The sequence below is a fragment of the Heterodontus francisci genome, chromosome 1 (genome assembly GCF_036365525.1).
Source record: "Heterodontus francisci isolate sHetFra1 chromosome 1, sHetFra1.hap1, whole genome shotgun sequence".
Classification (NCBI taxonomy): Eukaryota; Metazoa; Chordata; class Chondrichthyes; order Heterodontiformes; family Heterodontidae; genus Heterodontus; species Heterodontus francisci.
The window spans coordinates 220,219,829-220,364,007 of NC_090371.1; positions in this window are offsets into that span (position 1 = coordinate 220,219,829).

Genomic DNA, 144,179 nt, shown 5'->3' on the forward strand with positions numbered 1-144,179 from the left:
CTTTAATAATGTTATGGAAAATTCCAATAACAATTCACAACTTTTCTATAAATTTATACATTTTATGAAAATAGATGTTTGATGTATTCAGCACTGATTAATATATGAATTGTTAGGAGACTTTATTGAATGACATTCTTTCACAATGCATCATGTAAAGATGCATTACTTAGGGGGAAATTTAAAAGTTATTGTAATTTTGACATGAATACAAAGTATACTGTTTTATTTAGCCTAAAGTCAGCACTATAAAAATATCAGCTATATCTTCACACGCACACAACCTTCCAGCCACTTAGCATGCAATAAAAGAAGTGTTTGCCCTGAAATATACTGGCCATCTGTCTTGTGATTTGTTATTTCTGAACATTGCAGTAAGTCTGGAAATAGATCATTTGGACTTCTTCAAACTGGTGAGGAATCCTGAGAAAGTTCTACTGGGCCAAAGAGATGCACAGAAGAAGTGAAGTTGAGGTCCCGCTGCAGTTATCAATCAGTCAATGAAGACACACTGCACAATATGGTTTCTGATGCTCCTTGCAGTGGTGAGTGAGAACGAGGCCTGGTTTGCACCACAGCTGAGCTGGCAGCCTGGGAATAGAAAACTTTCCCGTGCACATATGGCAATGAATTATGGCGAGTGACTTCAATGTCACGTGCATGTCATTGTGGCACCTCAAACCCTGGGAAATCCAATTATCTTGTAGAAGTTCCTGGTTCGGTGCCTCTGCTGCCTGAGGGTAATGTCCACATGAAGAAATTTGGTTGTATTATGGAAGAGGGTGTTTATCGCCTGTACTATACACATAATGACAGATTCCTGGTTAATGTTGCACAGATGCCTTGTGGCAGCCTGGAGGCAGGTGGAGCCATGAAAGCGGAGGGTTGCTGTTACTTTGATTGCTGCAGATAAAAGAGTTGATGCAATGGAGTGAGTAAGCCATTTCTATTGTTTCGTCAGGGTTTCTGCTGATCTTCCACTGAAATTATAGCAGGAATGCCCACGGAAATTCTACCTAAAGGCTCTCTCCTTCAAAAAGCAGCTGAGGTAGGGAAGAGGAGAAAAAAAATCCCAGTCCTGTTGCTATGATCATCCATCAGTACCCCATCCTACCCATAACAAGGAGATTAATAATAAGATAGATTTCTGCAAACTTTGGCACCTAAGGACTTTTTTAAGTGGTAATGGCTGAAGAGATTTATTCCCGTTCTTTCATGACCTTTTGAAAATTCATGTGAATATTTCCAGAGTGCATCAATATAAAAGGGCACTACGAAGATGCCAGGAGATTAACAAGACTTAAAGTTTCGTTTCCCTTAAAATAGTCTCTTCTTTATCCTGATAGGTCACTATTCTAAAACATTCTGATAATACTTCCTAAGACAGATGTCACTCTCAGGTTTATGTTAATGAAACAACAGCAGAAGATTTGAACAAAATTAAACAATGAAAATGAAAGAGTCAGGGGCTAGAAATTGGTTAGCCCCAGTTTTAGGGCGCGGGGTCACGATTAATAACTTGCCTATGCCCATTCAGATCAAGGTGGACAACATGCAAACTCGGTGTACCAATGTCATCTGTATGATTGTGGCATTGGCCGAAGCAGCTCCAGTACTGCTTCTCTGTCCTCCATACTGCCAACGGCCTCTATGGATAGCAGGAGTTCCTGGCAGTGTCACTTGCAGACCACATGGTACAGGCAGGCTGTATCTTAAAGGGAAGTGCAAAAATTACTGCTGCAATGTAAAATATTGCAAAGAGAATACCAAGACTGAGTGAGGGGTCCACAGTGATGGATACGACACTGGAGGCAGTTGTGGAGCAGGTGGGCAGGAGAAGAGACACCTTGGGTCTGTAGGTGGGGGGGGGGGGTGTGGTTGGGGCCACAAAACCCTCAAGGGCCACCATCAGAAGCAATATTCCATCTAACTTCGGGGCTTGCTGTGCGCAGCTGGCTTGTTACGCTGCGTGGTCCCTTTAAGATTGACATGTGGCCATGCAGACATGTATCTTCAAGGGAATGTCACTTGTGCGCTGCCTATTTGGTCCTTGTTTGGCACATTCCCGATTGCTGCACGCACCTGCACAGCTTAAAGGGAGTAGTGAACAGAATGGAGTGGGAATAGGTGGCCAGGAAGGTCAACTCCTGGAGTCTGGACCCGAGGACCTGGCAGCAGTAGCATGACCTCAAACGGGAGGTCAATGATAGTGAATGCATCTTAACATGACATTTCTTACCCATCACAACAACAGTCTCTCACACTGCTCAATGTACCACACCCCCATCACTCACCCAGCAGCATGCCCTGACACTCAGGACTCACACGAAACATTCAGATATGCCACCTTTTCCTCCCACAGCTACCAATGCTGCTAGCCTCACACCCATCTCTCGCCATCTACATATAATTCCAGCTGTTCAGCTATCGCAAACGCAGTGCTACACAGCCCCTTACATTCTGCCCTCTCTCTTGCAGGACACGTTGGCACACACTAGAAGAGCACAAAGCAAGTGGGGGGGGGACATCTCCTGAGTTCTGTAAAGGAGATGTTTCTCCTTATCATTGGGCTGGCTGTGATGGGGCTCGTAGTATCCGATGCCACTGAGAATATTGAAAATGATGGCAATGTCCCTGCCTTTCGCCATTTTTCAACTCCAGCACATCCACATCCTCAAGATTAAAGAATAAAATAACAACTTATATATTTATATAGCGCCTTTAATATATTGAAATGTCCCAAGCTGCTTACAGGTGCATTAACCTAAGAGTTAGGTTTTAAGGAGTGTCTTAAAGGAGGAAGGTAAGGTAAAGAGGAGGAGAGGTGCGGGGAGGATATTCCAGAACTTGGGGCCTAGGCGACTGAAGGCACAGTCCTCCAATGGTGGAGCGATTAAAATCAGGGGTGCACAAGAGGCCAGAATTAGAGGAGCGTGGATATTTTGGAAGGTTTTGAGGCTGAGATTACAGAAATAAGGAGGAGTGAGGCCATGGAAGCATTTGAAAGCAAGGATGCAAATTTTAAAATCAAGCCTTTGCTTGACCAACAGCCAATGTAGATCAGTAAGCACAGGGTGATTGGGGAACAGGACTTGGTGTGAGTTAAGACATGGGCAGCAGAGCTTTGGATTGCCTCAAGTTTATGGAGAGCAGAATGTGGAATACAAGAGGGACAAACTCTCTACGCTCAGAAACAGAAATCCCTAGCTGATGGATATGGAGCTAGCACTGGCGCAGATATGATGGACAAATGACCTCCTTCGGCACTGAAATTACTATGATTTCAACTTATTTGTTCAAAATATCAAACTTCAACAAAGTTGCAACATAGATTTCTATTTTCTCTGTCATGCTCCTTGACGGTGATAGGAGCTGTTTGGCAGGCCAGCCAATGCACCCAGCATTTCGGTGTGCATGCCAATCAGCAACTTCCTGTATGTTGCCCCATCGAGGTCCTCATCTGATTCCCCGCAGCAGAACTGGACCGGGACCTTGACCTCCAGAGAGCTGGTAACAAACCATCCATTACCCCAGATTGGCTGGAGCCCACTCATGCCTGGTGACTCACCATATGCTGATCCCTACTCTATACTTGCCTCCAAGGTATCTGAGCTGGTGGTTACGAATGTCAGATCAATTAACAGGACCTCCTTATCAGTACAGTGATGTTGCTCTCTCTCTTCCTCCTTGGATTCCTCTGGCTGGGCAGGCGGCAGTTATTGGATGTCTGAAAGCAGGAGGCCACAAGAGGAAGGATGATATGAGGGAAGGGTGGTGTGGGCTGGGAAGCAAACGATCCATGGTCACACCATCAGCAGCTCACCACATTAGATAGTATGTAAGGGTGAGCTAGGAGTTGAGGAAGGGCATAAGGCAGGAGCACACCATTGTCCTCAATGTTCTCAGTGATGCCGGATGCTATGGGCTCTGTTGCAGCTGGTGCCACGATGCTGAGAGCCATCTCCTCTGTAGAGGCACACGAGATGTAGACGTAACTTTTTCCTACTGGTTCTGCTCTGCTTCCTTCTATTGTGTGCCACCGTGCCCTATAAGAGGGAAGAGTGTCAGTGACAGGGTAGCACTGCATTTGAGTGATGTTGTAAAAGTATTCGCCCTAATTTTAACTGTCTCTACCTGGTGGAATCTGGGCCGGCGGGGGAGGTGGACATTTAAAATAACGGGAGTCAATTACCCTCTCTGATCCCGCTTTCTTCTGCAGTGTCCCCATATTAATGTCCTCTTTTTATAAGGTGAGCAGGAGACCCACAGGAAGGAAGTGGGGCCCTGTTTTAAATATACAAATTGGATCTGGTTTGAACCAGTCTACCTCCTTCCGGCCGCAATCATGGCAAGAACCATGCCCATCCCAGCCCTGATCTAATAAGACCTCCCCTTTAACTCCTGCCCAATCACAGAAAGTACCCCCAAATGGAAGTGAATTACAGCACAAAGCTGGGCAGGTGGAAGGGTATCAGTTGGGGAGCACTTTGATGAATGTGTTTATAAATTAATTAGATTTAGGATAGTTATGGAAAGGACAAAGATATACCAGGAATAATAGTTAACAATTGGGGAAAGCTCATTTTACTAAGCTGAGATGTGTTTTAGCTAAAGTGAACTAGAAACAGCTGCTTGAAGGTAAATCTGTGCCAGATCAGTGGCAGGTATTCAAAGAAGAGATAGTGAGGACTCAGAGCATTATGTTTCCTCAAAGAAAAAGGATGGGACTAACAAATTGAGAGCCTCCTGGATGTCAAGGGCTTAAAGGAGAGGATAAAGTGAAAAAAACAAAGCTTATGACAGATACTGAGTGAGGGCTCAATACTACAGAAAACCTAAAGGCGTATAAAAAGTGTAGGGGTGGAATTAAAAATGAAATTAGGAAAGCAAAGAGAGGGCATGGCAAAATATTGGCAAGTAACATCAAGGAAAACACAAAGATTTTTATAAGTACATAAAAAGCAGGAAGATAACTAAAGAAAGAGTAGGACATATTAGGGACCATAAGGGTAAACTATGTGTGGAGGTGGAGGACATTGATATGATCCTTAATGAACACTTTGTTTGTTTTCACAAAACACAGGGATGATACAGACATTGCAATCAGGGAGGAGGAGTGTAAAATATTAGATGAAATTAACATAGTGAGCAAGGAAATACCAAGGCGCTTAACATCTTTGAAAGTGGATAAATATCCAGCCCCAGATGAAATATATCCTAGGCTCCTAAGGGAAGCCAGCAAAGAAACAGCAGAGGTCTGACCATCATTTTCCAATCCTCTCTATCTACAGGTGTGGTGCCAGAGGACTGGAGGACAGCTAACGTTGTACCATTGTTTAAAAAGGGAAAAAGGGTTGGGCTGAGTAATTGCAGGCCAGTCCGCCTCACCTTAACAGTGGAAAGATTATCAGAAAAATTTCTGAGGGACAGGATCAATGTGCATTTACAAAGACAAGAATTAATCAAGGACAGTCAGCACAAATTTGTTAAGGGCAGATCATGTCTGACTAACTTGATTGAATTTTTTGAGGAGATAACAAGAAGGGTGGATGAGGGTAATGCATTTGATGTAGTCTATTTGGATTTTAGTAAGGCTTTTGATAAAGTCCCACATCACAGACTGGTCACAAAAGTAAAAGCACAACGGATCCAAGACAAAGTAGCAAGTTGGATTCAAAATTGACTCAGAGGCAGGAAGCAAAGGATAATGGTTGATGGGTGTTTTTGTAACTGGAAGGCTGTTTCCAATGGCATTCTGCAGGGCTCAGTACTAGGTCCCTTTCCTTTTGTGGTACATATCAATGATTTGGACTTTAACTGTAGGGGGTATGATTCTGAAGTTTGCAGATGATACATAAATTGGCTGTGTGGTTGATAATGAAGAAGAAAGCTAAAAACTGCAGGAAGATATCAATGGACTAGTCAGCTAGTTGTAACAGTGGCAAATTGTGTTCAATCTGGAGAAGAGTGAGGTAATGCATTTGGGATAGTCTAACAAGGCAAGGGAATATATAATAAATGGTAGGATACCAAATAGTTTTTTTTATTCTTTCACAGTATGTGGGCGTCGCTGGCTATGCCAGCACTTATTGCCCATCCCTAATTGTCTTTGAGAAGGTGGTGGTTGTCATGAAAGCTCATTGTATGGGCTGGATTTTGTGAGGCCCCCATGAGGCAGGATGATACGAACATACAAATTAGGAGCAGGAGTAGGCGATTTGGCCTCTTTGTGCCTGCTCCGCCATTCAATAAGATCATGGCTGATCTGATTGTGGCCTCAACTCCACTTTCTGCCTATTCCCAGAAGTGGATTGGAGGTGGGAGGGGGGCATGGAGTATCGCAACGGGTGGCGGAGGGCCAATGGGGCAGAGGGCCCTTTGCCTCCCCATCACCCAGTGATTTTCCTGGAGGCGGGATACACCAATGATGGTCTTTCTACCCAGAGATCAGTTGAGGCCCTTAAGCGCTGGGATCTTACCAGCGGCAGGGGTGCATCCACCATGCAGGGAGGTCACCTTGTAACATAAGGCAGCCTTCCTGTGTGTTTGGTGGGGCCATCATCCATGGGCAATTTCTGGCCCACGGAGGACCCACACCAGGAACCAATTCACACCCTGGGAGCTCCCTCCCCTGGACTGCATGACCACCCCCCCAGCCTCCCCTCGCTGGTGCCTTCCGGACTGTATCCGGCGACCCTGCCTCACCTACCTCTTGTCCGGGGTTCCAGCGCTGGGCCTGGGTCCAAGGCCTCTGCAGTACTGGCATTGGCCACTGCTCCCTGTGGTCTTTAAAGGGACTGGGATCCTGCTTCCTGAAGCTTTGATTTGAAAAGACCAGAGGATCGCTCGGGGAGGGTTGGGTGTGGGAGTGGTGGTGGGGAGGGGCGTGCAGGGGGGTTGTGCGAAAAGGTAGAGGTGGGATTTCTTTTCGGCCCGGCGCCAGGAACCCCACCTCCAGCACAAAATCCAACCGTATGTGTGGACTTGAGTGTTAGAGCCTATACTTTGAAGAGAAACAGAAAGGAACACTCTGTACTATGGGGAGTTACCTGACCTGGGGGGCGGGGGAAGGCGGTTGTTGTAAGGTCAGATAGCACATGCAGCACCAGCAAGAAGGATCTTCTATTAAAAGCTTATTAAATCTTTGTTAAGGTTAAATCTGTGATTACAAGTGTGATTCTTTCAGCCTGAGATGTGACATTGTTGACGAGGATAAAGAAACAAAGAAATATAGAGGTAAGTATGGAGATATTTAGGATTGTGGCACGGCTGGAGCTGATACGATTGCAGTTCAGAAAATTGAGCCATTTGATCCGATGGGTGATCCCAGTACCGTCAGCGTGAAATGGAAAGTGTGGCTGGAGGAGTTCAAAGTGTATGCTGACAGTCGCAATTTGTTTTTGGAAGGGGTGACGGAGGTGCAGAAAGCACAGCAACAGATCTTATTGCTCTTCAATGCGGGTGCTTCGGTGAGGGAAACTTTCAAGATGTTGCCTGACACATGAGAAAAGACGGATTGAATGTGCAGTGAAAGCTTGGAAGGACCATTATGTGGTGACAACAAATGCCACATTCCCAAGGCATGTTTTCCATCACATTAGACAGAAAGAGGGAAAATCAGTAGCCCATTTTGTGACTCATTTGAGGCAGTTGTTGGATGGATACAATTATATTGTGACGGATCTGAATAATCAGATAATTGATCAGGTGGTCCAACATTGCAAGTCGGATAAGTTGAGGCGTAGGCTGCTGGAAAGAGGAGGTGACCTAACATTGAATGACACTTTGAAAATAGCGGCTGCATTAGAAGCAGTGGATGGACAAGTTCACAGCATGAAACTTGGTCCCATTTCTGCCATCGGCACGACAAATTCTCAGGTTAACCAAGTGGCACAATGGAATCTAGGTACATGTAAATGTAAACAGCAAAAGTCTAAAAGAGAGTGTTTCAGATGTGGCAACTTGGGGCACTATGGAAGAGATGCCTGCTGCCGTGCCAAGGGAAAGATATGCAGAAAATGTGGGGACAAAAAATATTTTGCCAAGAAGTACAGAAGCAAAGCTGAACAGAGTGGGAAGGCTGGCAAGCCGTATAAATGAAAGAGAGATGAAATAGTACAACTGTCAGATGAGTTGAAGAAAATACAATGAGTGAGGACACAAATAGCAATCATGGGTACATGTTTTCTGACAACGGGAGCAACCATGAGAAGGTTCCAGTGATTGTAGCGGGTGGTGTAATGAGCATTATTGTAGATTCGGACAGTGGCAGTAATATCATCAACAGAGCACAGTTGGAGGAACGAAAGACAAAGAGAATTGAGTGTACATTTTGAAAATGTTTCAAAAAGCTTTATCCTTACAAATCTGAAACCCCACTTCAAACTATTAGATGCTTCACTTCAAGTGTGAGAGCTGGAGATTGGAACGTACAGGCAGAATTTGTAGTGATTGAGGAGGATGGTGAGCCTATTCTGAGTAGAGAAACTGGCCAAGCCTTGGGGGTGCTACACATTGGATTGAAAGTGAATTCTGTGAAATCCTATGTGGAACTTGGAGAGGAGTTTGGACCAGTATTTCAAAGAATTAGGAAGTTGCAAAACCGCCAAGTGAGATAACAATTGACAAGAAGGTGAAGGCTGTAACTCAGCCTGTACGCAGAACACCTTTTGGTCTGAGACGGAAAGTTGAGGCAAATATCAATGACCAAACACACAGATCTTCACTAGAGAAGGAAGCTGAATCGTTCATGCGATTTGTGCCAGTTCATGCTACACTGAGAGCAATAACAATAGAGAGATTGAAAGAGAGTCAAACAAAGATCCAGAATTGGATGACATCAGGCAGAAAATCCAAGCTGGAAATTGGGAGAATTGCCTATTGAAGGCACACATCGTTATACGAGATGAACTGTGCACAATTGGGAAGTGTGTTCTCAGAGGCAACAGACTTTCAGTGCCACAAAAGCCTAGGCCCAGACTGGTGATGTTAGCTCATGAGGGTCACTTGGGAGTGGTTGGTACTAAGCAAAACTTATGAACCAAAGTATGGCAGCCAGGGATGGAAAAAGATGTAGATTAGTTTGCCAAAACATGTCATGAATGTCAATTTGTCGGTAGACCCAATCCTCCAGAACCAATACACAGCACACTGTTACCAGCTGGACCGTGGGAGAATGTAACAGTTGACTTCTTAGGTCCACTTCCAGCAAGAGAGTCCATACTAGTAGTGATTGATTATTACAGCCGTTATTATGAGTATGTGGTAATGAAGTCTACAATGGCAGAGAAAACAGTGTTTGTATTGACTGAAATATTTGCAAGGCATGGTCTACCAGCCACTCTGTATTCAGACAATGGACTACAATTTATTGACAGATCATTGCAGATTACATGCAAGTCACAGGTATTCACCGTCACAGAGTAACACCTAAATGGCCACAGGCAAATGGGGAAGTGGAAAGACAAAACCAATCCTTCGAGAAACAGATAAGAATTGCTCAGGCTGAGGGTAAAGACTGGAAGGAGGTGTTGTTGTGATATGTGGCCATGAATAGAGCAAATATACACAGTACGATGGGAAAGAATTTGATTAAATTAGTTGAACATTTTTTGCCTTACCATGAAATTCAAATAACACTGAACGATTCCTATCAACTATGTTGAATAAAGGTTTTCTCCACCCAAAATCCTCATTCATAAGCTCTCATAGTTGGTTTAGTAGCAACCCAAATATAAAAGCATTGAAAAATGGCAGAACAGTGACAAGATATGCATTTGCACACACTCTCACCTAATTCTGAATTTTCAATCTCCACTGATGCCCAAGTAGAGGTCAGCTCTTTCTGTAGAGGAGGGAGGAAAAATCAGATGGTAAAACGTTGTGCACTTCCTTCAATATCCTGTTAATGAACTATCCAGGAGAGTATTGGCAGTGGTTTAAAGGAAGCTCTCCTGACTGTCTTCATGAGGGAATGTGGCAGATACAGGGACACCTAAAAAGAGTGAAGAAACAATCTACTTCTACATTTAAGAATAGGAGGATAGAATTTGATGATTAATATTCTCATCTGATTGTATTATATAACATATAGCATTAGAAATCTACATAAAATAACTTGCACTCCCCCCTCCCCTTTTTAAAATCAGGGCCTGAAGCTCGACAGTTGTCTTTTTCAGCATTATAGCTGACCTGTGAAACTTCAACAAGATGTCCAGGTGTTCAGAATTATATCACAACACAACAACTTACATTTAAATAGCCTGTTCAGCATAGTAAAACATCCCAAGGTGCGTTACAGGAACAAAATTTGAGACTGAGACACATAAGGAGCTATTAGGACAGGTGACCAAAAGTTTAAGGAGAGTTTTAAAGAAGAAGAGAGAGGTGGAGAGGTTTAGGAAAGGAATTCCAGAACTGAAGGATTGGCTGCCAGTTGTAGTGTAATGACGCCAAAATTGGAGGAGTGCAAAATCTTGAAGGGTTGTACGGCCAATGGAGACTACAGAGGCAAGTTGATGGAGGGATCGAAAAACAAGGATGAAAATTCTAAAATTTTAAATTTAGATTCAATTTAAGGAAGATAATAGATCTCATGCATCACCTGAATACGTGCTAATTTGTGGTGTTCTCACAGATGTGGATGATATTTGGTCTCTCTAGCCTCTAGTGTATACGAAGCTTTTCAAATGATATGTCATAACGATGTGCAGTGTATCATCTGGGATCTTGCCAGTGGACTAATGGGGAGATATATTATTTAAAAAATCAGACTTCATTTCCTTTGAACTTCAATTCTTTGTTTTCTAGCCCTTGTTGAATTCTTTCATGAAACTCCACCTCACCAACTTTTTAAAAATTCAATCTCAGGATGTGGGCAGCCCTGGCAAGTCCAGCATTTATTGCCCATTTCTACTTGCTCTTGAGAAGGCAATGGTGAGCCTCCTCCTTGATCCGCTAGAGTCCGTTTGGGGAAGGTACTCCCACAGTACTGTCCGTGGGAGCTCCAGGATTTTGGCCCAGGGATGATGAAGGAGTGGTGATATATTTCCAAGTCAGATTGCTTTATGACTTGGAGTGTTATGTGAAGGTGATGGTGCTCCCATGCACCTGCTGGTATTGTGCTTCTAAGATGTGTAGGTCACAAGTTTGGGAGGTGCTGTCAAAGGAGCTTGGAAAGCACTAAGCTGCCCAGTCTCAGTTATATAGTACAATCCAAATTTTTAATGTTAATTAGACTTGGTAAACAAAAAAAATTCATGTACTTTGGAACCCAGGAAAAGTATGTTGCCACCAGGGCAAATTTATATATGAGATAAATATGCAGGCTTTACAAATTCAAGTACAGTGACTTAAAATATATGTTTGTGGTTCTTTATTTTTATGGTAGCAATAATAATTTTCATCTTCTTGAATATTTTCTAGTACATAAATCTGTATTTTTTCAGGCTATGAAACATTTAAGATTTTCATTTTGCTATTTGCACCGCCTTGTTGATTTATCACTAGTTTGCTGGCAAAATGATCCCTATAATTCCTTCCAGGACCTTGAATTTGATGGCAATATGGTATTCAAAGCTCTGGCAACTACTAAGTGTCAGAATAATTTCATTACTTTATAAGTTTGTCATCAGCAAAAATTTGAAAGAAAACTAGTAATAAAATTCTAAGTAGCTGAGAAAGAGATTTTCAACACAGTATTTGCAGCTAAAACATCAGTGACGAGCAATAGATTGTTGTGTTTTTAATGTTGTCTATGGCCCTATACATTTTCATGATTTTATTTTACAATACTTAACACCATGTGGATTTATAGACTATTTTTGCAAATGTTCAGTCACAGAAAATTCTGATGTACTTTAAAAGGTGCAAAGGATATTAAACACACAAAACAGCTTAAGAAAAACACTTATCATGCCACTGTTTCTAAAAATGAAAAGCACTAATTATCCAATTAATTTTATAGACTGACGTTTAAGCAACAAATCCAAACTTGTTTCCAATTAGTAACTTCAGCTGGGTCCCATTTACTCCACTTAAACTCTCTCCAAGTTTTTTTTTCTCTCTCACAATTGCCTGGGTCCAATTTGTTATTCAAATATGTTTGATGTTGATGCAGAGTTCCTTTCTTCTTATTCACATAGTCCTCCATCCATTCCCTCTTGTATCTTTTTTGTTGCCTTCATGCTGTTATGGATACATACTGAATATAGAATATCCAATAAAGAACTGAGGATTATTTCTTGTCAAATCTGCATGAATGATATTACAAGCAGTCACCCTCTTGTGTGAAGATCACCAGATGTTAAGACCACAAAGAACCCTGACAGTCATGCTTTACACTGACAGCTATCACTGGCAAACAAAGCTACCTAACAAGGAACAGAATAAAAAATATAACAATATCAATACCAGAGACTAAAGCCAATACAGTAATTGGTTGACTGGGGACAATTTTCAACTCTGGTGCAAATTGGGCAGTGGGCGGTATACTTTGCCGATTGGGAAGTGGTGGGGAATTCTAAACAACTCTGAAGAGCGTACCTAAAGAATGGATGAGGTGACCCAGAAGAGGGTGTGGAGGGAAGATGCATGAAAGGACTGGTAGCGGCTAAATCATTTGTCCTGGCCTCACAACAATAATTTTCAAAACTTACCTGAGTTGTTTCCAGAAGATCCTCTCTTTGAAGACCGCTGGCTCAGCTGTTCCATATCCAGTACCAATGATCGGTGCCTGCTCTGCCCAGTCATACTTGAAAATTACAACAACTGGCATAGGACCCTGATTTAAATAAAGCTCCTAATTGTTTTGAGGTCTGCTCAAACATTGAGTCAGGCTGGACAGGGTGTTGCATTGGGGGTTGAGTACTTAGTCCTCTGGCACCAAGTCACAGCCAAGGCGTGGAAAGGATGGAGAGAGGGATTGGAAAGGCCAGGGGGGCATGATTGGAGGCCAAAGGGAAGATAAGATGCTGGAAGAGAGGGAATATCAGAGGCCAGAAGGCAGATTGGAAGCCAGAGGGAAGATGAGAGACAGGAACAGAATGGATATTAAAAGTCGGGGGAGGGAGGGTTAGGGAAAATTTGGAAGCTGGAGCAAGGGAGAGAAAGGAGGCCAGAGGGAAGTCAGAGGCCAGAGCTGGGGGAGATCGGAGGAGATTGGGAGGGTCAGGGGCAAGACGAGAAGAGTCATGGGGGAGACCAGAGGCATGGTAGAAGAGATCGGAAAGGTTAGTTAGTTAGTTAGTTAGAGATACAGCACTGAAACAGTCCCTTCGGCCTACCGAGTCTGTGCCGACCATCAACCACCCATTTATACTAATCCTACACTAATCCCATATTACTACCACATCCCCACCTGTCCCTATATTTCCCTACCTCCTACCTATACTAGGGGCAATTTATAATGGCCAATTTACCTATCAACCTGCAAGTCTTTTGGCTTGTGGGAGGAAACCGGAGCACCCGGAGGAAACTCACGCAGACACAGGGAGAACTTGCAAACTCCACACAGGCAGTACCCAGAATTGAACCCGGGTTGCTGGAGCTGTGAGGCTGCAGTGCTAACCACTGCGCCACTGTGCCGCCCCAAAGTGCTTTAATTGCGAAAAAGGTGAAAGGTCGGGGTAGAGTAGCCTGGATTTTAACCTGGAGGCAAGTATGTCGGGGAAGACATGGGAAGGGTCGGAGGGGTGGGGAGTCCATTCATAGGGGGTTGATGAAGCACTTACCTCTTGGATCCAGCAGTCCTCATCTCCCTTGAGCCACCAGGTTTCCTGAGGCTCGGAAATCTCGGCCAGCCAGGGTTCAATTAAAAATAGTGGTTAAATATGAGAACCTAAGTCTTATTATAATAATCCAATTGCCAACCTGCCTTCTGAGAGTGGGTTGCTTGCTAGCCTTCTATCCCACCTCTGTTAGAACCAGAAATGGGCAGGTTGGAGGCAGGTTGGGGTCAGGATTCATATTTTCAATATTTTGATACCTCACTGACCCAAACCAACCTATTTTGGAGATTAAAATCCACCCCATTATCTCTCTCATTACCCCATTACACTGACCTTCTTTCGTAGGCTTCAACCTTCTCACAAACTGCAGGACATTTGAGCAACCGGTTCTTTCAGGTTTCCTGACCTCACAACAGCAAGCGCCCATGCAAACTTGCCTCCAGGTTAAAATCCAGGCCACTCTCCCCCGACCTTTCACCTTTTTCGCAATTAAAACTCTTTATGGTTTCATGACATGCTCTTTATCTGTTCTGATAATCTAATCAGAACAGATCAGAAGGTCGACTTTTCACAGTGCGGGTGGGAAACGGAAGCCAGGACTGTTCCCAGGTCCTGAACCTGCCCCCAGGGAGAAGCAGAATTGAGTCACGATTTTCACGAGAGCAACACCTTAATTGGTTTGGAGTCAGGTTTGGCGGACAATTAATGGCTGCGCGAATGGGAATGGATGCGGGCCAAATGAAGTGCGGGCTTGATTTAAACTCCTCACCACAGCCATTACGGTGCCTGTCATGTGACTGTTGAAGAAGGAAGATTGCCGTTGAGTCTTGGCCTCAATTGCTGCGTCCATGATGTCGCAGGAAAGCTGAAGGCCTGGTAACTGGGCCAGGACAGCCCCTTGGTTCTGATACAATGACCTTGAAGTGATGCTGGAGGCAATGAGGGAGAGGAAGAAGGTCTCCTTCCCGGAGGGTGGCAGAAGAGGCCACCCATACAGATAAAACAGGCCTGGGTTGAGATTGCAGCCACTGTCAGCAGCCGAAGTGTCATCAGACAATCCTGGATTCAGTGCAGGAAAAGATTCAATGCCCTCATACACTTTGACATGGAGAGTGCAATACCCAATCCTCAGGCCAGACTTCGAGGCCTGCACCCTCCCCCAGACACACCACCTGAGGACCCTCAGGGCACATGCTAGTTTAGTTTAGTTTAGAGATACAGCACTGAAACAGGCCCTTCGGCCCACCGAGTCTGTGCCGACCATCAACCACCCATTCATACTAATCCTACACTAATCCCATATTCCTATCACATCCCCACCTGTCCCTATATATTTCCCTACCACCTACCTATACTAGGGGCAATTTATAATGGCCAATTAACCTATCAACCTGCAAGTCTTTGGCATGTGGGAGGAAACTGGAGCACCCGGAGGAAACTCACGCAGACACAGGGAGAACTTGCAAACTCCACACAGGCAGTACCCAGAATCGAACCCAGGTTCCTGGAGCTGTGAGGCTGCGGTGCTAACCACTGCGCCACTGTGCATGCTGCTCCTGAACATGTGAAGTGTGTGCCCAGGGCAATGACTCACCCTGCAGAATAGCTCAGAGCCATGGTGCTCCTGAGGACCTGACAGCACTGAACCATGCAGCTTCTAATGGATAGGGGCAGATGCATTGGCCATAGACAGCTGCAGTGCCTTGTCATGCTCTCTTTTTTCCTTGTAGGAGAAACGGACACGTAATGCCTGGAAAAGGGTGCAAACAGGTGGAGCTGTACCATAATTCCAGATGATCAGACCATTGGAAGACTGAGTGATGGAAATAGCCAGGATCACAGACGAGGAGGATGTCAACCCTGGCGAAATGGGAACTCACAGTAGAGATGGTGATTACAGATGGCAAAGCTCTCATTAGGGAGGTGCAGTGTACCCTACCTTGTCCAATAATATGCCAAGCACTGAGTTGCATTGAGTAGCCTCAGAACTGCAGTGGCTTCTGCTCTCCTAGGCTAGTTCTCATGATCTCTTCGTATTTCTCCCACAGGTGCAGATGTCCATCCAATGACATCCTCTCCCACTCCTGCCATAGCCCCAGGAGAACAGCAAGGAGCTAAAGAAGCATTGTCACACTTTACTCACCATCCACCAACACAGATACTCGCACCTCGGTGGGTCCTGCCGTGTGTTTAAATCTGGTGGCACAGGTTGATGATCACAGTACAAGTGTGTAGGAGGAGGTATCAGAGGCAGAGGCACCTTTGGGCAGTTCACCTCAGACGAGGGAGGACAGACCCAGCCCTGATCAGCTGGGTCTCGATGCAGGGCCTCAGGAGTCACATGAAAAGATGCTGTACCTAGAACAGCTGTAGAAGATGCACTATTTCCCTTTCTTAGCAATGTTTAAATTAAACAATGGTGACTCCTTTTAATGCTGACATGACAAGAAAATTGGTATGAGGTGGTGAAGGAAATCAAGGCTTCCTACATGGTGAGGACAAAGCTTCTGGACAGATGCACATCCTTTATTGATGTTTCAGGCTGCATCTTCAATGGATGTGTCAGCACAGCTACCTCAGACTGACTTCCATACCATGCCCTTCCTCCTGGGTCGCAGGGACTCAGCTGAAAGGCTCCTGAATCAAATGATCCCCAACATTTATGGCATTCTGACGAGAATTTTGTGCCCCATGCTGTGCCCAGCCACATCCCTGTGCAGCTGGGACACCTTGGTTTTCTGCATCCTCCCCCTCCACCTCCTCTTCTTCTCCCACCACCTATTCCTCCTCTTCCTCCGATGCGCTGCCTCATTCCAAAGCTTCACCGTCCTCAAGGTCCATATCTCTCTGAATGGCCACATTATACAGTGCATAGCAGATCGCCACAATTAGCGAGACCCTTGCAGGGGGGTATTAGAGGGTGCCACCTGACCAGTCCAGGCATTGGAAATGCATCTTGTGAAGCCCAATGGCCTGCTCAGTGGTGGGTCTCATGAGTAAGTGGCTTTGAGTATATCACTTCTGTGCCTCTGTCTGGGGCACTTGCAGAGGGATGAGTAGCCATCCCTTCAATGGTTATCCCTTGTCACCTAGGATCCATCCATGCAATTTGGAGGTTGGAGTGTGTAGTTTTATAGCATTTTGAAATTGCAAGTGCACTGTGCACTGTGTACTCCAGAGACTGCTGAAGAACACACATGCTAGCAAATGGAAAGGGAAAGTAAGACAGAATAAAGAAGACTCCATGGCTTGAACAGCTCTGTCTTAGTCTCTGCCTCATATTTCTTACCAAACTCAGCTAAACCTTACCCGGTCCTGAGAGACATCACAATGGCGACGAGGTAAATAGCAAAGGATTGTGAAAAACTGGAAATGTTGCTTTCAGGTATGAAAATTTCAGAAGGTTTTTGTCTATTTTTACAGACAGCATTTTAAGTTGGAGACTGTGTTAGGCAGACACAGGAAGCTTGTACAGTGTATACATACTGTCCTGCAGGCCGCCACCTGTCAAGAATGAGGAACATTGGTTTTGTCATGGACATTGACTTTTAGCTGTTGCTGGAGCAAGGAAATGACTTGTTAAACAGATCAGCCGTGGCTGGAAAAAAAGATTTACATACTAACAGACATCGAAGGTGAGGAAGCGCATTCCAGGGCCTGCTAAGGAGGATACAATCTACAAGGGCCAGGACTGGTTAGACCAGCTGGTCACATGACTAACTGGCTTTTCCAGGGTTTTGTTTTGAACTGGCCACAAATAGTTTGAACTCAGAAAGACTGTTTGCTCCTGGACTGAGAAGATCGCTCCTGTCTGCTCCCATCTCATTCTTACAAGCCTCTGAATCCACTGAAGATACATGAACACCAAGAGAGAAAAGTGTCCTACAGCGAACAAGGTTTAAGAAGAACATTGGGCCCCAATGAAAAGCAAGATCAAGGACTCTACAGTGAGCTCTAAGAACCGTAACAAAAACTCTTCAGTTATTGCCTCAAACTTTTCCACTTCATTTTTCTTCCGCTCTTTTCTGTCTCTATTTGCATGTGTACATCGCGTATGCCTGCTAGCATGGGCGTGTAGTGTATCCGTACGCGTCAACTGAATTAAAGTTTAAGTTTAATAAATTTCAACTTTTCTTCTTTAAACCTAAGAAAACCTGTTTGTGCTGGTTTCTTTGCCTTATAATTGAAAAGCAGTGAACAAGGATTCATCAAGGAGGAGCTAAAGAAAGTGTGTTTAAAATGAAACCCTGTTACGGTAAGACTAGGTGAAGGCTGAGAGGGACTCCTAGACACCTTTCTCACCTGGTCGTAACAACACACATTGTTCTCTCTAAAATAATCATCCAATCAAAAGAACATATAATCTCGAATCATTGCAGAGAAGTTTCCTCTGAAAAGAAGTGCGATCCTGGATCCTTTATCACTGTGCTGCTGATCAATATGGTGTTGTTTGTGCCCAAACTACCACTTTTTGATGTGCATTCACAGCCATCGTCTGGATCCCTACATTGACAAAAGTGGCTGCGATGTTTCAAAGGCACGAGGGCAGGGTTTGCAATCATAGTTGACAGAAGGAAAAAGGCCTTGCTTCTACACTATGGAGGTGAAGAATTAGAAAATATCTTTGAGACACTTAGGCCTGAGCAAAATGACTACAATTCAGCAAAAAAGAAAAACACCATATACAAAAGTATTATCTTCTGACGCACTAAGCAAGAAGCAAGTAAGACAATTGACCAATATTGCAAACGATTGAGGCAACTAGCAACCAGATGTGACGTTGGTGATGTTGAACATGTTGAACAGGAAATCAAAACACAAATAATTGAAGTCTGTCTTTCTCGTCAACTATGCCGAAAAGCACTCATGAAAGACAGAAAGCTGTCAGAGTTGCTGGAGTTAATAAGGTCTCTAATGCTCCTAAAGTCCAAAGCTATTGAAGTTGAGGCTGCTAACCGTAACTACCACACTCCAAGTTCAACTCCTGGGAACATTATTCATCACTCAGATGCCAGGAAACCACCTGCAAAGCAAGAACAGCCATCTCAAAGACTTATCCAAAGAATGTTTCCACTGTGGCAGTACTTACCCACACAGAACAGAATGTCCTGTTACTGATAAACAATGGAAAACCCAACCACTTTGTTTATGTTTGTCGCTCATCAACAAATCAACTACTAAGAAAAATGCCAATAAAAGGGTGCCACTATGTGTACCACAGCAAAACGGTGAGAGAATGGAGAGGCAGATGACCCTGAACATACTTTTGAGCTCTCTCTCAGCCACAGCAAACAGCCATGTGTGACAGTGATCATTGGCTGCTCGGACATAGATCCAGGAGCATCTGTCAGTATCATGGGAGACAAAACATTCAACCAACTTCAGGATTTCCCCATTCTCTGCAAACCAGGGAATACAAAAGATTTCCCTTACAACAGTGACAAACTCCAGGTAGCTCTGTCTTTGGCGGTAGATCCTATGTGGAGAGAGTAGCCTCCATGTCCTTTTGGCCCCTTGTTCCTCTTCCTCTTCCTGCAGAGGATATTGCTCATCCTCGCAAGTGGTTCCAAAATCTGAGAGTCATGACGCCATCACCAGCTGCTGCCTTCCTTGTGCTCAGCTAGTTGCCCAATTTTCCTTGGCAGCCTTGCCCCTGCTCTTTTGCCCCCATGATGCCAGGATGGCGATGACCCACTGCACTGCCCGATCACTGACTGGCCACTCACCCCGCCATCTGCGCTGCGCCAAGAGCACCTGTTTCCCTATGGCCGAGTCCCACTCAATACTGTTTAAACTTTTATGGCTCTGGATTCCGTAATGCCCTGGGGTGGCAATGACTCGTTCCCCACTCTGTACCCACCTCCCTTCACCTGATCTGTCCCAGGCAGCCTGTGTAATCCGTGCACTCCCGTGAAAATCTCATCCCGCGCCATTAATGAACTCTTAATGAGCTCTCAAGCACCTTAATTGGCTTTAATCAGGGATCAGGCGGAATCACAATCCCGCCCTCTGGCCCCCCCCAGTGAACATGGCCAGCACTGGGAACTGAATCAGAAAATTGGCACACCAGCCTGCGCTGATATTTTCAGGCCCCACCCGCCTCAGTTCCTACCCTCAGCAAGGCCTGAAAATTCAGCCCAGAATTTCTGCAGCACTGAGCAGTTTCCCCAGAACTGTATTGTTGCCTGAATTGCTAGTTTTTGTTTAGGTCTGTAAGGTACCACTTAAGATATTTATAATTTTCACAGGAATACAGACAATTCTTTGCTCCTTGCTGCCCAAACCTTAGATATAGATTCTTAAAAATTATAATTAGCTTTAAAATAGATAAGTAGAATAATGCTGGGAGAAATGCATCGCAGCTGGATTGTTTTCTGGTTTTCTGCTACTTTTTTATGACTTGCGTAAGGTCAGAATTTTCCACTGTTGGTTGATTGACTTCCCATTCACTGCAGCGTATATTCTGTTTTTACGTTGTTGCTGTCTCTTTTTCTGTCTTTTAATGTTTTTCTCAAAATATTACATTGATCTCTCTCTCTCTCTCTCTCTCTCTCTCTGCTGTACCATTTTACAGATTTTCTCCATCTGTGTTTCTCCATCTCTTTTCTTTCTGGTTCATCTCGTGAAGTTTCTCCTTGTATTCACTCGTACATTGTAGGTGGAAAATCTCTCATCGGCAGTGTTGCTGCAGCCAGCTACAGCAGGCCAGTGTTATCCTACGGTTCCTCCCACACATTGTGACACTTTGACAGCCAATCATTTTACTGAGACTTCGCAAAATTTCAACAGCCAGAGATTTTTTTCCCCCTGAAACAGAGCAGGTGCCAGTTTTTCTTAAATATTGCAAGGCTTCAACAGGCAGCAGTTTTTCGTTCTCTGAAAGATCATGAAATGTGCGCTATTTATCTTATTGCAGGATTTTTGAAGTGGTCAGGTAATAACCAAATACAGTGTGCTATATTGCCTGAGGAAAGTGTTTGTATTCCAGCACACACCACACTGTGCTGTATCGTTGTAAGTGCTGCCCTTCAAAGGACGCCTTCAATCCTGCACTGTGGATGCTCCCTATCTCTCAATCTCAGATGTACGATTGGGGGTTAAAGAAGTACAGACTGCCCCCAGGAGGAAAATACATTTTCACGTTTCATTACCCTCATTTCAAGAGCCAATGTAGAGAGAGATTTGGAGACAGGTTGCCTACCTGCCTGCCTGTACTTTTGGCAAAGGAGTGGTGCTGAAAAGGAGAGCTATAAAGAAGGGGAGAAGTATAAATTAATGTTAAATCTATCTAGTGGATTATTATGATGATGCCTGTGGGGAGTCTGAGAATCACTCCCTTCCTAATGACAGGAGTTATACCATTTAATTCACAATGCATTATTATATAGTTGATCTCATGTGGTGTTGCTTATGGACAAAATAAAAATGGTGTCTCTTTTCCTTGAATGCATGATGTAGCCCGGTACTCCACTTCAACACTGAGCGAGTGCTGCAATATAGGAAATGTTAAACCGAGACCACGCTTACCTGCTCCAGTGGTTCAGGTGGCCATTAAACATCCCATGGCACCATTTGTAAAAAGAGCAGTTTTTCAGTGAACTGAACAACATTTCCCCCTCACTCAATACAAGCAAAACCACCAGATAATTAACTGCCATTTGTGGGCTATTGATGAATACAAAATGTCTTCTGCATTTTCCACCATAATAACAATAACCAGAACTTCAAAGTCATTAATTTTGTGTGAAATAGTTTGTGGTGTTTCAACATGGTGTTTTAGCTTTTTTTGCTATTCTATAAATGTTTCTGTGCCTTTCTGTTCTCTCTCTCTTTGTATGACTACCATGCATATTTTTCATTGAGGTGCCTGTATACCTTATTTTGCTCCCGGCTCATTTTCTCCCTCATTGTCTGAGACTCTTTTTCTAAATTGCTCCTTCCTTCAGCCTTCTCTGTCTTTTCGTATGTTTCCCACTGTGTATCTCTCACACATGTTCATTTACCATGAAATTTCTAAGTCTTAACTTTATTAAAATTAATGACATGTTGCAAGATGGCAGCCAACAGGTAATGGGTTGGAAGTGGGAACTGCAATTAAATGTGAACTGCTGTAGTGAAAATGGTGCAACATACATAGGTAAGAGGTGTCAAGGTTAGAGGAAGAGACTGGAAGGGAGTGCGAGTTTGGGGTTTGTGATAGAATGGTTGGAAGTAGTGGAGGCACTGGAATAAATGAGCAGCCTGGGCTCAGTGGGTGTCTTTTACTCCTCATTTGGTGTTTCCTTCAAGTGTTTCCCTAGTGTGAAGGGAAATTGAGGCGAATGGCTTCTAACCATCAATGTCTGGGTCTAAGGATAAATGTAGTCCAGTTTGTAGGTAGATATCTTTTTGCTGGGTCATAAATGACCTTGCAGTTACAGGCACCATAAATAGTGGTGCAACACTTCACTTCCTTCTGCCTTGTGCTCTTTGCTTCATTGTTTCCTCACACAATTTATTAATAATGCTCTTGGAGTAGTTGGGCTGGATTCTGACTATCAGGTGGCTGGTTGGCTGGCCAATAGCACCGATGGAAGGTCTGGTCCATCGAAGCAACGGGTAGAAAACAGATCCCCTGAGCAGCCTGCAGGCTCTGGGCTGGTGAAATATTCGACAATCAGACCCTGCTTCTCCTGATATCACACAAATAAATCAAACCTTAACTTTGAGCTCCTCTTCGGCTGGACTATCAGTCGGGTGCACATGCTCAGTCATCTCTTTCTTTTTAGTTGTTTGGAGGAGCAGAAGGACATTTTTTAGAATGCTGACTATAAGACACTACTTGGAACATAATGTAGATGGCAAAACATGCTGTTGTGTTATGCCAGAGCACTGCAATTTATGCCTGTGTGTAAAGAGATCAGCCAAGTTGTGAGTTTGGATTGGGACCCTCTATCAGAACCAAAACATAGATGCTGCCTGACCCTATGAGTACTTCTCTTTTTTTAGAATTCCAGCATCTACATCAGTTCACTGTTGTACCTTGATGAAACATGGACATGCCCCAAAATCTGCAACGTAAGTGGACATGTGCCAAAGTGATGTACGTTTGCTGTCTGTGATGTTGCAAGTTTGCAGTCAACACTGCTAAGTTGCATTTTACAGTAAGCTTGTATAAACAAACAATATGCAAACACACTTAGCTTGGCAACCTTTTGTCCACACCTGCTCCTGTATTCTAGACCCAGGTCAGTCAGCATGCACTCTTTCAGCAGTCTCCGTCCAGACTGCTCTTGCACAGTTCTTGAATGGAGGATGTCTCCCATTTCTATAAAAATGAACAGGACCTCCTGCAACAGGACGTCTTGCGGTGCAACAATGAATAGAACTCTTCTGACTTCTACATAAGAACATAAGAAACAGGAGCAGGAGAAGACCACGTGGTCCGTCGAGCCTGATCCGCCATTCAATGCTATCATGGCTGATCTTTGGCTTCAATTCCACTTTTCTGCCTGTTTTCCATATCCCTTATTCCCTGAGAGACCAAAAATCTTTCTATTTCAGCCTTAAATATGTTCAATGCTGGAGCATTCACAACCCTCTATGGTAGAGAATTTCAAAGATTCACAACCCTTTGATCGAAGTAGTTTTCCCTCATCTCAGTCCTAAATGATCAGCCCCTTAGCCTGAGACTGTGCCCTCGTGTTTTAGATTCTCCAGCCAGCAGAAATAATCTCTCAGTGTCTATCCTGTCAAGCCCTGTCAGAATCTTGTATTCCAGGGAATGTAGACCCAATTTACTTAGTCTCTCATCATAGGAAAACCCTGTCCACCCAGGTACCAATCTAGTGAACCTTTGCTGCACTGCCTCCAATGCAAGAATATCCTTCTGTCATGCTAGGCCCCCACCTACCAAGAATGAGGCACATTAATTTTGTCATGAACATTGATTTTAAACTGTTACTGGAGTAAAGAAAGGACTTGTTAAACAGATTAGCTGTGGCTCGAAAAGACATTTACATAGTAACAGATGGTGATTAGAAGGACAAAGGACCATTCCCTGATACATTCAACCCACAATGGACCTTGATCACCAGATATTGTGTGTAAGAGGAGCATTCTAGAGACTGCTAAGGTGAAACAATCCAAGACATGGTCAGACCAGTTGTCACATGACTAACCTACTTGGCAACCTGGGGTTTTCTGAATTGTACAAATAGTTTGAACTCGAGTGTCTGTTTGCTCCTGGACTGAGAAGATCTCTCTCCTGTCTGCTCCCATCTCTTTCTCACAAGTCTCTGAATCCACTGAAGATACATGAACCCCAAGAGAGAAAAGTCTCCTACAGCGAACAAGGTTTAAGAAGAATACTGGGCCCCAACGAAAAGCAAGATCTGCCTACAATCAAAGACTCTACAGGGAGCCCAAAGAACTGTAACAAAAACTCTTCAGATATTGCCTCAAACTTTTCCACTTTATTTTTCTTCTGCTCTTTTCCGTCTCTATTTACATGTGTGTATCGCGTATGCATGTTAGCGTGGGCGTGTTGTGTATCCGTGGGCGTTAGCCAAATTAGAGTTTAAGTTGAAGTTTAATAAATTTCAACTTTTCTTCTTTAAACCTAAGAAAACCTGCTTGTGCTGGTTTATTTGCCTTATAATTGGAAAGCAGTGAACAAGGATTCACCAAGTGGGTGCTAAAGCACGGTGTGTTTAAAATTAAACCCTGTTACGGTAAGATCAGTTGAAGGCTGAGAGGGACCCCTAGACACCTTTCTCACCTGGTCATAACACTTACTTAAATATAGAGACAAAAACTGTGCACAGTACTCCAGGTGTGATCTCACCAAAGCCCAATGCAACTGTAGCAAGACTTCCTTATTCTTGTACTCCGATCTGTTTGTATTAAAGGCAAAGATGTCATTTATCTTCCAAATTGCTTGCTGCACCTGCATGTTAACTTTCTGTGTCCCTTGTAAAAGTACACTCGAGTCCCTCTGAACTTCAACATTTACAAGGTTCATGCATTTTTAAAAATATTCTACTTTTCTATTCTTACTAGCAAAGTGAATAACCTCACACTTCCCCACATTATAATTCATCTGCCACCTTGTTGCCCACTCATTTAACCTATCTATATCTCTTTACACAAAAACAAAAAGTGCTGGAAATCTCAGCAGGTCTGGCAGCATCTGTGGAGAGAGAAGAAAAGTTAACGTTTCAGGTCTGTGAAAGGTCACATCTGTGAAAGTTCACAGACCTGAAATGTTAACTTTGCTTCTCTCTCCACAGATGCTGCCAGACCTGCTGAGTTTTTCCAACACTTTTTGTTTTTGTTTCAGATTTCCAGTATCTGCAGTATTTTGCTTTTATATCTCTTCACAGACTCTTTTGTGTCCTCCTCACAGCTTGCATTCCCACTTAGTTTTGTATTTTCAGCAAACTTAGATACATTACTCTCTGTCTCTTCGTCTAAGTCATTAATATAGATTGTAAATAGCTGAGGCCCCAGCACCATTTCACCACTAGTCACAGCCCGCTAACTTGAAAATGCCCCATTTATCCCTACTTTTTGCTTCCTGTCCATTAACTAATCCCCTATCCATGCTAATATATTAACCCCAATTCCATAAGCCCTTATTTTGCATATTAACTTTTTGTGTGGCACCTTATCGAATGCCTTTTGGAAATCCAAGTGTACTACGTCTACTGGTTCCCCTTTATCTATCCTATTAGTTACATCCTCAAAAAACTCTAATAAATTTGTCAAACATGATTTCCCTTTTGTAAAACCATGTTGACTTTGTTTTATCATACATATGATTTTCTGAGTGCATTGTTAAGACTTCCTTAATAATAGATTCCAGCACTTTCCCGATAACTGATGTCAGGCTAACAGGCCTGTAGTTCACTGTTTTCTCTCTCCCTCCTTTCTTGAATAGCGGTGTTACATTTGCCAACTTCCAATCTGTTGGGACCATTCTAGAACCTAGTGAATTTTGGAAAATCATAACCAGCGCATCCAGTACCTCTGCAGCTAAACCTTTAGGACTGTAAGATGTAGGCCATCAGGTCCTGGGGATTTGTCAGATTTTAATCGCTTAATTTTCTCCAGTACTTTTCTCTGCTGATATCAATTACCTTCATTTCCTCAATCTTATTAGCGCCGAGGTTACCCTATATTTCTGGTATGCAACATGTATCTTCTATTGTGAAGACAGACACAAAATATTTGTCCAATGTCTCTGCCATTTCCTCATTTCCCATAATAATTTCTGCTGTCTCTGCCTCTAAGGGACTGATCTTTACTTCAGATACACATTTTTATATACTTATAACCGCTCTTACAAACTGTTTTTATATTCCTGGCTTGTTTACTCTCTCTGTTGTTTCCCTTTTAATCAACTTTTTGGTGGTCCTTTGCTGGTTTCCAGAACACTTCCAATCTCCAGCCTTATTACTATTCTTTGCAACATTATAAGCCTCTTCTTTTAATCTAATACTATCCTTAACTTCCTGAGTAAGTCTTTCTGAGTTTTTGTTTTTTAATGGAATGGATTTTTGCTGAACAGTTTGAATTGTTTCTTTAAATGTTTTCCACTGTTTATTTACCCCCCATAAATTTTAGTCTATTTACCCAATTTACCTTAGCCAGCTCTCCCCTCATACCTATATAACTGGCTTTGTTCACGTTTAAGATTCATGTCTGGGGCTGGAGTATGTTGCTTTCAAACTTAACATGGAATGCAATTGTATTATGATCACTTTTCCCCAGAGGATCCTCTACTATGAGATTACTAATTAAACCTGCCTCATTGCACAATACTAGATCTAAATTAGCTTTATCCCAAGTTGGTTCCACAATATTTTGTTCCAGGAAATTACCATGAAAGCATTCTACAAACTCATGTTCCAGACCACCCCTGCCAATTTGATTTGTTCATTCTATGCGAAGATTAAAGTCCCCCACAATTATCACATTGCCTCTGTTATGAGCTCCAATCATTTCTTGCTTAATGCTCTTCCCAAAGTTATAACTACTGCACATAAACTACTCCCACCAGCCTTTTCTGATCCTTGTTATTCCTAATATCCACCCATACTGATTCTACTTCCTGATCTTCTGAGCCAAGATGCTTTCTCACTCCTGTCCTTTTGTCATCATTTACTTTCAGGGCTATTCCTCCTCCTTTTCCATTCTCTCTGTCTTCAAAATCTTGTATACCCTGGAATATTTGATTCCCAACCTTGTAACCATGGGCCAGATTTTCAAAGGGCTGCGGAGTCAGGAGCCAAAGTGAACACAATTTAAAAATTGCCGTCCCGGAAGTCTTCTTATGAACCCAATGCCTCCGGGATAGTCCATAATGTTCAATGTGAGGGGGGTGGAGAGGGAAAGAAACCACTCGCCTCCAATTAAGGGAGCTTGTTAAGGGGCCGGAGCATTCGGGAAGGCAATCTTCAATAATGATTTCTGCGATCCCAATCAGTCTGCTGCATGTTAGTGGACATCTGTCGGGGCCAGCGCACATCCAAATAACTTTATAGGGAAGTGTGACGGAAATAAATTTGAGGAGCCAACTAGCACCGGGTCGAGTGCTGTACCTTCACTTGGCCTCCATGACTACGTTTTGTCCTCGTCACCATTCTGGCCCTTTCATGAGCTGTCTGCACTCCACAGCAAGGCAGCAGCAGCCCCCCAATATGGCTGCTGCCTGCCTTTGCTGCTGGCCCCGAGCAGGCAGATCCCACCTCCTGGAGGCACTCGGCACCTCTAATTGGACGCTGAGCTCACCTGCTGCCCAACTAGGGCATTCGCATTCCAAGATCGCGTTGTGATAGCGACACTGCTGAAGCGTGGGTTCAGGACCCTGAAATGCTCCAGACATCAGGCTCCTGACACTGGGATGAAAATCTAGTCCCATGTCTCTCTAATGACAATTTGATCTAAACCATTTATCTCTACTTGTGCTACTAATTCATCTATCTTATTGCAGATGCTTTGCGCATTCACATAAAGAGCCTTTAATTTTTTTTTTACGACTATTCTTTGCATTATTCACTGATGCTGTTATTCACTGTTGCTTATTACTGTTAAACTCTCTGTCCTTTACTATCCCACATTGCTACACTCTTCTATTGTCGTGATATTTCATTTTGGATTTCTGAATCTAGCTCGACCTGAACCCTCTCCCCTCCCCTCTGTTAGTTTCAAGCCCTATCCTGGCCCCAGTTATACGATTCGCCAGGACACTGATCCCAGCCTGATTTAAGTGAAGCCCATCACAATGGACAGCTCCCACTTTCCCCAGTACTGTTGCCTGTGCCCCATGAATTGAAACCCCTTCTTCCCACACCACTCTTTTAGCCATGTGTTTAATTCTCTAATCTGCTTGACCCTATACCAATTGGCGCGTGGCTCAGGTAACAATCAGAGATTCTTACCTTTGAGGTTCTACATTTTAATTTCAACCCTAAGACCTCAAAGTCTCTCAGCAGAACATCATTCCTAGTTCTACCTATGTTTTTACTTCCGATGTGGACAAGGGGAACAGAATCTGCCCCTTCTCACTCATCTCTGGCTATGAGAAGATGCCCTTAACCCTGGCACTGGGCAGGTGACACAACATTTGGAACTCCTGGCCGCAACTGCAGAGAGCACTATCTATCCCCCTGACTATACTGTTCCCTATTGCTACCACATTCCCTTTCACTCCCCCCATTTGAATGGCTTCCTACACCATGGTATTATGGTCAGTTTGCATATTCATCCTGCAGTCCTTGTTTTCATCCACTAAGGCAGCAAGCACCTTGTACCTGTTGGTCAAAGACAAGGGCTGAGGCTCCTCCATCACTTCATCCTGGAACCCCATACCTGCCTGATATGCAGTCACATCCTACTGTCTGAGGTTTCCAAAGTCCACCCCCTCATCCTCACCGCGGAACCTGGGCAATGAGCAAGAAAGAGTCAATCAAAACAGGGTGAAGTACAGTGGGACTCTTTATGCCCTGGGTATTTGGAACCCTAGAAATACTCAGCATATGGGGCTCTGGAAAACAAGTTCTCAATGGTAGAACAGACGGACGAAGATGTGCCATCTGAAATATTTCAATGGTTGTTCTGACAGATGAAGGCTGCAGCAGAACGAAACCCCACAATCGTCTTGGTTTCCTTGTCATTGGATAAGGTGTCGTCCATCGTGTTGTGTGGTACGATCACCGTGCTAAATGGGATAGATTTCAAACAGATCTAGTAATGCAGAACTGGGCATCCATGAGGCGCTGTGGGCCATCAGCAGCAGCAGAATTGTACTCAACCACAATCTGTAACCTCATGGCCTGGCATATCCCCACTCTACGATTACCATCAAGCCAGGAGACCAACCCTGGTTCAATGAAGAGTGAAGGAGGGCATGCCAGGAGCAGCACCAGGCATACCTCAAAATGAGGTGTCAACCTGGTGAAGCTACAACACAGGACTATCTGCGTGCCAAACTGCATAAGCAGCATGCAATAGACAGAGCTAAGCGATCCCATAACCAACGGATCAGATCTAAGCTCTGCAGTCCTGCCACATCCACCGTGAATGGTGGTGGACAATTAAACAACTAACTGGAGGAGGTGGCTCCTCAAATATCCCCATCCTCAATGATGGGGGAGCCCAGCACATCAGTGCGAAAGATAAGGCTGAAGCATTTGCAACAATCTTCAGCCAGAAGTGCCAGGTTGATGATTCATCTTGGCCTCCTCCTGAAGTCCCCAGCGTCACAGATGCCAGACTTCAGTCAATTCGATTCACTCTGCGTGATATCAAGAAACAACTGAAGGCACTGGATACTGCAAAGGCTATGGGCCCTGACATTATTCCGGCAACAGTACTGAAGACCTGTGCTCCAGAACTTGCCGCGCCCCTAGCCAAGCTGTTCCAGTACAGCTACAACACTGGCATCTAACCTGCAATGTGGAAACTTGCCCAGGTATGTCCTGTACACAAAAAGCAGGACAAGTCCAACCCGGCCAATTACCGCCCCATCAGTCTACTCTCAATCATCAGTAAAGTGATGGAAGGTGTCATCAACAGTGCCATCAAGCGGCACTTGCTTAGCAATAACCTGCTCAATGATGCTCAGTTTGGGTTCCAGCATGGCCACTCAGCTCCTGACTTCATTACAGCTTTGGTTCAAACATGGACAAAAGAGGTGAGGTGAGAGTGACTGCCCTTGACATCAAGGGAGCATTTGACTGAGTATGGCATCAAGGAGCCCTAGCAAAACTGAAGTCAATGGGAATCAGGGGGAAAACCCTCTGCTGGCTGGAGTCATACCTAGTGCAAAGGAAGATGGTTGTGGTTGTTGGAGGTCAATCATCTGAGCTCCAGGACATCATTGCAGGAGTTCCTCAGGGTAGTGTCCTAGGCCCAACCATCTTCAGCTGCTTCATCATCCCCACATCAATCATAAGGTCAGATGTGGGGATGTTCTCTGATGATTGCACAATGTTCAGCACTATTCGTGACCCCTCAGATACAGAAGCAGTCCGTGTAGAAATGCAGCAAGACGTGCACAATATCCAGGCTTGGGCTGATAAGTGGCAAGTAACATTCGCGTCCCACGAGTGCCAGGTAATGGCCATCTCCAACAAGAGAGAACCTAAACATCTCCCCTTGACATTCAGCGGCATTACCATCGCTGAATCCCCCACTATCAACATCCTAGGGGCTACCATTGACCAGAAACTGAACTAGACCAGCCATATAAATACCGTGGCTACAAGAGCAGGTCAGAGGCTAGGAATCCTGTGGCCAGTAACTCACCTCCTGACTCCCCAAAGCCAGTCCACCATCTACAAGGCACAAGTCAGGAGTGTGATGGAATACTCTCCACTTGCCTGGATGGGTGCAGCTCCAACAATACTCAAGAAGCTCGACACCATCCAGGACAAAGCAGCCCGCTTGATTGGCACCACATCTACAAACATTCACTCCCTCCACCACTGATGCACAGTGGCAGCAGTGTGTACCATCTACAAGATGCACTGCAGCAATGCACCAAGGCTCCTTAGACAGCACCTTCCAAACCCACGACCTCGACCAACTGGAAGGATAAGGGCAGCAAATGCATGTGAATACCACCACCTGCAAGTTCCCCTTCAAGTCACACACCATCCTGACTTGGAACTATATCGCCGTTCCTTCACTGTCGCTGGGTCAAAATCCTGGAACTCCCTTCCTAACTGCACTGTGGGTGTACCTAACTCACATGGACTGCAGTGGTTCAAGAAGGCAGCTCACCACCACCTCCTCGAGGGCAATTAGGGATGGGCAATAAATGCTGGCCTGGCCAGTGACGCCCACATCCCATGAATGAATAAAAAAAAGGTGTCATTCTGTCAAGATACGCGTGGAAGCTGGTGTGCAACGGTTTCTCTATGCTCTGGGAGGAAAAAGAACTCTACCCCCTGCCCCCACCCGACTTCAGAAATGCAACAATTGTACGTACCTTCAAAAAGGGAGATTAATCATGTTGTGGAAACTATCGAGATATTTCGCTCTTGTCCATAGCAGGGCAAATCCTGACAAACATTCTCCTGAATAGCTTACTTCCTGTGGCTGAGGACATCCTTCCAGTGACACAGTGTGGCTTTATGGCTTTCGACCTTCCAGAAGAACCTCTGACATGGTTTTTGTTGCCCGACAAATTAAAAAAAAAACGTTGAAAACAACACCAGGAACTCTTTATTGCAGTCATCGACCTGACCAAAGTATTTGACTCAGTAAATTGCGAGGCAATGTGGATTGTGCTCCAAAAATTTGAATGTCCAAGAAACTTCATCACAATCTTGCAATTGCTCCATGATGATATGACTGCAGCTGTCTTGAGTGGGAGATCTGAAACAGACGTCTTCAAAATCCGGACCAGGTTCAAGCAAGGCAGTGTGATAGCCCCCATACTATTTAAAATCTACCTCATCAAAGATCAGCTGCCCTCTGGTGTGAGTATTAAATACCATCTAGGTGGAAAACTCATTAACCTTAGATGTCTCTGTGCCAAAACTAAACTGACCAACATAGACATACATGATCTAGAGTTTGCAGATGACTGCAGTGTCGTTGCCCACTTTGCATCAGGTTTCCAAGCCGCTCTCGATCTCTTCAATTCTGCATACAAGAGACTTGGCCTGTCCTTGAATGTTGCTAAAACAAAACTCATCTCTCAACCCACACCTGGTCAGCCAAATATTCCACATCCCATATATGTTGAAGGAGAGACTTTGGAATATGGTGAGCACGTCCCATACCTTGGCAGCCACATCTCTCAAAAGGCCACCATTGACGAGGGGATCCAACATCGGATCAGCTGTGCCAGCTCAGCCTTCTGCAAACTATGGTAGCGAGTGTTTGACAACAAAGACCTCCACAAGCCAACACAAGTCCTCGCATGCAGAGCAGTTGACATCACCACACTCCTGTACTGCAGTGAGACATGGACTGTATATCAGCAACACCTAAGAGCACTAGAGAAATTCCATCAGAAATGCCTCTGCCACATCCTCTGAATTCAATGGGAGGACCGTTGAACAGACCCTAGTGTCCTTCTCGAAGCCAGTTCCACAAGTATTCAGGCAAAACTCCTGCAAAACCAACTTTGATGGACTGGGCACTGTGTCTGGATGGCTGAAAACCGTCTGCCCCACCAGGTCCTGTTCTTTGAACTCTGAATGGTCAGCTTTCCAAGGTAGGACAAAGAAAACACTTCAAAGACAGCCTGAAGTTCTCTTTGAAGCATGGCAACATTGATATTGATGACTGGGAGGAGCTCCCAACCAATCATTCAAAATGGTGACAACTTGTCCATCAAGCTGCATCATGCTTTGAGTCCAAACACCTTAAGGATAAAGCAGAGCATCAGCAGAGAAGGAAAGAAAAGGAAGCAAATCCTGCGCTCTGGATCCCACTACCTCATGGGATGTCCTGCACCATGTGCCCAAATATCTACAGGTCAAGAATTGGCCTGTTCAGTCACCTGACAACCCATGGCAAGAACTCGTAACCTTGAGTAGACGTCATCCTCAAGTCGAGGGACTGCCGACGTCGACTGTGAAGGCCAGTTAGGAACCCTGGAAATACTCAGCAGACGTAGGTCTGGCAAACAAGTCCTCAAATGGTAGAACAGGTGGAGGAAGATGTGCCATCTGAAATATCTGATTGGCTGTTCGAGCGGACAAAAGCTGAAGCAGAACAAAATCCCCCAATCTTCTTGGTTTCCTTGTCATTGGATCAAGGTGTCATTCTGTCAAGATGTGTGTGGAAGCTGGTGTGCAATGGTTTCTCCACCCTAAAAGATGTCACACACAGGTGTCTTCCTTTTCGAGCGCATCTTCCAAGCCCTTTGATGACCAGCAAATGACAACGGGAGCATGATTGTGTTGTCTGGAAGCTTCTAGTCATGATCTGGCATGGAGGCGACAGTTGCAAGATAGTTGTCTAGCTCTTGGATGAGGCAGGGTTGCCTTTCGGCAGCTGTAACTGCAACTGAGCAGTCCTCTTTAGGATCCACTCTGCTCACCCCTTACTGGATAGGGGGCTAGAAAAGGTGCCCTAAACACATTCACTTCTCCTGAATGGATAGCCACGTCCAGAGGAATCACCTTCTGTGGTAGAAACATAAAAAAAGTAGTAAATTTTGGGACCTGGAACGTCAGGACCCAAATGGAAACACCTGCGAGTGAAGTCCCGGCTTGTTGCACTGCATTTGTCACCTGAAAATTGTGACGACATGACAGTGACATAATCGCTCTGCGTGAGATCCGGCAAGCTGGAGAGGGGCAGCTCAAGGAACACCGAGGCACTATACTTTCTTCTGGAAAGGAAAAACAGAAGAAGAACACAAAATTCACGGAGTTGGATCTGCCATCAAGAATGAACTTGTCGACCAGCTTCATGAGTTCCCTCTTGGAAGTAATGAGTGACTCATGACTCTTCGTCTCAAACTGGCAAAGAGCCAACATGCCACCATGATCAGTGCATATGCCCCAACTCTAGACACCGACGACGAAATCAAGGAAGATTTCTATGCCAAACTTGACCAAGCTCTCTGTGGGGTTCTGAAGGAGGACAGGCTTATTCTTCTCGGAGACTTCAATGCCAGAGTTGGAAGAGATACAAATCTCCGGAATGGAACCATTGGCAGGGAAGGAATTGGAAATGTCAACTCCATGTCATTCTCCTCCTTACCAAATGCACAGAATATGGGCTTATCATCACCAATACCCTGTTCCGCTAGAAGAACATGTACAAAACATCATGGCAACACCAAACACTGGCACCTGATCGATTACATCATCGTCTGTGCCTGTAATTGCAAAGATGTCCGTAGCACTAGAGCAATGACAGGAGCTGATGACTGCTTGACTGATCAGGAACTTATTCTTTCAATCATGTCTATCAAACTGGCCCCCAAACGATGGATGCAATAAAAGAGATGTCCACGAAAAATCAACGTCGAAGCTCTAAAGGATCCAATCAATAGAGACGGATTCCAACAAAGCCTTAGGGAAAAACCTGCAAACTTCAATCAAGAACAGAAGAAGAACATCCACAACACTTGGGATGTCCTTAAGTCCAATATCATCAATATCTGCTAAGGTACACTTGGATTTTCTGTCAGGAAACAACATGTCTGGTTTGATGAAAATGATCAGGATATCAACAAACTGATTGATCACAAGCATAAGACATGCTGTGCCTGGTGGAATAACCAAAACTCAAAACAAATGAAACTGGCTTACCAACAAGCAAAGGCAGAGATAAAAAGGAGCAGCCCCAACATGAAGAACAGCTAGTGGGCAGACAAGGCAAAGGAAATTCAACATCTCGCTGATATGAATGATATCCGTGGTTTCTTCACTGCCACAAAGACCATTGTTACGATCAGGTGAGGAGGGGTCACAAGGCTCCCCTCTTACCCTTCCTGTTGTTTGACTGCAACAGGTATATTCCTTTTTAAACAGTGGATGTGCTTACCACTTCAGTGAGTGCTTTACCTTTCACCTTTGCTGTGATCATAAAGAATGAATCAGACAGGTTTCCTTGATTTTAGCAAGAAAGATGTGAGTTTATCGCACTAAAAAAAACTAAACTCGATCTAAATAAAATAATAAAATTATGCTACACTTTCACACACACGCATACGAGAATCATACACACAAATAGAGTACAGAGTGATAAGAAATAGTTTGGTTTGGATTAGAGTCCAGAACAAGTAAAAATTAATGTACAGTCTGTGGGGGTTGGGGAACTTCGTTGTCTTCCGGCAGAAGTTGTGATCTTGAAATCTTTGGATGGGGTAGAAGTGCACTTTGTGACTGGTCCACCTGGTTCAGGGTTTTCTTGGAGACAGAATTGTAGGTGGCTTTCTTCCCCTGGTGTTTCTGTCTATAGCAAACTGTAGGCTTGGATGGTCCGCAGTCGCTGATGGTCTTCAAACTTGCAATGTAATCTGGAGAGAGAGAGAGACACACACACGCAGCCCCATTGGGGTTCTGTCTGGTTAGCACATGAAGCCCATCTGCTTCAAGGTCTCAGTAGCTTGGCTGCTGTGTGTAACAAAACTCCCAGTTTTACATAGCCTGGGGAGACAGTCACATGGTTCTCTCAATCCCCTTTGTTTTTAATGAGGGCCAAAATCTTAAAACCCAAACCTCTCTCAGGTTTTATTGTCAGTGTTCACCCCCTAGAGGGACGTCTCCATTCATGAATCCCTCAAGATGGCTTTGAATGTCCTGCGAATAGAGAGATATGCATAATCCACTCAGTTAGCCATAGCATTGTCCTGGGTGGGATACTTGTTAGACATGTCTCTCCAATTCGATGTCCTGGAATGTGAGGTATTTCAGATGCAAAGTTTGGTGACCATCTTGGCTGCCAGATTTGTTAAAGTTAACTGTAGGATTCCAGCTCTTTTTTTTCATTAAAAGTTTAATGTAGGTTTCCAACTGATGAATTAAAAATCCTTATTTGGTAGAAAAGGTTTTCTTGACAGCATTTATGGCCCAAATATTCAAGGACCAGCTCCTTTAAGGCCTAAGGATGAGGGAAACGTGATCAAAGAAAGTCAATCTGTCAATGCCCGTTGGAGGGAGTATTTTGAAGACCTTTTCAATTAAGAATCCATTGTTGACGAGAGTATTTTCAACTCCATTCCACAACATCCAGTTAGAGATGAGCTCGGAACTCCACCAGCACCAATGGAGGTGATGAAAGCCATCGTCACAAATGCAGAACACAGAAGCAGCAGGAGGTGATGGAATCTCCACTGACATCTTTAAGCACAGAGGGAAGGAGCTAATATTACAGTTCCACGCCCTTATCCTACAGATCTGGAACAAAAGAACAAAGAACAGTACAGCAAAGGAACAGGCCATTCGGCCCTCCAAGCCTGCGCCGATCTTGATGCCTGTCTAAACTAAAACCTTCTGCACTTCCGGGGACAGTATCCCTTTATTCCCATCCTATTCATTTAGTTTAGAGATACAGCACTGAAACAGGCCCTTCGGCCCACCGAGTCTGTGCCGAACATCAACCACCCACTTATACTAATCCTACATCCCTACCACATTCCCACCTGTCCCTATATTTCCCTACCACCTACCTATACTAGGGGAAATTTATAATGGCCAATTAACCTATCAACCTGCAAGTCTTTGGCATGTGGGAGGAAACCGGAGCACCCGGAGGAAACCCACGCAGACACAGGGAGAACTTGCAAACTCCACACAGGCAGTACCCAGAATTGAACCTGGGTCGCTGGAGCTGTGAGGCTGCAGTGCTAACCACTGCGCCACTGTGCCGCCCAATTCATGTATTTGTCAAGATGCCTCTTAAACGTCGCTATCATACCTGCTTCCACCACCTCCCCTGGCAGCAAGTTCCAGGCACTCACCACCCTCTGTGTAAAGAACTTGCCCGCACATCCCCTCTAAACTGTGCCCCTCGCACCTTAAACCTATGTCTGCTAGTAACTGACTCTTCCACCCTGGGAAAAAGCTTATGACTATCCACTCTGTCCATGCCACTCAAAACTTTGTAAACCTCTATCATGTCACCCCTCCACCTCCGTCGTTCCAGTGAAAACAATCTGAGTTTAGCCAACCTCGCCTCATAGCTAATGCCCTCCAGACCAGGCAACATCCTGGTAAACCATTTCTGTACCTTCTCCAAAGCCTCCATGTCTTTCTGATAGTGTGGCAAGCAGAAATTTAAATTCCACCAGCTACCATGGTGGGATTTAAACATGTGTCCCCAGGGCATTATCCCAGGAGTGCTAATCCAGTGACATTACCACTATACCACCATGTCCCCCTGGAATGAAGAGAAAGTCCTAAATGATTTCAAGGATGTTATGATTGTGACAATCTTCAAGAAAGGGGACAAATCCAACTGTGGAAATTACAAAGACACCTCCCTGCTCTCCATTACAGGAAAGATCATGTACAAGAACCCTTCTGAACTGACTCATTACAGCTACGGAAGAGCTGCTCCCCAAATCTGAATGTGGGGTTAGGCCATCAAGAGGCACTGCTGAAATGATTTTCACAGCTCGACAACTACAAGAAAAATGTCACGAACAACATCGACCTCTTTCCATAGCATTTTTGGACTTGTCAAAGGCCTTCAACTCTATAAATTGTGAGACACTCTAGAAGATTCTGTTGAAATATGGATGTCTTCCAAAATTCGTCACCATCCTTCTCCTGCTTCATGATGATATGTGAGCAGAAATCCTTAGCAACGGATCCATTACAGACCCCTTTGAGGTTAAGACAGCAGTCAAACAAGGTTGTGTCATCGCCCCAACTCTCTTTTCGATCTTCCTAGAAGCCATGCTCCGTCTGACTAGAGACAATCTTCCTGCTGGAGTGCAGCTTATTTATCGAATGGGAAGTAAACTATTTAATCTCAGACAACTCCAATCAAAAACTAAGACCACGCTGACTTCAGTCACTGAGCTCCAGTATGCTGATGATACTGCAGTAAGTGCTGTGTCAGAAACGGATCTTCAGAGAATCGTCGACTTATTTACTGAGGCACGCGACTAGATGGGACTTACACTCAACATTCAGAAGACCAGAGTTCTACATCAACAAGCTCCAAATGTACATGCCCCAGCCCCATTAATTAGGATTCAGGATGAGTGCCTGGAAAATCTGGAACACTTCCTGTATTTTGGAAGTTATCTTTCACAGAAGGCTGACATTGATGAAGAAACCCAGCATTGTCTGAAATCTGCTGGTGCAACCTTTTGCCACCTGAGGAAGCAAGTATTTGAAGATCGCGACACCAAAACTGAAACCAAACTCATGGTCTTCCATGCAGTCAATTTCCCTACCTTACAGTACGGAGCTGCACAGGAGGGCACCTCAAAGCACTGGAGCCGTATCATCAACGCTGCCTGCGGAAGATCCTAGATATCAAGTGGGAGGACAAGCGCACCGACATCAGTATCCTCTCACAAGCAGGCACCACAAGCATTGAGGCTATGATTATCCACCATCAGCTTCATTGGGTTGGTCATGTAGCCTGCATGTCAGATACCAGGCTCCCAAAACTCCCTGACTAGCTCAGTCAGGGCAGACGCACCAGAGGAAGACAGAAGAAGCGCTTCAAGGATGTGCTGAAAGCCAACATGAAGAAATGTCCGAAGAAGGGTCACTGACCCGAAACGTTAACTCTGCTTCTCTTTCCACAGATGCTGCCAGACCTGCTGAGTGGTTCCAGCATTTCTTGTTTTTGTTTCAGATTTCCAGCATCCACAGTATTTTGCTTTTATATTAATGAAGAAATGCAATATTGACATCAACTCCTGGGAGACCATCGCCCTGGACCAAACTAGTCTGTGGGAAGGATCCCGGCATTTTGAGACCTAACGATGAAAAAAATGGAAAAGCAAGAGTGGCGAAAAGAACAAGCCATGACACAAACTAACAATACACAACCAGACATCCCACATGACAAAAAATGCCCTACATGCCATAACTTCTGTAGCTTATAAATCGGCCTCATCAGCCATCTTCAGACTCACGGAAGACAATCATCCTCACCTGCAAGGGATAGCCAATAATGCTGTCCCCTAAGATTGACCCACCTTAAAGTTCTAACATAAGTTAGAAGGGCGGCACAGTGGTGCAGTGGTTAGGGTAGCACAGTGGCGCAGTGGTTAGCACCACAGCCTCACAGCTCTAGGGACCCGGGTTCGATTCTAGGTACTGTCTGTGCAGAGTTTGCAAGTTCTCCCTGTGACCTTGTGGGTTTTCGCCGGGTGCTCCGGTTTCCTCCCACAGCCAAAGACTTGCAGGTTGATAGGTAAATTGGCCATTTTAAATTGCTCCTAGTGTAGGTAGGGGATGTGGGATTACTGTAGGGTTAGTATAAATGGGTGGTTCTTGGTCGGCACAGACTTGGTGGGCCAAAGGGCCTGTTTCAGTGCTGTATCTCTAAATAAAAAATAAAAGTTAACCTAATGGTTTGACTGCCTCCTGGAATGAAGTGTCTAGGTAACTCTCCCCCTTCCTGATGCTCTGCAATGTCTGCAACCCAGATTCTCGCCCAACAACTCTGAGCCGAAGTTGCTCCAGCTGCAGACACTTCCTGCAGATTAAAGGTCTGCAAAGGAAGCCCGACACATGTTGTCACAACCCCAGGGATTCTAAGATAATATAGGTAAGTTAATGGCCATCTTTATTGATACATTTCAGAATTCTTTATTTATATGTATCTATATATTTAATTTAAAACACATAAGCCCCAATATTTACTTTAGAGTTTGAGTTGGGGGCAGACAGTGCTTGAAAGAGGATTTTCAGAGTGGAGGTTTGGGTATCTTGGATATCCTGCACAAATTAACATCTTATTAAATGTTCTCTGCAGGTTTCCTGCTCAATAGCCAGCTTGATTGATAGTCTGTCTGCCTGTTGGGCGGGAAAACAGAGGGGAAGCCAATGCCAAATAAGTTGGAGATCATGGGCCAGACATATTAGGGTTGGATGGGAGGCAAATTGGACATCACAGTTGTCCGATTGCATGGAGTAAGCTTGTTGGGCCTGGGAGAAAGGCTTATGCTCTTCTTGGTGTACAAGCAATACAATAAGGGCGATCACATCCTGAATACAACTCTTCTCCCCTCTTTTTACCTGCTAGGATTCCTGAGTCCTTGGAAATACAGCCTCCATGGGTTAAAAATAAAACTCTAGCTAAAATGGAGGCACATAGCCTCCTTAAAAATTTTCAGTGACTGACCCACCTCCCAAGAGTTAATTGGTCACCTGCCCCACCCCGTGACCTCTCTCTGTTTAGACTTTAAGTGGACAGGTTGGAAGTGGCGTTCAGATTTTTAAAATGTGGACGGGTTGAGAGTCATGTTCAGATTTTTAAAATTTTAACCTTCCAACCTTGAGGATTAAAATTCCACCCATCTATTCAATGGCTCAGAGAGCAACATGCCACTGAAAGAAGTTGGAGTAAAATTGTTTCTGAAATTTGATAGGCTAACTTCATGTTACTTGTTCGTTTCTGAATGATAACTTTGAAAAAAACTGGAGCAACTTAATCAGTTAATTTTCTGGTGGCTGTTGGGTATTAACTGCTGCTTTTCGATCTGTCTAGTGAATGGAGCTGTTTCTTGATTGGATGCATTTATCCAATAAAGAGAAAAAGAAAACAACTTGTGCATTTGTCTAGCACTTTCACAACCTCAGACATTCCAAAACACTTTACAATTAGTTAAGTACTTTTAAATATAGACACTGTTGTAATGTAGGAAACACGACTGCTAATTTGTGCACTGCAAGTTAGATATTTGAGCTAATCACATGGCTAAGTTAGCAGATCGTGGTTGGCTGAGTCAATCATGATTTTCTTGCCCTATAGACAAGTGATGTCTTTGAAGTGTGACATCTTTGTGGTTTAACACCATCGACAGTTGTGATGCTACTGATGTGTACTAGGTGCAAGGCTTTTAATTCTATAGATTGAAAGAGGGTAAAATAATAAAAAACATCAATTAAAAATTACAGCTATCATCTTCAGCTGTGTGTTCACAAAAAGTAATGGCTATTTTAAATAGTCCATGGGATAGTAAAAGATGAAACTTTATTTTCCATGGCTTAATTTTTTTATGTTCCATTACAGTGCTGTTGTCCACAGGGAGGAAGAAACAGATTTTCATCCATTGACTATGAATGGCTGATAAATCTAGCCCAATGCCACAACATAAATTTGCAAAGAGCTCGACTACCAGTAGGAGATGGTATTGAGTGAATAATTCTGCAACAAAGAAAGTATGATGTATCTTTGTTCAGATGCAAACACTCTCTGTCAGTAAAGAAAGCCTGCAGAAAAATGTTTACCTAACATTATTGTAAAACTGTCTCATGTTGACTGAAGTGCTAATGAAGCTACAGATCTGACTTTGCAATTGGGAAATTCAGTCTTCAACAATAGCTTTAATTAGCTCCACATTCATTCCACCATAAAACTTGCTGCATCATTCACAAGCAGAATAATATAGTCATAAATGAAGCTTAGAAAGTGTTAGTTACTCAATCTCAAAAGGTAAGAATAAAATAATAGAATGTTCAACTGTTATGAAAAGAATCTTTAGCACGTTGTCCCTTTTTATTTATCTATTTTTATTAAGCTATATGCAAATTACTCTAGTTAGAATGCAAGAGATATATTGTTACTCTGGAGTTTTGGGACATGGTCAGCTCGCTACCATCAGAACTTAAACTCCACCGGGTAAGCTAATTGCGGAAAGGGAATGCTCCACAAGGTGTTCTATCTGCTGCAGATCAGGTTTTACTGAGTCTTAGCTTATCTGTTTTGAATGAATGAATTTATTTAAAGTGTATCATTACACATGACCTTTATGCAATAAAAAAATTCATCTCCCACAGGCCATGAATACAACCTATGAATAGGAAAAGTGATGTAATCCTTTTCAGAACAATTTATCATTATGCGATCAAGATTGGATAGTGTACCAATTTGTGGAAAGCTGAATTCCAAATAATTATTTTATTAAGGAGAAAGGAAATCATACTTGCAGTGAATTACTGCAGTAATTATAATACAACAACTATACGCTGATCATTCGTTTTGAGCGTCTATGGAATTGATTTCTTAGAGCTGACTACTGGACCATTTAAAAATATTTCAGTATTTCACTTTCTGTTGTATGTATTCTGTATTAATACCTATCTCATTCTCCTTATTTTATTGTTTTGATACTATGAAAGTTGATACTCTTATTAAAAGCATAGTCCAAGGTAGATGCACAAAAATTATATTCATGAGCCTTTATCTAATATTTCACAGTCTCTTAATTAAAAATAATAATAATATAAGCTTAGATGCTGGTATCAATGGGCTGTATTTTGCCATTGCCAATTGGATGGCGGTCCCAGTGTTGGCCTCTTAATATCCTGCCCAGGGTCCTGCCATCTGTTTGCATGGGCTCAGGATCCACTTTCGGTCCCAGCGGCGGGACAGCCTTGATCTTGCTAAGATTCTGTCCAATTTATCTTTCATTTTATCACCAGCTACCCTATGTTTTGGGACAATTATGGTCACTGTATATTCCTAAGATAGTTTTATTGGATGATACAGTAAAAATGTTGCAAGAAGACATGGGAATGTTTGGGTGTTGAGTTCATAATCTGCCTGCTTTTGTACTAAACTAAGTATCTGCCTAAAGTGAAATGGGGCACAAATTTTCTTCCCTTCCTATACTTAGTCATTTTGCACTTCTTAATATGGTGATTTTCCAAGTTTTCTTATTAGTTATATAATTTTGGGCTTCACTAATCCATGCATACTGTCAGGCAGTTACCAATCATTGTGTTGGTCAGTTCTAAGATATATGTTTCAGCTGGATACTATCCAGTCTAATTCAAATCTTTTCCTTTTCTGACCTGGTTAGTATATAAAATGGTATCAACATTCTTAAAGGTTTTTTTTAGGATAAGGGTAAGTGAAGACTAGCTGATTTCCCACTGTCATCTTATCCAGTCAGTATATGTTGTTAAGTAGTTGCCATCAGAATGTAGAACCATCCCATGCAACATTTTGCAATGAATTACTCATAGATGCCTGTGCATTTACTGTAACAAAAAGGACAGGTAGCTAATCCCCATCAGCTTGGACAAAGTGATCTCATTCCTGGACAATTTATCTTTATTGAGAAACCAAGTTACAGGACCAAGGCCAACAGAGGACACAATTATAAGCTGAAAATAGTGGAAGAGAAGATCAGATAAATCAAAATAAAGTGCTTTGGTGATGCCAGATTTGGATTTCAAAAACCTGCAGATTATCAAAGGAAGGAAAGACTGAGTGAAGTAAGGAAATCTACAGTTTTCAGGTGCTGAATAAAACTGCATTAAACTGGAAGACAGTCCAAAGAGTCGTGTGACAATTGGAGGCTGAAGATAAGAAAAAGTTGGCATATGATATGACTGGCTTTTCCTTGTATTCTGTCCAGGAGTATGAGATAAGTGCTAGAAAAACAGCCCAAATATGGAACTGGTATTTATGCCTGGGGTGGACTTTATCGAAAATAATGTATTGTTGAGGGAAAATAAGTGTTTGATATGGAAGAGGAAATGAAGGGTCTTGACAACAGTTTAGCAATGAAGGAGAGGTGGGACTTCCATTTGAGCTCAGAGGAGAATGTGAAGCAAAGAATGTCCATAAATGAAGAAGGACTAAAGGTGCAGCCATCAGTTTTAATGTTTCCAATTGCTTCTCTTGCGACGTGCCCGAGGATGTTTGACTATGTTAAAATTTCTAGACAAGTTCAAGCTGTTGTTGTCCTCACCTCCACATAGCTGTATGTTCTACATCACTGAAACAGGTAGTCCTGCTGTCCTGGGATTGAGCAGTTGCAAAGAGCTGCAGATTATCTTGGTAAACATGAGGTGAAGGAGGTGACACTGAAGACTGAAGACAGTACACCCATTGAAAAGCACCCTCTGATCAGAAGCAATGAAGATCTGGTACAAATGTACCCAGGCTGTTTTGTCGAGATGGCTGGATGCTTTGAAGGTATTGAGTATCACATCACTACTGACCTAGTGATGAAACCAGTGATTCATCCCCCAGGTAAAGTACCAATAGAACTAAAAGGAAAGCTTGAAAGAGAGCTCCAAGAGATGGAAGAAAAGGTGGGCAGCCAATTTGAATACTTAAAGACCCAATTAAGACAACTTTCCCAGCTGCATGAAGGCAGCAGCTTCCTGTTGGAGGTGTGGGTGGGCATCAGAGCGGAATGCTCTTTGGCCCAGAGAGGGGGACCCCCGCAGTAAAGGCCACCCTTGTGGCCCCAACGCTGCTGCTGGAGGGCGTTCCTCTCTGTTCTCTGGAGCCTGCCTGTTTGGCCCATTTGAAAATGTCCATAATACTCAATCTTCTGAAGGCACCTCCATTTTGAGGCATCCTTGTGTTCAGTGACACTGCTGAGGCTCCAGAGCTGCCAGCCTTTGATTGGGCCGGCAGTGTGAAAGTCCCGCCCGGCATCCTTAATTGGCCATCTCTCCTACCTACCGTCTCTTATTTGCCTGCTCATGCAATATTGCAGTGAAAATCCCACATCCCACCCGAGCACACTGGTGACCCAGAAGCCACCTCCACTGCTTTGGCAAAGTCTTGCCTGTAGAATCATAGAGTGGTTGCAGCACAGAAAAAGACATTCAGCCTGTCGTTTCTGTGCCGGCTCTCTTCAAGAGCAACTCAGCTAGTCCCACTCCCTTGCCTTTTCTCCACAGCCCTGCAAATTTTTTCTCTTCAGATAATTATCTAATTTTCTTTTGAAAGCCACAATTGAATCTGTCTCCACCACACCGTCAAACAGTGCACTTCAGATCCTAACAACTCACTGCATAAAATAGCTTTTCCTCATTCCACCTTTGGCTCTTTTGCCGTTCAGATTGAATATTATTGAGTATTATGGATGGTGCTCCCCCTGCGCTGTCTGCTGATATGGAGGCAGGCTGCTGACCTTGCTGCCTGCTGGCTTGGTTGCCCTTGGCAGTCGTCCTCTGTCTGCCTGAGGCCTGGAGAGCCCTGGCACATTGAGGGCGTCCTGCACAGGTGCAGGGACCCCCTCTGTCATTGGGGATGATGGAGTCGCTGGCGATACTGGCAGTGCGGCTAGTGCCCACACCAGGAGCACCCTGAGAGGAGCCCCCAGATACAGGAGGCAGCTGTACCCCCTCCCTTATAAGGCACACTTGTACCTCCTGCTGTCCTGAGAGGGATGAGGACCTGGTGGAAACTACAGGTGAATTGTCCCACTTGCCTTGCCACTGCTGCATGGAGCTCATGGACAAAGCGATGGTGTGCAGGTCTACGCGCATCTCTGGCAGCCACTAATTGGTCTGCTGGATCTGGCTCTCCATGAAAGTCATCAATCTCTTGATGGAGGAAGCCAAACTTGCACCCGTCAGAGACAAGGCCTGGATAAACTCCTCCATCATCCGCGCTTGGGTATGCAGAACCTCTGGCATCTCTGCCAGATGTTGCCTGACCTCTCGCTGCAGCCGCAGCATTTCCCTTGTTGCTGGCGACACCAGAGGCCCATCATCAGCCTGGGGCTCAGCATGTGCCTGGATCCCACAATCCTCTGACTGTCAGAGGCCTCAGCTGTCACTGCCACCATCAGCTGCTCGGCTGTGTCTGTGATGTGCTCACCAGCTTATGTGCCCGAATCTAACCACGAATGGATACCCACCGACATACAAACATGAGAGTATCTGCGCTGTTGGAGGGTGTGGTGGAATGATGTGACACTGCACTCTCTGAGGCTCCCTTCCCCTCCTCAGAGGCAGCTGACTGTCCACCAGTCTTGCCAGCTGTTTGTTTTTGTTGTTTATCTTGACCTGCGTGAGAGAACAGAGACGTTTAAGGTTTAAGGGCTGCCCCTCATGACATTCTACACATCCCTGCTGTGCAGCTCCATTTCTGCAGTAGTTGACACATAATCAGCATGGCTCATTTGTAGCAGATGCACCCTTGTTCCCCAGCACATACCCACTCACTCTCTTGGGTAGCGCCCCTGTCTCGCCATTAGCTATGGAGTGACCGTCTTGTTGCTCTGCCAGTTCCATGGCTTCCTCTTCCATCGAGGTTAAGACTGCCAGTCTTGGCATGCTCTTTTTGATTGTGGGCTGTCTTCTGTAAACTCAATGATGGACAAAATTAGTCTCCCAGCGGTGACAAGCCCAATACCTCTGATGGTGATAATCCAGGGATTGTGTGGGGTTAAACAATAACTAATGTGCGCCTCTCACCAACATGCAACCAAGTTTTAGGCAGCGTGTTCTGCTGCCCTTCCCCAATACACATGACTGGTTGGTCACTCCCTTTCTCTCTCACTCTTCCCCAGGCAATGTCCAAAGGGTCAAAAGTGTTTGTAGTACTCACCTTAGCACCCTGGATCAGATCACTGACCTGCTTCCTGCACTGGATCCATGTCCTGGGGGTGACTCCATGGCTGTTGACCTGCTCTGCTATTTCTAGCCAGGCTTGTTTGGTCAGGTGGACAGGTCTTCTGTCACTGGGAAAGAGGACCTCCCACCTTTCCTTTGCAGCCTGGAGGAGAACCTGCAGTCAGGCACTAAACCATGGGGCCACCAAGAGCCTTCTTGCAGCCATAGTCACTGCAGGCTGCCTTGTTTTTAAGGGAGCAGAGGCAGCAGCAGAGTTCGTCAGGGCTCTCAGGAATTCAGTGCTTTAAACCAGGCAGCAGTGAATGCAGGGCTGGCAGACCTTTAACTATGGCACCAGCACCTGCCATTGAGTCAGATGATGCTACCATCAGTGCCTCGTTTCCCGCCTCTGATGTTTGAGCCCCATGCCTCCCCTTCCTTAATTGGCCACACTGCGTGATCACGGCCGACCAGTCACATTTTGCCCGTGCGGCAACGGCACCCACTTTGGGTGCCATCGCTGAGACCCTAGCTCTTCGCTCTAAATTCCGGCCAATTTCCCAGTTGAGGCTGAACCAGTGTTTTATAAAGGTTCATCATAACTTGCTCACTTTTGTACTCTATGACTCTATTTATAAAGCCCAGGATCCTGTACGCTTTATTAACCGCTTTCTCAAACTGCCCTGCCACCTTCAGCGATTTGTGCACATATACCCAGGGTCCCTCTGCTCCTGCACTCCTTTTAGAATTGTTTCCTTTCGTTTGTATTGCCTCTCCTTGTTCTTCCTACCAAAATGTATTACTTCACATTTCTCTTCATCACTGTTCTCTTCCCACTACACAATACTCCCAAGTTTTGAAAATTTTGAAATTGTGCCCTGCACACTCATGTCTAGGTCATTAACATAAATCAAGAAAAGCAGTGATCCTAACACTGACCTCTGTTTCCTGTCGCTCTGCCAACTTCTTATCCATGTTGCTGCTATCCGATTTATTCCATGGGCTTAAACCTTGCTGACAAGCCTGTAATGTGGCACTTTATCAAATGCCTTTTGAAACTCCATGTGTGCCCTTGTCAACCCTCTGTTACCTCAGCAAAAAACTCAATCAAGTTAGTTTTTATTTTTTCCTTTTAAAGGCAAATTGTGTTTAACTAACTTTAGTTAGATTAGTCTAATGTATACAGGAAAAGAGACCATCACAGAAATTAAAGGCGCTGCACCAAAACAAAAATTGCAAAATTAGCATTAATTAAACACTGACCATATCCCATAGGAAGCAAACATACAGGAATTTTTTTTTAAATACCTCCGAAAAGCTAGGGGAAATGCACAAATGTTTTGGTTTCAAATACCATTCCCTATAAAAATGGTAAGGAGAATGTCTGCTATAAATAGCCTAAGGTATATTCAAGAATCAGATTAACTGTCACAAAAGGAATCGGGCAAGTGTGGATCTGTTGTTATCAGTGGATAAGAATACTTCCCTTTTTGTTGTCAATTTCTCTCTTCTGTTTGTGAGGCTGATACATCAAGAAACCACATGGTGCTTTTCAGATAGCCAGAGGACATGTTAGTTTATCAGTAAGATACTGTTACTTCCCCAGTATGGGACTGATGTGCCAAAAAACACAAAATACAATAATTCCACAATGCAAAGTTATTGGGGGCTCATGTGGAAACACAGTAAACACTGTTCTCATTGAGGTGGTCAGGATTTATATCATCCTATTGTACTATCTTGATTCTGTGGAAAGCAATTCACTCATTGAAGGCATACTTCAGCAAAGACTCACAAAATTCATATTTGTGAGTCTTTCCCCAGCAGCTCACCAGCCATTCATTTAAAAAATTAACATAAAGCATTAACATTATTTTATGCATCCATTTGCAATGCATTACCTAATCGAATTTCTATCTGACGCAGAAGGTGGGCTTGTCATTCCGGGGTCGGAACCCCGACGTCATGGTTATGTCTGAGTCCCAAAACCGCACCACTGCAGCAACATACATGGGTTGCAGTTTTAATATGGAGAACAGTTAATTGGCCTGGAGTCGCATTCACTGCCCAATTAGTGGCAGCGGACAAGGTGACAGAGGTGAGACACAGGCAGCAGCGGGTCCAGTTTAAAGGGCGGGCGGCAGCCATTGCTGAGGTTGCCGTTCATCCGAAGGATGGAAGGAGGAGCTGAGCAGAGGGCGGTGGGCACGGAGGGCCCTTGTGTCAGGGCAGCCCCTTGTTTTTCTGATGCCTCACAGGAGGTGCTGCTGGAGGTGGTGACTGAACAAAGAAACATCCTGTTCCCTGACAGTGGCAACAGAAAGCCTGCATAACTTACCAAGAAGGCATGGCTGGAGATGGCACACAAAGTCAGCAGCAGAGGAGTGGTGAGGAGGAACTGGGTGCAGTGCAGGAAATGTTTCAATAACTTTCTCAGATTTGGCAAGTTGAGTCCAAAGATAGACCTGGTCAGCAGTCACCAGAGTGCAAAAGAGAGGGCCATCCTGAGGGCGCATAGAGTTCTCCTGACCATAGGAGAGATGTGTGTTCAGCAGCCTTGATGACCCAGAAGCGTAGATCAGAACCCTAGTGCTGTTGGAAAGGAGGCTGGAGTGCAGACAGGAGCAGCGTATGCAAATGAAAAGCTGCGAGTGGTGAGGCAGTGAGGCATTATCCTAACCACATCTTTGTTCACCTTGCAGGTCAAATGGGAGTTGAATATCAGGGAGAACAAGAGGGCCTGCCTGGATGGTGAGGTATCCCAGCTCACATCACTGACATACTTGATGTGGCCAGAGTGTCAAGTCACAACAAGGGGCGCTGGAAACGGAGAAATGGGGGTCCACTGTAGACAAGGTGAAAACATCTCAACATCTCCATGGTCAGGAGATGCATGGCAATGCTCCTCATGCTGTCAATGCCTTAGTGACCATCTTATTATCTTAAGTAGCGGAAGCATCTGTTGCTTGTCCCAATCTCTCATCACCACCTTCTCTTATGTCTCCCACAGTGCCAGCTGCAGAGGGGCAGGAGTCCACATGACAACAAGTTTCCAAGGAATCAGAGGAGGAAGACACATTAGAGACTGCACCATCACATCTAGCAGCGCAGACACTTGCACCTCAGTGACTCCTCATGCGTAATTAGAGACGGTGATACAGGGTGAAGCCCACGTCACTTCAGAGCAGGATAATCCAAAGAAGGCTGAGTTGGCTGTGGCCAGTTGCCATCAGAGGATAGAGGACAGAGACAGGCATGCTTAGCAGGGTAGAGATGCAAAGCTTAGGGAGTCACGAAACAGACAGCTGTACCTGGAGAACCAGCATGAGATGTGTGCCCACATGTCAGAGTTACCTGAGGCTCTGTGGAATTGTGGAATGAGAATGGAGGAATCCATTCATCTCATGTGCTCCAAAATGACTCAGTGCTTTGAGCACGTGAGCTCCACCATTGAGAGAGTGTCCAACCTCATGGAGAGCCATATACGGCATCACTGAGAGTGGGTGCAAGAACAGCGCACTGACATGCATGGAATGCATGCAGCAGTCAGTAACATTGACGGGCCAGTGGCACAAATGCGCACAGAAGCATGGACTGGATGCCAACTGGGCCCAGCTGGTGGTCCCCTTCAGCGATCAAGGGCACCATGAAGGTGCTGGGGTGGTAGCAAATAGTGATGAATGGGCCACCCTCCATGCCCCTTCCGATGGCCAAAGCATCTGTAGACCTGTGACAGAGGCTGCTCCTGCAATGATGCTGGTTCTCCATCCTTTGGAGCTGCCCCCCTCGGCAACTCCACACTGAGGCTGACCACTATGGGCATCTCAGTCCCAGATAACAAGCAGTCTGCCTCCACCTCATCCTCAGCCACAGCGGGAGTCGCTCATAGTCGTCAATGGAGGCCTCTGTGTCTGTAATGCCACTTTGTGGGTCACTTGGGTGATGCTGATGTAAATAATTGTGAACTTGTAAGTGATAAAGCACTGGGAAATTTGTTGCACTAAGACAGATTTGTGTGTTTCCATCAGAATACCATTTGAGTTCACTGCACTGGACTCCCCAAAATACCCGATTTACACAGTTTCTGAATTCTGCCCCCTGCCAAACAGTGTATACACTTGCAGAGTTTCCGCCTTCTGCCCCACAACAGTATACACTTGCAGAGTTCCCCTTGCCCCCCATCAACAGTATTCACTTGCAGAATTGCAACCTCCCCTCACATCTGCAGATTGAACTTAGTGGCAATGTCCGATGTTACAACAAATTCCACAGAATAGCAACGCATAACTTACCTAACCTTTGCAGGCACGGAGGACTCTCGCCTCAGTGGTGCCAGCTTTTCAAAGACGGGAAAGTGAAGGTATGTGAGTGCCGCACTTCATGCAGAAGATTGCATACACCTGGTAGGATCATGGCAAATTACATTCTGATTAATTCAAAATGGTATTCAACATATTTAAAGTGCGGTTCCATCGCTTTACAGCTGAAGTGCCACCACGGAACTTCACCTCCTCCGAGAAAATCAGAAACTGGCATCACAGCGTCGGCTTCCATGGTGGACGAATCTGCACCAATTCTCTGACACTAAACCCCAACCCCCCCACCCCCCGCCGTAGAACTCACCTTCAAACCAAGCACAAAATCCAGGCCGATGACTCTATGACTGACCAGCCAGGGAGATTCCTCAGTCTGAAGGGATTCCACTTCTTAAATGCCAAGCTGCCATGCAACCACAACAAGCACTTTAGGCAGCTCTGCCCGCTTTCCTGGAAGCTGCCATTATGCCTTTATCCTCCAGCACTCGCAGGTGCCGCAGCTCTTCATGAAGCAATTGGAGATCTGTGGATGGCTGTTATCGGATAAGGCCTTGTAGGGATGGCTGATGACTCCGGTATGTCACCCTGCCACGGATGCTGAGAAACACTGCAACCAATATCACCTGAGCACAAGTGTCATCTTGAACAAGCCTTCAGCCTCCTGAAGATGAAACTCAGGTGCTTTGACCATTCAGATCGTGCCCTCCAGTACACTCCCTCAAGGGTCTCGTGCATTGTGGTGGTCTGCTGAGCCCTCCATTACATGGCCTTCCAGAGAAGTGTGGACCTTCAGGAGGGAGAAACACTGGAATGGCACAGCTCCTCTGAGGAGGAAAAACAGGATGAAGAGGGGGAAGACAATGTCAAGGAGGAGGGTGAAGGAGAACTGCAGAGCGGTCCCCGTGCTTTGCAGCGATGCCACTGTGGCAGGCTTAGGAGGTGGAGTGTTCATCAGGATGGCAGGGATGTCAGGGCCACTCTGGTGTAGAGATGTTTGACCTGCTGGAGGCTCAGTCTGCAGGATATTCAGAGAGGAAAGTCTCTTTCATCTGACTGAGAGCAACCGTCAGTCTGTAGAAAACGTCAGCAACCTTCTAGTGGCACAAAGTCTGCAAGGCTTCAGAGACATCATCTTACCCAACACACTCTATTGCTTTGGCAACCTTTACTTCTCATCCTCCTGTATCAAGCCATACCATAGAGCTTGTACTGGAATACTGCGGAACCAGAAATTAACACAATTCTCTGCTCAGTTAGGTGTACCTGACCTTTTGAAGGAATCCAAAGTTACAACGAGGATAGAGGTGGGTATGATTCACCCTGTTTTCCTGGATCCCCTTGCTGTGATGAGGCATCTCCACCGGTGGTGGGCTCAAAAGACAGCTGCGACTGAGGACGAACCTCCTAGACGCGAGCAGCAACAGCCACCAAGGCAAAAAGGGGCTCAGATACATCAGCGAGTCTATAGGACCTGGATGACATAGCTGCAGATGTCTGAGCGCCAGTGCCAGAGATGAGTGCAGATGTCCAGAGAGTCCAGCACACACCTCTGTGCACTACTGAATGATGATTTGCAACCAATGGGTTTTGGTGGTCACCCTGTACCTGTGGCCTTCAAAATTACTGTGGCCCTAAACTTTTATGCCTCTAGATCATTCCAGAAATCCACCGGTGACATGTGGGGGTGTCTCAATCCGCAGTGCACCACTGCATCATGCAGGTGACCAATGTTCTGTACAGGTGGGCTGGTAACTATGTACACTACATGTCAGACCCTGAGATTCAGGCCAAGATGGCCATTGGATTTGGGGCCATTGTGGGATTCCCACAGTCCAAGGTGTGCTCAACTGCGCACATGTGGCCATTAAGGCTCCCACAGACCAATCACCTGACTTTATAAATAGAAAGGAGTTTCATTCAATCAATGTCCAACCAGGGAAAGGCACTGACATATTGCATCATGGACATATGACAAAATTGTTTCCTCAGCCACAGACATGGGGGCAATTAATCTGTAAATAAAGCATATAGCCAGTCTAATGCCATCAAAAGACAGTCTGATTTAAAACACATTTCTCCCCATAAATAAAATAGCTACGCATACAAACATCAATGGAGCGCAGCACAACTGTATTAGCTAGCTAGCAAGCAAAATACTATGCAATTCCAATGTGAGTTACTTCTGTTGACAGAGTGGAGCTTTCAGATGACCACGATGGATTCATACTGTGTCAGGAGTGCAAATTCATCCAATAAACCATGAAACTCAAGGAGAGGATTGTTATTGTGGTTATTAAGGTGAGGCAGTAGAAAATCAGCAAGAGGATGATGAACCATTTCTCACACTGATGTTGTCACAAGACAATTTAACCCATAGCCAATGTTTGTACAACTTCCCCATCTGCTTACAATGTGTGCCTGAAGACAGGGCAGCCGAAAAAAGGACAGTGATCTCCAAATCAGGAGAATTTTATGAGATGGAGCAGATAGTACTTCAGAAGAGTCATGTAAAACAGAAAGGCTGAGTGGGACAGGAAGAGACAGAGAGATTAACAGTAGGTAGCCAAGACTAGTTTATTCATCTTGACAGCTGTTAAACTAGGTCCTGGATTCTAAAATACAGAAACAACAGAATCTCTCATGGACAAAATAGCATTTGCTCACCAAAGTTAGTGACAGAACTAAAGAAACACAATTACAAATAGCAGTGCCCTTCAGTTCCTCTAAAAAAGTAATTTTCTTAAATTCACTTATGTCTATATCTCAGTCTATCACTGTTGATTCTGATTCAGCTCTGACAAGATAATTATTAACAAAAAGCTTTTCTGCAAAAAGTTGAGTGGTTTTTACTGCTGCATGCATTATTCAATTACAACATGTTCAGTCGCTATCTGTAAGATTGTACTCCAGACTAACCAATTTATGTCCAAGCCAAATCTCCTACCTGTTAGCAAAGGTGTACTTATAACATAATGTAATTATATGATACAGACAACTTTCAGATGACATTTGCCACTCAGGTTATCTGCCCTCAAACTGGATAGTAAATGATGCACATTGCAGTTACTGATCTTTGACATACTCATAAAACCTGTCCTTTAATCCAGTTCAAAGCAAAAAAATCAATTAATGACTGTTTCTAACATGGTAATTGAAACATGATGAATTTTTATTATATCTTCCCCGACAGTTTTTAAAACTGCAAATGCAGCATGGATTTAGTTAAGGAATCATAGACATTTCATCATAGATTAAGGTTTATGAAAGCTATCTGTTACATTGTATTTACTAACCATTGTATTTACTAACTATTGTATATGGGTCAGCAGTATCATGTTTTTACCAATATCACTGAGCCCCAATACACCATACTGTTGTATTCATAAGGAACTTACAGTGCTTACTTCTGGAGATTCCTTGAATTTTCTTGCCTGTTTTTCCCACAATACAAGTTCTGGAACAATGTGATTCCAAATGGATAGCAGTGGAATTGTGGCATTTATATAGAAATGAAGTCCAGTAACTTTCAACATGTCACTGAGCTTGTGTCCCAAGTGAAAGTACTATGTGCCAGAGTGTAGAAATCCAAACAGTCACAAAGTGACTTTTGACATTTTAATATTAGTTTATTATATATACAAGCTTTTGAACGTGTGTTTTAAAATAACCTAGCTGCTAAGTTATTTTAAAACACAAGGTTAAAGGCTTGGAGCAAGGGTGCCCAAACTGTTTGTGTAGGGGGGGTCACAGAACAATTTTTGTCTGACTTAAGGGGCCGGTGAGACAAGTTTGGAAAGATAAAGGCATTATAAATTTATCTTACTATTAATCAAAATAACAAATGTGCATTTTTGTGAAGAAGCTTTAAATGAAAAGACTAATTTATTGACATACTTTCTCTTCACTATGTTGGACATGGATTTAGTGAGATACCTGGCATTTTTCTGCTTGCACAAGTAGTCAATATGGCCCCGCAAACCTATGTTGTGATGTGGAGCATTCTGGATAGATGTCCATCTGTCAGGAGTGATTTTGATTGCTCTATCTCCCTCCTTTGTCTGCCTATCTGTCTCTCTCTCCATTTCCCTCTCTCTCCCCCTCTCTCTCGCCCCCCTCTTTGTTGTCCTCACTCTCTGTGTTGTCCCTCCTTCTCTGTCTTGTCCCACCCCACTCTGCATTACTCCCTCCCCTCTTGGTGTTGTTCCTTTCCCTCTCTGTGTTGCTTCCCCCCACTGTGTCTTCCCCACTCTCTCTATCCCACCCTTTCTCGCTCCGTCACCCAACTCTCTCTCTGTCCTCCAATTCTCCCTCACTCGGTCCACCACCACTCCCTTTCTCTGTCCCCTCGCCCTCTCTCGCTGTCCCCTGCTCCCTTTATGACCCCTGCTCTCTCTCTCTCTGACCCCACACTATCTCTTTGTCCTCCCTCTCTCTCTCTGACCCCCTTCCTCTCTCTCTGTCCCCCCCTGTGTCCCCCACTGATCCCCGCACCCTCTCTGTCCCCCGCTCTCTCTCTCACCCCCACACTCTCTCTCTCTCCCACTCTCTCCCTCTGTCTCCAATCTCTTTCTCTCTCCCACACTCTCTCTCCCACTCTCTCTGCCACTCGCCTCTCCCACTCTCTCTCTCCCCCCACTCACTCTCTCCATAGAACCATAAAACCATGGAAAAATTACAGCACAGAAGGAGGCCATTCAGCCCATTGTGTCTGCACCAGCCAAAAAAACTAGACACCCAGTCTAATCCCCCTTCCAGCACCTGGTCCATGGCCTTACAGGTTACAGCATTTCAGGCGCATGTCCAGGTACCTTTTAAATGAGTTGAGGTTTTTGCCTCCAACTCTGTTCCTGGCAGTGAATTCCAGACACCCACCACCCTCTGGGTGAAAAGGTTTTTCCTCATGTCCCTGCTAATCCTTCTACCAATCACCTTAAATCTTTGCCCGCTGGTAATTGACCTCTCCGTTAGGGGAAACAGGTCCTTCCTGTCTACTCTATCTAGGCCCCTCATAATTTTGTACACCTCAATAAAGTCACCCCTCAGCCTCCTCTGTTCCAAGGAAAACAACCCTAGCCTATCCAATCTTTCCTCATAGCTGCAAGTTTCAAGCCCTGGCAACATTCTTGTAAATCTCCTCTGTACTCTCTCCAGAGCAATTATGTTCTTCCTGACATGTGGTGACCAGAACTGTACACAGTACTCCAGCTGTGACCGAACCAGCATTTTATACAATTCCAGCATTACACCCCTGCTTTTGTATTCTATAACTCGGTCAATAAAGGAAAGCATTCCATATGCCTTCTTCACCACTCTATCTACCTGTCCTGCCATCTTCAGGGACCTGGGGACATGCACTCCAAGGTCTCTCACTTCTTCTACCCCTCTCAATATCCTCCCATTTATTGTGTATTCCCTCACTTTATTTGTCCTCTCCAAATGCATTACCTCACACTTCTCTGCATTGAATTCCATTTGTTACATTTCCGCCCACTCGACCAAGCCATTGATATCATTTTGGAGTCTACAGCTATCCTCTTCACTATCAACTACACGGCCAATTTTTGTGTCATCAGCAAATTTCACAATCATGCCTCCCACATTTAAGTCCAAATCATTAATATATACCATAAAGAGAAAGGGACCCAACACTGAGCCCTGTGGAACACCACTGGAAACAGCTTTCCATTCGCAAAAACATCCGTCGACTACTACCTTTTGTTTCCTGTCACTGAGCCAATTTTGGATCCAACCTGCCACATTCCCCTGTATTCCATGGGCTTTCATTTTACTGACCAGTCTTTCATGCGGTCTTGTCAAATGCCTTACTAAAATCCATGTAGACCACATCCATTGCACTAGATTAGATTAGATGAGAGATACAGCACTGAAACAGGCCCTTTGGCCCACCGAGTCTGTGCCGAACATCAACCACCCATTTATACTAATCCTACACTAATCCCATATTCCTACCAAACATCCCCACCTGTCCCTATATTTCCCTACCACCTACCTATACTAGTGACAATTTATAATGGCCAATTTACCTATCAACCTGCAAGTCTTTTGGCTTGTGGGAGGAAACCGGAGCACCCGGAGAAAACCCACGCAGACACAGGGAGAACTTGCAAACTCCACACAGGCAGTACCCAGAATTGAACCCGGGTCGCTGGAGCTGTGAGGCTGCGGTGCTAACCACTGCGCCACTGTGCCGCCCTATCCTCAACAATCCTCTTTGTTACTTCCTCAAAAAACTCCATTATGTTATTAAGACATGACCTTCCCCAAAAAATCCATACTGACTATCCCTGATTAATCTGTGCCTTTCTAAGTGGCAGTTTATCCTGTCGCTCAGAATTGATTCTAATAACTTACCCACCACTGAGGTCAGACTGACAGGCCGATAATTATTTGGCCTATCCCTCGCATCCTTTTTAAACCATGGTACAACGTTCACAGACCTCCAATCGTCTGGTACCTCGCCTGTATCTAGTGAGGATTTGAAGATGATCCTCTGTTATTTCCTCCGTGACTTCCTTTAACAACCTGCGATGCAATCCATCCAGCCCTGGTGACTTATCCACTTTCAAGGATGTCAAACCCTCAAGCACCTCCTCTCTCAATATGCTGATCATATCTACTATTTCACACTCCTCCTCTTTTACTACAATGTCTGCATCAGCAATCTCCTTTGTGTAGACAAAGACAAAAAGCTTGTTAATAAACCTGCCCACATCTTCTGTATCCATGTATAAGTTCTCTTGTACATCTCTTTCCTCAGTTATCCTCTTGCTCTTAATGTACTGATAAAACATCTTTGGGTTTTCCTTGATTTTACCTGCCAATAATTTTTCATGTCTTCTCTTTGCTTTTCTAATTTCCTTTTTTACTTCACCCCTGCACTTGCTATACTCCTCTAGGCTTTCTAAAGTATCAAGATTTTTGTGATCGTCATAAGCTTTCTTTTTCGGCTTTAACTTCCCCTGTCAGCTTCGAGATAACCAGGGAGCTCTAGATTTGGCAGTACAAAGAACAAAGAACAAAGAACAGTACAGCACAGGAACAGGCCATTCGGCCCTCCAAGCCTGCGCCGATCTTGATGCTTGCCTAAACTAAAACCTTCTGCACTTCCGGGGTCCGTATCCCTCTATTCCCATCCTATTCATGTATTTGTCAAGATGCCTCTTAAACGTCTCTATGGTACCTGCTTCCACCACCTCCCCCGGCAGCAAGTTCCAGGCACTCTCCACCCTCTGTGCAAAGAACTTGCCTCGCACATCCCCTCTAAACTTTGCCCCTCTCACCTTAAACCTATGCCCCCTAGTAACTGACTCTTCCACCCTGGGAAAAAGCTTCTGACTATCCACTCTGTCCATGCCGCTTATAACTTTGTAAACCTCTATCATGTCGCCCCTCCACCTCTGTCGTTCCAGTGAAAACAATCCGAGTTTATCCAACCTCTCCTCATAGCTAATGCCTTCCAGGCCAGGCAACATCCTGGTAAACCTCTTCTGTACCCTCTCCAAAGCCTCCGCGTCCTTCTGGTAGTGTGACAAACAGAATTGCGCGCAATATTCTAAGTGTGGCCTAACTAAAGTTCTGTACAGCTGCAGCATGACTTGCCATTTTTATACTCTATGCCCCGACCGATGAAGGCAAGCATGCCGTATGCCTTCTTGACTACCTTATCTGCCTGCGTTGCCACTTTCAGTGACCTGTGGACCTGTACGCCGAGATCTCTCTGCCTGTCAATACTCCTAAGGGTTCTGCAATTTACTGTATACTTCCCACCTGCATTAGACCTTCCAAAATGCATTACCTCACATTTGTCCGGATTAAACTCCATCTACCATTTCTCCGCCCAAGTCTCCAACCGATCTATATCCTGCTGTATCCTCTGACAATCCTCATCACTGTCCGCAACTCCACCAACCTTTATGTCATCCGCAAACTTACTAATCAGACCAGCTACATTTTCCTCCAAATCATTTATATATACTACAAACAGCAAAGGTCCCAGCACTGATCCCTGCGGAACACCACTCGTCACATTCAGAAAAGCACCCTTCCACTGCTACCCTCTGTCTTCTATGACCGAGCCAGTTCTGTATCCATCTTGCCAGCTCCCCTCTGATCCCATGTGACTTCACCTTTTGTATCAGTCTGCCATGAGGAACCTTGTCAAAGGCTTTACTGAAGTCCATATAACATCCACTGCCCTTCCTTCATCAATCATCTTTGTCACTTCCTCAAAAAACTCAATCAAATTAGTAAGACACGACCTCCCCTTCACAAAACCATGCTGCCTCTCGCTAATAAGTCCATTTGTTTCCAAATGGAAGTAAATCCTGTCCCGAAGAATCCTCTCTAATAATTTCCCTACCACTGACATAAGGCTCACCGGCCTATAATTTCCTGGATTATCCTTGCTACCCTTCTTAAACAAAGGAACAACATTGGCTATTCTCCAGTCCTCTGGGACCTCACCTGTAGCCAATGAGGATGCAAAGATTTCTGTCAAGGCCCCAGCAATTTCTTCCCTTGCCTCCCTCAGTATTCTGGGGTAGATCCCATCAGGCCCTGGGGACTCATCTACCTTAATGCTTTGCAAGACACCCAACACCTCCTCCTTTTTGACAATGAGATGACTGAGACTATCTACACTCCCTTCCCTAGACTCATCATCCACCAAGTCCTTCTCCTTGGTGAATACTGATGCAAAGTACTCATTTACTACCTCGCCCATTTCCTCTGGCTCCACACATAGATTCCCTTCTCTGTCCTTGAGTGGGCCAACCCTTTCCCTGGTTACCCTCTTGCTCTTTATATATGTATATAAAGCCTTGGGATTTTCCTTAATCCTGTTTGCCAATAACTTCTCATAACCCCTTTTAGCCCTCCTGACTCCTTGCTTAAGTTCCTTCCTACTGTCTTTATATTCCGTCAAGGGATTCGTCTGTTCCCAGCCTTCCAGCCCTTACGAATGCTTCCTTTTTCTTTTTGACGAGGCTCACAATACCCCGCGTTATCCAAGGTTCCCGAAACTTGCCAAACTTATCCTTCTTCCTCACAGGAACATGCTGGTCCTGGATTCTAATCAACTGACGTTTGAAAGACTCCCACATGTCAGATGTTGATTTACCCTCAAACAGCCGCCCCCAATCTAAATTCTTCAGTTCCTGCCTAACATTGTTATAATTAGCCTTCTCCCAATTTAGCACCTTCACCCGAGGACTACTCTTATCCTTATCCACAAGTACCTTAAAACTTATGGAATTATGGTCACTGTTCCCGAAATGCTCCCCTACTGAAACTTCAACCACCTGGCCGGGCTCATTCCCCAATACCAGGTCCAGTACCACCCTTTATCTTTGTGGGGACTTGCCTACACTCTGCCTGTAGTTTTTTTTTATTTCCAAAATATACTTTATTTGTAAAAAACTGTAAAACATACATTACAAAACAGTTCAAAAACAGCACCAAGTCAACAATACAAAAAGTGCAAAGGAGATCAGTTTCCTTCAATACAGGAGTGAGTTGCCTCACAACCCTTCCATTTCATTTTACCTGCCATGTACTTTTTGCAGCAAACAAATATTTTCTGGATATAGCCCGAGGGGTTTCCCATGGATCCAGCCCCTCTGTTCACCTTGGTGGGGGGACCTTACACAGTGGTCTTTCCCCATTGAGCCTTTGCCGCGGCTGCCCCAAGCTTCAGTCCGTCCCTCAGCACGTAGTCCTGGACCTTGGAATGTGCCAGTCTGCAACATTCAGTCGTGGACAACTCTTTGCGCTGGAAGACCAGTACGTTTCGGGCAGACCAAAGAGCATCTTTCACCAAATTGATTGTCCTCCAGCTGCAGTTGATGTTTATCTCAGTGTGCATCTCTGGGAACAGCCCATAGAGCACAGATTCCTGTGTTACAGAGCTACTTGGGATGAACGTTGACAAAAACCACTGCATCTCTTTGCCTGTAGTATCTTGCTTTTGAATACCTCCCACCAGTTTGCCACTGATTTTCCTTCAAGTAGCTGTATCCAGTCTACTTTCGCCAGGTCACCTCTCAGTTTTGTAAAATTGCCTTCCCCCAATTTAGAACTTTTACTCCTGTTTTATCTTTGCCCTTTTCCATGATTATGCTAAAACTGACTGTATTATGGTCACTATCTCCAAAATGCTCACCCACTGTTATTTCATCCACTTGCCCAGCTTCATTACCAAAGACTAAATCTAGAATTGCACCCCATCTTGTTGGGCTTGTTAAGTGCTAGCTAAAAAAGTTCTCTTGCATGTAGTTCAAGAATTTTGTCCCCTCTGTGCCCTTCACACTGTTTGTCTCTCAGTTGATATTGGGGTAGTTTACATCCCCGACTATTATTGCCCTATAGTTTTTGCACTCAGAAATCTGCCTATTTATTTGTTCTTCTATCTCCCTCTCACTGTTTGGGGGTCTATGGTACACTCCTAGTAATGTGGCTGCTCCTTTTTTATTTCTGAGCTCCACCCATATGACCTTGTTTGGTGATTCATTTAGCATATCATCCCTCCTCAAAGCTGTTATTGATTCCTTAACTAATAATGCTCCACCCCCTCCTTTTTTATCCCCCTCTCTATCCCACCCGAAAACTCTATATCCAGGGATTTTGAGCTGCCATTCTTGCCCCTCTTTAAGCCAAGTTGCCTTTATAGCGATGATATCATGTTGCCATGTGTCTGTGCCCTCAGTTCACCGGCTTTATTCAATATACTCCTTGCATTTAAATACCCTTTAACAAGGCCAAATTCCTGTGATGCACACTTTTTAACCTTTGCTTCTTCTGTCTTTCAGAGTCACTCGCTACTTTTCTGCCTCCTGTTCCCTGCCCTGAAATTGTCCATCTAAGACTGCGCTCAGCTTCCCATCCCCCTGTCAAGCTAGTTTAAACCATCCCCAACAGCACTTGCAAACCTTCCTGCAAGGATATTTGTCCAGTCCTGTTCAGATGTAGACCGGTCTCTCTCCCCCATACTCTTTCTCCCCCACTCTCTCCCCCACTCTCTCTAACACTCTCGCTCCCTCTCTCTTCCCCTCTCTCCTCGACACTCTCTCTTCCCCCCCCCCCCCCCACTCTCTCTCTCTCTCTCTGTCCCTTCACTCTCTCTTCCCCACTCTCTCTCTCTCTGTACCAATGCCCCATTTTCTCTCTGAGCATTGCTGAGAGCAGGAACAGTGCTTCTGAACTTCAGACAGATTCAGGTTTTTCCTGTGGGTTTCGATTTTTTTTACAAGCCTGCCAGAAATCTATGACAGCAATCATAGCAGAAAACAATTTCTGTACAAGAATTAACAGGCCGTTTAAGCGGTGGATGGGTTGCCTCTTCTGGCTCCCTTTGCAACCTTTTAAACTTGGAGCATGCTGGTTTCGTGTCGGGAAATCGAGGAGAAGAAACAGGAGGACGCATCCTGGTAAGTGGACAGACTGTGAGAGAGCAAATTCTGAGGCTCCATTTCAACCTCAACAACTTCCCCATCCCAACGTGGAGCCACCATTCACCACCGTCACATCCATTTCCCACTCCCCATCACAATGTCCCCTTGGCCAATATTGAACAATAAAAGCCGCATCAAACATCATCACAAAACATCTTTATAGAGCAACACATCCAATTCTGCAAACAACAATGAACTATTCACCCTAGTGCATTTCCTTTGTGCCTGTCTTGCAGATGCACTTGCCTGGCATGTGCTCCAATGCAATGCTACCCCAGTGGCTGCAGCATGGCTGGTGAAAGACTGCTGACTTTCATTGGTGGAGACTGCAGATGGCTTTGCAGAACATCCTCGCCCAGCTCTGGGCCTTGAGGGTTACAGCTTTGGACTGCACCATCTCAGTATGGACAGCAGCGGTTAGAGCTGACTGACTGAGAGGCACCAGCAAGGGCAATGGTAGAGTGGCAGTGGTGAGATGACGAGTGTGGTCATCCTGAGAGAGGACAATAGGTTCATCTTCCATGGGCCCACTTCCACTCCTCTGGGTGAAATTGCAGCAATCCTAGTAATCTGCTGTAGTACAGATTTCTGGAATGCAATGAGAGCATGCAAACCCCTTTACGCACTCAGATCCACAGCCATGATAGCAACAGTCTGATCCTGCATGACAGCAACCATGGATCTCATGATCTCTGTCTGAGTTTCCACTGCAGCAGCGAAATGTCATGAGAATTCCATCTGTGCTACTGTGGAAGCTAAGGCAGCAGTCATTACATGCTGTATCATGGATCAGTTTGCCATTGCTGTCACCACATCCACGCTAGAAAGGATGGGCTCCAAGCTCTGCACAACACCCTCTGCCACATTGGATCGGGACTCCTCCATGCACCTTGGTAGTGACAGGAGGTTGTCTGGCAGGTCTGCCAATGCCTCAAGCATCTTGGTGTGCATTGTCATCAGCGCTCTCCTCTAGGCCATCCTATCAAAGTCTTCATCTGTGTCCCCTGTAGCAGAACTTGCCTGCAACCTTGCTCTCTGGGAGCTGTAACACAAGATATCCTTTCGTCATGGCCTGACTGCAGCCCACTCATCCTGCTGACTCACCATGTGCAGATCTCAACTCTATACTAACCTTTACAGTGCACAGAGTGCCAGTATCTGAGCTCATGCCTGGTCACGTCAGATCAAGTGATGGTGTCATAGAGTCATAGAGAGATATAGCACTGAAACATGCCCTTTGGCCCACTGAGTCTGTGCGACCATCAACCACCCATTTATACTAATCCTACGTTAATCCCATATTCCCTACCACATCCCCACCTTCCCCTACCACCTACCTACACTAGGAGCAATTTACAATGGCCAATTTTACCTATCAACCTGCAAGTCTTTGGCTGTGGGAGGAAACCGGAGCACTCGGCGGAAACTCACGCGGTCACAGGGAGAACTTGCAAACTTCGCACAGGCAGTACCCAGAACTGAACCCAGGTCACTGGAGCTGTGCTAACCACTGCACCACTGTGCCGCCCACTGTTATGGGCTTCCTCCTCCTGTTCCTCCTAGCTCTGCTGAGGCAGACTCTCCTCATTCTTCCTAACAAAATATATAACTTGACCCTTTTCTGTGTTGAATTTCATCCATTCCACCAGCCTGCCTACGTCCTCTTCAAGTTAATTACTATCTTCCGCACTGTTCACTACACTTTCAAGTATTTTGTCAAATGTCAGTTTCAAAATTGTGCCCTGTACCTACAAGTCCAAGTCATTACTGCATACCAAAAACAGCAGTGAACCTCATACTAAATCCTGGGGAACACCACTGTATACGTCCAATCAGTCCAAACATCATATTTCACCACAATTCTCTGTTTTCTATCCCATAGCTAATTCTGTATCCATGGTGTTCCTGCCCTTTTTATCGCATGAGCTTCAATTTTCCTAACAAGCTGGTTATCTGGGACTTTATCAAATGCCTTTTGAAAGTCCATATACTTCTCAACTGCACTGCCCTTATCTACCCTCTCTGTTACTTCATCAAAAAACTCAATTAAGTTAGTGACAAGATTTGCACTTAATAAATGCATGCTGGTTCTTCTTTATTCGTCCATGCTTGTCCAAGTGTCTGTTAATTGCTCCCAGATTGTTGTTTCTTAAAAATTCCTCACCATCAATGTTAATCTGACTGACCTGTAATTGCCAGGATTATCCTTCTCTCTTTTTTTGAACAAGGGTGTAGTATTGGCAATGTTCCAGGTCTCTGGCACCACTCCTGCATCTAAGGAGGATTGGAACATTGGGGCCCTGCAACATCTCCACAATTTCTACCCTTTCTTCCCTCAGCAACTTGGGATGCATCCCATCCAGAGAGGGAACCTATTCACGGTTATTACTGCCAGCATCTGTAGTGAGCCACCATCTTGAACTGCTGCAGTCTGTCTGATGTAGGTACATCCACAGTGCTGTTAGGAAGGGAGTTCCAGGATTTTGACCCAGCGACAGTGAAGGAACAGCGATATAGCTCCAAGTCAGGAAGGTGTGTGACTTGGAGGGGAACTTGCAGGTGGTGGTGTTCCTATATTCAAATCCTTTCGTAATGAAGGCCAACATAACATTTGCCTTCTAATTGCTTGCTGTACCTGCATGTTAGCTTTCAGTGACTCATGAACAAGGACACCCAAGTCCCTTTGAAATTCAACACTTCCCAGCCTTTCACCATTTAAGAAATACTCTATATTTCTGTTTTTCCTACCAAAGTGGATAGCCTCACATTTCTCCACATTGTGTTCCATCTGCCAATTTTTGCCCACTCGCTTAGCCTCTCCAAATGCCCTCGGAGCGACTTTGCATCCTCCTCACGACTCACACTTCCACCTAGTTTTGTGTCATCTACAAACTTGGAAAATTACATTTAATTCCCACATCCAAATCATTGACAGAGATTGTAAATAGATGGGGCCCAAGCACTGATCCTTGGGGTACCCCACTAGTCACAGCCTGCCAATCCAAAAATAACCCATTTATTCCTACACTCTGTTTTCTGTCTGTTAATCAGTTCTCAATCCATGCCAGCATATTCCCCCCAATCCCATGTGCTCTAACTTTGTTTACTAATCTGTTGTGTGGGACCTTATCAAATGCTTTCTGAAAATCTAAATATAGCACATCCACCAGTTCCCCTGACTCTGCCCAATCCTATCATTATTTACTAAGTGTTCTGTTATCACATCCTTTATTATAGATTCTAGCATTTTCCCTATGACTGCTGTTAGACTAACAGGTCTGCAGTTCACTGTTTTCTCTTTCCCTCCTTTCTTAAATAGTGGGGTTACATTTGCCATCTTTCAATGTGCAGGAACCATTCCAGAGTCTATAGAATTTTGAAAGATCTCTACAGCCACCTCTTTCAGCACTCTGGGATGTAAATCATCAGGTCCATGGGATTTATGTACTTGAAGTCCCATTAATTTCTCTAGTACTTTTTTTTTACTAATATTAATATATTGCAGTTCCTCATTTACACTAGTTCCTTGATTCTCCATTATTTGTGGGAGTTTTTAGTATTTTCCTCCACGGAGACATCACAAAGTATTTGTTTAGTTTCTCTGCCATTTTCTTATTCCCCACTAGAAATTCTCCTGACTCCACTTGTAATGCACCCACATATGTTTTTGCTAATTTTTTTATTTTTACAAACCTATAGAAGCGTTTACAGTTCTTTTTTTATATTTCTCATTAGTTTACTCTCATATTCTATTTTCCCTTTCTTAATCTTTTTCTTGGTCCTCCTTTGCAGAATTCTGAAATGTTCTCAATCCTCAGGCTTACCATTTTTTGAAAACTTTATACGCCTCTTCCTTTGTTCTAATACAATCCTTGATTTCTTTTGTTAGCGACAGTTGGAACATTTTCCTTGCTGGGTTTTTGTGCATTAAAGGAATGTAAACTATGTATTAGTTCTTTAAATGTTAGCCATTGCTTGTCTACCATCATAACTTTAAGTGTATTTTCCCAATCCACCTAGACAATTTGCCCCTCAAACCTTCATAGTTTTCTTTGCTTAGATTTAAGGCCCAAGTCTCTGAATGAACTACATTACTTTCAAACTTTCCACAGAATTCCCAGTCTCTGACCTGCTCTTGTAGCCACAGTACTTATATGGCTGACGCAGCTCAATTTCTGGTCAATGGTAACCCCAGGATGTTGATAGTGGCAGACTCAGCAACGGTAATGCCATTGAATGTGAAGGGGAGATGGTTGGATTCTCTCTTGCTGGAAATGGTCATTACCTGGCACTTGTGTGGTGCGAATACAACTTGGCATTTATCAGCCCAAGCCTGAATGTTATCCAGGTCTTGTTGCACATGGACTCAGACTGCTTCAGTATCTGAGGAGACACGAACGGTACTGAACGTTGTGCAATCATCAGAGAACATCTCCACTTTTGATCTTACGATGGAGCGAAAGTCATTGATGTAACAGCTGAAGATGGTTGGGCCTAGGACACTATCCTGAAGAACTCCTATAGTGATGTCCTGGGACTGAGACGATTGGCCTCCAACAACCAAAACTGTCTTCCATTGTGTTATGACTCCAACGATTGGAGAATTTTCCTATTGTTATTGTTGATGTTCTTGGATGTGTCATACGAAAACCAGTCCTGAATGAGTGATGTCGATGCATGTATACAATGGTTGTGATGCATCTTTTGACATGTCATTAAATCTGCACTGTCTCCTGCAGGATAAACATTGCCACAACCAGACCGAGCAGGCAAAGACAGGTGGCGGAAATCCAGACATCAGGGTGCTGATACCAGTTGAGGAGGCTGTGACAGAAATATGAGTTTTTTCCTGACGTCCCTTGCATGTCTCTTCATGGCCCTTGTATCTATAATAGCATTGTTGGCATTGTTGTCCTCCTTCTCACCTTCTTCATAGTCATCCGCATCTGAGGAGGACTAGTGTTCCTCCTGTTCCTCCACCAGCAGAATGTTGATGCGTCTAATTGCAGGGTTGTGCAAGGCACAGCAGACAACGATTATTCATGACACACACTGTGGCGCGTACTGAAGAACCCGTCCAGACTGGTCAAGGCAGTGCAAGCGCATTTTCAGCACGTCAGTGGTGCGTTCGATGATGGCTCTGGTGGATGCGTGAGCTGCACTGTACCTCTCTTCAGCTGCACTTTGGGAATGATGAACTAGTGTCATCAACCATGTACAAAGGGGGTAACCCTTGTCACTCAGGTACCCGCCGTCTACATCAGCTTGCTCATCAACAACCCCTGGCAGCTGTGAGTTCCTCAAAATGTGTGAGTCTTGACAGCTCCCTGGGAAACAAGTGAAAACATGCATGATTCTTCTCATGTGGTCACAAATCAGTTGTACGTTCAAAGAGTGGAAGCCTTTGTGATTTACAAATGCAGCAGGCTGGTCCCAGAGAGCTCTAATGGTCACATGAGTGCAGTCGATCACCCTTTGCACTCTAGGGAACACAGCAATGCCATCAAAGGCCACAGATCTTGTTGCCTGGCTGTCCTCGTCTATAGGTTCATAGGTGAAATCATTGGCATGACAAAATAGGGCATTGCTCACCTCTTTGGTACACCTCTGGGTCGCAGACTGTGAGATGCCATGTATGTTTATTAATTTAGAGATACAGCACTGAATCAGGCCCTTCGGCCCACCGAGTCTGTGCCGACCAAGAACCACCCATTTATACTAACCCTACAGTAATCCCCTATTCCCTACCTATACTAGGGGCAATTTATAATGGCCAATTTACCTATCACCTGCAAGTCTTTGGCGGTGGGAGGAAACTGGAGCACCCGGCGAAAACCCACGCGGTCACAGGGAGAACTTGCAAACTCCACACAGGCAGTACCCAGAATTGAACCCAGGTCCCTGGAGCTGTGAGGCTGCGGTGCTAACCACTGCGCCACTGTGCCGCCCCGTTAATCCCTGGAAAGCCCCGCTAGCAAAATAATTAAGTGCAACAGTCACCTGGAGGGCAACTGGAATGGGATTCCCACCAAACCAAAGCAGTTGCATGTCATCCCCTTGGATCCTAAAATTTCTGTGACTATTTTGCATGACATCCTTAGGTATCTCTGGCATTGCCTTTCTGACATTTGAAGGTAATTTGTCCTTGTCCTGAGGATGCGATGACGTGCCAGTGCCTGTCTTCAATAATGCCGTTCCTGGATATTATCATTCAGAGCATCCTCACCTTCCTGCTCTGCCTGTTGCTGGTGTTCAGGCATCATGCATTGAGGAAATGAGCCCTCCTTAGTCACTGCCTCTGCTCTTCTTCCCATGGTAGTAGACAAATTGAGTGTATGTCTCTACAGCTTTTCAAGTAATGCAATAAGCGGAGCGTTCCAATTCAGCCCACTATTTCCAGTCTGCAGAAACATCAAGGCAATGAGCAGTTCGCTATTATATGCCTTAAAATTGCAGCCAGGTGGAAGTCCCACCCATCATCGTTGGTCTCTTCTCACTCGCCTTGCAATCCTTGAGTGGCCACATGGTTTGCATTATTGGTCCAAGTAATGGTGCATGTACAATATAGGGCAAGTTTCTATACCTTCCAACCTCCTCCTGCAACCTTCCAGCCTGCAACCATCACCCTTGACCCACCCAATGTAACCTTAACCCTTCCCTTTGTTACCATTGAAACACCCCCATTACCATGCACAGTGTCATAATCAATTGATTCATGTCATTCATCCCTACTCCTACTCCCATTACCATCAACAGGCTGACTCTGGCACTTGCTCCTCCTGAAATCCACCTGAATATTTTTGCCATCCCTTTCCACTCCCTATGATGCCCTGGAATACCTAAGTCTTGACCTTGCCCCCTACAGAATCCATTTGCTCCCATTGACCATGACGATTCCCTCTGCCAGCCAGTACCCTGAATTTGCCCCACAGCTCCCAGATGTTGACAGCACTCAACCCTCCTTTTAGACCATTCATGACCATCCATTGACTGTAATGCACGAATCAACTCATCACCCCAGCAGCTGCCCACATCCAGCTTCAGCATCAATAACAATACACCCTGGACACTTCCTCCTCCCTCCCCTACTCCTCCATGCACCCAATCACCCCACCCTGTCCTCCTCGAGTAGCCTCCCCGTTCTTCCATGTACACACCCCCACGCCTTCACCGTCATCCCTGAGAAGAATCACCCTTGCTGGTGCCGAGCCTGGAGACAAACATCCATTCCAATGTTGGCATTCATTTTGACGATGCATTCAAGAAAGAAAAACACTGACCTCAGACACAACTGCACAAAGCTGACTGCTAAACGCCACGTTCAAACAAACATGAACCAGGTGGCACGGGAATACTGCTCGCCATTCACTTAATCTGGCAGGTAGGACTTAATTGGAATTAAGTGTAGGTTAATGAGTGTTCATGGTATGTAAATGAATGCAAAGCTGCTATCTGCCACCATGCGGGGAGAACCCCAGAATGCTGCAAACAAGCAGTCGACTTAATTTCAGTAAAAAATCTGGCCTAATTAAATCACCCCACACACCACATCCCTCACATTATGCTCTTGCAAGGCCCTTAAAATTCCACCTGTGGTCTCCTAAGACTCATGAAATGTCCTGAAGTTCCCAATGGCACAGGAATCAGGAATTGCAAGCGACAGGTCTCAGCTGCCCATCCATGGTATAAAAAAATCTCGATTCCCTCTTTTAGAATCTGGTTAGTACTTTGTTTAAACTATTAATTTTAATTAATGCCTCTAGGCCTGCTCTGTCCTAATACTCTTATTAATTCACTTACTGTCATATTTACCTACCCCAATTGAAATTTCCCAGCTCCGAGTTTAAAAGAATGCCCTAGTTTCAAGAAAGAAAAAGAGTAATACGCACCAACCAATCACTTACCTGCTTTCCTGTGATGTCACACTTTGATTTTTTTTTTCTCTCTCTTTTCTTAAACACGCTCACTCTGACTCCCGCTACTGGTTTTAACTGTGGGTCTCTGGCACTGTTCTCTCTCAGGCTCACTCTCTCTGTCTCCTGCTGACTCCCCACCACTGGTTTTAACTGTGGGTCTCTGGCACTGTTCTCTCTCAGGCTCACTCTGTCTCCTGCTGACTCCCCGTCACCAGTTTTAACTGCGGGTCTCCAGTACTGTTCTTTCTCAGGCTCGCCCTATCTGTGATATCCTACATATGGGGAAAATTAAGGCTGAAATACTCCTCCCACTTTCATTTTTCAGAAAGAAAGGCTTGCATTTGTATAGCGCCTCTCACAACCATCAGACATCTCAAAATGCTTTGCAGCCTATTAAGTATTTTTGAAGTGTAGTCACTGTTGCAATGTAGAAAACAAGGCAGCCAATTTGCACACAACAAGCTCCCACCAACAGCAATGGGAAAATGACCAGACAATCTGTTTTGTGCTGTTGATTGAGGGATAATTATTGGCCAGGGCACCATGGATAACTCTCCTGCTTTTCTTCAAAATAGTGTTATGGAATCTTTTACACCCACCTGTGAGGGCCTCCAATTAACATCTCATCCAAACAACCGCACCTCCAGCAGTGTAGCACTCACTCAGTACTACACAGGAGTACCAGCCTTGACTTTCTGTGCTCAAGTCCTGGGGTGGGATTTGAACCCAGAACCACAAGTGTTACCAACAGAACCACAGTGAACACTGCTACAAGGATTTCCATTTGTTTGTATTAAAACTTGAGACTCTATATTTTTTAAACTGAAAAGGATTTCAGTGGATATTGAGACATCTGGAGATAGCTGAACATTATGGATACTTTTTGCAAGGAAGGCAGGGTCAAAGAGAGGTTCCTGGTTTTGACCAGTAAACAAATACTGGAAACCAGATAATTTCAAGGAAAGAAGCAGGGGGGTTTGACCTCAGAGCTACCCTTTTTGGGAGGAGAGAATTTATGACTTGACATGTAACTTGTTTCTGGAAGGTTTTGGTTTCATTTTTGAACTGTTTAAAAGCCAGTGGGTTTGAACTAAAGCAGGCAATTGGAATTTGATTTTGACCTCACTGGAGATCAGAAGAAGAACCAGAAAGGTATTACTTCTCTGTAAAGAATCCTTGCTCTTGAAAAGCAAAAGCTTGTGTGAAGTGGTACTGTTGCCTCCCGTATTTTCAAAGAAACCCTGAAGTTGCAGAAATTGCATCTTTAAAAAAGGACTTTTGCATCAAATGTGAGAACTGTTGCTACACCCCTGATTGAAGACCTATGTGAAGCCTTCTACCATTGAACTTCTTTGAACGCCTACCAATCACAGACTGTTCATAAACCACACCTGGAAAGACTTTGAGTGGCATCCAACTATTCGACTTTGGGACACCTCACCAAACCGAAGAACTTCCTTCCAAATCATGGCAGTCTAAGTTTTTTTATTCCTTTCATTCATATGAAACAGCTGTAAACCAAAATCCCTTTTTTCCCAGTTAACTGGTTTTTGGATATATGTGCGTGTGCATGAGGGCTAGGAAAAAACAGGGAGCTTTAATATATCAATTCGTATATAGATTTACTTCATTATTGGTTAAAACTTGGTTTTAAAATAAACAGTTAAATTTGTTGGTTGATGTGCTTTATTCTGAGGACAAAACGAATATCTAATTGGCTGTTTCGGTAAGTGGGAAAATTTATTGATATTCTGTGACCTGTTAACAGTGCACTCCTCCTGCCTTGATCACAACAACACATACTATAGGATATTACAGCACTCAGAAATAAAATAGGAATGCTGAACTGAGTGCTGATCCAAAATAAAACCTTATATAGGGGTGTTATTCTTTCAGACGCCAGTTCTTTTACATTAAATAAAGATAGCCTTTTGCCTGACCTCCCAGTGTCAATTTGCAGCTTTTGTTAAGCTGTAAGTAGATTAGATAAATAATATTTGCATAATTGTAAAATCTCTACCATATTAGAAAGCTTAAAATATTCAGCCCCATAAAAATTAATAGTCTTCCACATTTCTTTTTCTGTTGTGTGAATGTTTTAAAAAGTTTAATTCTATATTAATTAGAATACAAGGGAATAACAGCAATTTTTTTTCAAAAAATGTTGCTCGTGACAAATAAATTCTAATTCAAAATATTAGAGCAATGTTGCCGATTTTTATTGAGCAGAAAGGATAACTGCGGGACAACATGGTCACGGTGGGCACCAGCTAAGAATTCTTGCATTCATCATGATATGGATACGTTTCAGCACTCCCTCTGTTGGATATATGGAAGTATATTAGGATTACATGACAGGCTGTTAAATTCTGATGTATAACATTTCTGTAAATTGCCTAAACTTATCATGTATTTTGCTTAGTGCTACAACAATCTGCCATGGTAAAATGTAGCTTTGAAATAGAGGGAAATATGAAGACCAGCTTTAACTTAGGGCAGACAAATGTGTATGTGTCTCTCAGTCATATTTTGGTGATAGAAACAGCAAGGGTATAATTTCTGACTGTCAGATTCAAAGGTGTTTAGATGGTTTGCACAAATGCCACTGAGCAACTGCATACCATTTGTACCTTTGCAATTGGCTGCCAGCTGAAGATTAAGCTCCCCAGTCATTAGAGACCAGTAATAATCCCAGTTAGGCATCGCAACAGATATTAGGCCCTTGAGTTATATAACCATATGATGTACTCCTTGTAGAGCTGATTGGAAAGTGGACAAATGATCAAAACACCCCAGGAAATGTAGGTTAGCTGAGCAGGAGGTGAGCTGGAAATGTTTGAGATGGTAAAACCACTAGTGTGAAATCCTCCAACCCCAAACTAAAAAGTCATCCTCATAGAAAGTCACTTGGCAGTTCTGTGGGTTTCCAAAAATAAAATAACCTGGTATAGTTCAACAACATAAATAAGATCACTAATAGGAAAGTTGCTACTCAACTACCAAGCTGGATGTGCAACTGGCAAGGAAAGTATACCTATAAGGAATCAAACAACAGCTCAACTGATGTCTGCTGCAGTGCAGTGTATGCCTGTTTGTCAGTTCATGGCAGTGAGTGAATGAGCGATTGAGTGGGAGGCAAGAAGAAGAAGAAGAAAAAGCATGGTAATACCTTTGTGCTTTGGGAAGGCTTCAACCTATCCCTCCTCCACTCCCTGTATGCCTTCCACCCCAAGGATAGTGTGCTCATAATGGTCTTGATATTAACCACCCCAATCCCACGGTGAGCAGGAGGAGGTTGGGGGAATGGGGTGCTAAGTACTTAGAAACATGAAATGTGACCCTAACCCACTGCATACAACTCTTGGCCAGGTTTCCCAAGGCCAGAGACACCTGGCAATGAAATAGAAGCAGAAGTTGCCAACTGCAGCAGGTTAGTGCTTTTTACAGCATGTCTTCTCGGCCAGAAAGAGCTGGAGTGCTCTGTCTGGCCCCTCAAGGAGGTCTTCAGCCTCCCTTTTGCTGATCATAGCTTCTTTCTAGTCCCTGCCATGATCACCGGCCCCCTCCAGCCATGATATGCTGCCAGCGATCTTCTGCCAATACTGGGGACTGTGTCCAAGAGACCCCGGCTGCAACCTCATGCTAGTTTTTCCACCTAGAGTCATAGAGTTTTACAGCACAGAAACAGGCCCTTCGGCCCAACGCGCCTGCGCAGACCATCAAGCACCCATCCAAGACTAATCCCACTTCCCCGCAGTTGGCCCGTAGCCTTGTATGTTATGGTGTTTCAAGTGCTCATCTAAATACTTCTTAAACATCGTGAGTGTTCCTGCCCCTACCACCCCTTCGGGCAGTGTGTTCCAGATTCCAAAAACCCTCTGGGTGAAAACATTTTTCCTCAACTCCCCTCTAAATCTCCTGCGCCTTACCTTAAATCTATGCCCCCTAGTTATTGACCTCTCTGCTAAGGGAAAAAGTTTATTCCTATCCTATCAACTCCCATCCTAATTTTGTGTACCTCAATCAGGTCACCCCTCAGCCTTCTCTGCTCCAAGGAAAACAACCCCAGCCTATCCAGGCTCTCTTCATTACTGAAATGCTCCAGCCCAGGCAACATCCTCGTGAATCTCCTCTGCACCCTCTCCATTGCAATCACATCCTTCCTATAGTGTGGTGACCAGAACTGTACACAGTACTCCAGCTGCAGCCTAACCAACGTTTTATACAGCTCCATCATAACCTCCCTGATCTTATATTCTGTGCCTCGGCTAATAAATGCAAGTATCCCGTATGCCTTCCTAACCACCTTATCTACCTGTGCTGCTGCCTTCAGTGATCAATGGACAAGCACACCAAGGTCCCTCTGACCCTCTGTACTCCCTAGGGTCCTACCATCCATTGTATACTCTTGCTTTGTTAGTCCTCCCAAAGTGCATCACCTCACACTTCTCAGGATTAAACTCCATTTGCCACAACTCCGCCCATCTTACCTATATCGTCCTATAATCAAAGGCCTTCCTCCTCACTATTTATGACACCGCCAATTTTCGTGTTGTCTGTGAACTTACTGTTCATACCTCCTATATTCACGTCTAAATCATTCATGTACAATACAAACAGCAAGAGTCCCAGCACCGATCCCTGTGGCACCCCACCGGTCACAGGCCTTCATTCACAAAAACAACCTTCGACCATCACCGTCTGCCTCCTTCCACTAAGCCAATTTTGAATTCAATTTGCCAAATTGCCCTGGATTCCATGGGCCTTTACTTTCTTAACCAATCTCCCATGCGGAACCTTATCAAAAGCCTTACTGAAGTCCATGTAGACGGCATCAACTGCTTTACCCTCATCTACATCTCTCGTCACCTCCTCGAAAAATTCAATCATATTTGTTAGACACGATCTGCCCCCGACAAAGCCATGCTGACTATCCCTGATTAATTCCTGCCTCTCCAAGTGGAGATTAATCCTGTTTCTCAGAATTTTTTCCAATAATTTCCCTACCACTGACATTAGACTCACAGGCTTATAATTACCTTGTCTATCCCTGCTACCCTTCTTGAATAATGGTACCACATTCGCTGTCCTCCAGTCCTCTGGCACCTCTCCTGTGGCCAGAGAGGATCTGAAAATTTGTGTCAGAGCTCCCGCTATCTCTTCCGTTGCCTCACATAGCAGCCTGGGATACATCTCATCTGGGCCTGGGGATTTATCCACCTTTAAGCCCGCTAATACAGTTAATACTTCCTCCTTTTCAATGCTAATTTGATCAAGTATATCACAATCCCCCTCCCTGATCTCTACACCTACACTGTCCCTCTCCATAGTGAACACAGATGAAAAGTAATCGTTCAAAACCTCACCTATGTCCTCCAGCTCCACACACAGATTGCCTCTTAGGTCCCTAATGGGCCTCACTTTTTCCCTGGTTATCCTCTTGCCCCTAACATACTTATAAAACACCTTGGGATTTTCCTTTATCTTGTCTGACAGTGATTTTTCATGCCCCCCCTTCGCTGTCCTAATTACTTTTTTAAGTACTCCCCTACACTTTCTATACTCCTCTCGGGCCTCCGCTCTTTTCAAGCCCTCTGAATCTGCCATACGCCTCCTTTTTTTTTCTTATCCAATCCTCTATATCCCTAGACATCCAGGGTTCCCTGGACTTATTGGACCTACTCTTCACCTTTACGGGAACATGCTGGACTGAACCCTCGCAATTTCCTTTCTGAATGACTCCCACTGGTCTGGTGTAGACTTTCCTATAAGAAGCTGCTCCCAGTTCACTTTGGCCAGATCCTGTTTTATCATATTGAAATCTGCCTTCCCCCAATTCAGTACTCTTATTTCCAGTCCCTCTATGTCCTTTTCCATAACAACCTTAAATCTTACAGAGTTATGGTCACCATCCCCGAAATGCTCCCCCACTGACACTTCTACCACTTGTCTGGCTTCATTCCCTAGGATTAAGTCCAGTACCGCCCCTCCTCTTGTAGGACCCTCTACGTACTGGCTCAAAAAGCTCTCCTGAATGCACTTGAAGAATTCTGCCCCATTTAAGCTTTTTGTACTAATACTATCCCCTCTAATATAGGGGAAGTTGAAATCCCCTACTATTATTATCCTATTATTTTTGCACCTCTCTGAGATGTGCCTACATATCTGCTGCTCTATCACTGCTTGACTGTTTGGAGGCCTGGAGTACACTCCCAGTCAAGTGATAGCCCCCTTCTTGTTTTTAAGTTCTACCCATATGGCCTCATTAGAGAAACCTTCTAAGATATCATCCCTCCTTACTGCAGTAATTGACTCTTTAATCAACAGTGCAATGCCACCTCCTCTTTTACCCCTTCTCCTATCACGTCTGAAGATTCCATACCCTGGGATATTAAGCTGCCAGTCCTGCCCTTCCCTCAACCATGTCTCAGTGATAACAATAATATCATATTCCCATGTGTTAATCAACACCCTCAATTCATCTGCCTTACTAGTAAGACTCCTTGCATTAAAATAGATACAATCCAGCCTTGTATTATTTGCTTGAGCCTTAACAGGTCCATATTTACTCTGCCCTCCAGATTGACTTAGCTTCACATTTATATTTGATTGTACATCACCCCCCACTGTGCTTCCACTCTATATCCCATCACCCCGCCAAATTAATTTAAACCCCCCCAGCAGCACTAGCAAACCTTCCAGCAAGGATGTTGGTCCCATTCCGGTTCAGGCGCAACTCGTCCATCTTACACAGATCCCACCTTCGCCAGAAACAGACCTAGTGATCCAGGAAACTAAAGCCCTCCCTCCTGCACCATCTTCTCAACCATGCATTCATCTGCTGTAACCTCCTATTAATATACTGACTAGCCCATGGCATCGGAAGAAACCCAGAGATTACAACCCTTGAGGTCCTATTTTTTAATCTGCTACCTAGCTTCCTGAATTCTTTTTGCAGGACCTCATCCATCTTTCTACCTATGTCATTGGTAACAACATGGACCACGACCTCCAGCTGTGCACCTTCACCCTCCAGAATACTTTTTGCCGCTCGGTGATATCCAAGACCCTTGCACCAGGGAGGCAACATACCATCCTGGAATCACATCTGCGACCACAGAAACACCTATCTGTTCCTCTAACCATAGAATCCCCTACTACTATTGCCCTCTTGTCCCTTTTTCTGCATCCCAGCACAGCTGAGTCAGCCATGACATTCCGGTCATGACTCTCGGTGCACTCTCCAGAGGAACGCTCTCTCTCATTGGTACTCAGAACTAAATATCAGTTAGAAAGTGAGATGTCCTCTGGGGACTCCTGCACTACCTGCCCTGACTTCTTTGTTCGTCCGGCAGCCACCCAGTCACCCCCCGACTGTGCTCGCCTGGGCACCGGGTTGACTACCTCCTGAAACATGCCATCCACGTAGTCCTCCACCTCGCGGATGCGCCACAGTGACTCCAGCCACCACTCGAGCTCCGAAACCCAAAGCTCAAGCTTCTGCAACCAGAACTGCACCTGACAGCCAGACAACCTGTCAAATTTGGTCAGCTATCAGGCTGGAAATGGAAGCAAAAAATTATAAATTTAGCATGATCTCCAGTCCCCATTGCTGGATTTCCCTCGCTCTACTACGCTGTTCCACAATTTCCAAACTGCCATAAATATCGGAGCCAATGAGTCAAAAGTCCACTGATTCTGCCTGCTGTACATGGCCTTTTCCTGTAAGCAAAAACAAAATATCCAGCTGCTGGAATCTGTAAAAACAGAAAAATGATAACCTCCATACCCAAACTACTTCTAGCTTATGTGAATCCATGAATGTGCAATGTGCAAGTGTGTGTTTGGTGGCCAAATGCTCAGTGCTCCCTACCTGCATGATTCATATGAAATGTTACAAATATGTTTGTGCTAAACAGCAAGGTCTGCCCTGCATCAAAATGATCAATTATATAAATGTGTGAAAGAGCTGAAGAGTTGTCTGAATGATAGAAAACTCTTTGTAAAATGCATCCTGTGTTATCCATCTTCCTGAACATGTTTGTAGCATATTGTCTCACAACCTATGGGCCTGGGCAACTACATTCACTCCTTGTCTTCCTCCACAAAGACATTTTGAACTGTGATTCTGATTACAGCAACCCTGTGTTACTTGGAGCACATCCCAGTGTCTTCAAATAGGGCAATCTTGCTCCCATACCTTTCTCCTTTTCTTCATCTGTAATTTAGTTCCTGTTTTACAGATTTTCAGTGCAGCTCCCCTTTAAATGCAAGCAACCTTTTAAGAATGGCTAGTTTGCCAGAAGTCCTGCCCATACATGTAATCTGCTCACTGCACTTGGTCTAGTGTGTGCAAGGAATGTACAGAAGATAAATTATTATAATACAATGTCAAAATACAGGTGATATGTGGCCTATGATCCAGTCCCAGTAGTATTACACTGGGACTGGATGATCAGCTCTATAATTTCTGCTGATCAAGTACATAAAGAAATGTTTGTGTTATACAAGAACCAATTAATGTCACTGATTTCATTATTGTTGGCAAAATAGCATTAACGCTTTGCCTTTATCTGCTGACGTTAGATGACTTAATGTCTATTAACTTAAACTCATTCATCAGTTTCTGACATTTATCGAATAGGCTTCTCCTTACATTTTTCTAAATGACTCCTTGCTGAGATAGAATCCTTATTGATACGATGCTGTCAATAAACATCTATAAACATTAATAATCATGTGTTAGTGCTATTGTCTGCAACTTTCCTTCAAACTTTTCATCACAAAATTAATCTTTTTTGTGAGTATTTCTGCTGTGTAAAGGGATTTAGCATTAACATGGACTTTTTTTGCTCAGACAGTAAAAAGACAGTATATTTTACCAACAGTGCATTACTTACTTCATTTTATGTTTGTGGAAGCCTCATTACTTTACGAAAGATCCATAATTTACCATTTTCATAAATGTAAGCAAGTGATGAGATCTTCCTCATGAATAAAATAAGCTTACTATGATGTTGCCATTTGCTTAATATTATAAATAAATAAAATTTTATTATATTTTAATTCTTTAACTCATCCATTTGCTTTCATCTTGTTTTGACCTAATAACATGAAAGGGTGTGAATCCCAGAGTAATACAATTTTAAGATCCCTTTTTTCACTGTTGTGTCCTTGCTTTTGCGGCATCATTACCGATAGACATGTTTATATTTATAAGATGAGTTAGTGAGAGTATCTTAGTCATTCAGAAAGTAACACATCGAGTGCCGTGAATGGCAGAGCAGTGACAATTTTCCCATTTTTATAACACCAACAATTTGCACCTGCATGTCCTTTAACATAAAAGAGCATCTCAAGGCATTTAATAAATAGAAACAGATGCCAAACCAAGGAACAATAGAGCGATGACCAAAAGCCTGGTAAAAGAATGAATTTTGAGAGGCCTCTTTAAGTGAGAAAGTTGTAGGAAGAGGAAAGGGAAAGGAGAGACTTTCAGAAATTGGGTTGCCAAAGGCTCTACTACAAATGGTGCAGCAAAAGGAGGGAGAAATACAAATGTAATGAGTAGCAAAACTCATTGGTCTGACCATGATCCAATCAGATTTTAAGTTTTTCTCTGAATTTTTCTGGCTCATGACTATTAGTTATCCTTTACTCCGTCCAGCTTACATTAGAATAGAGCTTTAGCATAAATTCTCTGTCACATGTATCCTGTGACGTATCCCACAGATAGCACACTTAGCTTTAATATTAAGCATTTGCATGTTACAGCCTCAGTATGCTTTCAAATTCGGTCACTTCTGAATAGTTCATGGAATATGGTATAAAAACAGTAGAATGGTGAGATGTTCTGCAAAATCTCCAGGATTTGAGAAGCTATTGTCATGCAGGCCCCCACCTGCCAAGAATGAGGCACATTGTTTTTGTCATATGAACATTGATTTTTAAATGTTGCTGGAGTGAGGAAATAACTTGTTGAACAGATCAGCATTGGCTGGAAAAAACATTTGCATACTAACAGATGGTGCTTGTGCAGACAAAGGACCATTCCCTGACACATTCAAACCACAATGGATGTTGATCACTGGACAGTGAGGGATGGGGAAGCACATTTCAGGGCCTGCTGGGGTGATGCAATCCACAGGGGCCAAGACTGGTTGGACCAGCTAGTCACATGACTACCTGGCTGTTCCAGGGTTTTTTGAACTAGCCACAGAAAGTTTGAGCAGACTGAGAAGATCTCTTTTGTCTTCTCCCATCTCTTTCTCACAAGCCTCTGAATCCATTGAAGACACATAAACCCCAAGAGAGAAAAGTCTCCTACAGTGAGCAAGTTTTAAGAAGAATACTGGGCCCCAACGAAAAGCAAGATCTACCAACAATCAAGGACTCTACAGTGAGCTCAAAGAACTGTAACAAAAACTCGTTTGATATTGCCTCAAACTTTTCCACTTTATTTTTCTTCTGCTCTTTTCTGTCTCTATCTGCATGTGTGTATCGCATATGCATGCGAGCATGGGCGTGTAGTGTATCCGTAAGTGTTAACCAAATTAGAGTTTAAGTTTAAGAAATTTCAACCTTCTTTTCTTTAAACCTGTTTGTGCTGGTTTCTTTGCCTTATAATTTTATTTATTTAATGATACAGCATTGAAACAGGCCCTTTGGCCCACCAAGTCTGTGCCGACCATCAACCACCCATTTATACTAATCCTACATTAATCCCATATTCCTACCACATCCCCACCTTCCCTCAAATCCCCTACCTATACCAGGGGCAATTTATAGTGGCCAATTTACCTATCAACCTGCAAGTCTTTGGCTGTGGGAGGAAACCGGAGCACCCGGCGAAAACCCACGCAGTCACAGGGAGAACTTGCAAACTCCGCACAGGCAGTACCCCAAATTGAACCCGGGTCAGTGGAGCTGTGAGGCTGCTGTGCTAACCACTGCGCCACTGTGCCGTGGAAAGCAGTAAACAAGGATTCACCAAGGGGGAGCTAAAAAAACGGTGTGTTTAAAAATTAAACCCTGTTATGGTAAGACCAGGTGAAGGCTGAGAGGAACCCCTAGACCCCTTTCTCAGAAATGTGATATAGACAACTGGTGTGGAACCCAGAAAACGCCCGCTGGTACTGCATGAGATTGGGGTCAGGGCACACTGTTGAAGTGCAGAATGCAGAGGAACTGTACTCTGCTGCGTCCACCCTGAAAATGCTTGCTGCTGAAACAGTGCCAGAAGTAATAAATTCTTCAATTCTTTAACATTAACACTCTCAAACTGTCATTTCCAATTTATGCCTAATTATGGACATTTTTGTGGACTTGTGACCAGGAGGAACTTTCAGACCATCCAAGTTGATTTCATATATAGGCTTCACAGCCTTGAGAGAAGGGAAATATTAATCCCATCAACCTGAAATGGATTCAAACTTAGGTTAAAAAGGTGAAATGACAGTGTGATGAACCACACCACCTCCCACTTTGCTAATGCTGTTGTTAGACTTCTCTAGTTCAACAGTGCAAAACAGTATACAGCACATTGAATCTTCATTGTAGTGTGCCACAAGGTAATAGGATGTAAGCTTATGTCTGTGTTTCCTGATATAATGAATTACTTCTCTGAGTCTTGCTGTGCTGTGAAATTGCAGAGTCAGATCCAACTAATTTCTCACAAGAAGAGAGAACGGACAAATCAAATGGGGAGCCACTGTAGTCTGATTCATCACCTTTCCTCAATGGTTGATAATAAAACAGCTTTAGTTCAGGTCGATTTATATGTCCAGGGATGAAGCATGGAGATTAATGACCAACTGATAGCAAGAGGAGAAGTAATTAATACCAAAAAAAAAGTTATATTGTCTAAATATTACTGGTTTTGAGTCGCTTTTGGTATCAGACATGGAGCTCTGTAGTTTCTGGACATTAAAACCTTTCTTGTTAAAATGGGGGTATTGTTCAAGAAATAAATCATGGCTATCTGAAGTTCTTAAGCATTGGAAAGTGCAGGCAATTCAAATTATTTCATCAATGATTACATTCCCAGCTACAGGTGGAAGTCTAATGGCTCCTGTAATAGACAAGAACACACTGAAGTGAGGCCTTAAGCACACCTCAGTTATTTTCTCAATTTGTGTCGGTGAAACATAATAATGATCAGTGATATGTGGCTCTTTTCACCCCTTGTAACTAATCTGGAAAACCAATCCTGTACAGCTTTCCTGATTTTTGAAGTAAAACAATTAATAGGTAAATTCAACATAAACATTTTATAGCAGCAAAGGAGTGAATGCCTTCAGGAGAAAAGGGAAGAAAATTTCAGGAGAAAATTGGTGCAAAATAAGGATCAAATTTACTTATTTCTAATTTTCTTTTTTGGAGTTTATAATGACTAATGAAATGTTGGAATCCATCTGTCTGTTTCTGTATTATAAAATTCAGTTTTATGATATTAGTGGAAGTTTTCTTTTAGGAATTCTGTCCGATAGAACATTTGAAAATCTGAAGGTTGCAAAATAGCAGTATCAAAAGTGTTAAACCTGAGTGATCATTTTACCATGAAAGATTTATCTTGGAGATTATATCAATTATGTGCTCCACAAAAATCACATTTACTTTTCTGTCCATTTGATAATTTTCAATTATCTGATGTATTATATTTCCCAACTTCATTGTTCAGCCTATTCAATGCCAGATTTTTGAGTTTCCCCTTCTATCTCAATAATGCAAGCAGTGGGCTGACACACGTGAATGAATGACTATAGGAGTGTGTGCTTTTGTATCTACTAGTACCCATTTGGACAATCTATTAGACCTGTTATCAGTCACTTTCTGTTACTCATGCCATTTTCTGTTTCTACATTTTACAATCTCTGTGAGCACAGAGATAATCATATTTGAAAAGCTCAGAAGGTCTAGCAGCATTTGTGCAGAGATAAAGCTTTAATGTCTCAGTTCAATGACCTATTGGCAGAACTGTTCTGATGAAATGTCATGATGAGAGGTCATTGACCTGAAACGTTGGCCAGAATATTTCCAACAGGTAGGAAATCCCACTGCTGGGATCTAAAGCAGGCGGATGGCAGACCCCAGGCAGGATATAACTGCTCGTGGCCAATTAAGAGGCTGTCGCTGGGACCGTCCAATTGAGGATGGCAGCCTGTCTCTCAGAGCTGCCAGTTCACTCAGAGGGCCAGCAGCTCAGCAGCTCAACAGCACCACCAATAGAGGTGGCTGCTGCTGAGGCTCCAGGGAGAGGAAGGGAGCACCGCCATGCTGAGGCGCCCTCGACGGCCACGTAAGTTTTTTGGTACTGTACCAGGGCTCGGCAGGCAAGCCCTGGTGATTGGAGGTGCGACCCTTCCAGCAGCAGAGTCAGAGCTGCGGGGGCAGTCATTGCTGCCGGGGTCCCCCCATGGGCTAAAGATTGCCTGGTGGTCTCCCCACGTGGGAGGGACCCCTCCTGACGCTGGTAAAATGCCAGCTAGGGCGGGAAGTGGCTGTTAATTGGTCAATTAATTGGTCTGGTCACTGGGCAGCCATGCTATTAAGGTTCCTGACATTTAGAAAAACCTGTGGTGGCGGGAAGCCATCAGGCTCCCCTCCCATCACCTTCCAACATCATTTTACGAGACCTCCTGCCTCCCAGACCATCTCCAGATGGCTGGTAACATCCAGCCTATCAGCTCTGTTTCTCACTCCACACTTGCTGCCAGACCTGCTGTTTATTTCCAACATTTCCTGTTTTTATTTCAGATTTCCACCATTCACTGTATTTGTTTTTTGTAATTCTATTTGAATATTGCCGTAAATATCAATTTAGTAACTTGTGGTATACTTGCACCCAGAAAATTAGGGCCAAATGATAGACTGTTCAGACACATAAAACATATTTGCTGGCATACAGGTAATGTTATTTTACCATATCATCAGAAATAGTGCAAAATAGTGCTGGTCAGATAAGACAAACAATTGCAGGAACGTGTCCAGCAGATCATTGATTGTTTTGTTTACTTATTGTTGTGTTGCATTATGGCTTTAGTATACTATGAATCAAGCAACTATTTTATTGAGCTTTGGAATGACTGAGATTTTAAGTACCCTTGAATCACAATTATTGAACTATTGAAGGTTACGATGAAAAATTATGGCTTTTAATTCTTTGTGATTGCCTGAGAATAAATTGATCAGCATCATTCAATATCCATGTATTTTTGATGGGAAAATTAATTGAGACTTTTGCCTTTCAGCATCTTTTAACAGACCTACCGGTTTTGTTTCCCTTTCTCCTCTTCCTCCAAAGAGAGTGACATGCTGAAGCAGGACTAAAGTGCTCAGAACTTCATGTTGGAAGATTAATTTTTTTCCTGTCTAATGAAAAAGAATAGTATTGACCTGAATAATTGCCATTTCTCAGCTTTGAAGCTTTCATTTTTGCACCTACTCCACTGTAGTTACATTCCAGACAGTGGGTGAGCATGATGATTCCTAATATACCAAGGGATCTCAGGCAAACACACTGGGTCTGAATTTTTGCAGATCTTCCAACATTTCTGGTGGGAGTGCAGCAAAAAAACTGCAAAATAGGCTGAGATTTATCTGTAGGGGACTACCTGGGGTGCAAACTCCACTCACACCAAAATTAATTAACTAATCAGATAGGGCCTGGATGTGGGGAGGTGGGGGGGAGGTTGAGGGCAGGAGGTTTGGGAAACTCACAGCCAGAGGTTTCCTTGGTCTCAGTCTGCAAAATATTGGACGTCTGCTGAGAGGAGGCATGCCAATGTCCTGTTCGGCACAAGTGAAGCCCTCCTGGGTGATCCAGGCCTGCAACTTCATCTCGAGCCCCAAAGATTTTCCTACAATTTCTTCTTTTTGAGGTCCTTTCAAAATGAAGCCAATAGGTTCTGGCTTTTCCTCGGAGCAGAGCAATTGCTAGCTGAGAAAATAACAAAGTCCATCTAGTTTGCCCTGTATCATTCGATAATGGAGTTTATTGGCTCATGGCAGCAAGCGATTTCTATCTATAAATCTACGATTGTTTCCATTGGCAAGAGGGTCAGTTACCACGGGACACTGATTCAAAATAATTAGCAAAAAATCCAGGGTGGAAATGAGGAGCATTTGTTTTTACACAACGATTTCTTGTTATGATCTCAAACACATTGCCTGACAGGGTGGTGGAAGCAGATTCAATGGTAGCTTTCAAAACAGAATTGGATTACATGAAAAGGAGAAATTTTCAGGGCTGTTTGGGAAAGAACAAGGAAATGGGACTAATTGATTCACTCTTACAAAGAGCCATCACAGACAGGATGGGGGGAATAGTCTTCTTCTGTGCAGTATGATTCATCGATTCAATTCTATGACAGACCCAGATATAATGTGAGGAAAACCCCAGTGGTGGAGACTTTTGGGAACCATAGGTCCAAAATCACCTATTCATTCCAAGAATGCTATATTTCCCATGTCACATCTCAAATTATTCATACACTATATCCCACTGGACTACCCAGGGCCCCCATTGGCCTGCACTAGCCATATCCCTGTTCTCCTCCCCGCATCCACCCATCCCTCTCCCCAATGATTGACCCAGCTAGGCAGCTGATCCAATTTGGAAATCTTAAAGCTGGCCAGGAAGCGCATTTTAACACAAAAGGATTGGAATTCTGGGACACTCGCCCCTAAAATGGATGCTGTGAATCAAAATTTTTAAGAGTGAAACTGATAGATTTTTGTATGCAAGGTTATAAAAGATATGAAACAAAGGCAGCTAAATGGAATTGAAATATAGATCAGTCATGATCTACTCAAATGGAACAGGATCAAGGGGCTGAATGGCCTACTTCTGTTCCTATGATTATGTTTTAATGTTACCATTGGATAAGCATTATACTATTTGTTTCATAACTTTATAAAAAGCACAATAAGAGAAAAATAGAAAATGTGCATTTACAATAATTAATAAAAAATGTATTGAAAGTGTTGAATATGAATACCTTTCAATTTGCTTTCAATGAATAAAAAATAGAATTAGTATAGGAATCATTCAGCTGCAAGAAGAGCATGGCAGAGCATGATGACTTCTTAGCATACCAACCAGAATTACCATGCTGTTAGCAACCAACTTAGCAACATGGAACTAAACACTAAGCCAGCAAAATGCACAGATCAAAGACAATGCTCACCAGCTTCAAAAAATCACAGTAAGCACACAAGATAACTGGCATCTTTTTTCATACAGAATCACAGGACAGTTATATGGCAGATGAACAAAACAAAAGAAACTCAACAGGTGTCATTGCCAACCAAACCTACAATAGGAGAGTTTCAGAGATGTCTTACACACTGTGTCAGCTATATAAATTAAAGGTTGGATCGATAACATGGCAAGAAAGAGAACAAGACGTGCCCACATCCCTCAGGCAATGCATGGACTACATTTCAAACAGGAAAGGAACAAGTGATGTAAGACAGAAGAAACTTTTAACGGATTGAAAGATTTTTAACAATAACTGGCAGAAATACAAATATTTCTCATCAAGCTAAGACAGGTTCAAAGGGCATGGTGTTCATGGAAACCGATTTGTTTGCAGAAAATGTATCACAATTAAATAAATTGTATTATGTCATAGAGTCATTTATGGTATAGAAGGAGGCCATTCGGCCCATCAAGTCCATGACGACTCTTCACGGAGTTGCTCAGTCAGTCCCACTCCCCCGCTCGATTCCTGTAGGCCTGCAAGACTATTTCCTTCAAGAGGCCATCCAATTTCCTTTTGAAATCATTGCTTGTCTTTGGTTCCACCACCCTCATGGGCAGCAAGTTCCAGGTCATTACCAGTTGCTGCGTAAAATCCATCATCCTAAAATCCCCCTTGCATCTCTCGCGCAAAGTCTTCGTTCTGTGCCCCAGTCCTTGTACTATCAGTTAATGGGAACAGTTTTTCCTTGTCTAACTTATTTAAACCTATCATATTCTTGTACACCTCTATCAAATCTCCCTTCAATGTCTTTTGCTCCAAGGAGAACAACCCCAGCTTTTTCAACCCGACCTTATAACTCAAATCCCCCATCCCTGGAAACATTCTGTTAAATCTCCCCTGCACCTTCTCAAGGACCCTCACATCCTTCCTAAAGTGTGGTGACCAGAACTGGACACAATACTCTAGTTGGGGCCCAACCAGAGCTTTATAAAGGTTCAGCATAACTTCCCTGCTTTTATACTCTATGCCTCTATTTATGAAGCCCAAGATACCATATGCTTTGCTAACCACTCTCTCAATAAGTCCTTCCACTTTCAAAAATTTATGCATATGCACCCCCAGGTCCCTCTGTTCCTGTACACTCTTTAGAGCTGCACCATTAAATCTTTATTGCCTTACCCTATCCCTTCTCCCAAAATGTATCACCTCACACTTCTCTGTATTAAATTCCATCTGCCGCTTGTCTGGCCATCCTTCTAACCTATCTATGTCCTGTTGCAAGTAATTCATATGATCCTCACTGTTTGCCATTCCTCCAAGGTTAGTATCATCAGCGAATTTTGAAATTCTGCTCTACATTCTAAAATGCAAGTCATTTACATATAGCAAAAAAAAATGCAGTGGTCCTTGCATTGGTTCTTGGGCAACACCACTGTCTACCATCCTCCAGTCTGAAAAACAACCATTTACCACCATTTGCTGTTATCTATCCTTAAGCTAACTTTTTATCCAATTGGACACTGACCCTTTTATTCCATGAGCCTCAATTTTGGTACTTTGTCAAATCTTTTGGGCCTCCTTATCTCGAGAGACAATGGATACGCGCCTGGAGGCGGTCAGTGGTTTGTGAAGCAGCGCCTGGAGTGGCTATAAAGGCCAATTCTGGAGTGACAGGCTCTTCCACAGGTGCTGCAGAGAAATTTGTTTGTTGGGGCTGTTGCACAGTTGGCTCTCCCCTTGCGCCTCTGTCTTTTTTCCTGCCAACTACTAATGCTTTCTTAAAATCCATATAGACAACATCCACCACTTTCCCTTCCTCAACCTTCCCTGTTACTTCATCAAAAAATTCAAGTAGATTCGTCAAGCATGATCTGCCTATTATCCATCCCTTAACTCACTCAAACCTATCCAAGTGCCTAATGATTTTTTTCTCAGATTATTGTTTCTAAAACCTTACCCACCACTGATATTAAACTAATTGGCCTATAGAACTTAGGATTGTCCTTACACTCTTTCTTGAATAAGGATGTCACATTTGCCACTCTCCAATCCTTTGGTACCTCCCCTATACCTAGGGAAGATTGGAAGATTATGAAAAGCCCTTCCGTTATCTCCACCCCCACTTCCTTTAGCAACCTGGGATGCAAGCCATCCGGAGAAGGTGACTTATCTACCTAAGTACAGCCAGCCTTTGCAGTACCACCTCCCTTTCAACTTTTACCCTATCCATTGCCTCTACTCTCTCTGTTTCTACCAATATTTTGTCAGATTCCACTTCTTTAGTAAACACTGATATAAAGTACTCATTAACTATTCTTGCCTTGCCCTGTGCCTCTAAGCATATATTACCTTCTTTGACCTTAATAGGCCCCACTCCACCTCTCACTACCCACTCACTATTTACATGCAGGTAGAAGATTTTTGGTTTTCCTTTTCTGTTGACTGCCATTCTATTTTCATATTATCTCTTTGCCAGTCCTATTTTCCTCTTCACCTCCCATGAGCCTTGCTTCTTTGCCATCATCCTGAACATTCAACCAATATTTAAATTTACCAGTAGCTTTTCCTGCACATCCCACAATTGTTGCATCCCTTAATTCATTAGACCCCTCTGGAATATATGTCACCGGAGTACCCATACTCGGTGAGCCATTGGATGGGATAGCTCTCTCTTGTGTGTTATGATCACTCATGTTACCATTATCAGGCCCTTGACCTACTGTATTCTGTTCCTCAGGACCTTCATCACAAAACAAATGAGCACTTGAGGTGCAAGATGCTTCGTTTACTTCTATCAGCAGCTCAGAGTCTGAGATTTTGTAATTAATTCCAATTAATCATGAAGAATGAACCCTAACAGTTTGATTACCATGTTTAAGTATTGTCTTACCATCACAACCTATTACCTTGCCAGGGCCTTTTCATTCCCTATGACCTTTTAAGAACATAAGAACATAAGAAATAGGAGCAGGAGTAGGCCATTCAGCCCCTCAAGCCTGCCCCGCCATTCAATAAGATCATGGCTGATCTGTCCCAGGCCTCAACTCCTCTTTCAGGCCTGATCCGCCTAGCCCTCGACTCCCCGTGATTTCAAAAATCTATCTACCTCTTCCATAAATACATTTAGTGACCTCGCCTCCACAACTCTCTGAGGCAGAGAATTCCAAAGATTCACTACCTTCTGAGAGAAGAAATTCCTTTGCATCTCAGTTTTAAATGTGTGACCCCTTATTCTGTAACTATGTCCCCTAGTTCGAGATTCCCCCACTAGCGGAAACATCTTCTCAACATCTACCCTGTCAAGCCCCCTTAAAATCTTACATGTTTCTATAAGATCACCTCTCATTCTTCTAAACTCCAATGAATAAAGGCCTAAACTGTTTAGCCTTCTTGATAAGACAACCCCTTCATCCCAGGAATCAGCCTAGTGAACCTTTTCTGAACTGCCTCCAATGCTAGTATATCCTTCTTTAAATACGGGGACCAAAACTGTATGCAGTACTCCAGGTGTGGCCTCACCAACACCCTGTACAGTTGTAACAAGACTTCCCTATTTATAAACTCTAACCCCCAAGCAATAAAGGCCAAAATTCCATTTGCCTTCCTAATTACTTGCTGCACCTGCATGCTAACCTTTTGTGTTTCATGCACAAGAACACCCAGATCCCTCTGTACTGTAGTATTTTGTAGTCTTTCTCCATCTAAGTAACAATCTGCCTTTTTATTCTTCCTACCAAAGTGGATTACCTCACACTTCCCCACATTGAACACCGTCTGCCAAGTTTTTTCCCACTCACTTAACCTATCTATATCCCTTTGCAGATTCTTTGTGTCCTCATCACAACATGCCTTCCCACCTATTTTTGTATCATCAGCAAATTTGGATACACTACATTCTGTCGCTTCCTCTAAGTCATTAATATAGTTAGTAAATAGTTGAGGTCCTAGGACCGATCCTTGTGGCACCCCACTAGTTACGGCTTTCCAACCTAAAAAAGACCCATTGATCCCGACTCTCTGCCTTCTCTGTGTTAGCCAGTCCTCAATCCATGCCAGCATATTACCCCCAATACCCTGAGCTCTTATTTTGTGCAATAACCTTTTATGTGGCACTTCATCAAACGCCTTCTGAAAATCCAAATACATTACATCTACTGGTTCCCCTTTATCCACTCTGTTTCTTATATCCTCAAAGAACTCTAGCAAACTTGTCAAACATGATTTCCCTTTCATAAAACTATGTTGACTCTGTTTGATTGCATTATGTTTTTCTAAATGTTCTGCTATTTCTTCCTTAATAATGGACTCTAGCATTTTCCCAATGACTGATGTTAAGCTAACTGGTCTGTAGTTTCCTGCTTTCTGTCTCCCTCCTTTCTTGAATAGGGGTGTCACATTAACAGTTTTCCAATCTGCTGATACCCTACTGGAATCCAGTGAGTTTTGGTATATTATAACCAATGCCTCCACTATCTCTGCAGCCACTTCTTATAAAACCCTTGGATGCAGGCCATCAGGCCCTGGTGACTTGTCTGCCTTTAGTCCCATCAGTTTGTCCAGAACCTTTTCCCTCATGATAGAGATTGTTACAAGCTCCTCCCTCCCATTTACTTGCTCATCTATTATTGTTGGTATGTTTATAGTGTCCTCCACCATGAAGACCAATGCAAAATATTAGTTTAAATTATCTGCCATTTCCCTGTTCCCTGTTATTAATTCCCCAGTCTCATCCTGTCAGGGTACCACACTTACTTTAGCTACTCTCTTCTTTTAATATACCCGTAGAAGCTCTTACTGTCTATTTTTATATTTCTTGCCAATTTACTCTCATAATCAATTTTCTCCCTCTTTATTAGTTTTTTCGTCTTTTATAATACACAAAATCTCCTGAATTAAATTCTGTTTCAGATGGTTTTATGTGGTGCCTCATAGCTCTCCGAATTTTCTCTGAGACCTCAGCCTTGATAAAAGCCCATCTCTGTGCATGTAAAACATTCAAATGTGCAGAAACAAATTGAACTAATTCTACAGCTTGAGGACTATTGCAGAGCACAGAAGAAAATTTGGGGTTTCACCCATAGACTAATACGGACTATATTCTCCAACCCTTTGGAGAGAATTCTTTGCATTAAACATTCATGCCAGGGTGGTTATCAACTTGCAGTCTGGTTGATCAACTAAAGTTTAATGCATCATTTCATCAATCACTGCATGATTCCTTTCATAGAGTCCATTGCTAAAAGGTATTCAAGACCATGATGTTACTTTAGGTTTAATGATGACAACTATTGAGGTCATTAAAGAGAATTGTAATTCCGTGTAAAATAGCTGGACTAAGTGATTTTATAAGTAGTGAGAAGTGTGAAATCTGTAAAAAGTATTGGAGGATGTTGATGTTTTCACAAATGCCTCTGAATTCATTGTTGGAAAATTCCCCTCCATTATCAGTCAAAAATGTAGCTGGTGTCCCAAGTCCAGTCAGTATCCATTTCTCCATGATTTTGTCCATAATAACATAGGAACATAGGAAGATAGGAATAGGAGTAGGCCATTCGAGTCTGTCCCACTATTCAAATAGATCATGGCTGATCTGCGGCCGAACTCCATATACCTGCCTTTGGCCCATATCCCTTAATATCTTTGCTTAACAAAAATCTATCTATCTCAGATTTAAAATTAACAATTGTTCTAGCTTCAACTGCTGTTTGTGGGAGAGAGTTCCAAACCTCTACCACCCTTTGCGTGAAGAAGTGCTTCCTAACATCTCTCCTAAACAGTCTAGCCCTAATTTTTAGACTATGCCCCCTAGTTTTAGAATCTCCAACCAGTGGAAATAATTTATCGTTATCTAGCCTGTCTTTTCCTGTTAATATTTTGAAGACTTCGATCAGATCACCCCTTAACCTTCTAAATTCTAGCGAAAACAGGCCTAATTTGTGTAATTTCTCCTCGTAACTTAACCCCTGTAGTCCAGGTATCATTCTTGTAAACTTACGTTGCACTCCCTCCAAGGCCAATATATCCTTCCTAAGGTGTGGTGCCCAGAACTGCTCACAGTACTCCAAGTGGCGTCTAACCAGGGTTTTGTATAGCTGTGTCTTTATACTCCAATCCTCTAGATATAAAGGCTAGCATTCCATTAACCTTTTTGATTATTTTCTGCACTTGCTCGTGGCACCTGAACCCTCAAGTCTCTTTGGACATCCACTGTACTTAACCTCTTCCCATTTAGAAAGTACCCTGCTCTATCCTTTTTTGGTCCAAAATGGATAACCTCACACTTGCCCACATTGAAATCCATCTGCCACAGTTTTGCCCATTCATCTAGTCTGTCAATATCTCCTTGCAATTTTATGCTATCATCTAGATTGTCAACAGTGCCGCCTAACTTTGTATCATCAGCAAATTTGGACTTACTATGCCATCATCCAAGTTGTTAATGAATAATGTGAATAATTGAGGCCCCAACATAGATCCTTGTGGGACACCAGTCGTCACATCCTGCTAATCAGAGTACTTACCCATTATCCCCACTCTCTGTTGCCTACCACTCAACCAACTTTCGAACCATGTCAATAATTTGCCCTCAACTCCATGGGCTTCTGGTTTAGTTAACAGTCTCTAATGTGGGACGTTATCAAATGCCTTCTGGAATTCCATATAAATAACATCCATAGACATTCCCCTGACCACTACCTTAGTCACCTCTTCAAAAAATTCAGTGAGATTTGTCAGGCATGACCTTCCCATCATGAATCCATGCTGGCTGTCCCTGATTAGCTGAAAGTTTTCTAGGTGTTCAGTCACCCTATCCTTGATTATAGACTCCAGCAACTTCCCCACCACAGATGTAAGGCTAACTGGTCTTTAATTTCCTTGGTTCTCCCTTTCACCCTTCTTAAAAAGTGGAGTGACATGTGCAACTTTCCAATCCAGAGGGACCATTCCTGAATCTAGGGAACTCTGAAAAACTATAGTTAGGGCATCTACAATGTGGTCCCCTATTTCCTTTAACACCCTCGGATGGAAACCGCAGGTCCTGGGGATTTCTCACTCTTTAGTTCCATTAATTTTCTTGTTACTGATGTTTTACTTACGTTAATTGTATTAAGTCCCTGTCCCCTATTGGCTATTAATTTTTTCGGGACTTCCTGCAACCATTTTGTCCTTACTAAGTATTATTGTAGAAAAACTAAATCTGGTTGCCAGGGCTATAAAATGTGGAATGAAAATATTTCTGTCTTTGTCCCATACCTGTAGATACATGGCAACTATCTCGGTAGTTGCATGCCAATGGAAGGCTTACAATGGGACGTGGCACCATCCTCCAATACTTTTTACAGATTTCACACTTCTCACTAACTTCTTCTATTAGCCTTGTGTACTCCAATCACACCTGCATCTTGTAGCAGGATTTTTAACCTTTGACAAGTAGGGTGAGCAAATTGTCCATGCAATTTTAAGTTAATTGTTTTTTCCTCCTGGATTCTTATTTGTCTAACACTCAAAATTCAGAGCATGACGGGCCCCCTATTTTACTTTTATTTTTAGCTATTTTTCTCTTTTTCCTTTTATTTAATTTTTTTTGTGTTTGTTTTATTTTATTTCATCTTAGTTTGTTCAGTTTGCTTACCCACTGTTTTTTTCATATTTGTACTTGCGGCTGTTCAATTTTCAGTCCGTTAACACCCTATCTGTACAAATGCTTTGTCTTTCAACACACCATTAGCATATTGTTTGTCTTTGCTCCACGACCTTCTGGTCGGCTATTCTGTGACCTTGTCCTATTTACACCTTCTCCTTTGTTATCTCTTGCCCCACCCCCACTTTACTTGCTTATGACCTTTTACATTTCTAATATTTGCCAGTTCTGATGAAGGGTCACTGACCTGAAACGTTAACTCTGCTTCTCTCTTCACAGATGCTGCCAGACCTGCTGAGTATTTCCAGTATTTCTTGTTTTTATTGTCTAACACTCTGATGAGAAACAACAGGTTTTGTTAAGGGAATATAATGATATCCTAAACAAAAACAAGAAATGCTGGAATCACTCAGCAGGTCTGGCAGCATCTGTGGAAAGAGAAGCAGAGTTAACGTTTCGGGTCAGTGACCCTTCTTCGGAACTGACAAATATTAGAAAAGTCACAGATTATAAACAAGTGAGGTGGGGGTGGGGCAAGAGATAACAAAGGAGAAGCTGCAGATTGGACCAGGCCACATAGCTGACCAAAAGGTCACGGAGAAAAGGCAAACAATATGTTAATGGTGTGTTGAAAGACAAAGCATTAGTACAGATTAGGTGTGAATACACTGATATCCTTAGGATAAGGATATCCTAACTGGGTAAACTGCAAATCCACTGACTTTCCAAAAATAACTGCCTTATCATGCTCCATGCCAAATTTTGCTTGTGCCTTGTTTGTAGAAGGTCTACAAGAAGAAGACGAATAGGAGATGATTTCAGTACTTATAAAATCACTTAGTCCAGCCATTTTACATGGAATTACAACTCTCTTTACTGACCTCAATATGTTGCCATCATCAAACCTAAAGCAAGTAGTACTTTTATATTCCTTAACCTTGCCTCTATGTACTTTTTTCCCAAAAGTATACTTTATTCATAAAATTTGTAAAAGTGCATTACATAACGGTTCAAATTTGACATTACTTAAAGTGCAATACAGATCAGTTTCTTTCAATATAGCACAGGAGGTGTCTCACTACAGTTGCCATTACAGGTTATGGCGGGATTTTTCCCTCAGCTGACAGGAGAGCCAGGCTGGCAGCTCTTAGTCCCAGCAGCACCACTGGGACCGGTGGCCACTGCTGGGACAGCAGCCGAGCTTCGCGAAACTGTCGGGGAACCCCAGAACCATGGTATGTTTTTGTTGCCTCACCGGGGGTGATCGGTCGGGTCCCGGCGAGGCAAGGGCGGTCGATTAGGGGTACAGGGGGAGCATGTTAGGTGTTGGGGGTGGTTGGGGCACAGGGTGCCTGGTCATGAGGGCCTCCCCCCAGGCCATCAGAGCGCTGCCTGCTTTTGTCAGGTGGCTTTTCTCAGGCCTGGGAGGTCCGACTAGCCATGGATAAAATCCCCATGGCAGAGGCCCTTAAGTGGCCATTAAATGGCCACTTTAGGGCCTTGATTGGCCTGGGGCAGGCAGGCCATTTTTTGCTGCCACTGCCCCACGTAAAGTGGTGGCAGAGGCGGGAGCAGGTTGGGAAGGGCCCCCCGAGCCTCCCGCTCCATTTTACACACCCCCCGCCCCCAGCACCTTCGCTCTTTAGGGGGGAGGACATAAAATTCAGGCCTATATTTACAATGTTCATTTACATTCTGTGTCGAACATTCTCTGCTGTATACAGACGAGGGTTTTTACACGGGTTCCAGCCCCTCAGTATACTATGGTGGGAGGGCCTTACCCAATGGCCTTTCCCCATTGAGCATTTGTGGTGACTGCCCCAAGCTCTGGTGCATCTTTCAGTATATAGTCCTGGACCTCAGAATGTGCCAGTATGCAACACTTGGCCAACGCTGCTCTTTGCACTGGAAGACCAGCAAGTTTCGGGCAGACCAAAGTGTGTCTTCCACCGAGTTGATTGTCCTCTAGCAGCGGTTGATGTTTATCTCAGTGTGCATCCCTGGGAACAGCCTGTAGAGCACTGAGTCCTGCAGTACAGAACTGCTTGGGATGAACCGCAACAAAAATCACTGCATCTCTTTCCACACCTGCGTCTGGCTCATACTCCGCTCCTGTGCCAAGACACTCACCCAAGCTATCTGCAGCTTTATCTAAAAATCGAAGATGGCCATATCCACAGGGTAGATAAAAGGGGGGAAGAATATACCCAACGTTGTCCTCATCCTGATGGCCATCTTTGTGTGCGGCTGCATCAAGCTGTGTGTAGACAGTCAGTATGCAAGCACCAAGTGCCATTACGCGCTGAGGTTCTATCCGTCCCCAATGTTGCAAAGGATGGGTCTGGCCATGTTGCCCCAGAATGCTCCATTCAGTTGACCATGCCATGCCACTGTCCCTCGTGGAAAGGTTTGTACAGAAAAACATATTTTTGACCACAAGGCCATCAGGCAGTTGTCTGCATGTAACATCTTCAGGGTCCTGCAGGAAAAGGAGATGGTGGATCCTGTCAGATAGTTCCCGAGCAGACTGTCAAACCTATTTGGCAGAATGCCTCATGGCCAGAACTTCCAAATAAGTACCAAGGCGTAGCTTGGCTGGTGGTGAGAAGGGTGCTCCCCATCAGATCCTTCCTGGATGCCCAGAGTCTCACTGCCTCCACACACTGCCCTCAAAGTGGCTGTGATGGGGAAGAGATTGTTGCCCACCTTCTTAATCTTGCATCTATCCTCATTACTTGGTGAATCAAGGTAACATTTTCAACAATCTGTTCGACATACTGTCGATGTTCAAGCACGCTCTAGCACGCACAGTTAGGCAAGTCAGTAACTATCACATTCATTACATGACTAAAACTCCTTGTGACCAGTATAATTTGTTCAGAGTCATCATTATCTTCATCCTGTTCCTCAGAATTCTCTGCATTATGTGTCATTTCGAGAACCCTGCCTCTCAGCTTTGGGCAGGTCATTGCAGAATGATACTGCGAGTGACATCTAAAGGACTGATTAAATGCTCCTTGGGCTTTACTCAAATTCATTCCCCTTTTTTTTTGCTGTTCCAATTCCATCTTCTGCTGTAATAGCGTTATCTGCTAAAGGTGCTTTCATCCTCATTCTGCCTGTCTTTAACCCTCCCATTGTATTGACGCCTGTTACCAGTATCTGGATCATTTTGAAATCTGGCAATCATTGAGTCCTCTATTCTTTGTGTCAAAATATGTTAAAGAATTAAGAGAGTGAAAACAAATACCTTAAAGAACTTCTGTATGAAGCAAACATGCAAACCCTGACATAAAAAGAGAAATGCTGGAAATACTCAGCAGGTTAGGCAGCATCTGTGGAGAGAAAAACAGAATTAATGGGCTGAAGTTTACCATGGGCTCCAGGACCTCAACATCAGGCCAAGAAGTAGGTCCCAAGCCCACACTTGCCGGCAGCGGGCCCAGCTCTGTGATTTTACCACAGGCGGCCTCCAAATTTGCTGGCATTTTTCTAATGGCGGAGCAGCCCCCTGCCATGTACAGAGGCCATGTACAGCCTTCTGGAGGCGGCCTCCAGTGGCAGCCAGGGGGGGTCATCGGAGCCAAAGGCTGCCTGGGGGCTCGCTGTCCAATTAAGGACAGTGGGAGGGTTCCTGATGTTGCCAGCTCAATCAGAGGGTTGGCAGCTTTGAAGCCTACAGCAGCCCCACTGGGACAGATGGGCATGACTGAGGCAGGCAGGAGACCTCAAACGTGCCTCAAAATGGAGGGACCCTGGGACAGGTAAGTAAAATTTAAAATTTAGGAGGCTGAGGGCGGTAGGCCCCGCGGGAATGAGAGAAAACACTTTTGAGGGACTGTTGCAGCTGTGGGACCTGCCTTTCAAGCCTGCGGCAACCTCGTTGGATAATGGAGCCTCTGCATCTGATGACCCCCCCCCCCCCCCACCTCCCCCCCAGGCTGCAATGGGAGACCGCCTCGAGGGGGCTGCTCTGCCGTTGGCAAAATGACAATGGTCCCACTAAATGGCCCTCAATGAGGCCTTTAATTATGCAAATCAGCTGCCTGCCTTTGTACAGTGGGCAGCTGATCCCCTTGGCAGTCTTGCTCCTGCCCACCATGAGGAAACATCATTAGTGCCAAGACTGGGTCAGAAGCTGTCCCGACACAGTTCCACATTATTTTACCAGCCCCTCCTTGTCTCTGTTCTCACCACCTGGGGCTGGTAAAATCCAGTCCAACATTTCAGGTCAATCAGAAAGGTCATCAACCTTAAACATTGGGTGGGTGGATCCTGAGGTTGCATTAATTTCTGGGTCAATCCCGCACCACATCGGCAATGTGCATAACTTGCAATTATATTATGGTAAGCAGGTAATGGGCCGAGAGGCGGTGGTGTAATGGGGAGGTGGTGGCATAGAGGTATTGTCACTGGACTAGTAGCCCAGAGACTCAGGATATTGCTCTGGGGGCATGGGTTCGAATCCCATCATGGCAGAAGGTAGAATTTGAATTCAATTCAATTCAATTAATAAATCTGGAATGAAAAAGCTAGTCTCATGGTGTTCATGAAACATTGTCAATTGTTGTAAAACCCCATTTGGTTCACTCATGCCTTTTAAGGAATGAAATATGCTGTCCTTACCCAGTCTGGCTGACATGTGTCTCCAGAAACGACAATGGCAAACCCAGCCTTGTGGACCCTGCAAAGTCCTCCTTACTAACAACTGGGGGCTTGTGCCGAAGTTGGGAGAGCTGTCCCACAGACTAGTCAAACAACAGCCTGACATAGTCATACTCACTGAATCATCCTTTGCAGACAATGTCCCAGACACTGCCATCACCATCCCCGGGCATGTCCTGTCGCACCGGTAGGCCAGACCCAGCAGAGGTGGTGGCACAGTGGTATACACTCAGGAGGGAGTTGCCCTGGGAGTCCTCAACATCGACTCCAGACCCCATGAAGTCTCATGGCATCAGGTCAAAGATGGGCAAGGAAACCTCCTGCTGATTACCACCTACTGACACCACTCAACTGATGAATCAGTACTCCTCCATGTTGAGCACAACTTGGAGAATGCACTGAGGGTGGCAAGGGCGCAGAATGTACTCTGGGTGGGAGACTTCAATGTCCATCACCAAGAGAGGCTCGGTAGCATCACTGCTGGCCAAGTCCTGAAGGACGTAGCTGCTGGATTGGGCCTGTAGCAGGTGGAGAGGGAAGCAACAAGAGGGAAAATGAGACTTGACCACAGCCTCACCAATCTGTTTGCAACAGACGCATCTGTCCATGACAATATTGGTCGGAGTGACCATCACACAAACCTTGCGGAGACAAAGTCCCATCTTTACATTGAAGATACCCTCCATCGTGTTGTGTGGCACTAAATGGGATGGATTTCAAACTGATCTAGCATTGCAAAACTGGGCATCCATGAGGTGCTGTGGGCCATCAGCAGCAGCAAAATTGTACTCAACCACAATCTGTAACCTTATTGCCTGGCATATCCCCCACTCTACGATTACCATCAAGCTGGGGGACTAACCCTGGTTCACTGAAGAATGCAGGAGGGCATGCCAGGAGCAGCACCAGGCATACGTCAAAATGGTGTATCAACCTGGTAAAACTACAACCCAGGATTAATTGCGTGACAAACAGCGTATGCAGCATGCTAAGTGATCCCATAACCAACGGATCAGTTCTAAGCTCTGCAGTCTTGTCATATCCAGTCATCAATGGTGGTGGATAATTAAACAACTAACTGGAGGAGGTGGCTCCACAAACACCCACATCATCAATGATGAGGGAACCCAGCACATCAGTGCAAACTATAAGGCTGAAGCATTTGCAACAATCTTCAGCCAGAAGTGCCGAGTGGATGATCCGTCTCGGCCTCCTCCCTAAGTCCCCAGCATTACAGATGCCAGTCTTCAGCCATTTCAATTCACTCCGCGTGATATGAAGAAACGAATGAAGGCACTGGATATTGCAAAGGCTATGGGCCATGACAGCATTCCGGCAATAGTACTGAAGACCTATGCTCCAGAACTTGCCGTGTCCCTAGCCAAGCTGTTCCAGTACAGCTACAACACAGGAATCTCCCTGGTAATTTAGAAAATTGCTCAGGTATGTCCTGTACACAAAAAGCAGGACAAATCCAACCCGGCCAATTACTGCTTCATCAGTCTACTGTCAATCATCAGTAAAGTGATGGAAGGTGTCATCAACAGTGCTATCAAGTGACACTTGCTTAGCAATAAGCTGCTCAGTGACACACAGTTTGGGTTCTGCCAGGGCCACTCAGCTCCTGACCTCATTACAGCCTTGGGTCAAACATGGACAAAAGGCCTGAACTCAAGAGGTGAGGTGAGAGTGACTGCCCTTGACATCAAGGCAGCATTTGACCGAGTATGGCATCAAGGAGCCTGAGCAAAACTGGAGTCAATGGGAATCAGGGGGAAAACTCTTCACTGGTTGGAGTCATACCTAGCACAAAGGAAGATGGTTGTGGTTATTGGAGGTCAATCATCTTAGCCCCAGGACATCACTGCAGGAGTTCCTCAGGGTAGTGTCCCAGGCCCAACCATCTTCAGCTGCTTCATCAATGACCTACCTTCAATCATAAGGTCAGAAGTGGGGATGTCCGCTGATGATTGCACAATGTTCAGCACCATTCGTGACTCCTCAGATACCGAAGCAGTCCGTGTAGAAATGCAGCAAGACCTGGACAATATCCAGGCTTGGGCTAATAAGTGGCAAGTAACATGCACGCCACACAAGTGCCAGGCAATGACCATCTCCAACAAGAGAGAATCTAACCATCTCCCCTTGACATTCAATGGCATTACCATCGCTGAATTTCCCCGCTATCAACATCCTGGGGGCTACCATTGACCAGAAACTGAACTGGAGTAGCCATATAAATACCGTGGCTACAAGAGCAGGTCAGAGGCTAGGAATCCTGCGGCGAGTAGCTCACCTCCTGACTCCCCAATGCCTGTCCACCATCTACAAGGCACAAATCAGGAGTGTGATGGAATACACTCCACTTGCCTGGATGGGTGCAGCTCCAACAACACTCAAGAAGCTTGACACCATCCAGGACAAAACCGCCCGCTTGATTGGCACCGATATGTACAAACATCCACTCCCTCCACCACCGATGTACAGTGGCAGCAGTGTGTACCATCTACAAGATGCACTGCAAGAAGGACAAGGGGAGCAGGTGCATGGAAACACCACCACTTGTAAGTTTGCCTCCAAGCCATACACCATCCTAACTTGGAACTATATCGCCGTTCCTTCACTGTCACTGGGTCAAAAGCCTGGAACTCCCTAACAGCACTGTGGGTGTACCTACGCCACATGGACTGCTGCAGTTCTAGAAGGCAGCTCACCATAACCTTCTCAAGGACAATTAGGGATGGGCAATAAATGCTGGCCTAGCCAGCGACGCCCACATCCCATGAACCAATTTTTAAAAAGTAGCGTTCATTGCCTAAAGAGTGGCAGTGGACACGGGAAGGAGGCAGGACACGGTCAACTGCGGACGCAATTTAAAGGGCAACTGGCAGCTATTGTGGAGGTTCTTGTTCGTTCCAACAATGCAAGGAGGAGCTGAGCAGAGGGCAGCAGGCTGGGAGGGCCCCCATGCAAGGGCAGCCCCCTGTTATTCTGATGCCTCACTGGAGCTGCTGCTGGAGGCAGTGACTGGACGAAAAAACATCCTATTCCCTGCCAGTTGCAACAGAAAGCCTGCAAGTTTCACTAAGTAGGTATAGTTAGAGGTGGCTCACGAGGTCAGCGGAAGAGCAATTGGTGCAGTGCAGGAAACATTTCAATGACCTACTTAGGTCTGGCAAGGTGAGTCCAAAGATACCCAGATGGTATGCCTCCTGGTCAGCAGCCACTAGAGTGCAAAAGAGAGGGGCATCCTGAGGGCGCATAGAGTTCTTCTGATCATCGGAGAGATATATGTTCAGCAGCCTTGATGACCCATAAGCATCAGTCAGAATCCTACTGCTGCTGATCAGGAGGCTGGAGCGCAGACTGCAATATATTATGTGAATGAAAAGTGGTAATTAGTGAGGGAGAGACACCTAGCCAGAGGCTTCATAGTCTTTCTTCACCTTGCAGGCCAAAGGGGAGATGAACATCAGGGAGAGCAAGAGGGTACATCTCAACAGCTCACAGCACAGACACATTTGGAGCAGCTGGCTCTGAATCTAACAAGCCATAGGGACACTGGAGACGGAGAAACAGGAGTCCACCATAGACAGGGTGCAAACATCTCAACAACTCCAGATTCACAGGCATGGCAATGCCCCCGGTGCAACAAACTGTCAATGCATAAACTGTCATTTTATTATTTTAAGTAGCAGAAGCAACTGTTGACTGTCCCGATCTCTCATCACCACCTACTCTCATGACTCCCACAAGGGCAGCTGCAAAGGGGCAGCTGCAAAGGGACAATGCCAATAAGTTCCCGAGGAGTCAGAGCAGGGAGACACCTCAGAGCCTGCACCATCACATCTTTCTTGCGCACCCTCCCCAACACAGATACTCACACCTCATTGGGTCCTCACACATTATTAGAAATGGTGGCACAGGGTGGAGCACTTGTCACTTCAGAGCAGGAGGATACAGAGGAGGCAGAGTCGGCTGTGGCCAGTCCCCATCAGAGGATGGAGGACAGACGCAGCCCTGCTCAGCAGGCTGGAGATGCAGAGCCTATGGAATCATGAAACAGGTGGCTCTACATGCAGAACTAGTGTGAGATGTGTGCCCACATGTCAGAGTTACCTGAGGCACTGTGGAATCATGTGATGTGAATGGAGGAGTCCATTCATCTCATGTGCTCCACAATGTCTCAGTGCTTTGTGTGCATGAGCTCCTCCATTGAGAGAGTGGCCAACCTCATTGAGAGCCAAATGCGGCATCACTCAGAATGGATGCAGGAATAGTGCTCTGACATACACAAAATGCATGCTGCAGTCTGCACCATTGACCATTCAGTGGCATGAAAAGTGTAACTAAGCAAGGAGTGGATGCCAGCTGCGCCCCAGCTGGCGGGTCCCTCTATCAATCAAGGGCACCATGAAAGTGCTGAAGTGGCGACAGATGGTGATGAGGCAGCCACCCTCACGAGATATTGTTTTTGTAATATCTGCCTCTATGGCCCCTCTAATAGATGAAGCATCTGTAGAGTCATGCCCAATGACAGAGGCTGCCCTCATAGTGATGTTGGTGCAGCAGCCTTTGGAAGTAGTCCCCCTGGCACCTCCACACCGAGGTCGAGAGACACAGGCATCTCAGGCCTTGACAGGCACTAGTGAGCATTCTGCCTCCACCTCATCCTCAGCAACAGAGAATGCATCTCGTAGGAGTGGCCATGAGCGGAGGTCACAGCGTCGGGAATCTCACATTATACGTAACTTGGGTGTGTCTATTTTAAATGATGTCACACTGTAATTCATTAAAGAACCTGGGCATGTTGTTGCACTAAGGCAGACTTAGGTGTGTCTTCGTTTCATCATGGTGAAAGGCAGGGAAAGGGGAAAAAGGGTTAGCAAAGCCAGGGAGTGTGCTGTGCGTGTCAGGTGCAGAGTCTGGAGCCTGGCAGTGTTTGTATCATTGGAAGGTTGCTGACTTTTGTTCTTACCAGATGCTTGCTCTCACTCAGCTGAAGGAGATTCTCATCCCCAAATGTCTTGCAGACTAAAGCTGGAATTTTGTCGGCGTGTTGGGGACACCAACGCCAGGCCCGAAAGCCATGGCGGGGGTCGGGAGTTTCGGAACAACCCCACCTCGGCCATTTGGGGGACCCCAGGCAGCATTTTTCAGTCGTCTGGCAACTAATTAGTTGTCATCAGAGCCCCCAGCAGTTTCAGCAGTGTCACCAGGAGTGGCGGACACTGGTGGGACTGTATGTGACCGAGAGGTTGCCATGGGAACAGGACAACCTCCCAGCCATGTAAGTGGAGTCTGGGAGCACCAGGGCCATTCAGGCAGGCCAGGCAAGAGGAGTAGGTGTTTGGTTACTGAGGGGAGGGCGGGTGTTGCTGCAGGGTTGGCCATTGCTGCTGGGGGCCCCCTATGGGTAACAGAGTGCCTGAATAGGAGTACTCCCCCAAGTCCACAGGGAGGCTGCCATGGTTCACCAGGTGATCTCCCCAAATGGCGGAGGGCCCATCCACCACTAGTAAAATGTCAGAGGCGAGAGGACAATGGGCACTCCACCATTCTGCCTTCTTTACGCATCCCCACCACCCGGCCGATCTCCAGAGGGCTGGTAAAGTCCAGCCCTGAGTATCGCTCAGGTAAAACATGTCTGGATCAGAGTGGCCCTAGTGTTCTTGCCATTCTGATAAGTGCTCTGCCTCTGAGTCTACCACGGCTGCAAAGCACAGGGATCATTCTCCAGTTCTCCTTCAGCCTTCTCCTTGTCCTCGTCTTCTTCCTCCTCTTCCTTATCCTCTTCCTCCTTCGAGCAGCTATGCTGTTCCAGCACTTCTCCCTCTTCAAGGTCCACACCTCTCTGGAGGGTCATGTTAGGAAATGTGCAGCAAAAAACCACAATGCACAAGACCCTTGAGGGAGTGAACTGGAGGGCACCTGAACTGCCAAGGCACCTGAACTTTATCTTCAGAAGACTGATGGCCTGATTAATGATGACCCTTGTGCTCAGATGGCATCATTTGTAGTGTCTCTCAGTCTCAGTGGTAGGGTTATGTCCTGGAGTCATCAGCCATCTCTTCACAGGATAAACCTTATCCACTAACAGCCATTCATGGATCTCCAACTACTCCATGAAGAGCTGCGGCACCTATTATTGCCAAAGGATGAAGGCGTCGTGACAGCTTCCAGGATAGTGTGCACACACCTGCAAAAAGTGCTTCATGTTAGGGAGTGGAATCCCTTCACATTGAGGAATCTCCCTGGTTGGTCAATCAGTGCCTTGATGGCCACATCAGTGCATCTGAGGGAATCCGGCAACTGCGGAAAATGCCACTGCCCTTTGAATTTGAGGGCCGCTAGGTACCTGGAATTCAATGTAATCCCTTGCCTTCTCGAACAGAACATCCATTACCTTCATGATGCAATGATGTGCTGATGCCTGCAAGATGCCACCAATGTCTGCTGCTGCTGCTTGCAAGGAGTCAATTGCATAAAGTGCAAGTCCACTGTGACATTTACAGCCACTATTGCTATGGCAATGGTTCCTGCGAACCCTCAGAGGCCCTTGAATAAGGTCACACAAGTCTGCAACCATTTGCCTGGACAGGCGCAGTATTCTGTGGCACAGATGCGCCGACATGTCCAGGTAGCTTCTCCTTTGGTGGTAGATCCTCTGCTAACTTTTGTTGCCTTCCTGCCCCTCATTCCCAATCCCTGCGCCCCTGTTGCCCAGTGGTCTGGCTCTACTCCTAGACATGCTGCTCCTCATCACTAGTTGATCCTATCTCGGAGTAGCTTAACCCCATTTCCTTATATGTCCTTCCTTCCTTTCTATTGGAAAGTGCAGTCTTCCTGAACACCCCCTCTCATGAATCCGTGAGGCCAATAAGCAGACGGACCTGTCCACCCACCACCCCTCCTCCAAAACCTCACCCCCAAAATGCCCTTTTCAAAAGTGAGGAGATATGACAGACAACTATCCTGACTCTGTACAACTTGTTGCCTGTGAATGAAGGCCTTTTCTGAGCCTTCCCTCCTTGATGGCATCTCTCCCACTATTCTGACCAGCTCCCCACTTTATTTGTGCCTCCTCCTCCCTGTCATGTTTCAGACCCTGTGTGCATCCCGTGCCTGCGAACGAAACTTCAAAACTGGCCCTTAACAAGCTGACAGCAAACTCATTAAGTGACTTAATGTTAATTGATCTTGGGCAGGTTGGCTCTTCTGGCTCTCGGCAGAGCCTTTTAAAATTTGAGCATGACTGTTTCATGTCCGAAAACCTGAGGGATGGGTTTAAGTGACGACCTGTCTGGTTCTTGTCCTCACATTGAAATAAAATCCTGCCAACTAACTCTGTTTCTCTCTCTACAGATGCTGCCAGACCTGTTGAGTATTTCCAGCATTTTCTGTTTTTATTTCAGATTTCCAGCATCCACAGTGTTTTGCTTTTATTTGCAAACACTGAAGCTTCATTCATTTTGCTGTGTGAGTCATTGATTCACAAATTTGGCCCTTCATTGCTCAAGTGCCCCTTTCTGTCATGGGGCTGTAAAACATATATGGTACATTGAATTGGACTTCTGATTGCAATCAAACGCTTAGCAGAAATGCATTAATGTATGGCAAATGCATAATTGAGTCATGATGAGTGATTAGGTTACATTACTTGTTAAACTGCAGACTTTGGGAGTCATTTCCTTTGTACAATGTATTATCGGAGAAAGCAAAGGCAATTTATGCAGCTGACAGTGTGATTTACAGCATGTAGGCTCCTAGTAGAGTGTTGCCACATTATTATACTGGGAGTGTACTTTGGTCGAGCAAAGAAATATACTATCATCACATGACCAGCTGTAGTCCAGCTATAAAGCCTGGTGATGTTTCAGTTCAGAAGCCATATCTGTCTGGGGGGGGGTGCCATGTTTACGGTTCATACTGGAAAAAACAGTAGGATGATTTGTTACAACGTAGTCATCCTGTTTCATATGGCTTTTGGCAGGGAGCTGTGATCACAGAGCACCAGTCTGAAATAAGGCCACAACATTATAGCCTTGATTCTTCAACCCACATTCACTGTGCGATCACCCATATGCTGGGAGTGAAGGGTGAATACATCATTTGCTGTATTTATATCGTGAAGAAAAATGGTTTGTCCAAAAACCATTGGTTTATTCTTGCAGTTTAGAAAAATAATTTCTAAGTTTCAAAACAGAGGAAAGTACTGTATATCCCTTGAACAGCTTCAACTCCATTTGTATATTGATGATTAGGTGACAAAGCCATCTTCTTCAAATTGGTTTCAAGTTGCAGAAAGCACCAGCTGTTTCTAGGAAAACAGTGTGAGAGAGAGAGAAAGAAAGAAAGAGAGAAAGAGAGAGATGAGAGAGAAAGAGAGAGAGAAAGTAAGAAAGAAAGCAAGAAAGAAAGAAATTGTATTTATTTCGTGCCTATCATCTCCTCAGCCTGTCCCAAAACACTTAAAAGTCAATGAGATGTCATTACTGTTATGGACAAATAAACCAGGCAATCTTCTCACAGTGAAGTCCGACAAAGAACAGTGAAATAAATGACCAGATGAACTGTTTTTGTAACATTAACTGAGGGATAAGTGTTGGTCAGAAGATTCCGCTGCTCTTCTTTAAATCGTATCATTGGTTGACAGCACCCTTGACCTTGTCTACTCCATTTCAAGCAGTTCTGCTCTCACCCCTTCCCCCATATCTCCCAGAACCACAATAGGGCTCCCTTGTCCTCAGCGTCCACTCCACCAGACTCCACATTCAATGCATCATCCTCTACCATTTCCACCACCTCCAGCATGATGCCACCACCAAATATATCTTCCCCTCCCCGCCCCTGTCAGCTTTCCAAAGGGAACCTTTGCTCTACGACACCCTGATCCACTCCTCAATTGCCCCCAACACCCCTCCCCTTCCTACAGCACCTTTCCATGCAAGTGTAGGAGATAAAACACCCATCCTTTTACCTCCTCCCTTCTCACCATCCAAGGCCCCAGACATTCCTTCCAGGTGAAACAGCAATTTACCTGTACTTCTTTCAGTTTCCTATACTGTATTCACTGCTCATGATGTGGTGTCCTCTAGAGTGGGGAGACGAAACGCAGATTGTGCGACCACTTTGCAGAACACCTCCATTCAATCTGCAAGCATGATCCCAAGTTTCCATTCCTCTGTCATTTTAATTCTCCCCTCCTCTCCCACTCTGACCTCTCTGTCCCTGGCCTCCTACATGGATACCTGAGTTCAAATCGCACCACGGAAGATGGGACATTTGAATTCAGTTAATTAAATAATAAAATCTGCAATTAAATGCTAGTATCAGTAATGGTAAGCATGAAACTACCAGGTTGTCGTGAAATCCATCTCATTCTCTAATGTCCTAGAGGGAAGGAAATTGGCTGTCCTTGCCCATTCTAACCTGTAGTCCCACAGCAATGTGGTTAACCCTTAACTGCCCTCTAAAATGGCCTAGCAACCCACTAGGTTGTATCAAGGAGCTTCAAAGAACAATATGAATAAAACCAGTTGGCCCACCAGGCATTGACCAAAGCACCAGACACGACAAAGCAACATCAGGCTCAGTCAATCCTGCAAAATCCTCCTCACCAACATCTGGGAACTTGTGGCAAAATTGGCAAAATTGTCCCACAGACTGGTCAAGCAACATGGTCATATTCAAAGATTTATATCTTTCATCTATCATCACAGACACTTCCATCACCATCCCTGGGTACATCCTGTCCCACTGGCAGGACAGACCAAGCAGAGGTGGTGGCACAGTGATCTGCAGTTAGCAGGGAGTGATCCTGGAAGTCCTCAACATTGACTCCAGACCCCATGAAGTCTCATAGCATCAGCTCAAATATGGGTAAGGAAGCCTTCTAATTAACACCTCCTGCCCTCCCTGAGATGATGAATCAGAACTCCTCTATGTTGAACACTACTTGGAAGAAGCACTAACGGTAGCAAGGGCACAGAATATACTCTGGATGGGGGACTGTAATGTCCATCACCAAGAGTGGCTCAGTAATATTACTACTGACCGAGCTGTCCAAGTTCTGAAGGGTATATCTTCTAGACTGGGCCTTTGGCAGATGGTCAGAGCATCAACACAAAGGAAAAAACTACTTGACCTCATTCTAACTAATGTCACAGATGCATCTGTCCATGACAGTATTGGTAGGAGTGACCATCGCATAATCTTTGTGTGATTAAGTCCCATCTTCACACTGAGGCCACCTCCATCATGTCATGTGGCACTGCCAGCATGCTAAATGAGATACATTCAGAACAGATCTAGCAGCTCAAAACTGGGCATCCATGAGGCACTGTAGGCCATCAACAGAAGCACAATTGTATTCAACCACAATCAGTACCTCATGGCCCGGCATATCCCTCACTCTTCCATTACCATCAAGCCAGGTGACCAACTATGACTCAATGAGGAATGTAGAAAAGCAGGCCAGGAGCAACACCAAACATACCTTAAAATAAGGTGCCAGCCTGGTGAAGTTACAAATCAGGATTACATGCATGCTAAATAATGGAAGCAGAATGCTGTAGACAGAATTGAGTGATCCCTCAACCAATGGATCAGAGCAAAGGTCTGCACTCCCGCCACATCGAATCATGAATGGTGGTGGACAGTTAAACAATTAACTGGAGGAGGAGGCTCCACGAGTATCCCCATCCTCAAAGATGGGAAAAACCAGTGCATCAGTGCAAAAGACAAGCTGAAACATAGAACATAGAACAGTACAGCACAGTACAGGCCCTTCGGCCCACGATGTTGTGCCGAACCTTTAACCTACTCTAGGATCAAACTACCTACATACCCTTCATACTACTATCATCCATGTACCTATCCAAGAGTCGCTTAAATGTCCCTAATGTATCTGCTTCTACTACCACCGCTGGCAGTGCATTCCACGCACCCACCACTCTCTGTGTAAAGAACCTACCTCTGACATCTCCCCGAAACCTTCCTCCAATCACCTTAAAATTATGCCCCCTGGTGATAGCCATTTCCACCCTGGGAAAAAGTCTCTGGCTATCCACTCTATCTATGCCTCTCATCATCTTGTACCCTTCTATCAAGTCATCTCTCATCCTTCTTCGCTCCAATCAGAAAAGACCTAGCTCCCTCAACTTTTCTTCGTAAGACATGCCCTCCAGTCCAGGCAGCATCCTGGTAAATCTCCTCTGCACCCTCTCTAAAGCTTCCACATCCTTCCTATAATGAGGCAACCAGAACTGAACACAATATTCCAAGTGTGGTCTAACCAGGGCTTTATAGAGCTGCAGCATAATCTAGCGGCTCTTAAACTCAATCCCCCTGTTAATGAAAGCCAACACACCATACGCTTTCTTAACAACCCTATCAACTTGGATGGCAACTTTGAGCGATCTATGGACATGGACCCCAAGATCCCTCTGTTCCTCCACACTACCAAGAATCCTGTCTTTAAGCCTGTATTCTGCATTCAAATTCAACCTTCCAAAATGAATCACTTCACACTTTTCCATGTTGAACTCCATCTGCCACTTCTCAGCCCAGCTCTGCATCCTGTCAATGTCCCGTTGCAACCTACAACAGCCTTCCACACTATCCACAACTCCAGCAACCTTCGTGTCATCGGCAAACTTACTAACCCAGCCTTCCACTTCCTCATCCAAGTCATTTATAAAAATCACAAAGAGCCGAGGTCCCAGAACAGATCCCTGCGGAACACCACTGGTCACCGAGCTCCAGGCTGAATACTTTCCATCTACTACCACTTCTATGGGCCAGCCAATTCTGTATCCAGACAGCCAACTTTCCCTGTATCCCATGTCTCCTTACTTTCTGAATGAGCCTACCATGGGGAACCTTATCAAACGCCTTGCTAAAATCCATATACACCACATCCACTGCTCTTCCTTCATCAACGTGTTTTGTCACATCTTCAAAGAATTCAATAAGGCTTGTGAGGCATGACCTGCCCCTCACAAAGCCATGCTGACTGTCTCTAATCAAACTATGCTTTTCCAAATAATCATAAATCCTGTCTCTCAGAATCCTCTCCAATAATTTGCCCAATACTGACTGGTCTATAATTCCCAGGGTTATCCCTATTCCCTTTCTTGAACAAGGGAATAACATTTGCCACCCTCCAATCATCTGGTACTACTCCAGTGGACAGTGAGGACGCAAAGATCATCGCCAAAGGCGCGGCAATCTCTTCCCTCACTTCACGTAATATCTTTGGGTATATCCCGTCTGGCCCCGGGGACTTATCTGTCCTCATGTCTTTCAAAGTTTCCAGCACATCCTCCCTCTTAACATCAACCTGTTCGAGCATATCAGCCTGTTTCACGCTGTCCTCACAAACGACCAGGTCCCTCTCACTAGTGAATACTGAAGCAAATTATTCATTTAGGACCTCCCCTACCTCCTCCGACTCCAGGCACAAGTTCCCTCCACTATCCCTGATCGGCCCTACCCTCACTCTGGCCATCCTCTTGTTCCTCACATATGGTGACAGAAGTTTTGGACCACCTCAATCCTGAGTGATGGACTCAGTAATTCAATACCTGAGCCACAGGCAGAACAAAAGAGGCTGAAATGAATGCTGGAAAGTCATGTGCCAGAAAGCCCAGAAGCAGAAAACCCCAACCATGGTCTTGAAATTGATACTATCAAGCCAGGTGAACAGCCCTGCTGTAATGAGTATGGAAGAGCATGTCAGGAGCAGCACCAGGTGTACCTGCAAATGAGGTGCCAACCTGATGAAACTACAGCACAGGACTTTATGTATGCTGAACCAAAGTATCTTACAACACATCAGGAAGCTTTTTAGCCAGTCACATCTCTGCCAACTCTTTGAAGGAGCTGTCCAATTTAGTCCTACACCCCAGCTTTTTTTTAAAAAACAGAAAATTACCCCCTTCAAATTCATGCCCACACAACGCCCATTAGTTTATTGACTGGCAAACCCTTACTAGAGACCTGCTACATCAGCACCACTGAGATACAAAGGCCAGAGTTTGTGCACTTCTTGTTTGTGCAGCCATCTTCAGCCAAATGTGCCAATGGATAATCCATCTCAGCCTCCTACTGAGATTTTCATCATCCCAGAAGCCAGTCTCAGCCAATTTGATTCACTCCACAAGATATCGCCCCAACAACATCCCACTCCAGTGCTAACAACTTGTGCTCCAAAACTAGTTGCGTCTCGAACAAGCTGTTCCAGTATAACAACAACAATGTCATTTATGTAACAATATGGAAAGTTGCCCAGGCATGTCCTGTCCACAAAAAGTAGGGCAAAGCAAACCGGCCAAATACCGCCCCATCAGTCTATTATTAATCATCAGCAAAGCAATGGAAGGTGTTGTCGACATTGTTATCAAGCGGCACTTACTCAGCCACAACTGGTTCACAAATGCTTAGTTTTGGTTCTGTCAGGACCACTCTAAACCTCATTACACCTTGGTCCAAACAGGGACAAAAGAGTTGAATTCCAGAAGTGAGGTGAGAGTAACTGCCCTTTACATTGTTACGCCAATGTGCTTTGTTGAATGATAATTCTCTTTAATCCACTGGCTGGAGATCTGAATTTATATTTTTTGAAAAGACATTTTAAAAAGAAAAGCTAAAAGGATGACTTTGCTGGCAGCGTAAGATGGCTACCTAGTTTGCAACACTGTATCCTACATTACAAAGAACTGTGAGGAGGGAGACAAAATGTCTGCTCATATCGCAGCAAGACCAAGACCCAGGAAGTTTAAAGGAACTACCTGTTCTTTTTAACAAGAGCGAAATACTTCTAACTACTATGTTTGAATGTCTGACTGACTGTCATGTGATAAGCCCCTCCCCATCTATGGTTTTAATTGTGTCTTGCTGCAGTAGAGAAAGGAGAAGCAACCGGACTCTAACACGTGCAGACCCAAGTGGGGGGGGGGGGGGTGGTGGGAGGGGGGTCTGTCTCTCTCTCCCACCATTGCAGCTTGAAAGCTTTCAAATCCTGCCTGTTGACTGACAACCTTTGTATACTCTGGCTACAATAAGAGACCCCGTTGGAGGAAATCATCCGCATCGCTGTCACTAAGAGACCCACTGAACCAGTCATCTACCTCTTCAAACTAAAAAAATCAGGGTCACTGAATTCAGCTAGAAGTCAACCAAATCACCAAACTCCAACGACTGTATACCTTTTTTATGGATTCTAACTCAACTAATCTACCTTTCTCCATTCTGTAACCTATTTGTGTGTGTGTAAACCTTTAGTGAATGCATGTGAGTGAAAGTTGGTGCATTGTTTATTATTTTATTAGTTCAGTTTGAGTACACTAAAGTTAACCTTTTTGTTTGTTAACACCAGAAAACCTGTCTGATTGGTTTTTGTTCTGATCATAGCAAGTATGTAATCAAACAGCTACTGAATGGTCAGTACATCCACTTTAAGAAAGAATTAAACCTGCTGTGGTCAAAAAAGAGAGGGAAAAGAGGGAAGCTACTGCATGTCCTTGATAAGTATGTACCTGTGAGGCAGGGAGGAAGTTGTCGAGCGAGGGAGCCGTGGTTTACTAAAGAAGTTGAAGCGCTTGTCAAGAGGAAGAAGAAGGCTTATGTTAGGATGAGACGTGAAGGCTCAGTTAGGGCGCTTGTGAGTTACAAGCTAGCCAGGAAGGATCTAAAGGGGGAGCTAAGAAGAGCAAAGAGAGGACACGAGAAGTCATTGGCGGATAGGATCAGGGAAAACCCTAAGGCTTTCTATAGGTATATCAGGAATAAAAGAATGACTAGAGTTAGATTAGGGCCAATCAAGGATAGTAGTGGGAAGTTGTGTGTGGAATCAGAGGAGGTAGGGGAAGTGTTAAATGAATATTTTGCGTCAGTATTTACAGTAGAGAAAGAAAATGTTGTCGAGGAGAATACTGAGATTCAGGCTACTAGGCTAGATGGGATTGAGGTTCACAAGGAGGAGGTGTTAGCAATTTTGGAAAGTGTGAAAATAGATAAGTCCCCTGGGCCAGATGGGATTTATCCTAGGATTCTCTGGGAAGCTAGGGAGGAGATTGCAGAGCCTTTGTCCTTGATCTTTATGTCGTCATTGTCGACAGGAATAATGCCGGAAGACTGGAGGATAGCAAGTGTTGTCCCCTTGTTCAAGAAGGGGAGTAGAGACAGCCCTGGTAATTATAGACCTGTGAGCCTTACTTCGGTTGTGGGTAAAATGTTGGAAAAGGTTATAAGAGACAGGATTTATAATCATCTTGAAAAGAATAAGTTCATTAGCGATAGTCAGCACGGTTTTGTGACGGGTAGGTCGTGCCTCACAAACCTTATTGAGTTTTTCGAGAAGGTGACCAAACAGGTGGATGAGGGTAAAGCAGTGGATGTGGTGTATATGGATTTCAGTAAGGCGTTTGATAAGGTTCCCCACGGTAGGCTATTGCAGAAAATACGGAAGTATGGGGTTGAAGGTGATTTAGAGCTTTGGATCAGAAATTGGCTAGCTGAAAGAAGACAGAGGGTGGTGGTTGATGGCAAATGTTCATCCTGGAGTTTAGTTACTAGTGGTGTACCGCAAGGATCTGTTTTGGGGCCACTGCTGTTTGTCATTTTTATAAATGACCTGGAAGAAGGTGTAGAAGGGTGGGTTAGTAAATTTGCGGATGACACTAAGGTCGGTGGAGTTGTGGATAGTGTCGAAGGATGTTGTAGGGTACAGAGGGACATAGATAGGCTGCAGAGCTGGGCTGAGAGATGGCAAATGGAGTTTAATGCGGAAAAGTGTGAGGTGATTCACTTTGGAAGGAGTAACAGGAATGCAGAGTACTGGGCTAATGGGAAGATTCTTGGTAGTGTAGATGAACAGAGAGATCTTGGTGTCCAGGTGCATAAATCCCTGAAGGTTGCTACCCAGGTTAATAGGGCTGTTAAGAAGGCATATGGTGTGTTAGCTTTTATTAGTAGGGGGATCGAGTTTCGGAGCCACGAGGTCATGCTGCAGCTGTACAAAACTCTGGTGAGACCGCACCTGGAGTATTGCGTGCAGTTCTGGTCACCGCATTATAGGAAGGATGTGGAAGCTATGGAAAGGGTGCAGAGGAGATTTACTAGGATGTTGCCTGGTATGGAGGGAAGGTCTTACGAGGAAAGGCTGAGGGACTTGAGGTTGTTTTCGTTGGAGAGAAGGAGGAGGAGAGGTGACTTAATAGAGACATATAAGATAATCAGAGGGTTAGATAGGGTGGATAGTGAGAGTCTTTTTCCTCGGATGGTGATGGCAAACACGAGGGGACATAGCTTTAAGTTGAGGGGTGATAGATATAGGACAGATGTCAGAGGTAGTTTCTTTACTCAGAGAGTAGTAGGGGCGTGGAACGCCCTGCCTGCAACAGTAGTGGACTCGCCAACTTTAAGGGCATTTAAGTGGTCATTGGATAGACATATGGATGAAAATGGAATAGTGTAGGTCAGATGGTTTCACAGGTCGGCGCAACATCGAGGTATACAAAATTATGAGGGGCATTGATAGGATAGATAGGAAGAAACTTTTTCCCTTAGCGGAGGTGTCAATAACCACGGGCCATAGATTTAAGGTAAGGGGCAGGAGGTTTGGAGGGGATTTGAAAAATTTTTTTTTCACCCAGAGGGTGGTTGGAATCTGGAACACACTGCCTGAAGAGGTGGTAGAAGCACAACGTTTAAGAAGTATTTAGATGAGCACTTGAAACGCCATAGCATACAAGGCTGCGGGCCAAGTGCTGGAAAGTGGTATTAGAATACATAAGTGTTTGATGGCCAGCACGGACACGATTGTACATTTTCGCAATTTTTCCTAAAACTGCATGACTATTGCTTGGAAGTGATTGTGAAGGAATCTGGCCATGATAAGGGTTTATAAGGTCAATAGAGTCATTTTCCTATGAATTAGGGATTTAAAAATTAGGGTTATTCGGCAGGGTTCATCTTCCTAAAAGGTTAAAAGAAGTTCATAGGCATGCCTCTGATAAGCCTCTATGGTGAAGGGCTTGCCTAATTTTAGAGCATAGAGACAGCTTCTGATAAGAGGCATTCACTCCTGAAAAGTCACAAACCTCATCACACAGTAAAACATTGATAACACAGTTTTGCAAATGATCATGTAAGATACCACAGTGTAATAGAATTGATAAGATGGTATTATCCAGGCAGCCCTAAACCGCAGTCAACTGGAATTTCGACAAAATTGACCAAACACAAGAAACTGAATTATAGTGCTGGATTTTAAGAACTCACCGCTGCCAGTTTTGGCAGCAAGCTCAAAAAACACCAATGAGCCCCTGCAATCTCCCACACAGCAGCTCATTTATATGGCCAGGATGACCCGCACCCCCCAATCACATGGAGGGGGCAGGTTGTCCATCGCCAGCAATGGGGTCAGCTGCCTGAGCGCAGGTGCTGGCGACATCTTTAAAGGGCAGCCAGCCCTGCTGGCACATTTAAATCTTTAAAGCAGTAACCCCCCCAAAATTAAATAAAGATGTAACACCCCTTTCCCACCCCCAAAAGCAATTCCAGAAACTATTTGCCCTTCCTCCAAAAAAAACTTACCTTTTACATCTGACCTCCCCCCCCACAAGAACGACATAAAGTTTAAAGGTCAACCATTCCCAACATCCCCTTCACCCATTACATTTATTTAACTCCATCCCCATCCCCATCCCACACTGAAAATCTTACCTCTTCCCCCTTCCCCACCAGTGCGGTGCCTAGACAGAATTTGAAGGTGTGGGAGTGCCGGCCACCACACCGCAGATTACTGTAGGTGCTCAAGGCCACAGGTAAGTCTACTTAAATGCATTCATTTTATTGATTTGAATATTTTAATTGAGGTCCCATTGCCCAGCGGTGTGTGGGGGGCCACCACGGATCCTCGCTGTCACCGGGATGATCGGGCCAGGCCCTCACGGCGTCAAGGTGGGCCTCATCCGAAGCCATCTTCAGGCACCCCCCACCCACCCCCCCACCACGGAAACCGATGCCGGGGGGAGAAAAAAATACAGACCATAATCTTGAAACACAATTCAGTGACTGAGGAAAGTGACCACCATGAGGGGTTCCCAGCTTGCTACTGGCCTAGTCTTTCTTAGAAATCAAAGAAGGTGGATTTTAACCAGAAATTAACAGCCTTACTTGGGAAATATAAGGGAACGAACCTACTTGCAAGAGAGGTAACACCCCCATACATAAAAAAGAACGAATTATGCAGCTTCGAAACAGTATAAATATTGGAACCAAACAGTCGACTTTTAGAATCATTAAATTCACTCCAGCATTTCTCACGCTAAAGGTATGGGCTACTGTTATGTGGCGATGATAGTTCTCCCCTTAATTGGCATAGAGGTATCTTGCTGAACTTTGTAACTTTCTACTCAGGGATTTATGGTAAATTATGCTTTAAATAGTGATGGATATCTTAAAAATTTTACTGTAACAGGATGACAGAATTGTTACAGTGCAGAAGGAGGCCATTCAGCCCATCGCATCCATACCAGCTCTCTGAAAGAGCAATTTACTCAGTTCCAGTCCCCTGCCTTCTCCCCGTAGCCCAGCACATTCTTCCTTTCCATATCATAATCTAATTCCCTTTTGAATGCTTCAATTGAACCTGCCTCCACTACACTCTCAGGCAATGCATTCCAGACGTTAACCACTCTCTGCGTGAAAAAGTTTTTCCTCATGTCACTTTTGTTTCTCTTACCAAATACTTTAAATCTGTGCCCTCTTCTTCTCGATCCTTTCACAAGTGGGAATATTTTTCTCTCTATCTATTCTGTCCGTAACAATATTTAGACTGAAAACCTGGATTCTCTACTAGAAAATAAGATTATACTTTCTTTTCCTAGAAATATTAACATTGTGATTGACTTCCCATCACATGTGAATTGGATGTTCAATCCTTTAATAAACTTTTATATAATTTAGAAAATATATTGTCTCATATAGTTTTCTGTATCATAAACTCCGAGAACCTGTACGGTCTTCAGTGGGGAGGTACATTATTGAGGAGAGCTGCCCGGACCATTATAATATCTGGGTTGTTATCATCTGGCTTAAACTTGTTAAAAAGGCTATCTGGAGGGCTGTAATCTTCTCAGCTGGTTCCTTTCAGTTCTTCAGACCCATTCAAATGTCTGTGAGCTCTGTCTTTCTCAAACTTAAGTGAGAGTGATCATCTGAGGAATAGATGATCCGGGATGGTCCCCAAAAGGGGCTCGGATTATAATCCAATTCCTTTTTTTATTCATTCATGGGATGTGAGTGACACTGGCAAGGCTAGCATTTATTGCCATCCCTATTTGCCCTTGAGAAAGTGGTGGTGAGCTGTATTCTTGAACTGCTGCAGTTCATGTGAAGTAGCTATAGAAACATCACTGTTAGGGAGGAAATTCCAAGATTTTGACCCAGTGACAGTGAAGGAACAGTGATATATTTCCAAGTCAGGATGATGTGTAACTTGGAGGGTATCTTGCAGGTAATGGTGCTCCCATGCACTTGCTGTCCTTGTCTGTCTAGGCGGTACAGATCATGGGTTTGGGAGATGCTGTCGAAGTCCAGGCACATAGATCATTAAAATATCATGAAGATCATACAGAAAATATTTTAAAAGGCTAATTGAATGCAAGCCTTTATAGCGACAGGACTAGAATACAGGGGGGTAGAAGTCATGCTTCAGCGATACAAAGCCCTGGTTAGACCACACCTGGAGTACTGTGAGTAGTTCTGGGCACCATGCCTTGGGAATAATATATTGGCCTTGGAAGGAGTGAAGTGTAGATTTACAAGAATAATGCCTGGATTCCGAGGGTTAAATTACCAGGAGAGATTATACAAACCAGGGTTGTATTCCCTGGAATTTAGAGGGTTAAGGGGTGATTTGATTGAAGTTTTCAAGATATTACAGGCAACTGATAGGCTAGATAGAAACCATTCTGCTTGTTCGGAAGTCTAGAATTAGAGGGTATAGCCAAAAAAATTAGAGCCAGACCTTTCAGGCGAGAAATTAGGAAAAACTTGTACATGCAGAGGGTGGTAGAAGTTTGGAGCACTCTTCCACAAATGGTAGCTGATGCTAGATCAATTGTTAATTTTAAAACTGAGACTGATAGATTTTTGTTCACCAAAGATATTAACGGATCTGAGACAAAGGCAGTGATATGAAGTTAGGTCGCAGATCAGCCATGATCTCATTGAATGGTGAAACAGGCTCGAGGAGCTAAATGACCTACTCCTGTTCCTATGTTCATATGTTTCTTCCTATGTTCTTCAGGAAGAATGGTGTTCATAGAGGGTGTGGGTCAGGGAATCAGGTTTACTATGTGATAGTTTAAAATCTAACCCTGTAAATTTTCTTCCTCTTGGGAGAACAGGGCTGCCAAATCGCCCCTCTGGTTATGTATTTGAATTTTCAACACAATATTTCCTACATAGGTTGGGATTTTTACGTGGCTTCCTCAGGCGAGTTCGGAGGTGGGGGAGGGGCCACAGAGGATCGTGACAGGTGGCGGGAGGCGGCGGGCCTGTTGCCAAGTGATCTGTCCCAGGTGTGGTAGGCCAACGTCAGCCTTTCCACCCAGAGGCCAATTGAGACCCTGAAGTGGATTTTTAACGGCTAATTAAGGGCCTCTTCCCACCACCACTGGGATCTTACCAGCGGTGGGAGGGCCTCCGCCAATCGGGAAGGCCTCCGCCAAGCAGGAAGGGTGCCTTGTAACATGAGGCACACTCCCTGCAGGCTCTGGGGTTGGGGCCTTCCTCCGTGGGCAATCTGTGGCCCAAGGAGGAACCCTGCCGGAACCACTTCATCCCCCAGAGACCCCCTCTCCCTGGACTGCACGATCACCTCACCAGGGCCTTCCGGATTGGTGCTGGTGACCTCACCTCACTTACCTGAGGTCCAGGATTCCAAAGCTGGGCCTGGATCCAAGGCCTCTGCAGTACTGGCAGTGGCCACCACTCCCACTGGCACTGCCTGTACTGCTGAGCTGCTGGTCCGCTGTTTGCCCGGAAGATCTTAGAGGCGGGATTCCCGTCTTTACAACGACGGGGGATCCTGGCTCCAAAAACTTAGATTTAAAAAGACCGGAGGATTGCTCCAGGGGGCAGTCACGAAAAAGCAGAGATGGGCTTTCCCCCGCCTTTTTGGTCCAGCGCTTGGAGCCCTGCCTCCAACACAAAATCCAACCCATAGTGTGAGCATTGTCAGAGATTTAGCATTCACAATTCCTACAACATGTAAAAGCAAAGAACAGTAAAATTAATGGCATTGGAAAAAAAAATTTACTTTGTAGTTAGAACGATATATTGCTACAAATAATGAAAATACAATTGCACTGGATTAGGTGATTTTATAAAAAGAGTAAAGATGGGGTATCAAGGCCTTTAAGGGACATTAAATTGTGATGTTTTATTTGTGTTCTATTTACAATTGTTTTATAATGCACACTACATAGTCATGGCAAAATGAAAACACTGCACATGACAACAAAAATAGGGCTGGACTGGCATTGTCAGAAGACTATGAGAGGTTTTTGTGATGGCATCAATTCAGGAAAAATGCCTGGCTCACAGGACAGTGTAATGAAGGAATTATTATACAGTCCTGAACCAAAATTACAGAGAAATAGCAGCCTAGATTTTAGGCAGGTTCCGTGTGATGGGGTGCTTTTGTAAGCTCAGGAAACCAGGAAGGTGGGTTTCCTGAATGCTTTATGGTTTTTAAACTGCGGGGCACCTTTAAATTCTTTTCAGTTGGGTTTCCACCCACAGACAGCATGATTGACAGATTGGAGGCCTTTCAGGTGGGAAGCCGTCTTCAAAAGGCTAAAGCCTACAACATCAGATAGGTGTATTGGGGCAGTGAGAGAGAACATGAGGAAAGGGCTCCCAATTGCATGGTGGGAGGGGGACATTGATTGCAGGGGTGGGTGGGGTCAGATCATAGCAGGGGTAGGGCATTCCCGATTATGGGGAAGGTCCCCATTGTAGAGGGTGCTGACCGCAGAGGGGTTCCGAAAATGGTCGTGGAGGTCTGATGGTGGTCGGGGGAGCAGATGATGGTTGGGCAGAAAATGGGTGGATGGGCAATTGGTGGTCGGGAGTTCTCCAATGGTAATTGGTGAGGACCAAACAGATTGGGGTGGAGCTTACTGCTTAGCTTCTTGGACCTGGAGGAAACACTCCTGCTCCTCCTGACCCACAAGCAATGTTGTAAAGGCACTTACCTTCTTGCCTCCTTTCAGCTGTTGGGTTTTCCGAGGCCTGGAAAACCCGATAAACATGATTTAGAAATAGAATGACCATTAAAATGAAGGTACACAGCCTTATTATAATATTTAAATACCCAATGTGCTTCCCGTAAGTGGAATGGTTGCCCATGCCTCATCTTCCCTCAGTGAAAACCAGATGTGGATGGGTTCAAGGCACGTTGGATTCAATTTCAGATTTTTAGTTTTTTAACCTCTGGCACAGCCCACAACCCACCTGTTTTAGGGAATTAAGGTTCAGCTCTAAAAGTTCAGTGTTTCTTATTCCTGGAATGTCACTGTTGCATTTTCAAATGTAACTAGTCAGCATCATTGAAATAATAGATGTTCAGGTTACACGGCCTTGAAATTGCACTGCACGCTATATTGGTGAAGACAGAAAAGAGGTCAGGGCCTGTGCCTCTGGCATAGGTATTCAACCCTACAGGTATACAAATAAGGAGACTAATACCTGTTTGAAAAGGTTTGAAAACTCCTTTGCAAAAGTGAACTGCCTTGAATGCAACCAGAGCATATTCAGGAAAACACCATCTTCATATAGTCTAATCTGTCGTCCATAAATGGGTTCTTGGAGGCCACTGCTAAAAAGGTAAGTTTGTTGAGCGGAGGTGCAAGAATGGTCTTCCTGGCGGAACTGCAGTCAAACACTGTTGCTGTCTCCCACTTACCCAACACCCGATTGCTCCCCTATTCTCCCAGGATGTACCTGAAAGCCACTGACAGTATTGAAGCAGCCCAAAATCCAATGTTGATTCACCTGCTTGGGAGTTCCCAGCAATCATCTGCATTTAAATGAGGGCTGAAGCCCAACAATGGGCAGGCCTCAGGCGTACCCATTCCTGCACAGGGAAGCTTTGCATTACACAGTTCATGGTGGCAGGGCAGCAAAAATCAACTCTGGGCCATACTTCCTGTAACAAACCGGTAATTTATTTAGCTAGGATTTTTAGATGTACTCCTGTAATGGTATGAAAACTATTTAAATGTTAATGTGATATCTTTTTCCAATGTGAACTTTTTGTAGCAGAGGGAAAACAATCTTACTCAGATGGACAATTTTTGAACGTTTACTGTCGGAAATTATTTTGCTGCTCCACAGGAAAAAGAATTATCAAATTTAAATTAGTATAATCATTTTTGAGAGCTGCCTAATTTCACACTAAGTGCAGCTCATTCTCTTAGTTAAGGTTTTCAATACTTGGCCTGGAGTTGCTTGATCAAATATAATTAAAGGTGTTTAGAGCAAAATCACATATCACTGACGAGTCAAGCAATTTAGAAGAGAATTATATTGTCTCATGGCTAAGATGGAGAGATTAAATAATAAGAAATGGTAAAAGTAAGAGGGCATGACTTGAATTTGTGATTGAAAAATTACGTATTGATTTCTTTTTCTTTCTAAATTATATGATATTATTAAGTTTTTGAATCAGCATGCTCATTATTGCAGAGTACAGATACATTTTACATTCTAGTAGTATTCTCGCCTTCCTATGCTGAAGGCAGTGACTCATGCTAAGGTACATTTCTGCAGATGCCAGCCACTCTCCAGTACTCACCCAGGTGGCCAGTCTTCTTGTGTGGGCCTAGACTGTGGGTATATTCAATCATGGTGGGTATCATGATACAGCTTGATCGTGCCTTCATATCATGTCCACACCTATGCATCTTCCAGCAAAGATCACTGGATATTGATCAGAAGTGCAATCGCAAGACAATTCTTGCCCCTCCCAAGTTCAGGGGTACCGAGGCCAATTGTTGCATCCATTTCAATGCTCAGTTGAAACAAAGTATGAGCCAAGAATTGATCTTGGACTCTTCCCTGTCTGGCTCTGTTTCATATGTTTGAAGAAAATCACACCTGCTAAGAATGATGCATATTAATTTCATCAAATGGAACATTAATTTTAAACTCTTACTGGACTGAAAACATGGCTGCACCTGCATTCTAAAAGGACAGTGGCTGGAAACATATGCATTCTAAGAGACAGTTGCCTGGAGAAGACAATGGAACTGCTTCCTGATTCAATTAACTGAATGGATTTTGATTAAAAGACATTGAGTGTGTGAACATCAGCATTCCAGCCCTCTACTGAGGATGTCTACTAAGATTGAAAGAATCCACAAAACCTCACCAGGCAGGTTGTCCCAAAAAAAAGCTAGTCACATGACTGGCCTGCTGGCCCAGGTTTGGTTTGAATTGTGTTCACAGAACAGTTTGAGGTTAGACTGCAACTTAACTTGAAGAGAGAGCATCTTCTTCTCTCTCTCACTCCCTCATGAAAAGAAGAGACTGCAACTGAATTTCAAGAAGACAGAAAACCATTGAAACAAGTTTGAAAGCACTCAAAAGACAGTAAATGAACTCCAGCTATTGCTTCAAACCTTTCCCCTTGATTCTTTCCTCTTTTTGTCTCTATCTGCGTGTGTGTTTGTCGCATATGCATGCTAGCATGGTCGCGTTGTGTATTTTTAGTAGCTGTAACCGAATTAGAGTTTTAAGGTTAATAAAATTACACCTTTCTTGTTTAAATCTAAGAAAACTTGTCTGGTTGATTTCTTTGCCCTTACAATTGGAGAGCAGTGAACGAGGATTCACTGGGGGGAAGCTAAAAACACAGCGTTTTAAAAATTAAACCCTTTTATGGCCAAGCCAGGAAAAGGCTGAGAGGGAACCCCTAGACCCCTTTCTCACCCAGTCGTAACAGAAGGAACAGTGCACTTACAAACTGAGTCATCTGAAGAGCTTCTTTCGACACATTCTCATACCTCTCTTCAGTTGTTATAATAATATGACATTTAAGATTGAGATTATCCTTAATTTCTAAAGAGCATAGATAGCTACACCTGCTAAAAAGAATGTTACACAGTATATGACAACACAATGGTTAGGAGATTTAAAATTTGGCAATAGTAAAATCTAAAAATATATATATTGCATGAATGAAGCACACACAGGGCTGTTTGATTTTTAAAATATAAATATGTATGAAGAATTGGGTATAGGGAGTAACATTTTGCATCTATAGATGATGGAAAATTTGGCCACATACTAAATAGTGAGGAAAATAATAGCAGACCTCAGGTGGAACATAGATAGACTGGTAAAATGGACAGAAACAAGGCAGATGCAATCTAATGTGATAAGTCTGAAGTGATGCACTATGAGAGAAACAGCATGGGAAGGCTACTAATCTAAAGGGGTGCAAAGGTAGAGGGGACTGTGGGTGCAATATTCACAAATCTTTCAAGGTGGCAGGGTAAATTGATAAGGCAGTTAATAAAGTACATGGGATTCTTAATTTTGTGAATAGGGACATTGAATAAAAAACACAAGAAAGTCATGCTAAAACTTTGCAAATCATTGGTTAGGTCTCAGTTGGAGTATTGTGTACAATTCTGTTCAAATTACTTTACGCTGCATTGTTCCCGTACAGACTCTGTCGCAGCGAGGAGGCTGGTGTGGATTGGAAACCCAATTATTCTGTCAGTGGTCTTTGCCGTGGCTGTTTAACTCAGCCATGGTATTAACATCTTGTTTCCCCGTTTCCTGACCAATGACAGAGTGCGGGCGTGATGATGATTGGCACCTGTTAAACGAAGGATTTCTATTTAAAGGGGCCCCAGCAGGGATCAGTGTGGCTGCATTTTACATAGGTTCCAGAGACTTCAGAAAGCAGGAGAATGGAAAGGAGACATGGGTAAATTATTACCCCCAGTTCTCTTCCCGAGAGTTCCAGCTGCGTCTGTGAGGGATTGCAGTGAAATGTTGCTTCCCATGGACAGGAGGAAGAGGCCCAACCTCTCAAACCGACCAGGCATGGATGCAAGTATCGAGGAAGTGAGCAGCAAGAGTTTGGCCCCTCGAACCTCGATGCTCTGCTGTAAGAGTTTCAATGACCTCGTGAGGTTAGGAAAGGTGAGTGGCATCCCACTTTTAGGTGCCAAGCCCCAGCTCTGACTTCCCCAGCAATTTTCTGCAAAGCACTCCTCAGAACAACACAACTTGCAGCTTCACTCATTCCTCTGTTTGATGCACCTCCTCACATCCTCATCTGAACAGTCAACAGTAACATTCACCCCCATCTTATTGGCATCTTGCACTCATCCCTGACAGTCACCCTCCACAAATGATGTCATTCACTTCTCTCCACACAATCCGCTTTTCACACCCATAACTCTCTGGTTTCTTTCCCAGCCAGGAAAGACAGAGAACAGGGGGTGGCCTTCCAGTGTTAGCCACCCTGACCACTGCAGAGGAGGTGGCCTTGGAGATTGGTGGGGTGGTGGAGTGCATGGCCACCGGCGATGGAAAGATGGTGGTCTCCCAGCTACCCAGAGACAGAGTTAGAGATCACACTGCCACTTAGCACATAACAATCACTAACGTCAATTTGCCATCACCATTAATTGAAATATGTGCATCTGCTCAATGGTGACTTTTTACCCTTTCCCCATGCCAGTTCTAATTCATGTCTTTCATCTCAGGTCCATCAAGCGTAACACAGGAGTTGGATCAGGAGGAAGCCAGGAACTCCTCAGAGGAGGGCACGAGCTCTGAGGAAGCATTGTCACATGTCTCATGCGCACCCTCCACCAGCACACCTTGGTGGGAACTCCAAGGAAGAGAGCTGAGCTCTCACATGGTGAGGAGCACATCACAAGTTAGCAAGATCAGCTCTATTAAATGGTGCTCAGGCAATTAACTGCCTGGCCTCCCTGTAGGCTCAGTGGGGTGGCCTCCTCCATGGGCAATCTTTGGACCACGGAGAGCCCCTGGCAGCAAAGGCCACCCCTCCGCTAACAACCCCTCTACTCTCAATATCCACCCTCAGCACCCACCTTTCTGGGGCCTGTTGGACTGGCTCTGGCAACCCTGCCACATTTAGCTGGTTTCTGGGGCTCCACTGCTTGTCCTGATCCTGGGCCTCGTGTGATTGGCTGGCAGCTCTTGGAGGTGGGATCCCCGTTCTTAAAGGGACAGGCAGTTAATTGCCCGAGCACCATTAAATAGAGCAGGGAGGGTGTCCTAAGGGCTGAGGTGGGGATCCCCTTCCCTTCTGGGCCCAGTGTCAGGACCCCTGCTGGCTCCATAAAATCCAGCTCAGTGTCATTTTTCAAACAGAGGGTTAAGATCTGGAATGCGCTACTTGAAAGGGTAGTAGAATCAGATTCGATACGAATTTTAAAAGGCATTTGGACACGTACTTGAAGAGGACTAACTTGCAGGGTTTGGCAGTAAAATCTAGGGCACAGGACTAAATTGGGCAACTCTTTCAAATAGGCAACACAAACACAATGGCTAAATAGTCTCCTGCTGTGCTGAATCTATGGGCTGAAATTGACACTTGTGCCACCGATAACAATGGTGGTCCACCGCACGGGCCGCACATTGCGGAGCCGCCACGATATTAAATGCGGCGGCTCGTTTAAATAGCCGGGGCACACTGCCCACCCCGATGACGTGGAGGGGGCAGGTGGTCGTCCCCAGCAATGGAGTCAGACACCTTTGCGCGGGCGCTGATGCCATTTTTAAAAGGCTCCAAGCCTTACATTTCAATTTAAATAATTAAAGAGATAGTGATATAAAAGATTCAATAAATTGATCCTGACCCTTTCCCACTGCACCCCGCAATAACTGTAGGATTAATGACCTGCCCTCTCCCCCGCCCACGCCCAAAACACGTACCATGTGCACCCGACCTTTCCCCCCAAAAAGTCACAAAATTTAAACTTTAGCCCTTCCCACCATTCCCTACACCAATGATATTCTTTTGACACCTTTCTCCCCTCCCCCCTGCACTGAAAAGCTTACCTGTTCCTCTGTCCCCACCAGTGTTCCGGGGATCTGAAGGCATGGGAGTGCCGGCCATGCACCAGAATCGCTCCGGGACGGACGGTGGGAGAGGGAAGGTAATTTATTTGTTCATTTAAATTATTTCACATATTTAAATTTGGCTCCCATCACTGAGTGGCAGGGGGACCGCCTCACGGCCTCGCTGCTGCCAGCAATATTGGGCCGGGCCTTCTCAGCATCGAGGCCTGTGGCAGGCCTCTGCCAGAAACATTTTCTGGCCCCTCCACCACCCCACCCCCCTCCACCACCGCCATGACCCCTGACCTCGGGGGGGGTGCTGTAAAATTCAGCCCTATGATTCCAAGAGTGCACTATTATTTAACAATTATTTTTTAAATGGTTAAAGCACAAAGGGAGGTCATTTGGCCTGCAGTGTCTATACCAGCTCTCTGCAATAGCAACTCAGCTAGTGCCACTACCCTGCCTTTTTCCTGTCGCCCTGCACATTTTTTCTCTTCAGATAATTATTCAACACCCTTTTGAAAGTCACGATTGAATCTGCCTCCAGCAGACACTCAGGCAGTGCATTTCAGGTTCTAACCACTCACTGCGTAAAAGCTTTTCCTCATGTTGCCTCTGGTTCTTTTGCCATTCACCTTAAATCGGTGTCCTCTGGTTCTCAACCCTTCTGCCATTGGGAACAGTTCCTCCCTATCTACTCTGCCCAGAACCCTCATGATTTTGAGCATCTCTACCAAATCTCCTCGCAACCTTCTCTTCTGTTAAGGAGAACAGCCCCAGCTTCTCCAATCAATCCTCATAACTGAAGTCCCTCAACCCTGGAACCATTCTTGGAAATCTTTTCTGCACCCTCTCCAATGCCTTCACATCCTTCCGAAAGTGCGGTGCCCAGAATTTGACACAATAGTCCAATTGAGGCCAAACCAATGTTTTATAACCTCCTTGCTTTTGTACTCTGGCCTCCATTAATAAAGCCTAGGATCCCGTGTGCCTTATTAACTGCTTTCTCAACCTGCCCTGCCGCCTTCCATTATTTGTGCACATATACCCCCAGGTCCCTCTGCTCCTGCACCCACTTTAGAATTGCATTCTTTATTTTATATTGCCTCTCCTAGTTATTCCTCCAAAAATGTATCACTTCACACTTCTCTGCATTAAATTTCATCTGCCACTTGTCCACCCATTTCACCAGCATAACTATATCCTCTTGAAATCTAACTCTATCCTCCTCACAGTTCACAATACTTCCAAGTTTTGTGTCATCTGCAAATTTTGAAATTTTGCCCTGCACACCCAAGCCTAGGTCATTAATATTGATGAAGAAAAGCAGTGGCTCTAATATCGATCCCTGGGAGACCCCATTCTATATCTTCCTCCACTCCAAAAAACAACAGGTCACCACTACTCTCTGTTTCCTGTCACTCAGCCAACTTCATGTTGCCACTGTCCCTTTTATTCCATGGGCTTTAACTTTGCTGATGAGCCTGCTATGTAGCACTTTATCAAATGCCTTTTTGAAGTCCATGTACACCATATCAACTACATCACCCTCATCAACCCTGTCTGTTACCTCATCAAAAAACTCAATCAAATCATTTAAACAAGATTTGCCTTGAACAAATCCATGCTGGCTTTCCTTAATTAATCCACATTTATCCAAGTAACTGTCAATTTTGTCCCGGATTATCGTTTCTAAATGCTTCCCCACTGCCGAGGTTAAACTGATAACCCTGTAGTTGCTGAACATATCATTACACCCTTTTTTGAACAAGGAAGTAACATTTGCAATTCTCCAGACCATGTCACCACCCTGTATTTAAGGAGGATTTTAAGATTTAGGCCAGTGCCTCCACAATTTCCACCCTTACCTCCCTTAGTATCCTTGGGTGCATTTGATCCAGTCCTGGTGACTTACCAACTTTAAGTACAACCAGCCTTTCTAATACACCCTCTTTATCAATTTTTAGCCCATCCAGTGTCTCAAATACCTCTTCTTTCATTGTGACTTCGGCAGCATCTTCTTCATTGGTAAAGACAGATGAAAATTACTAAATTAGTACTTCAGTTATGCCCTCTGCCTCCATGCATAAATCCCGTTTGTGGTTCCCTAATCGGCCCCACTCCTCCTTTTACTACCCTTTTTCTGCTAATATGCCTATAGAAGACTTTTGGATTTCCTTTTATGTTAGCTGCCAGTGTCTTCTCATACTCTCGCTTTGTTTCTTTTATTTCATTTTTCACTTCCCTTCTAAACTTTCTATATTCAGCCTAGTTCTCATTTGAATTATCAGTCTGACATCTGTCATATGCACATTTTTTCTGCTTCATTTTACTCTCTTTCTCTTTCGTCATCCAAAGAGCTCTGGCTTTTGTGTGTCCTACTTTTCCCTGTTGTGAGAATGTACTCAATTGTACCAAATCATTTCCTTCTTAAAGTCAGCCCATTGTTCTGATACAGTTTTGCCAGACAACCATTGATTCCAATTTACCTGGGCCAGACCTGTTCTCACCTTATTGAAATTGAAACTCCTCCCGTTAATTATTTTTATTCTGGATTGCTGTTTATCCTTTTCCACAGCTAACCTAAACCTGATGCTACTATAATCACTGTCTTCTGAATGTTCCGCTACTGACGCTGATCCACTTGACCTACCTCATTCCCTAGAATCAGATCCAGCAATGCTTCCTTCCTTGTTTGACTGGAAACATACTGATATAGAAAATTCTCCTGAACTCTCTTCAGAAACTCTTCTCACTCTCTGCCCTTTGCACAAATACTATCCCAGTTTATATTAGGATAATTAAAGTCCACAATATAACTACTCTATAGTTTTTGCACCACTCTGTAATTTCCTTTATATCTTTCCTCTATATCTTTCCCAATGGTTGGTGGCCTATGGAATACACCCAGTAATGTAATGGTACCTCTATTATTTGTTATCGCGAGCTAAATAGATTCTGTCCTTGACCCTTCTAGGACGTCATCACTCTCCAGCACTGTAATATTCTCCTTAATCAAAACTGCCAGCCCTCCTCCTTTTTTTTCTGCCCTCAGCAGATTTTTGGCCCAATATGGGCAGGAGAATGGAGGTGGGCAGGTGGGTAATTTTGTGCTGCCAGCTGGAGTGCCAGTTTTCCAGCGCCGTCCCGCCTCGATCCATTTTCCTGGAGGTCAGATTGAGGGGGAAACAACTACATCCCACAAGCGGTGCATTGCCAATTGAGGTAAGTTAAAGTTTCCAGTTTGCAGTCAGCATGCGGGCCCCCCACAGCATCGGCAGCATGGTAGATGCCTGGAGGCAGCATCCCAACAACAGACAAGATGGCCAGTTCTCCAGGCAGACTCTGAGGCCCCTCTCCCCTGCCTATTTGGTCAGAGCTGGATAGGAGGAAGGAGCTGCAGCCTGCTGTTGCAGGTAAGAGAGAGAGAGGTGCCTCCATCTTGAGTTGCCCTCTTATCAACATTAAAAAAGGTGAAATAAAAAATAGCTGTAATGAGTTCTTTCGGTTGTCTAATGCAAAATATTTGCAGAACCTTCCTCTAGGCGTTACAGTTGCAGAGTGATGTGGCTTTAAGTCACATGACTACAACCTGGTACTTTGCTCATTAGCATACTAAGATCTTAAAGGGACATCACTCTTAAAGGCAATTATGCAACAATAGCCACAGTTGCAAGGACGCCCTTGTGGAGGGAAAACCCCTCCACAAAATACAAAATAGTGCCTTCTAACTTTCCTAATCACCTTGTATCCAGGAATATTTAGTACCCAGTCCTGCCCTTTTATGAGCCAGGTCTCCATTATCACCTCAACATAATATTCCCACTTGGCTATCTGCACCTGCAGCTCACCAAGCTTATTTACCACACTGTGTGCATTGATATGCACACACTGTAAACCTAATTTAGACCTTGTTGCATTTCCTCTTATCTGACCCCACTTAATGCCTTCCTATTTCTTACTCCAGTACAATCTGTCTCTCCCAATTCTTAATGTACCTTTCCTGGTTCCCTCCCCCCTGCCAAGTTCGTGGAAACCCTCCCCAACAGCTTTAGAAAACCACCCCGCAAGGACATTGGTCCTGGCTCTGTTCGTGTGCACCCGTCCAGAGTGCACTGGTCCCATCTTCCCCAGAACCAGTCCCACTGTCCTGGAATCCAAAGCCCTCTCTCCAGCCACACAGTTATCTGCTCTATCTTCCTACTTCTGTACTCACTAGCACGTGGCACTGGGAGTAATCTGGAGATTTCTACCTGATGTCCTGCTTGCAAGTTTCTTTCCTAGCTCCCTAAACTCTGCCTGCAGGACCTCATCCCTCTTTCTACTCATATCATTGGTAGCAAGATGGACCATGGCCCTTGGCTGTTCACTCTCCCTCGCCTCCTCAAAGTGCTCTGCAGCTGCTCAGTGACATCCTTGACACTGGCACCAGTGAGGCAACATCCTGGATTCAAGTCCAAGGCCACGGAAACCCTTCTCTGTTCCCTTAACTGTAGAATCTCCTATCACTATTGCCTTCACAATCTTGATTCGGCTCCCCCTGTATGGCTGAGCCAGCCGTGGTGCTGTAGACTTGGTTCTGTCAGCGCTCCCCAGAGGAACCATCACTCTCAGAAGTATTTAGAATTGAAGTTGAAGTGAGATGCACTCAGGGGACTCCTGCACTACCTGCCTGGTCTTCCTTGACAGCCTGGTAGTCACCCATTCCTTCTCTGCTTGTATAACCTTCAGCTGCTGGGTGATTGCGTCCAGAAACGTGCTATCCACAAAACTCCACAGTGATGCCAGTTGCCGATCAAGCTCTGAAACCTGGAGCTCAAGCTGCTCCAGCTGACGACTCTTCCTGCATATGTGGTTGTCCAGGACATGAGAAGTACCCCGGATTCCCACATGGAACAGGATGTGCACTATCCGGGACTGAGATGCACTGCCATGCCTGTATTTAGTAGACTATTAACAGACTTAACAGAAATAAACTTAAGACTTAAATAAAGACATGCCAACTACTCACCAGTTAGCTGCTTCCCTTGTGCTGACATAGCTTTATTTGATAGGGAGTTAGGTGAAATGTTTTACTTTAGTCTAATCATCTACATTGCTCAGATTTAAATTTACTGAGAAAATCAGAGCCCTTTAGTGTTGCTATCCCTTGCTATTTAATTTTAACTTTATCCCCTAGATTGGATTAATTCATTGAACACTGATTGGAATTATATGATAAATTATCAAATTGGCTTTAGTTTTATGTTAATTAATTGATCTAGTCTTACTTTATAGTTGATTAATTTAACAGGTTACCATATACTCATCCCCACATGACTCTTTGTCCTGTGACATCACTTTGTGATCCATCCAACCTCTCCCCGTTCCTACCACTCCTCTCCCAGCCGCCCTCTTTCTGACCGCTCCGCTCTCGGGCTTATATGAACTCAAAAGAATAGGCAACATATAATATGTGATGTTAAGCAAGAGAGTAACTGTGATGGAAGAAGACCTCTATCTTACCTGGAAGACTGGAGAGACAGCAGACCTGGGAGGAATCGCACCAGGAAAGGCACCTATAAATCAAGACCAGGGCTCGGGGCCCACACTTACCTGGGAGAGCGGAGAGGCAGCGGACCTGGGAGGAATCACATCAGAGAGGCAAGCCAGGAGAGCAGAGAGGCAGGCTGTGGCTGTGGCCTTGGCTGGAGATCAGTGTACTGGGTTTGAAGAGTGAAAAAAAGTTTAACAGTGACAACACAGGAAAGCCATAAGGTGATTGGTTGGGGAGTAACTGCCATTACAAAGTGCCTGTAAATACTTGGAAAATCAGAAAAAAATAGTTCTTCTTTTAACCCTCAAATAGCTACCTTATAAGTGGTAAGGTTAGTGCTACTAATGTATTAGTTGGTGTAACGTATTAGTAATTACTAATTTGAAAGTGCTGCTTGGACAGAGCAGCTGTGAGCTGGTGTGTGAGGGAGTTCAGTGACCAAGGGTGGGAAGTGCTCCTTTGTCTTTATTTTCCTTTCTGCCTTTTCAGCCTCCACTATTTGATTCTTACTTCAGAAGAGGGGAAGAAGCCGATTGGCAAGTAAAAGGGAAGTTATTCTACTTATTACACCAACAATAATTAGATGGTAACTAGAAGGTATGGCAGGGAAGCTCAGACAAGTGGAATGTGCCTCCTGTTATATGTGGGAACTCATGGATACACCATGTGTCCTTAACAAACACAGCTGCAGGAAGTGTCACCAGCTGCAGAAGCTTGAGCTTCAGGTTTCAGAACCTGAGCAGCAGTCGGAGTCAGCAGTCAGGCCCATTGAGCCTGCTCCACTATTCAATACAGTCGTGGCTGATCTTGGGCATTAATTCTACTTTCTTGCCCAATCCCCATATCCCTTGATTCCCGACGAGACCAAAAATCTATCTATCCCAGCCTTAAATGTATTCAATAATGGAGCATCCACAACCCTCTGGGGTAGAGAATTCCAAAGATTCACAACCCTTTGTTCTTCTTTGGCCTCCTTGTCTCGAGAGACAATGGGTAAGCGCCTGGAGGTGGTCAGTGGTTTGTGAAGCAGCGCCTGGAGTGGCTATAAAGGCCAATTCTAGAGTGACAGACTCTTCCACAGGTGCTGCAGATAAAATTGGTTGTCGGGGCTGTTGCACAGTTGGCTCTCTCCTAGTGCTTCTGTCTTTTTTCCTGCCAACTGCTAAGTCTCTTCGACTCGCCACACATCAGCCCCGCCTTTATGGTTGCCCGCCAGCTCTGGCGATCGCTGGCAACTGACTCCCACAACTTGTGATCAATGTCACAGGACTTCATGTCGCGTTTGCAGATGTCTTTAAAGCGGAGACAAGGAGGGCCGGTGGGGTCTGATACCAGTGACGAGCTCGCTGTACAATGTGTCCTTGGGGATCCTGCCATCTTCCATGCGGCTCACATGGCCAAGCCATCTCAGGCGCCGCTGGCTTAGTAGGGTTTATATGCTGGGGATGTTGGCCGCCTCGAGGACTTCTGTGTTGGAGATACGGTCCTGCCACCTGATGCCAAGGATTCTCCGGAGGCAGCGAAGATGGAATGAATTGAGACATCGCTCTTGGCTGACGTATGTTGTCCAGGCCTTGCTGCCCTAGAGCAAGGTACTGAGGACACAGGCTTGATACACTTGGACTTTTTTGTTCCGTGTCAGTGCGCCATTTTCCCACACTCTCTTGGCTAGTCTGGACATAACAGAGGAAGCCTTTCCCATGCGCTTGTTGAATTCTGCATCAAGAGACAGGTTACTGGTGATAGTTCAGCCTAGGTAGGTGAACTCTTGAACCACTTCCGTCGTCGATATTGATGGATGGAGCATTTCTGATGTCCTGTCCCATAATGTTCGTTTCCTTGAGGCTGATGGTTAGGCCAAATTCGGTGCAGGCAGCTGCAATCCTGTCGATGAGACTCTGCAGACACTCTTCAGTGTGAGATGTTAATGCAGCATCGTCAGCAAAGAGGAGTTCCCTGATGAGGACTTTCCGTACTTTGGTCTTCGCTTTTAGATGGGTAAGGTTGAACAACCTGCCACCTGATCTTGTGTGGAGGAAAATTCCTTCTTCTGAAGACTTGAACGCATGTGAGAGCAGCAGGGAGAAGAAGATCCCAAACAGTGTAGGTGCGAGAACACAGCCCTGTTTCATGCCACTCAGGATAGGAAAGGGGTCTGATGAGGCACAGCTATGCTGAATTGTGCCTTTCATATTGTCATGGAATGAGGTGATGATACTTAGTAGCTTTGGTGGGCATCCAATCTTTTCTAGTAGTCTGAAGAGACCACGTCTGCTGATGAGGTCAAAGGCTTTGGTGAGATCAATGAAAGCAACGTAGAGGGGCATCTGTTGTTCACGGCATTTCTCCTGTATCTGGCGAAGGGAGAACAGCATGTCAATGGTGGATCTCTCTGCTCGAAAGTCAGACTGTGCCTCAGGGTAGACACACTCAGCCAGCTTCTGGAGTCTGTTTAAAGCGACTCGAGCAAAGACTTTCCCCACTATGCTGAGCAGGGAGATTCCACGGTAGTTGTTTAGTTGTTGTGGTCACCGCGGTCACCCTTGTTCTTATAGAGGGTGATGATATTGGCAAAGCGCATGTCCTGTGGTACTGCTCCCTCGTCCCAGCACAGGCAAAGCAGTTCGTACAGTGCTGAAAGTATAGCAGGCTTGGCACTCTTGATGATTTCAGGAGTAACGCCGTCCTTCCCAGAGGCTTTTCCGCTGGCTGGAGAATCAATGGCATCACTGAGTTCCGATTTTGTTGGCTGTACGTCCAGCTCATCCATGACTGGCAGAGACTGAGCTGCATTGAGGGCGGTCTCAGTGACAACATTTTCCCTGAAGTACAGTTCTAGGTAGTGCTCAACCCAGCGGTCCATTTGCTTGCATTGGTCAGTGATTGTGTCCCCTGATTTAGATTTGAGGGGGGCAATCTTCTTGATGGTTGGCCCAAAAGCTCTCTTAATGCCATCATACATTCCTCTGATATTTCCGGTGTCAGAGGCCAGCTGAATATGACTGCATAGGTGTTGCCAGTAGTCATTTGCGCAGCGCCTGGCTGTTCTTTGTGCAGCGCTTCTGGCTGCTTTAAGTGCTACGGATGTAAACTCGCTGGGGGCTTTCTTGTAGTTCAGCAGTGCAATGCGCTTAGCGGCTGTGACAGGTTCCAGCTCTTCAATGTGAGATTGAAACCAGTCTACATTCCGCTTCACACGTTTGCCATAGGTGGTCATTGCTGGGTCATAGGTGGTGTCACTGATGTGGGCCCACTTGGTCTCTGCATCCCCTGTGGGAGTGTTTTGAAGGGCTTTTTCAAGTGAATTTAGAAACTTACGTAACAGCTGTGGATGAGAAATTCTGCTAGTGTTGATGCACGGGCAGCCCTTCTGCTTGGAGTGATGCAGCTTCTTTGGTTTGAGTCTAACCTTGCTGCACACCAAGGAGTGGTCGGTGTCGCAGTCCGCACTGTGGACGCTGCGTGTGATTTGAACGCTGTTTAAAGAGGCTCGCCTTGTGACAATGAGGTCCAGCTGCCAACGACGTGATCTTGGGTGCCTCCAAGAAACCTGGTGACAGGATTTAGTGTGAAAGAATGAGTTGGTGATGCAGATGTTATGATAGGTACACAACTCAAGCAGTCTCTGTCCACTCTCATTCATCCTACCAATGCCATAGCGCCCAAGGCACGAGGGCCATGAGTCATGGTCGGCCCCAACCCTGGCATTAAAGTCCCCGAGCAGGAACAGGTGTTCGGTGTTGGGGATGCTACTAATGATATTATGGAGTTCCTCGTAGAACTGGTCTTTAGCTTCAAGTGGGGAGCAGAGTGTTGGAGCATAGATGCTGAGTGGGTGTACTAGACCAGAGGCGGTGAACAGTCGGATGGACAGAATGCGTTCCGAGCCATTTGAGGGTGGCTTTGAGTGTAGTAATTTCTCCTCATCTCAGTCCTGAATGATTGGCCCCTTATCGTGAGACTGTCCCCGTGTTCTAGATTCCCTGACCAGTGGAAACAATCTCTCAGTTTCTACCCTATTGAACCCTTTCAGAATCCTGTATGTCTCAATTAGATTGCCTCTCATTCTTCTAAACTCCAGAGAATATGGGCCCAATTGACTCAGCCTCTCATCATAGGACAACCCCCTCATTCCAGGGACCAATATCGTAAATCTTCACTGCCCTACCTCCAGTGCAAGTATATCTTTTCTTAAATGTGGAGACCAAAACGGCACACAGTGTTCCAGGTGAGGTCTCACCAAAGCCCTGTACAATTTTAGTAAGACTTCTTTATTCCTGTACTCCAATCACCTTGCAATAAAGGCCAAAATGTCATTTGACTTCCTAATAGCCTGTTGCACCGGCATGTTAACTTTATGCGTTCCTTGTACAAGTACCTCCAAGCGAAGCATAGAACTTCGTGGATAGTGCGTTCAGGGAGGTGGTCACACCACAGGTTAAGAATGTGCAGACAGAGAGGGAATGGGCGACCACCAGGCAGTCTATGAGAACCAGGCAGATAGTGCAGGGGTCCCCTGAGTCAATCTCACTTGCTAACCAGTTTTCCATTTTGGATACTGGAGAGGGCGAGGGTTCCTCAGAGGAGTGCAGCAAGAGCCAAGTCTGTGGCACCACAGGTAGCTCAACTGCACAGGAGTGGAGGAAGAAGAGTGGAAGGGTAATAGTGATAGGTGATTCATTAGTTAGAGGAACAGACAGGAGTTTCTGCTGCCACAGACGTGACATCAGGATGGTATGTTGCCTCCCTGGTGCCAGGGTCAAGGATGTCACAAAACGGCTGCAGAACATTCTTCTGGGGGAGGGTGAACAGCCAGAGGATGCGGTCCACATTGGTATCAATGACATAGGTAAGAAGAGGGATGAGGTCCTGAAAGCAGAGTTTAAGGAGTTAGGAAAGAAATTATTAAGCAGGACCTCAAAAGTAGTAATCTCAGGATTATTCCCAGTACCACGTGTTAGTGAGCATAGAAATAGGAGGATTAAGCGATTTAATATGTGGCTGGAGAATTGGCACAGGAGGGGGGCATCCGATTTCTGAGGCATTGGGATCTGTTCTAGGGTAGATGGGACCTGTACAATATGGACGGGTTGAACCTCAGCAGACCGGGACTGAGATCCTTACAGAGAGATTTGCTAGTGCTGTTGGGGAGTGTTTAAACTAAATTGTCAGGGGGTTGGGAAGACGAAGCCAAACATCAAATAAGATCGGAATGAGGAATAATGTTGAGACAAAGTTAAGGGCAGTCTATCTGAATGCAAGCAGCATTCGCAACAAGGTAGATGATTTGAAGGCACAAACAGAGGTAAATGGGTATGATTTAATTGCCATTATGGAGATGTGGTTAGAGGGTGACCAGGACTGGGAACTGAATATTCAGAGATATTTGTCATTTAGGAAGGATAGGCGGAGGGGAAAAAGAGGTGGGGTAGCGCTGTTAATAATGGACTACCGTTAGTGAGACAGGATCTTAAATTGAAGGAACAAGATGTGGAATCAGTTTGGGTGGAGCTAAGAAACAGCAAGGGCAGCAAACATTGGTAGGAGTTGTTATAGGCCACCAAACTACAGTGGTCATACTGGGCATGGTATAAATCAGGAAAATAGAGCTGCATGTAGCATGGGCAATACAGTAATAATGGGTGGCTTCAATTTACATATAGATTGGTAAACCTAATTAGCACTAATGCTGTGGAGGATAAATTCCTGGAGTGTGTATGAGATGGGTTTCTGGAGCAATATGTTGAAGAACCAACTAGGGAGTGAGCTATTTTAGATTTAATATTATGCAAAGAGAAAGGGCTAATTGATAAGCTTGCTGTAAAGGAACCATTCGAAAATAGTGACCACAATATGATATAATTCTACATTAAGTTTGAAAAAGTTTGAAACTAGCGTCTTAAATCTGAACAAACTATGAAGGTATGAAGGGCAAGTTGGATTTGGTGGATTGGGAAAATACATTGAAAGATTTGACAGTAGACAGGCAATGGCAAGTATTTAAATAAATATTATATGGTTTACAGCAAATATACATTCCTCTAAGACACAAAAACCCAACAGGAAAGGTGAATCAACCGTGGCTAAAAAAAAAAGTTAAGGATTGCATTAGTTCAAAGAAGTGGCTTGTAAGGGTTGACAGAAAAATTGGTAAGTCCAAGGATTGGGAGCAATTTAGAGTCCAACAAAAGAGGACCAAGAAACTGATAAAGAAATGGAAAAGAGATTATGAATGCAAGTTAGCTAGAAACATAAAGGCAGACTGTAAAAGCTTCTTTAGGTATGTGAAAAGGAAACAATTAGCAAGGATGAATGTGGGTCCACTGCAGGCAGAGACAGGAGAATTTATGGTGGAGAATGACGAAATGGTGGAGAGACTGAATAATTACTTTGTGTCTGTCTTCACAAAGGGACACACAGAAAATCTCCCAGAAATACTACGGAACTAAGGGACTTATAAAAATGAGGAACTGAAAATATTTAGTATCAATAAAGAAGTAGTATTCAAAAAATTAATTGAATTGAAATTTAATAAATCCCCTGGTCCATCTCAGAGTATTGAAGGAGGTGCTATAGAGATAGTATATGCATTGGTGATATCTTTCAAAATTCTATAGATTCTGGAAGGGTTCCTGCAGACTGGAAAGTAATATATGTAACCCCACTATTTAAGGAGGGAGTGAGAAAGAAAACAGAGAATTACAGACTTGTTAGTTTGATGTCAGTAGTAGGGAAAATGTTTGACTCTATTATAAAGGATGCGATAACTGGACACCTGGAAAATAATGATATGATTGGGCAGAATTAACATGGATTTGTGAAAGGGAAATCATGTTTGACAAACCTGTTGGAGTTTTTGAGGATATTACTTGTAGCATAGATAAAGGAGAACCAGTGGATGTGGTGTATTTAGATTTTCAGAAGTCTTTTGATAAGGTCGCACGCAGGAGGTTAGTAAACAAAATTAGAGCACATGGGATTGGGGATAATATACTGCAATGGATTGAGAATTGGTTAACAGACAGAAAGCAGAGAGTAGGAATAAATGGGCCATTCTCAGGATGGCAGGCTGTTACTAGTGGGGTACCACAAGGTTCAGTGCTTGGGCCACAGCTGTTTACAATGTATATAAATGATTTGTATGTGGGGACCAACTGTAATATTTCCAAATTTGTGGATGACACAAAATTAGGAGGGAATGTAAGTTGTGAGAAGGATGCAAGGAGGCTTCAAGGGTATTTGGACAGGCTAAGTGAATGGGCAAGAACCTGACAGATGGAATAATGGCCGGAATTTTACGGTGGATGGACGGGAGCCAGACTCCAACATGAAAGTTGGTGGTGAATCCGCTTCCGCCTAGGCCGGGGATCCGTCCCGTATTTTACAGGTCCCCAGGCTTTAATTGTCCAGAGGTGGGACTTCCACCCACTTGAGGGTCAGTGAGCTGCCAACCAATCAGCGGGCTGGCAGCTCTTATTCCCAGCAGCGCCACCAAGAGCGGTGGACACTGCTGGGACTGCAGCCCAGCCGACACCATGGATCAAGGAGGGAAGGTAAGTAGAGGCATGCCTCACCGGGGGATCAGTCCTTCCCTGGTGAGGCTGGAGTGGTCATTTTGGGGGGAGGGGAGTGTCTTGGGTCCCGGGGGTGGGTTGGGAGGTGGGTGCGGCCCTCAATCGGGCACCCTGGGCCCGACTGCCATGCCCCACCCCCACCCAACCGGGTCGCGGAAAGACCGGCAGCTGTCGCTGGGTGGCCTTTCACGTCCCCAGCTCACCCGCTCGCCATGGGTAAAATACCCGTGGAGGCGGGCGAGGGCCCTTAAGTGGCCGTTAAGTGGCAACTTAAGGGCCTTGATTGGCCTCGGGCGGGCGGGCCGTTTTCCACCCCCTGCCCAACACTGTAAACTTGGCTGGAGGCGGAAGCAGAGCGGGTAGGCCTCCCAGAACCTGCTGCTCAATTTTACGCCGCCCCCACGCCACCATCCAACCCACTGGGGCGGCGTAAAATTCCAGCCAATGTGAATAAGTGTGAAGTGATCCACTTTGGTGGAGAAAATTTGAAAGGCAGAGTATTTCTTAAATGGTGAGAGCTGGATGTCCTTGTTCATGAGTCACTAAAAGCTAGTATGCAGGTTCAGCAAGAAATTACTAAGGCAAGTGATATGTTGGCCTTCATTGCAAGGAGATTTGAGTACAGGAGTAAAGACGTCTTGCTTCAATTGTATAAAACCTCGGTGAGACCACACCTGAAGTATTGTGTACAGTTTTGGTCTCCTTATCTAAGGAAGGATATACTTGCCATAGGGAGAGTGCAACAGAGGTTCACCAGACTAATCCCTGGGATGGCGGGATTGTTTTATGAGGAGAGATTGCAGAAACTGGGCCTGTATTCTCTAAAGCTTTGAAGAAGGAGAAGTGATCTCATTGATACTTAAAAATTCTTACAGGGCGTGACAGGGTAGATGTGGATAGGATGTTTCCACTGGCTGGTGAATCTAGAACAAGGGGTCACAGTCTCAGAATAAGGGCAGGCTCGAGAAAACGCGGGAAAACCAAGATCACTGCAGAGTCTTCATCGATGCAGCCAAATTTAAGAAAATAATAAAACTACTCCAGTGTGAATTTATTTTATTTTATTTTATCTTAATTTGTTCAGTTTGCCTACCCACTGTTTTTTTTTTCATGTTTGTACTTGTGGCTGTTCAGTTTTCAGTCCATTAACACCCTCTCTGTACTAATGCTTTGTCTTTCAACACACTGTTAACATATTGTTTGCCTTTGCTCCATGACCTTCTGGTCAGCTATTCTCTGTGACCTTGTCCTATCTACACCTTCTTTGTTATCTCTTGCCCCACCCCGCTTTACTTGCTTAAAACCTTTCACATTTCTAATATCTGCTAGTTCTAAAGAAGGGTCACTGACCTGAAACGTTAACTCTGTTTCTCTCTCCACAGATGCTGCCAGGCCTGCTGAGTATTTCCAGCATTTCTTGTTTTTATTTCAGATTTCCAGCATCCGGAGTATTTTGCTTTTATAACCGAAATGCAATTTCATTGAGGTAATCTGTTTTAGCTGAGTTCCTTGACCTTATGTTGTTGTCTGTATTCGGATGTTCATTGAATGAGAATCTTAATTGATTTCTGGAGAAGTTAATCTATGCAAGATTACAGAAACAGGACAGTAGGAAAATCTTTATCTCTAACCTGACCTACAAGGGGACATTTCAGAAGGGAGAATTGCCTGTAGCAATTTTAACTGTCTGATAAGAATCCATTTATTCTTCAAATGAGATCGGCTTGGATTTCAAAGGCAAGACAGAAATATAATCAGGCAGCAGACCTATATTCTTGAGTGCCATGCCTTACATTACCTATTGTTTGTGAGGCAATTAAAAAAGAGCTCCAAGGAGTCATTGTTCACTTGGTATATAATGAGACACTCAATTGGAAGCTATTGAAAAAGGCCATGAAGATTTTGAGCTCTTTCTTGTTTTTGGTTAAGTATTGTATTAATCAGGATTGCACTGTTGGTTACTTGGTGTATTCTTTTTCTATATGATTGTCTTGGAAATAGATTAGAGTAATTTAGACTGAATGCAACTATCTGATTGTGTGATATTTATCATCTTTTGGCATGGACGAGAGTGTTTTGTGCAACAAATTTTGACTCAGATGCATAATCCTATGATGCAAAAGTAATTGTTAATCCAGTGATATTATTTCCTATTTGCAATATGCATAAGGGTGTAAGTGACAGGAGAAGGACTTGAAACCACAACCTTTAACCTCACAAACAAGCAAGATACCATTAAGCCAGAGCTTATGCATTGCTCGTAGCATTATAAAACTGTTTGTAAAGAAAAATATCTGTTTTGTTTTTTTCTAAAAAATAATGACCAGATGAAATCTGCACCACCCTACACCAAACCCAATTGGTGAAATGTCACAGAATGTTGTATAGAAAATGACTGAAAGACAAAATTAATTGTTACTTCTGCACTCATAACTGGACACAGTACTGTTTATCCCTCAACCAACATTGCTAGAACAGATTATCTGGTCATTATTTCATTGCTTTCACGGGACCTTGATGTGTGCAAATAGGCTGCTGTTTTTCCTAACTTACAACAGTGAGCTCACATCAAAAGTTCTTCATTGGCTGTAAAGGGCTTCGGGATGCCCTGAAGCCATTAAAGGCACTGTATAAATACAAGTCTTTCTTTTTCCTCAAGGTGTAATTTAACACTATAAAATGTGAGCACAATGTCTTCTGATTTATTTTCTACTGTTATGTAGTTCAGCATTTTATTGGCTTTGCTGAACCACATTGATTGAACATGTTGAGCATTGAGTCTACTGGGTTTAGTACAAATTCATTTCGCAGGATGATATTCCTATGATTCCCAGAACTAAAACCCTTGGGGGTGAAATCTCTCCTTGCCGTTGCACCTCCCTATTTATGTAATCGCCTCCTGCCCTACTGAAGTATAAGGGTTTGAAAGGGTTAATATCTGGGACAATGTGAGTAACACCTCCCACTGTGATGATGCAAGGGATGACATGGAAAGAGACTTGAAGAGAAGAGAAGCAGCATGGCTTCAGTGGAGTTAGACGTACTTCTATAAACCTGCATATAGTTCTTTAATATGTAATAAACTAGTTATTGTTAAAACTTACCGAAGACGCAATAATCTCTCCTAGCTAGACTAACCAAACATACAACACCTACAGCCTCCAAGATCTCTGCACTCCTCCAATTCTGGCCTCTTATGCATCTCCAACTTCTTTTGCCCCACTATTGGCAGCCATGAATTCAGCTGCTAAGGCCCAAGGTAGGTTGGAAGTCCAGCTTGCGGTGTGTGAAGATCTGGCAACAATTCCAGATGATATGCACACCCTGGCTTGGTCTGTGCACAACTCCATCTAGGACATGAGTGCTGCAATCTCCTTCTCGTCTGAGTATGTGACCTCCTCCATCGAGAGATTGGCAACTCTGATGGAGAGCCACATCCAGCAGGCCAGTCGGTGGCTGACGGAGATTTACACAGACCTGCATGTCATCACCTTGTCCATGAGCTCTATCTGGCTGTGGCAAGGTGAGAGATGGATGAGGCATCTGGAATCTTCACCAAGTCCTCGTCCTTCTCAGGGATGTGTAAGTATGCCTTACAAGGGAGGAGCAGTGGCTACCTCCTGCTCCTGGGGGCTCCTCTCAGGGTGCTCCTGGAGTGAAAAGCAGTTCCTCAGCCCCTCTGCTAGTGACACCAGCACCTCAGGCTGCCATGATGACAGGGAAAGCTTCAATATCTGTGCAGCAGCTCCTCAGCATACCAGCACCAGCCCAGCCTCAGAGAGCCAGAGGACAGCCACCAAGGTCATCCCAGGCAGCGGGGCGACAAAGTCAGCAGCCTAACTCCACCACCGATGGCAGAAAAAGGGAAGCACCATGTAGGAGCACTCGTAAAAGAATTAAGAAAAAGCACTTGATGCACTTGCACCTCAAGGGCGAATGGGCAGTTAAAGAATCTCTGCTTGTGTCAGATGATGTTTGGAATAAATGTAGGATTTGGTTTCTGTAAGTTTCCATCCATTGTTGGTGACCCTCTGTCAGTGCAAGAGTGGCATGGGTCAACCCTGGGGTTGGCTGGGGTGACCAGAGCTTGTGTGTTTATCAATTGTGCATTGTTGTAGCACCAGGTGCTAGTGGCTGAAAGACTCTGGACTAAGAACAGAGATGAGTAGCATTAGTGTGGGTGGAATTTTGTTCTTTATTCAACTGTTTGACTGCAGTGGTAGGGGTCAGCTGAAACAAATGAGTATAAGAACCTCCCGAGCCTCCCTTGCACCTATGTCATTGCACCCTCCACGCAGCCCCTCACGTCGTTCAGGATGCTGCAGCTGGTCATCAGATTCCTCATCTTCCTCTCGTCCGAGGACTCCTCGCACTCAACTAAGTCCTTAACAGCCAAGGCCTTCCCTCTCTGCAGCACCAGGTTGTGTAAAGCACAGAACAGCACCACTATCTGGGAGCCTCTTTGCTGAGGCATATTGAAGTGCCCCACTGGAGCGATCCAGGCACCTGAATCTCATCTTGAGGAGACCAATGGCCT